General features: G+C 51.7%; 1 protein-coding gene and 1 long non-coding RNA gene across 5 annotated transcripts; both read right to left on the bottom strand.

Annotated features, from left to right (window-relative positions):
• Positions 1 to 2,313: 2,313 nt before the first annotated feature.
• PSD2 (pleckstrin and Sec7 domain containing 2) lies at positions 2,314 to 74,274 on the bottom strand. Of its 3 annotated transcripts, none has more exons than XM_088063659.1 (16): positions 56,066 to 56,447; positions 37,981 to 38,083; positions 35,464 to 36,015; positions 31,414 to 31,902; positions 30,190 to 30,384; positions 27,054 to 27,134; positions 26,491 to 26,603; positions 25,807 to 25,867; positions 20,858 to 20,948; positions 19,175 to 19,218; positions 15,773 to 15,963; positions 14,573 to 14,643; positions 7,809 to 7,966; positions 6,716 to 6,860; positions 5,550 to 5,693; positions 2,314 to 4,010 (listed from the first exon to the last, which is right to left on the bottom strand). In XM_088063659.1, the coding sequence occupies exons 3-16, from the start codon at positions 35,958 to 35,960 to the stop codon at positions 3,807 to 3,809; spliced, it is 2,484 nt and encodes an 827-aa protein (XP_087919785.1). In that variant the 5' UTR covers positions 35,961 to 36,015; positions 37,981 to 38,083; positions 56,066 to 56,447; the 3' UTR covers positions 2,314 to 3,806. The 3 variants fall into 3 exon arrangements, with proteins under 3 accessions (XP_087919785.1, XP_087919783.1, XP_087919784.1); XM_088063657.1 differs by lacking the exon at positions 56,066 to 56,447 and adding an exon at positions 74,195 to 74,274 and having other exon boundaries at positions 2,316 to 4,013; XM_088063658.1 differs by having other exon boundaries at positions 2,316 to 4,013; positions 20,858 to 20,947; positions 25,809 to 25,867; positions 56,066 to 56,443.
• A 41,725-nt stretch (positions 74,275 to 115,999) lies between these two features.
• On the bottom strand, positions 116,000 to 118,440 carry LOC148182966 (uncharacterized). Of its 2 annotated transcripts, none has more exons than XR_015774018.1 (3): positions 118,333 to 118,440; positions 118,062 to 118,184; positions 116,000 to 117,983 (listed from the first exon to the last, which is right to left on the bottom strand). It is a non-coding gene; the product is annotated as an uncharacterized LOC148182966 (long non-coding RNA). The 2 variants fall into 2 exon arrangements; XR_015774017.1 differs by having other exon boundaries at positions 116,000 to 117,953.
• Between the last annotated feature and the right edge of the window lie 3,456 nt (positions 118,441 to 121,896).

The following is a 121,896-nucleotide window of genomic DNA, read 5'->3' as shown; positions in this document are numbered from 1 at the left end:
TGGTAGGGCCAAGTCCTGATTTGGGTGACATTTGCCTTTGTGCCCCACTTCTGTGCAGCCCCAAGCCTCGCTGGATGAAGGCAGCCGTGCAGCTCTCCACTCTCCTGTTTCTCTTGGGGAATGCCCCAGCTCCCCGTCACCTTTGATCCATCTTGGCTCTTCCAGTGGCTCCCAGAGCAAGGTGAGATGGGCAGGAACAGGCAGAGAACACCTGGCCCCTTGGAAGGGACATGTGTGGATTATCACCAAGGCTGATCCCTGGGGAAAGCAGGCACATGGAAGAGAGAGATCGGGTGTCTTTGGCTTCCCAAAGCAGCCCCATCTCCTTGCCTGACTCTCCTCAGCATCTCTGAGCTCCACTCATGGAGAAGTGCCCCCAAGGCTGGCACAGCAGCACCTGCATTACAAGAAGGTACAGCTCTTGTGTGTCCCTGGCATGCAGAGCAACCATGTGGCCACATCACAGGGTGTGCTCAATGCAGCTGATCCCCACCAGGAATCTCTCTGGGTCCCTTGGAGAGGAGCTGTGGGTTTGCCCTGCACAGGGGGATGTTTCCCTGCTCCATGGTTTGCAGGGATCTGTGATGTTCTGCATCCACTGAGACACCACTAGCTCTGAGCCATGGCAGCCTCAGGATTCTTTGTGGTGATTTTTTCGCTAAACGTGCCCCTTGATTCCCATAATTGTGTTCTATATTTAGAGGCAGTTACGCTACTTCAATTTTCTCTCCAATTGCCTCTGAAGGGAGCCTGTATCTCTCTCTTTTTTCCCTGGCTGGTTTATTTTTAGACTCCTCATTTCCAGCCATGTGTGTTCCTAGGGTTCTGCTGTAAATATTTTACAGCAACTTTCACAGGTGGGGGAGCCACCAAAGCCTCCTGACAGCTCTGCTCTGCATTTATGGTGCCTTTACTGCCCTTCCCAGAGGGAAAGGAGTTGCTCTGCTGACACAGATTGGAGACACAAGCAGGAGAGGAGCATTGGATCCTGGCTTTGGGGTCACGAAGTCTCCCCCACAAAGAAGTCCCTCCAAAATGAATGTGGTTGTGTCCAGGACAAGTGGCCTGGCTGGGAGGCCAGGCTGAACCAGCACTGCCAGGTGAGGTTGTGTGAGACCCAAAGCAGTCATGGTGCCTGCTGGAGGGGCTGACACACACTGGGGAGGTGTAGAAAGTGCATCTGAGTAACTCCAGGAGGAGAAAAGGATGTGGCTGCCTAATTCCTCTGAGAATTCCTCTGCTCTTCTCTCTTAGTGGTGGGTGGCTGAGTCCTTGATCTCCAGGGAGGGAGAAAAGGGATGAAAAGATCCATTTTCTTCCAAGTCACAAGCTGAGGCTGTGGATTGGTCAAACAAGGCATTTTTGGCTCTGCCCTCATGTAGGTAAGATGCTCTCAACAACTTTTCACGTGCCTGTGCACCTGGATCAGGACTTGTGCAGGAAGCAAACTGCAGGTACTCGGTAAGAGCAAGTTTAGTACTCTGAGCTGTCTTGCCAAGTGTTGTCTGACATCAGCTTTCACCCCTTCCCACATCCACTGGGTGTTCAGGCTCACAGCTCTGAGTCTCTTTCCTGCTGCCCAGAGGAGACTTTTCCAAGATCTTGTTTTTCTCTGCAAGTTACTCCAGCTGAGGATGGCAGACTGGCACCTTCAGCCAGGGGGCTGAGCTGCTCTTGGTGGCAGCTCAGACACACTGGGGACATCACTGCCTGCTGGAAGGGATGCTCAGAGGGGAAGACTGAAGTACAAAATATTACCTGGGATTTTGGAGAGGAGGAATTTGGCCCAGCTTTTTCCTGGACTTCCACTGTGAAAGTCTCAGCACCAGACACTTCCTGTGAGTAGGAACATCTTGAAGGTCTTCGGTGCAAGTCTGTACAATACCTGACACAAACGCAATGATGCCTTGGAGAAACAGCCACAGACTCCTCTGGGAACCGTTGTGAGAACATCTCCAGTCACTAATGCAGGGCTTGGGACCTTTCTGCTCCCATAAATCTCTAGGCTGTATGTGGACAGACACACCTGGGATGCACCAGACGGAGGGAAGAGTTGCTTGAATGTCTTCCCAAAGCAGCCCATGTATCCACACCCGCTCCAGAACCATCCAAGAGGATGGGCGGGCTGGTACCCACTTGTGGAAAGGAATTGATGTTTCCTGGTGCTGTCTATCCACAGGATCCTGGCTTTTCTGCATCAGGTGCTGGATCTGAATCAGCCTGGTCTTCTGGTGCTGTGAAATCTGTGATCAATCCAGCACATGGTGGAACGATGCTTCAGACCAATTCTCTTTACCAACAGATTCAGTTTTATTGTTATTCTTTTTTTTTACATGATTCTTAGTGCATCATTTCAAATAAACTATCAAACTGTACAAAGAAACAGAGATAAAAGAAGAGGCGATAAAATTGGAAAGAGGTTTTTAGTGTCATGAACCATCATGGAAAACAGTAGTCCGTAGGCTCTCAAATACTGAAGGTCCAAATAAATCTTATATTGTTTGTTTAAAAAATGCTGCAAAATATGAACAATAAATGACTGTAATTAGCAGCTACAAGATCCTTCAAAACTGGAACTTGATTACTGTGAATGCACCTAGGGGAAAGAAAAGCAATCTGAGATAAAGGATCAAACAAAATATTGAAATAAATAAAGTGTGGGAGGACAGTCGTGGCATTGAAATGCAGAGAAATCACTTCAGCACAACAATAAATCATTGGACCACAGACAGCAGAAAGGAACAGAAACACAATTCCCACTTAAAAGAGTACAGCATGTGCATCGCAGGATGGAGGAATACAGCAGGGAGGGGCAGGTGGGATCGCTCCTGCACGCAAAGGTTCCGCAGGAGCTCGCGCACGGCTCCAGTTGTGCCTCGAACCCAGAGTGGTGGATCCCAAACTAGCAGCCACTCGGGCAGTTTGTCTGAATAAGCAGGAATGGGAGAGCGATGTTTCACAGCAAAGCCAGGTGGGATTTCCATTCGAGTAAAAAAAGGAGAAAAAGGAAAAAAGAAAAAAAAAAGATACACAGCTACTCCATTTTTTTTAGAACATCCTGGTGGGCTGGTCAGACCCTCCACATCCCTAATGTCTTCCCCAGGCAGCTTGCCTTCACTTACACACTGAGGTTAAAAACCCACGTTAACGTTTCCTTATATATATATATTTATTTATATATATATTCATATGTATATATATATATATATAAAAAGGATAAGGTGACAGAGGGCCCTTCAGGCTTCTCCTGCCGTGGGCAGGTGACGTTCCCACGTGGCCGTGCTGAAGACGCCTCTCGCCCGGTCGGTGACCAGCTCACGACACCCGTCCTGTCGCGCCGTGCTCCTCCTGGGGCAGGGACGTGCCCCTGCCACCCTGTGCCCTTCTCTGGGAGCGCTGGTGGTGCCACAGACGTCGTCCTGGCTCAGTTTCCTGCACTGCTGGGGACTGTGACCATGAACCGCTTGGGGATTCCAGGGAGGGAAGGAGGAGGGATGGGGCTGGTGGAGGAAAGAGCGACCCAGCCCTTGAAGAACCAGCACATCCCTTTGTTGTGCAGGCTGCAGCAGGAGGGAAAGAAAAGCCACTGGTGCAGTTGGGAATGAAGAAGAGATGATGCTGAAATGCCAGAGCATTGACAGAGAGTGTCAACTAAAGCTTCTTTGATTTCTTTCACTAGAGCAATCCTCATGTCATACATGTCTACAGTTTTGCTCATGCAATTTCCTAAGTAAAATTGTGCTCATCAATCTAAGTCCAGGAGCGCAGAGCATTGCCGGTTCATCCCCCCGTGCACATGTTCCTTGTTAAGTGTTCTGCTCTAAAATGTCCTTTTCTGCCTTACAGCTGATGGACATGTGCCCTTGGCTCAAGGAAGGGCTGGAATGCGTCTTCCGCAAAGCGAGATCGTCAGCTTCCACCTTGAAGAAACTGGTCTCGATCCTCTCCAGGTCATCTGTCCCCACTTTTATCTTCATGCACAGCAGGTTGATGTATGTTTCATAGCGGCTCTTCTGCAGGGAAAGAGGGAACAGAGAGCCTGGGAACGGGGACAGGCCACGGTGTGTGCGGCACGCAGGAACAATTCCATCAGCTGCTGCAGGAAAACCCATCCCGTATCATCAGCATCCCGCTAATCACACCCCACAAATGTAACCCCAGCACAATGCCTGGCCTGATTGTTGGAAGGTCTGAGGAGAAAGGTGTGTGTGGGTGTGTGTAGGACCCTCCAGTTGCTTTTACAGGTCTTGGCTGCCACTGTGATTGTATAAGGAGGGTACTGGGGGCAAAGTGAGATCAGCAGACCTGCTGCTTCCTGATTTAGGAGCTCGCCTTGATTGGTTAAAATACTTCTGCTTGTCATTGTTTCCATCCAGTGGTTCAGTTACTGCTGCTGAGTTGTGCCCCCAATGCTCCTCACAGAGCACAGCATAAAGGGAGGCATCCTCTCTGCCTGGATCCTTTGTTCCAATGCTAGATGGGATCTTTTTGAGGACTTGTGTAATACCCATCCTTTCTCTTAATGTCTCAGAGGCAGCCTGTGCTGGCTCCTTTGTCAGCACAAAGAAACAAGCATTTCTGGAGTACATCTCATAAGACAGATGAGATGAATTATGCCCTGGAAGTGCCAATTTCTCCTTGAAGACTGAAAAGGCAGTCCAGAGAAAAGCTCAGATAGAGACCTCTCTGTAGGCATCTGAAACCAGATGCTGGAAAAAGGGAGGCAGCAGCAACTATTTGGAAGGCTGGTACAAAGAGAAGGGAACAAGCAGCTGGGAGCTGTGGATTTGGAGAATCAGGATGGGTGTTACACAAAAGGATGGTGCAGCCCTGGCATGAGGGAGGTGGGATATTTCCATCCTTAGTGATTTTTGAGGCTCGGCCACTAAACGGCACACTCAGTCTGGGCTAAGACTAGGAATAATCCAAGTTCCTGCTGGAAGCAGGACTAGAGGCCTCCAGCAGTCCCTTCCCACTGACACCTATGTAAGCAGGAACCACACCTGTTCAACTCTCACTGGAACAAAATACCCCATTTCTCCCACAGTTAAATGCTTCTTAGACTTTCCAGGGGGTTAAAACTCATTTACATGCATCCTCAAAGGGTCTGTACTCAGCTGTAACACTGTGTTTGGCTTTATTTCCAAAAATTGCTGCAGCAAAATAAGATTAATTCTCCTATGATTTTTCTTTGCTTTTTATTAATGTTGCTGGAAAAGACTGCATCACACTGAGAACTGAACCACTGTCTTACTTGGGACATGAAAAAATGTCAAAATTTGGCACAGTAAAGGAAGATTTTCTTTCCCTTGTCATTTTTCCCCTCCTCTGGTTAGAAACCACGGAGGGAAGGAAATGGCTCTTATTTCTTTTTTCAGCTTCAGTGCAAAACAGTGAGGCTTTTTGCTGCCCCAAGACACCCATCCAGCTTGGGTGCCCTTGTCCTTCTGTCTCCTTTCACGCTCTCCCAGACTCACAGCACCCACTCTGGAGTTCTCCTCAATCAGCCAAGGTATCATTTATCACAGAAAAGATGAAAGTTCCTTTACCTCAAATATTAGGTAATGTTCTTTGAGTCTGTATTCCTCAGCCTCTTTTGACTTGAGGCTCTTCTCTACAGGATGTAATTTATGCTCTGCTAATTCGTCTGCAATCTGCTTCATTTTATTTTCATGAGACCTCAGCTGTTCCTCCTGCCGAGAGAAGCGTGTCAGGTATTAAAACGTGGGAGTGCAGCACCCAAGTGCTCCGCCTGCCTGTGGCTGGGGGAACTCTCTCTGCAGGGGCGTGAGCTCAGCCACTGTGCTGGAGCCAAAGGTGTGCTGTGCACTTGCAAATTCATCTGATAAGGAGCAGCTCAAACACAGGTATTGGAGTAAGAGCAAAACTCAGGTACCTCAAGTGCCAAGAGTGGATTTCTTTGGCACTGAGGCATCTTTGGCATGATAAGCACAAAACGCTCCTGTAACATGCATCCTCTAGCAGCCAGGCAGGAGCAGCGCTGTCCCAAGAGCTGCTCATCCTGCTCCTTTTGGAGATACAAGTACCCTCCCCGTCTGGGCTCTGACAAAGGTGACCATCTGGCCACATCTGTCTCAGCAGGCAGGAGCTGTGTCTCTGCCCTGATGTTTCAGGCTGTCCTCCCCTGTGCTGGGGGGCCATGGCAGTGTGTCCCTACTTTTTGGAAGTGCTAAGGCACATTGGGCCTTCCCAGGACAGGGAAACAAAAGCTACTCTTTGCATGGCAGCTGCTCTTGGTTAGCTGAGCCTGGTGCACAGTGTCCCCTTGTTTCCAGAAAACCTTCCCTACTGACTGGAACTCAGGCATCCCCTTCATCTGTGGTTTTTGAGCTCCAGAAACAAGAGGGTGCCATGATATAAACCAAACCTGGGCTGCTGGGTTCTGCTGCATCAACTCTGGAGCTATTCTGCTGTTTCCCCTTCAGCAGCAGGAAGGTGCTGGGATGTGATGGGCAAAGAGCAATAAACAAGCCAGAACCAACAGGCAGGTGTGTGCATAGGGCTGTTTGTAGCCAGTGCAAAGGAAGCACTGGCCAGATTCCAGGATTTTCCATGTCTGTCCAAGCTGCCCACTCCACTCCCCTGTTCCTGCACTGAGCACCTGAGTGTGCCCCTCAGGCAGGAACAGGGGGACCCTGCTCTGGAGGGCCTCCTGAGCACTGGGCACACCTCCACCACTCCTCTCACACATTACCTGGCACAGCTTGGTCATGGATGAGGGCAGGAGCGGGCGGCAGAACTTCTTCATGGAGCAGATTGCAGCTGGGAAGGCTGGAGCAGAGAAAATGGCAGCAACGAGGTTGATTCGCAGGATCCAGGAGAGCATTTCTTCCTTACTTCTGTGATGGAGGAGGGGAGAAGAGAGTCTGAACATGCTCTTGGACCAGGAGCAGGCAACAGCTGACAACAGCCCTAGGGCCTGATTTAGGAGCTCAGGAGGGCCATCAGTGGCCTTGCTTTGATGCCACTTCTGTGCCAGGGAAGGGGAAGACAGAGGGAAACACTGTCTAACTGGCTGCTCCACAGTGCCCTGATGATTTCAGGGCTGCTGTCTGCCTCTCAAAGCCTGGGCAGTCCTGCCTTCCTCACCAGCTCTGGTTTGTGTTCCTGAGGAGCTCAACAGAGGTTCCACAGAGCAGGATGTCATTTATGTCATTTGTGAGACGCTGCCCAGGGTCCTTCATCAAATCTGTCCAGACACTGCTGCCCCGAGCCTTCAGGTGGGTGTTTGCTGCACAAATTCAGATGTCAAGCTAAAGCAGTACCCCAGCCCAACCTACAGACAACGTCACCTCTCTCAGCAGAAGATGTGAGGCAGAAGATTACTTCATCACCCTTGACACTTATTAACACCATAACATTCCTCAGCAATGGACTAAGATAAAACATCTACCCTGGCTGGGGAGACTGCTTTAAGGAGGTTTAGACAGTTTCCCCATCAAAAGCTGACAAGGGCAATCATCACCTGCACTGCACAGATGTTCTCCCTTCCAGAATACTCCAATAGAAGTTAGCAAGAGAAGCCTTTTCTCTCAGCCCTGCACATCCCAGCCCATCCTGCTCAGCCTGCCTTGCTGACAGCTGGGAAGGACCTCAAGGACCGGCACAAAGCTACCAAGAAACTGTGACCTATAACCAAATCCTCTGCACAGCCCTGCAGGAATGACCCTCAGCCCCTTCCTCCCCGTAGGTGTGGCCCCCAATTTGTGTGCTGATCTGGCCAGGTCAGAGGGAGTCTGGCAGTGCCTGGAGGTCAGGCTGCCCATCCAGGCACTGCTGGGACTCACGGGGCCTGGAAGAGGAAGACTCTCCAGTCAGCTGTCTTCAGCTTGAGCACGTTGGACTTCTTGCTGTAGTCAGAGGCTTTTGTGGCTAAGGCGTGGTGCACACGGATGGCGTTTTTCAGATCCACTTCAGAGAGGTCTTTGTCAGGTTTATATTCATCCTGTGAAGAGGAACGTTAATTGGATAATGACAACACTAACATTTGCGGGCTGCTTTAATGAACCTGCCTTTCTCCCTGTGCTATAATCACAGAGCGCCAAGACCAGGAAAAGCACTGCTTTGTACAGTAAATGCTAGGAGCTGATAATGATAATAATTAACATCTGGCAACTGCTTCCATCATTAAGTTCACTGGGAAGATGTAAAGAAGGAGATGAAAGTTTTAAACATAATTATCAATAGTTATTTCTAACACAGCACATGCCTGAGGCTTTCTGGGGAGGCACAAGACAGGGCCAGGTTTCTGCAGAGTTTCCCCCACAGTGCAGAGCTCAAACCAGGATCCAACTCCCAGTCAGCAGAGGATATCAACAAGCACCTGCCCTGGTGCTGCAGCTTCACAGACTCATAGAACGGTTTGGGCTGGAAAGGACCTCAAACCTCATCTTATTCCAACCCCCTGCCATGGACAGGACACCTTCCACTAGCCCAGGCTGTCCAAGTCCTGTCCAACCCGGCCTTGAACACTTCCAGGGATGGGCCAGCCACAGCTCCTCTGGGCAACCTTTGTCAGGGCCTCACCACCATCACAGGGAAAAACGTTTTTCCTCGTACCTAAATTTCCCCTCTTTCAGTCTAAACCCATTGCTCCTTGTATCACTGCAGCTTTGTGTGGAGGAAGGTAGCCCTGGAACAGCAGCATCCCTGCAACCAGTGCATCCCTGTACAGGTGTGGGGCCTGGTGGGCAGCTGCCAGTCTGAGTGTGGCCCTGCTGAGCCAGCTTTGTGTCCCTTTAGCACACGTGTTCCTTTGGCATGGTCTCCCCTGTAATTCATTAGACTGGCACTTGCAAATTGCAGCAGCATTCCCTGTGTTCCTGCTTTACCTTCTCCACTGAAGGACAGCTTCACATGAGTAGGAATGCAGCAGTAACTATACGTGTTTCTGTTTTATAGAAAGGTAGAAAATACCAAATGTGTGATTCTGAAATGATGATCTTTGCACAGAACTTTTTAGGAAAAAGAAGTTCAGTCAACCCTGTGCTTACCCTTTCTCTTTCCCAGTGATTTAACGCAATATCCTGCCTCCCACCCTGCACCCTTGCCAGCTCAACCAGTCGGACGGTGGGACGGCAAGGATGGACAGATGGATGCATGGATAGGTGCAAAAAGAACCTGGTGAAAGGAACCTGGCCCTGGCTAAAGCAAACCACCACCCCAGCCACGCTAGAGGCCATGCCAGGACAGGGTGTCCCTGCAAGGCTCTGCCTTGCCCTGATGATTACAGTGCTACAGGATTAATGTGCTCTATATTTTGCTTTCCTGGACTGCCCTTGGCTGCCAGCACCAGGGCAGGTCTGTCTGGTGATGATGGTCTATACATCCAAGCCTTCCTTGGCTTCCAAGCCAGAACTGTTCTGCAGATTCTCTAAAAGCTTTTTTCTGTGTCCCATGTCCCAGTGGTACAAATGGCTCAGGGGAAAGCTGTGCTGCAGCCTCTGGGATGGTAACCCTGCTCAGTGAGGCTGTTCTCTGCTGTAGGGTCAGAAAGGTTTCCCCTCTGCTGCTCTTGAGAGCACTGAGGACCAGCACTCCCCAGCCCATGGATGTGGCTCACCCATCTCTCACTCCTGATGGGAAATAAGCTCCTGAAGCATTTCTTCCCTCATTTTTCAAAGCAATCATCCCATCCAGGAGAGTGATTGCTGTGCTCATCATCATATGAAACTTGGCCTTGTACAAAAAAATTGCCTCAGGCCCACCCACAAATGTGAGGCACGGGTTCCTGGGGATGGTGAATCCCAAAGAAAAGCCCTGGCTTTCCAGCAGAGGAAGGCTGGGTGCTGCAGGCATCCTGTGTTCTGGGAGACACTCAGGTGGGCAGTGCAGATGACCTTACCACCGTGGTGATTTCAGTAGCCAGAGGGATGGGCTGTCAGCCTTTTTCCCAAAGCAAATGCTTTGCCTTGTGAAGACCTAATGCCTTATCCCACCAGAAGAGAAATATTTGCTTGAGGAAGACATTGCAGCTCGTGCCTCATGTGTTGTAGAGAGACTTCAATTTGGGATATTTTTCTGAGGCTGAAGCTCTTTGAATTTCAATATATCTGATTGTGCTGCCCATGATCTCTTATTTCAAAACAAGCTTTCTGAAAATACAGTGCAAACAGCCCAGCTTAATGATGTGTGACAAGAGGAAACTGCCACAGCTGCTGAGTGCTTTGACTAATGCAGATCCTCATCTTGAATGGAATCATCAAGTATTTCCTCCATGGATTTCAGGCTCTCAGGCATCAGAGTTGATGTAAGAAAAAATCAAATCTTCATTTTCTAATGCTGGGCACAGTAAATCAGCGTGAGGTTGAACGAAGCAGGTTCTCTCCAGCTTCTGCCTTGCTGCTTGCAGGAGTGAATGGTTCTGGAGGCTCCCTGCCTGGGTTGGCTCTTCCAGGAGGCTCATCCCATTGCCAGGTGGTCACAATGTTTGGCTGATAATGCTGGGAGACCCCAATGCCTTTGGGTCACTGTCTACCCCTTGAGCAGATCCAGAGCTAATCTCAAAGCTTGTTTTGCCAAGAAAAGCCATCAAGCTCTTGTGTCTGCCTTTGTAGGGCACCTGGATGGGGTGGGGGACCCCGGTGTGTCAGTTCTGCTGCCCTCTCCTCTGGCCTCAGAGCCAGCCCTGGGCAGTGCTGGCAATAAGGACCGACAGATATTCCTCATGTTCTGGCTTGTGAGTGGCTTTTCCTCTCCTTTCTTTTCTTCACCTCACATCTACCACCCTAAACAAACCATTTAATTAGGAAAATTAACTCCTGCCCCCTTTTCAGTCTAGGCAGAATCTTGGCTCTCCCCAGAGCTCTTGGCAAGGGCCTGCCTGCATGGGACAGCACCTGTGGCTCAGGGCTGCACTGGGAACCCCTTCCTGGTTGGGGACAGAACCTGTGGGAAGACCTGCACCCTTTCAAACACTTCTGTATGAAAGCACCTCGTGCTTTATAGCTCTCCATCATTTTTCTTAACCCCCCTCTATGTGTGGTGATTAAGGGTTATTATCCCCATTTCACAGAGGTGAAGTAAGTTGCCAAAGGCCATGGAGTGAGTCAGTGCCCAGAGCAGATTAGTGCACAGGAGAGGTGTGCCCTGCTCCCAAACCTGCATTTCTTCCTCCAGACTCTGCTGCATCCCTTTAGGGGATCAAGCAATTGCTTCAGCAGACTGTGCTGGAACATGCTGATCCAGCAATTAACACCAGCGAGTCAATGACATGTGACATCTCCTCATCAGCAGGTTTATGGCTGCTGCCTGAGTTGCTTCTGTCAGACTGACTTCTACCTGCCCACCCACCCTTCTGCCTGTGTTATGTCCACCTCTCTCTGTTCCATTCCTCCTTCCTACACATCCACCTACCCAGCCCCTCCTTCCTCCCACCTTCCCTCTACCTCTCAGGCTTGTTTATACTCAGCTTGCTCCTCAAAACCAAATGGAGTTCTCTGTTCAACTTCTGTGACTTTACTATTAAAGCCTAGATCCTCAATTTGGTCTCAGCAGAACAGTGGAACAGGCTGAGCCTGTGCTCCATGACACCAGCTGGTTCTGGAAGCAGGTTCTTTCTCCTCTATCTTCCATCAGAAAACCTTTCCCCAGTGATTTATGCTCAGCCAAGGTTCTACCTTATGTTTATCTGCAGTTGTCTTCTGCTGAGACAGAGAGAGGCTGGCACACCACTTCCTTCCTGTATTGTGCAATTCCTTTGTTCTGCAAACCACCCCACAGGCAAGAAATGACACCAAGGATCCACAGGGCAGGTGGATGTTTATCCACTCTCTGTTGTGGTGCTGGGAACGTTTGCAAGTGACAGGGCAAGGACTTTGTCTTCATGTTCTCAACCTTCTGTCCTGTCTCTGCAAGCCTGAAAGACACTGTTTACAGCCAAGCCCAAGGAATTCCCTGGAGAGGACTGTAATAAAGTCTGGCAGCAGCTCACGAGTAAGAAACCCCTCTTTCCCCAAATCCTTTGCCCAAACATTCCTTTGGTTTATTTTTGTTGTTGTTCCAAATGCTACTTCCTTGGGGCATCCTTGGCAATCCTGGTCCCTCCTGCTAATTACACATCAGTCATGGCTCTTATTTATCAGACACTTTCATAACACAGCCAGATCTTGGGTATTTTGTTCCTTCAGTCCTTGCTCGTAAAAGAAAACCTTCAGTCTCTGAACCATTTGATCCTGAAGGTCACTGTGATAAGAGCATTGATCTCCTCACTGCCAGTCAGCCTCACCCTTGCTCTCTTTTTTAATGCTCAGCACCTCAGACAAACATAAGGAACTTTGTTAATGAGTGGTTACTGCTGCAAGCCTTGTCCAGCCAAGAATCCCCAAGCCCTCTGCCCCAGCAGCAGCAATGACACTCAGCGTTGGCATCACGGCTTCTTCTGCTGCCAGGGAAGAAAATTCCATCCTGCAAGTGCATTTTATTCTCAATATGTACCCTCTCATCAGACTCATCCCAAGAGCAGTCCTTGGTGGAAAATTAATTTAGATCTAAATGGTTCTGTGATAGTTGAAATGTCTTTTTTTTGGTCCTCCCCACACAGAAAGTGTCATACAATTCAATGCTGACGGTAACTCTGTACGAGTTAAATCCTCATGTGTAACCCATGGGTCAGCCTGAGGACCGTGGCAGACTCCACATGAAGATGTGTGATGAGACCAGGACCGAAGGGTGAGAAGAGTGCTGCTGGCTTGAAGAACACCACGCTTCAAGGGCTGGAGGAGGTCTGGTCTCCCCTGTGTGCTGCAGGCTCCCTAAGCTGCAGGAGAGTGGCACAGCTGTAAAAACACCACTGGGCTGAGAGCAACCCACGCTGGGAGTGAGGATGCACTGCTGCCAGATTTCTGCTGGCTTTTGACACGTGCCATAGGAGCTGGCGAAACACGGGAGTCATTGGGGTGTGCTACGAACTCTGAGTCATAACTCCCTGCTGCCCCGAGGATCTTTCTGCCTCTCTTATATAATCCAATGTTTGTTTACTCTCATTGCTGTGGAGATAATGCTGCAATAGGCAGGAGCATCTGGGGAGTGCTGCTCCAGCAAGGTGAGTTCAATGGGTTACTGCACAGCGTGTGTTGCTCAGGTAGTTCACACCTAGTTCAGTGGGTTAGGTTGGTGATGAACAGACATTTGGCATCCTGGGCTGGCTCACACTGACATTCAAGTGAGCCCCTATCCAGTCTCCTTGGATTTTCCCTCAGAAAAAACTTCCCAGTGAATCCTGCAAGCACCCAAGTGGCAGAGAGCTGAATGCTAGAGCATGCAGGAAAGCTATTCCATGGTGACTTTGTGTCCCATGAGGACCTGGGAATTACACTTGTGTTCTCTGGAGGTGGCTACACAATGAACAGAGGTGAAGGGAGGCACAAAGTGTCGCCTGACAGCCCATGGAAGGACACAGGTCATCCAGGGCCTGAAGAATATAGATTTTCATCACAGAACCATGGAATCACAGAATCCTCTGAGCTGGAAGGGACACACAAAGACATCAACTCCAACTCCTGTCCCTGCACAGGACACCTCAACAATCCCTGAGAGCCTTATCCTGATGTCCCCAGGGCACAGATGTCCCTCCTGGCTGCCAGGGCACTGCTGACTCATTCAACTGGCCACTGACCAGGGCTCCCAGGTCCCCTCCCACAGCTGCTCTCCAGCCTCTCATTCCCCAGTCTTTGCACCCAGGATTGCCTTGTCCCAGGTGAAGAATCCAGCACTGTCTTTGTTAAACTTCACACAGCTGATGATTGCCCAGGCCTGTCATTTGTCAGGGTCTCTCTGCAGGGCCTCTGCCCTTGAGGGAGTCAACAGCTCCTCTCAGTTTAGTATTGTCTGCAAGCTTGCTCTGTTCTCTTGAGTCCCATGTCCAAGTCACTCATGAAGATGTTGAAGAGCACAGGGTGGAGGATGGAGCCCTGTGGAACCCCACCAGTGACAGGTCACCAGTCTGATGCCACCCCAGTGGCTGTCACCCTTTGTGCCCACCCTGTGAGGCCTTGGCTCTCCCACCACATGATGTGTCTATCCAGTGTGTGCAGGACATTCTGTCCAGAAGGATCTTGTGAGAGACAGTATCAAAAGTTTGAGTGAAACCCAAAAAGATTACATCAGCTGGCTTCCTATACCAGACTCAGCAAAGCTGTGCATAATGAGATCTGTGCCAGCAAATAAAACAGTAGGCAGAATAAGACTGGTCAGATACTCCACCTCTTCACCTTCCTTTTTCTTTTCTCACCAAATCCTATTTCATCTATTCCATATCATCTGTTCATTCATCCTCCCCAATAGCTCCTACTTGCTGGGATCCTTCTGCAGAAACCTGTCTTTCCTCTTTCATCCTTCTTCCTTCAAGGTTCCCTTTGAGGCTGTGAATAATGCCCCTGGCATGAACACCTCCACCAAAGACAAGAGCATCCTCCAGCTCTGGTCTCTGGAGGAGCTCTGTGGATGTCCATGCGTGAGTTAGGACATGGATTCACCTCTGCTCAGGTGTGTGACTGCGTGACTGCTCTGGGGACAGCAGGAGACAGCAAAGGGGAGAGTCCCCCATGGTTACCTTTTGTAAATAAAGGACGGTCCCTTTAAGCACAGCATAAAACTTCTTCCAACCTCTTCTTCCTCTGGGAGCTAAAAACGGAAGAATATTTAATTGTACATGTCTGCCAGTGCTGCTTGACCTTCCAGGCACACCCAACCCTTCTCCTGACCCACCACAGGCACTCTCTGATGCCCAGAGCTCCCACACCTCCAGGCCATTGCTCACGAGTGGTTGGTGAGCAGGGACAGGTGTCTGAGGGACAGTGGCTGGGCTCTGCAGCCTCCCAGCAGGAACACAAGCAGGTCAGAGCCCGACATGAGCTGGTACAGGGGTACCAATGGACACCTGCAGGAAGCCTCTGCTCCTCCAAACCCAGGTTTGTGTTCCTTGGACTTAATGCTCGGAGAGCAGGGACATTCCTTGAGCTCCTCTGCTTGGAACTGAGCAGCTGGACAAGGCAGCTTCTGTTCCCCTGAGGAGGGAGCATTACCATCTCGATGGGCTTGGGGACAGAGAGCTTGGCAGAAGCTGGAGAGGGGTGGGAGGTGAGGGGAGCCATCCACATCACCACCAGACAGCTGATCCTCCAAGCATGGGCTGTTAAGAAGGTGCTGGAAGCAAGGGAGGCCTTTGGTGGAAATCTCTACTCAAGACTTTTTAATCAGCTGACTTTTTTAATCATATGACTGGGCCAATCATATCAATTAGCAAAAGGATCTACCCAAGGTTTAATTAATCTCTGCTCATGAACAGTTCCCAAATACCTTTACCTTTCCTGTAACGCCATATGGTAGCAGAGCTATGGGGTGTTCTGTTGCCAGCCAGCACACGACAGGATAGGGACAGGAGCAAAGCTTGGCAGGCCAGACTGTCCCCAGGGTCAGGGCTGGAGTGGACAACTGCTGAGGAACCAGCCTTCCTCTGAGCCACTGATCAGAGACTGGGATTTGGGATTGGGCCCAGGAACAGGATGGAAAACCAGGTCTGTCTGTGCTGGATTCCTTGGCAGTGAGAAGGGAAGACCGAGGCTTCCTGAAAACACTCCTATCTACAAATACCTCAAAACACCCTCCTTTTCCTCTGTCCTAGCACTTATGGGATCTCTCCTGTGTTGTCTGGGATGTGGTAAGGAAATGCCCTCATCTGGAGAGCCAGGGCAAGGCTCTTGGACTGCCTGGGACAGCTCTCCTGTCCCTGTCCCTGTCCCTGATCACGTACTTCTCTTCCCATCCATGTCTGCGTGGGTTTTGCGGGTGAGGACTCCGTGCTTGTAGGTGACTGCGTTCAGCGCTTGGGGGATGTCCAGGAAGGGGTTGCTGCTGTCAACAATCCTCGTCACTTTCTTGGCACTGGCTCCGAATTTGTCATCTACCAGCTCCGAGAGTGATTTTCTCAACTCGTCCTCGTCACTTGGAAAGAAAATCAGAGGAAAGACTCAGTGGAGGAGATGTGGTCACAGTGCAAAGCAGCCCTATTTGCTTTAGGGTTTTTATTACAGGACTGGTCAGAGAAAGAAACAGGCAGGAGATGTCGGGACCATAAGAGAGAGAGTGCCAGTAGTGGTGCTCTGGGCTGGGAGGAGTGTGGGTGGCAGGTGACTGTCCCAGTGGTCCCACTGTGAGGTCACTCAAAACAGGAGAGGGAGTGCTTGTCTGAACACCAGGAAACTGCAGATGTCCCACACTGAGGACTACAAATATGCCACAGGAAATGTCTCCAATTCTGTGCCCTAAAAGCAGAGCTTAAGGAGGATTTTTGCTGAAGGCCGAAGTATTACCAGGCATTTCTCAGCTGCTGAGAGACAACGTCTGGGACCTCCTAGACTGTGAAGTACCTCTAGGAATGTCCTCTGCATCTCTGAGGAACAGATCTGCAGACATTTGGGAGATGAACCTACTCTGGCACAAAGAAAACAGAACTTGTATGGGAAGTGATAGCTCCCAGTGTCCTTAGGACATGAAGGAGAAACAGCAAACAGGGCTTTTCTGCCCTGTCTGATTCATGTCAATGTCTAAATGGGATGAATGGTCACCTCAGGTTGCAGACTGGGACCAAACCTCAGCTGAGGATTGACCCTCAATGAATCCACTGGCTGGGAAGCGAGCAGTGAAACACAATTCCTCACCTGCAGCAAGCAGATGGGCAAAGCATCAGACACATCTTGGAAGAGAAGGATGATTTCTTAGCCCCCAGCACCCAGAGGAGTCCTGGGGCTGAGGCAGAGCCCAGGTCCGGTTCCTGGGAGGGGAGTCAGTGGGGCTCAGGTGTTTGGGCTGCTGCCCTCTGAGCTCCGTGCTGTTGGTCACACACCTGTGTGCCTGGTGGGATCTGTGGGCATCTCCTTCCCTGGGATGGACAAGGACTCAGGGCAGAGGCAAGCAGAGAGAAGAGAGTCCTGGCTGTGCAAGGACCCAATTCCAGGTCTCTGACAGAAAACCAGGAGCCCTCTCCCAGGGAGTCCCTGCCCCAGGTCCCCCATGCCAGGGGTCCAGCCCTGCAGAGGAGCTGAGGGCTCTGGGCCCGCAGCTCAGCAGGACACCCTGCAGCAAGGCAGGGGCCAGGGATGAGGGAAGGGATGCAGGGATAGAGTGGGCTGGCTGGGGAAAGGTGGGAGGGAGCTGGACCCCGGCAGGGTGACATCCCCGGGATGTGCCCGAGCAGGGAGCTGTTATGTAAGCATCCCGGGGCATCCCGGGGCATCCCGGGGCATCCCGGGCCATCCCGAGGCATCCCGGGGCATCCTGAGGTATCCCGAGGCATCCCGGGGCATCCCGGGGCATCCCGGGCCATCCCGAGGCATCCCGGGGCATCCCGAGGTATCCCGAGGTATCCCGGGGCATTCCGGGGCATCCCGGGCCATCCCGGGCCATCCCGAGGCATCCCGGGGCATCCCGAGGTATCCCGGGGCATCCCGGGGCATTCCGGGGAATCCCGAGGCATCCCGGGGCATCCCGAGGTATCCCGAGGTACACCGAGGCATCCCGAGGCATTCCGGGGAATCCCGAGGCATCCCGGGGCATCCCGAGGTATCCCGAGGTATCCCGAGGCATCCCGAGGCATCCCGAGGCATCCCGGGGCATCCCGAGGCATCCCGGGGCATCCCGAGGCATCCCGAGGTATTCCGAGGAATCCCGAGGCATCCCGAGGTATCCCGAGGAATCCCGAGGTATCCCGAGGAATCCCGAGGAATCCCGAGGTATCCCGAGGTATCCCTGCCCATAAAGCAGCCCGCAGCTCCCTCTCGTGACCGGCCCCGCCGCTCCTTCCAGGGCCTCACGGAGGGAGCACCAAACCCTCTCCTGATGCTGGTTTGTTTGGTCAGGGTAATATGAAGAAGAGAGCAGGTGATGGGGCTGATGGCACAGGAGGCCCTGCTCTGTCCAGAGACAAGGGAGGTCAGGTTGAGGAGAGAGGGAAGGAGGGGAGGAACGTCCCCTGTGTCAGCTCAAGACCTCAGGGCTGTCACGGGATTCCCCTCGAGAGACATTGGGGTTGGGGAGCTCACCGGTGATCCCAGCCCGTGCTCTGAGTGGAGGAGCAGGGGCACAAGGACTGAGGAAGGTGCTGTGTGAACCTGTGATGCTTTCCAGGCTCGGCTCAGGGTAATACATGAGGATTTCATGGAACTTGCGGATGACACCAAAAAGAGGAGTACAAGGCTGAGAGGGCCAGGATGAGCAGGAGCAGCCAGGGTGTTCTGGCAGAGGGCAGGAGCATCCTGGGCTGTGGAACAGCGGCACGGTGAGGAGGCGGAGAGAAGCGATCGCCTGCCCTGCACTGCCTGCATCGTATGGTGACACACACACAGCCCCCACAGCAAGGGTGAGACACCTGAGCCGGGAAAAGAAACCTGGGAGCACCTGTGGTGTAAAAACAGCTGAGAGAATTGGACTTGTTCAAGCTACGGAAGAGATGGCTTTGGGGGAGCTGATGGCAGCCTTGTGTGAGGGGGTGATTGAGAGGACAAAGCTGGGCTCTTCGCTGTGGTGCGTGGCACAAGGACAAGAGATAGTGGGCAGAAGTCAAAACAACAGAGACAAGAGAAAATGGCACTCTCATAATAATAATAATAATAAAGTATTGGTTTGTGGATCCAGAGGGGCTGTGGGTTCCCCATCCTTGGAGGAGTTTCAGGATCAAATTGAACAAAGCCCAGACCATCCTGGTCTGAATTCAGTGTTGACCATACTTTGAGGAGGAAGCTGAACTGGAGATATCACAAGGTCTCTTCCTTCTTAAGGGATTCTCTGATACTATTTCCAGAAATAAAATTCATGTGGGAGAGATGGAAAATCTCAATGACCAAAATAACCCCAGATCTTTGCTTGTGCAAAGACTTCTGAAGCACCTGGAGAGGAACCAGCATTTTACAGTAGCAAACAAGTAATAGTAAACAAAGAGGGCATTCCCTTCCTTTAGGTCACGGATCCACAGACTGTCACCAACCTTCCTAAGTGCCTTTGTGTCTAAAGCCATAAATAAACCCCATTTGTCTGTCTGCAGAGGGACTTCAGCACTTAAGGGCTTGGCAGGAAATATTCTGGGATTGAAAACATGACTTAGGACCTGCCAGCTCCTTGGAAAGACACACAACCCCTGTAATGCTTAGCATATACTTACATGGCCCACTCCAGCTTCTCATTCTTGATGGAGTTATACAGTGTCTGAAAAAAGAACATGGAATTAGCTGTGTCTCTCAAGGAAGTTGTGCCTGCTCGTGGAGACATCTCCACACCCTGTCTGTGCTCTTGGGGATACTTTCCCTGCTGAACTGTCCTGGAGAAGCATTTCCCAGTGAGCAGGATGGCTGCTGTGCTGCTGGACCTCTTCTTTCTGTGTGCCACGCTGGCACGACAGCAGCAGAGGGCTCTGGCAGCCAGCCCTGCTCAGGAGCCTGAATGTGACATTTTTCTCTCATTCTGGGTGCTGTACCTAGCTCTGAGTGAATCCTGGCCTACACACACTGGTAGAAGACTCTGGGATATGCCATGGCACCAAAAATGTCTTAACTAGCTGAAATGACAGGGGAGGCTTGAACTGAGTAGCAGGGGAGGGATGAACAACCTTGGCATGAGCTTTTCCAGCTCCTTCTGTGCACAATTCCAGTGGCTCCCCTGGAAGCCTGGACTAGAAAAGAAGCAGGAGTGGGCTAGCAGAGCGGAATGTGGAGGTGGCCCTGACCACACAGAGGGGTAGGATAGGGTGAGGTCTGCTGGGAGATGGGGATGTCACCCCAAACACGATGTGACACCCCTGATGGGGCACCTCTCCTTCCAACCTCCTTCCACACAGTGAAATTCAGGCCAGGCTGCAGGACCTGCAGCAGTGGTGCTGCTAAACCACGTGGCAGGAGAAAATATTCCCTTTGGGATGTTTAACCACAGCCCATGGTACTGCACTGGTTGGAACATTGCATTTCATCACGTGGTAGTGGAGGCAGAGAAAAGTTTCAGTGCTGGAGGGTCGTGTTTTGGGGTGGGGAGTAGATTTTTTTTGGGCATTATCTGAGCTGCTGGAGGAAAAGGGCACCTGGCATGCTCTGAGGGCAGACATGCCACAAATCTGGATAAAACACCACCAGGGAACAGACCTATTTTGGCTCACTGCAAGTGGATGTTATCTATTTTGTGATTTTTTTTTTTAGGAACTGGATTTTTTGAGTAGGTTTTTAAATTTTGGGGGTTTTTTGATAGTGAAATTAGTTTTTTGGAGAATTTGGATGATTTTTTAAAATATTCTTATTGTATTTTTTATATAATGTATATATTATACATACATATACATACATATACACAATATATAAATTGTATATATACAATATAATATATAAATTGTATATATACAATATATATATAAATACAATGTATATATTATATTTATATTAATGTATTGTAGATAATTTTGAGTTTTATTTTTTTTAGTGGTTTTAATTAGTTTATGGTAGATGGTGGGACTGTTTTTTATTTTTGGGGTAGTTGGTTTTAGGTGTATTTTATGTTCTTTTAGGTGAAGGCAAATTGAGGTTCATATTTTGTTGTTAAAGGAATAGAGAAAAATGAATTGGTAATGTTAATAGCAGTGTATTATTTTGTTGTTCTGGATTTTGGTTTGTATTGGAGTTTTAATACCTTTGGTATAGTGTTTAATGGTGGAGTTATTTTACTTAAGGTAGGATTCATGGGGGTTACAATTCTCCTGAAACAACTGAAAAATGCTGATTGAAGGGCTCAGAGTGTCCCAGCAGGACTAGGTGGCACTGCAATAAAACTGCCAGTATCCCACTGTCTTTTTATATCCCATTACCTTCAGCAGATCCTTCGCAAAGTCCTTCCCATCGTTCAGCCCGTCCAGGTTTGCTATGAACTGCTGGCACGACATCTTTTTGCCAATGTTCTGTAAGGCAAAGAAGCAGCTCATTAAACTTGTGGAGAGTTTTGACTTTAGTCAGTGTCTTTCAAAGAACAATTTTATATGTAGAGCTGAAGCCTGGGCTTGTCCCAAGAGCTCAAAAGGCTTCTGATCTGATTTGCTGTTGGGGTCTGTGCTTTATTTACTCATGCCAGCATCCAAATGTTTCAAATGACCTCTTTTTTACTTGTGGAAATAAGACACCTGAAAATTGCCTCTCCAGCTCTTGCTGGAGTGGTGCTGGGTACAGGCTCTGCATCTCAAAACTCAAGACAAGCACTCCTCCTGGTGAAACAACAACGTTTGGATGGGGCTCCAAGCCTGCTGTGAGTGAAATTGTGTGAGCTTGCAGTGCCAGCACCTGGAACAGCCAGCACTGGGCAGGGAAATGCTGGTCCTTGATGGAAGCCATTATTTTTGATGGCCATTACAAAAAGAAATGGTCCAGCTCCTGGTACTGTGGAGGGGGCAACACATGTACTCTGGCAGAATCTGGCAGCCAGGAACACTCTCAGCACCAGCTAATGCCAACAATATTTGGTACTGATGCTTCCAGGCCACCTGGCATCCCTGATATCATGGTTTCATCATCTGTGGCATCATCAGTCTTCCCAAACCCTTTACCCTTCACTCCCTCAGCCTGCAAAGGTGGAGGCAGGCAGCCTCTTCCCAAGCCTCCCCTGCAATCCGACCTCTCCAAAGGGATGGAGCAGAGGTGTGGAGGAGTCAGTGGCAATTACAGGGTTCAGAAAAAGGAGTTTGATGTCACAAAGGAAAGATGGGTGTCTCCAGTGCCAGGTTATATGGTATCCCTCACCCTCAGTGTGTGGGGCAGACCCCGGTGGGGTGGCTTGGAGGGGGCAGTGGAGCCAGTGAGGACAGCAGGAGCTGGCCCCGGTGCTCCTGAGGATCCAACAGCATCCTGACACTGCTGGGCTTCACCTCAAGGGAAGGGCAGGGTGACCATCCAGAAGGATGTGGAATGATGGCCCAGAAGAGCAGAGGGCTCAGTGAGGAAGAGGAAGGGCCTCAGTGGGTCTGGCAGGGGATGAAGCTGCAGCAGATGATAGAGGAGATGCCCTGCAGGGTGAGATGTGTCCTCTGTGCGAGGAAATCACCTCCTGAAAGAGATGACAGCAGAAACCCCCGCCTACAAACGTGCACTGCAGATGACCTGGGGGCTTCTCCCCAGATGAAAGCATCAGGAAGAAGTGAGAGCTTGGGATTAGCTCCCCATGTCCCCCCCTGCACCCCCTGCCTTCTGTGTGTGCAAACACTCTCAGGCTGCCCAGGGAGCCCAGCTCTGCCTTTGAGCAGCTCTGTCTGATACTCTTAATTATGCCTCCTGCTGGTGCCAGCTCCAGATGAGCTGGCTCCCTTGAGAGATCAAGAAAAAGAGGAGTAAAGCACTGTTACAAATCTGCAGTGCCTGGGGATGTGGTGTGGCACAGCACAGCCCAGCCCTGGTGGCTTTCTCGCGGGGAGCCCCATTAGCCAGAGCTGCCAGCCAGTGTTCAGGGGGTACAGAAGGGCTCAGGAAACGAGCAGACATGCAGGGATTTCAGCAGAGAGGAGAGATTTCAGCAGAGAGGAGAGATTTCAGCAGAGAGGAGAGATTTCAGCAGAGAGGGGAGATTTCTGTGCTTGCTGGCCAGCCAGTTTTGGACAGCAAAGATAAAGGAAAAATCCACAGAGGAAGGAGGACAAGGAGGCTGCAGAAGGGAGTTTGGAGGTGAGGCAGGTGCTGCCTGAGAGCTGGAGGCAGGGAATTGCTTTGCAGGAGAAGGTGCCCATTCCCAGCCCTGGCCTGAGGCAGGGAAGCAGAGCTCACAGCACCGGCCTCCTTGCCCAAAGAGTGATTCAGCACTGAATGCAGAGGCCAAGGCATTTTTGGAAATCAGTGAGATAACACAAATCGCCAGTCTCACAGGCCCTTTGTCGGGTTTGTCATGTACTGTCTGGGATTCACTCATCCCAAGGGATGCCTTCCTTTTCGTTGTGTGATCTCTTTCTCTGGTGCAAGAGACCTCTGAGCTCACCCTGGGGCAGCAGCCACACCGTGGAAAAGCAAATAATTGCTGAGTAATTGATCTGGTCCTGGATGAGTTCTAGGTTGCAGGAATAAAATCATGCCCCTGCAAGGAACCAGCCTGTAAATTCGGGGTACCAGTGAGCCCTGGGCCACACAAACCTGCTGTGGGCAGACTGGTGGCACTCTGCAGGTGATGCCAGGGGCTGCTCACAGCTCGGAGCTCCCCAGCCCTCCCAGTGCTGCTCACACAGCACTGCTGCTGACACTGAGCCCGGAGTCTGGCCCAAGGACTCTACCACAGGGGTTGGAAGATTAACAGCGATGGACAAATGGAGCTAGGGCTTGCCCAGGATCCCACTGGTGCTCTGCTTGTTGAACAAATCCCATCATTACTCCAGCAGGTGGCCTTTCCTAAAGGACCAAAAGGTACCCATGAGTGCTGGTGATGCAAAGGTGTTGATCTGTCACCAAGACAGTGGGAAAGAACACATCCCTAAGCTTTGTCTCCCGGGCAGAGATGGGGCAGGGCAGTGCTTCCTTTGCCATAAAATCTCCTGGAGCTCAAACAGCACCAGCAGAGCAAGGCAGAAAGTTCCAGCAACTTGGATAATCCTATGTGTATAGTCTTGATGCCTTAGGATTTTAGCTTTTATATTTCTCAGATCCTGTCCTGCTTTAGTGTATAACTCTAAAACTCCATAGGCTGTCAGCTGCTGCTCTCACATGTTACTGAGACAAAACAATTCCTCTCTGGGCCTGAAACTCAAGGACACCTCACTGCCTCAGGCCCTGAGAGATGTAAACAGTGAATTGGAGGGGTGAAACTTGGAGTAAATTACTTCATTACCTGGAAGCTGTAACTGGAGGATTAACCCCTGATATGTAAATGGACCAAACTTTTAATTGTATGAAAAACTGGAGACCATCATCCATCTTGGGTGTGTCCCCCCTGAGGCTTCTGACTGCCCAAGGTGCATCTATTGAAGGCCTTCAATAAATACCTGGCTTTATTATTTTAAGTTTGTCTAACCTCTGTCCTAGGTAGCCACTCCAAGGCATCAGTCTTGGAATGCTTGTTATACTTGGAATGCTTGTTGGTGACCGCTGGCTTTTAAGACCAACTCCAGGTGCTTCCATGAATAGGGAATGTCTCACTTTAAAATTTTCTGGGTGGTTTGGAAATGGGGTCTGAGTGCACCTGAGCAGAAAATCACAAGTGCTACAGCCAGGTGCAAATCTCCTGTTCTAAACCTCGGTGTCTTTGCTGGAATGATGGACTGGACCATGGCAGAGGCAGTGCTGTGAGGAGCTGCCCCTTTACAGACACACATCCACCCCTCTGTCCTCAGCAAGGGCATTTCCCGTCCAGCAATGCACAGTGAAACACTGCAACACACACACCACATTAAAAAGGAAAATAAAATCAAAAGTGACATGGAATATCATGGCAGCATCTCTGACAGGGAGGGGTGGGAGATCAAGTCACACAATCCCAGGTACACCACGGAGGTTTCTTTACACCAGGAGCATTTCATGTGATGATATCAGCTGCTAATGGCTTGCTAAGTAGGGAAGAACACTGCACAATCACTTAGGATTCCAGACAAACAAAATTCCTTACTGTTTTTAACACAAAAAAAGTAAAATGCCAGTGCTTTAAAGCAAAACACTAGAAGGACTGCACTTACCACCTGGTAAAGGGTTAAAGAGCAGAAAGAGAGGTTCCAGGAGCAGAAGGAAATTTAAAAAAAAATAAAAATAAAAATAAAAAAAAGAGGAAAAGGAGAAAAAGAAATTAATGTTACACATGCAGAAAAATAAAGAGAAGATTTTTTCAAAGAAAAGCTCAGGCATTTGCACACCTGGTCAAAAGAAAACTATTTTTTCTCTGCCTAGATATCATGAGAACATTTCTTCTTACCAGGCCTCTGAGCCAGCTTGTCAATGAGGAATAGAAATGGCAGGGTTTTTGAGGTTTAGGTTGGGTGTTTTTGTCTCTTCAATTACGTCTATCTTCCCAGAGTCATATTTTGGATTTTTTTTTTTTTTTTACTTAAAAAAACTAGACAAAATAAGATTATTTTGGATTGAAGTCACATAGTTTGCCTTTTGCCACAATGCTGCTTTTGCTGGTGCAGGAAATGATTTGATGGAAATAATTCCTTGGCTCCAACCATTTTGGCTGGAGGATGAATGCTCTGTGAGACTGATCCCACCACTATCCCACTGTGTGCAGACAGGTTACTGGGAGCCTTTAAAAGGTGGTGAGATATTTTCTCACAGCTTCTGCTGTTTTCCAGCCACTCTTTTGGGCACTGAGCTCTGCTCACTCTGCTCTTCATCCCAAGGCATCTCTGCTGTGAAACTTTCCATGGCTGCCTGTTACATCTTGGGGAAAAGGAACAGCTGGAGCTCACTTCAAGTTTTGGGAAGGAAAGATCAAATCTAGACCTGTGTAAACCCACTGGCCCCCTTGCAGCAGTTTTTGGGGAGAGGTGTCTGCACCCCAAGAGGGAACAGCCCTTCCCTGGCAGGGAAGACCTCACTGGGAGCTTCTGGGGCAGGGCTGAGCTGGGCAACAGCAGAGGAAGCAGCACTGCCTGTCCCTGCACAGGGAAACTGATGTCAGCAGGACATGCACCTTTGAGTGTGCACTGACACTCTGCTGTGGACTGGCAGCCAAAATTCCACCTGGAGCAGGTCAGAGAACTCTCTGCCAGCCCACCTCAGCTGTCCAGCAGCACACTCAGCATCAGGGAGCAGCTCTGCCCTGGGAAGGAGTAAAGGATGGATGCTCCTCCATGGGCTACTTACATGGCCATGGAGGTCTGTGTTCAGCAGCATCAGGGCACAGGTGAGTGTATGAATCCCATCTGAAACACACAACAGTCACACAGCTGGGGCTGACTGCTCCCCTTCTAATGCAGTTCTGCTGTTTGTTGTTCTTGGCAGCCCAACTATTGCAAAACCAAGGCCAGTTGCTGTGTCTGGGGACCTTAAAGAATATCTGCTCCCTTCAGCTGTGTAAGATTTAACAAAAAAACAAAACAACACAAAAAAACCCCAAACACATCCTCTTTTTCCCCAGACTTTACCTTTTCCTAAAACAACCACCATAAAATTGGCTTCACAGTAATTTTCCTTTAAAAGACCAAACTTCCCACTTCCAAAGCAGCTGTTTGTGAAAGTAATATTCCAGTCCCTGCCTCCTCCCTGGTGCTCTCTAGCCCTTCGGTGAGGTCCTTCAAGGAGCAGTCCATGTGCCAGAATGTGTTTGCACCTCAGTGCTGTGAGCTGGCACATGGGGACTGGTCTGGCTCTGTTTGGGGGGGGATCTGTCAGCACCCAGCACCCCCAGCCCCTCCCAGGGCAGGGATAGCGACCAGGGCAGGATCCCTGGGAAAGGGAGAAGCTGCAGCCGTGTCTGCCTGGCTGTGGGTGGTTGGTTTTGCAGTCCAGCTCTGTGCACAGGTGCCCAGAGGAAAGGAAGCAGTACCTTCAGAGGTGCTCTCTTCGGGGTTGCACTGGCAGTAGCGCCGGGAGAAATGGATCAGCACCCGCTCCCGCTCCTGCGTCTCTCCCATCAGCGGGAACGCCTTCAAGAACGTCCTGCACAGAGAAAGGGATGCTTAGAGATGTGCTGCTGGCTAAGGTGGAGGATGGAAAAGGGTCATTTATCCTCCCCCAGCCCCACACCCTGCAGAGGGGAAGGGATCCATGGAGCTGTGCAGGGAAATGTGCTGCCAGCTGGGATCTGATCCACCTCGGGCGTGATGGCACCAGGATGGGTGGCCCATCCCAAGGGAAAAACCTGCTCCCACTTGCTCTGGTTCTGTATGGGATGGGGTTCCTGGGAGAGCTGCTCTCCACCCCAGAGAAGCAGGATCTGGGCCCTCCTGTTGAAGCTCACTTTTGGAGGCAGTCCCTTGATGCCAAAGATTGAATGACAGCCTGGATCTCCCCCCAGTCCCTGCTCCTGTCACATGGATGGCTCACACAGTGCTGGGAAGCCTGGAGGAAACCCCAAAATCCCACCACTCTCTCCATCCCAGAGCTCACCTGAGTGCTTTGTCAAGGGTCAGGCCAGTGAAGTCAAAGAAGCTGAGATACTCCTCTGCCACCAGCTTGCTAAATTCATTACTGTAATTAAAGAGAGAGTGGTCAGCCCCTTCGTCAGGGAAGAAGACACTGCCCACAAGAGGAACAGCAGAATGCTGCCTGCTGGCCAGCCCAATCCCAGCAAGACACTGCAGACACGATCTCAGACACAGGGACACTTGCTCCTGGCCGGGAATGCTGCTGGAAGACCTCCCTGATGCACCCACAGCCAGCCCCAGACACCTGGGAATGAGACACCTGCCCTGCTCCACCTGTGTTGTGCTGCTGGCCAGGCAGAGCCTGCTCCCAGACCAGCCAGGAGGAGGCCATGGGGATATCCTGTGCTCCTCCAACACCTGATTCCCTCCCAGTGCTGGATGTGTCCCCTTCTCCCACTGAAATATTCCTGCTCCCATCCCGCCCCCTGAGCAGAGCCCCTTGCTCCTGTGGCAGGTGGGTGCTGCAGCAGGAGAGCTCAGTGAGCTCCAGGCAGGGGCTGCTGGCTCTGCCAAGGGAGCTGGACAATCACAAGACACCAGAAGGCAGCCAGACCCCTGCAAACAATAAACTCCTGTGTCTCCAGGGACTCAGGGGCATAGATGGGGCTCTTCTCCCTGAGCTCCAGAGCCAGTGAACACACCCAGGCCGTGGGATAACAACAGTGGCCAGGACAAGGCCGTATCCCACCCTAAGATGGACTTTTGTGTTTGCTCTGGTTTCCTCACTCAGGAATTATCCTCCTGTCTCTGTGCCAGTGCCAGCCCTTCCTGCAGGAATGGGTGACACTTCCACCATGACGACAGAGACATTCCTACGAGGAGAGCCAGGCATTTCCCATGGGGACATTCCTGCCATGCCCTGCCTGGTGGGCCTGCACGGTATTTCCTGTGGGGACATGCTTGGCATCCTCTGGCTGCTGCCCTTTCAGCCTCTACAGACCTCCTCTCACCTTACACCCCAGTTTGATGCTCCCTCCCTCTGCCTGCTTTGGGAGGGTCCAGGCACCAAGAGTTCTGGCAGAGCTGCTGGGTCACAAGCCACCCCAGGGGGACACAGGAGCCATGGCCTTTTCTCCCAGTCCATTCCCGTGTGTCCGGACACGGAAAGATTTGTGTTGATTTACGGCCTGAATCCCACTGCCCTGCAGGGCTGGGCTCCTTTTTGCATCACCTGGGTCACTTCAGAGCCATAAGAAGCTTGTGTGAGTCAAAGCTCATCTCTGGGGGATAAACCAGGCCTCGTGCCCATGTGGTGCTGCCCATGGCTAGGACCCTGACAGATCCCAGGGCACTGCCATGCTGGAACTGTCCTGGGCTGCTGCCACAGGCATTTGGTGAGCAAAGTTCTGGAAACCCTACAAGGAAGTGCCTGGCACTGCCACCTTCACAGCCTGGGACAGTTCAACCTCCACCCAGCACAAGATGTGACTGTGGGCACTGATGGAGCCGGCAGGGCCACAGAGCAATGCTGGAACAAGAGTCTTCCATGGAGAGTTCAGCTGCCCAAACATTTACCCTTCAGTGGGACAATGGTAATTCTTGGGTTTTAGGTTAATTTCACAGAATTGAGGCAGATGGAAACAAACTGTGGGAAGATATCCAACCTCCATTTCCTTGTTTGTCGAGCCTTTTCTGCCTGTTTGACAATGATGAATACTTTTGGCTTTGGTTTACTTTCTTTGTTTTTTTCTTTTAGAAAACTGCCAATTATCACAAAGAAAAAAGAAGTAGTAAAATGAGATTTCACTTTTTGTACAGCTCTTCTAAACAGAGCTGGCCTGAAAGCATCACTTAAACTTAGCCTGCTCCCAGCACTATAGGTTGGTCTTAGTCTTGCTCACTTAAGAAAATGTGACTTAATACCTATATTAATACCTATAAATAACTATCTTCACCCTATTTCCTTTTTCTGCTCTGCCAATCCACCTGTGTGATCCAAGAGTCTGCAGCTCTATTTAGGTCTCATGTCAGGAAATGGTTCAGATGTCAAAACCCAGCTGATCAAAACAAAGCTTTTATTTCAAAGGCTGTGTGAATTCCCAGATGTGGGTCACCAAACATCCTCCCAAGGCGGGAGGGTCGCAGGCGTGAGGACTGCAGGAAATAGCAAAGGGACAGACTCAGAAACCCAGTGCTTGAAACTTGCCCCCTCAGTGAGCTGTCATGGCAAATTTGAAAGAAAGGAGAAGGATGTTACACACCTGAGGCAAGAGCAACCAGCAATGCACCTGCTACAAGAACCTCAGCAAAGAAGGAGAATGAGGATGTTGCCAGGTGATGCCAAGAGCCTCTCTAGGAGACAATTCCTGGGCTCCTTCTGTCCCAGCACCAAGCTGGGAATCACACACAAGCCTTGGTGCTGAAAGTGTGGCTATTTGCTGAGGGACAAGTGTGTTCTGCTGGTCTGGGCAGGGGGGAGACATTCCAAGGACAAAAAATAAAATAAAATAAATCCCAGCAACACAGGTTATATCTGATCCAGGCTAAGGATGATGGGGATTAGTGCCTTCACACCCACTGGCATCCTAAAATAATCTGTTACTGCTACACTTGTTACTGTTACTCTGTCTCTTAGAAATCTCTGTAACTCTCCCACTTTTGAATATTTTTTGATTTCCCTTTTGCCTCACCCAGGCAAATCTACCAGCTGAAGAGCCTGGACCTCCCTGTGTGCCCCTGGCTCTCCAGCAAACCCTTCCTGCCCTGGTACAGGGTTGGGAGGCTCTGCAGCAAGAACATTTTGGGGTGCAGACATGAAAAACCAGGGGAGTGGCAGGGAATCCAGGGCAGCAGCAGATCTGACTCCCAAACCCTTCAGCCTGGGGATTGCTTTAATCTTGCTGGGCTCTTCCCAAAGGCAAGAAGTTTTTGGTTCTGCTGGGCAGCAGCTTGTGACATTTACTGCCCAACACTCCAGGCAGCTTGTAGGATTCTTATTTTAAGGGCATTGAGCTTCCAGCTTCAACTGGAAGGATCAGCCCTGACTCCATGCAGCACACAGGCCTGGCCCTTCCTGCCTTTTCCTGCCTTTTCCTGCCCTCCCAGCTCTCCCCAGCCCCGTGTCTCTGCCACCCCTCCCAGGGCTGGCTCCCACGTACTTTTTCCCGAGCTGTCGGGCCACGTCGCAGCGCTTGAAGCCCTCGAGGTTGTAGAGGCGCTTGGCCAACCTCTTGGCAGCCTCGCTGTCCGCCCTGCAGCCGTTGGCCAGGGTGTCCGTGCTGCCCTGGTCCAGCTGCTCCGTGCTGCCCATGTCCGAGTCCGAGTCTGACAGGGTGTCCTTCAGGCTGGCATCGCTGTGCAGAGACAAGAAACATTCAAGGAGCCGCAGCGAGACCCGGTGAAACCCACAGAAAACGCCACATTTTGTTTTCTTCTCGCCCTCTCAAAAAACAAACAAAAAAAACAAACACATGAAAAAAAACAGCAATATGGCTGTGAACTGGACGTTGGACAAACCCGCCTTCATTGCAGCTCCAATTAAATAGTGCAGCCTAATTGCAAATTGGTAGAAAAGGTTGGAGGGAGGGCGGCTTCCCCCTGAGAAATGAGAATGCATCAAAGCAAGCAGCCTCAACACCTTTTAAGCTTCCCCTCTCCCCACTGGGGATCCCAAGCTCTTTCCAAGCCATGGACATCCTGGAAATCTTAGGGATAGATGCTGTGCTTTTCACTTTGGGTTATTTGCTGAGGATGAGAAACTGCACTTGTATAAATCATGTCAGTGGGACTGGCACCAGACCAGTTTTTACTGCCTCGTGGCCAGCTGTGCCACAGACAACACTCTGAGCACGTAGGTGTGGATACAGCCCTTTATTTTCCTGGCCAAAGCCACTTACAGCACCATTTTTGAGCAGTGTGACTCACTGCTGGCCTGATGGCTGGGCATACAATTGCTCCAGCTCTCCCCTGACCTGGTTGCTCATCACCTGGCTTCCTCACGCAGGGAACCCCCTGCAGATGAGCTGCTGCCTCCCAGGGGTGATGGTTTGGGTCTGAGCTGGTCCAGAGGATGAAGTCTCTGCTGATCTCCTCGTTGCCTGCAGAAGAACCTTTGGGGAGGCTTCTGTAAGGGAAGCTTTGAGGTTTCCCTGCACTTCAGAGGCATTTGGGAGGGCACCTGACCATCCCCAACCTGTCAAGGGCTTTGCAGGTGCAGGTGAAAATTTTCCTGCTGGTGTTTGGCCTTTCTGGCACAACAATACATGCAAGGAAGCACAAGGGGTGACAGAGCAGTTCCAACTCAATCACATCCACCGAGCCTTGCCCCTGGACTGGGATCTCATAAGAAAAGGAGCCACTGTCCAAGAAACTCCCTGCCTTACCTGATGGAGTTAATGATCTTGGTGGCATCTTCCTCTGAGCCTTCCACGTGGAACCCATTTGGAATACTCTTCAAGGACAGCCGGCTCAGCACGTTCTCTGACCTGCTGCTGGTAATTGAGTGTCTGAGAGGGCTCCCAAAATCCCCCTCCGCTGGCTTGGCTGCCGCCTGCTCTTGCTTATCAGCAGCCATGTGGTGAAGGGCTTCTCTCTGCTGGGCTGCCAGTTTCTGCTCCAAGAGCTCGGGGCTCTCCTTGGCCCTTTGCTGGATCAGTGGGGTGAGCGGTGCCTCAAAACTGACACAGCTGTCTGTCTCGTCTGTGAGGGAGAGCACGTCCAGAGAGTCCAGGCTGCTGTAGTACGTCCCCTTCATAAGGTCAGACTCGATGATCTTCTCAAAGGTCGAGCTGAAGCCATCCCTGATGTCTTTGAATTGGAAATGCTCCCTGTCATCATCACTGCAGCTCAGCTTGGCATCTCCAGAAGCAAACCTGGAGCGAAAGGAGAAATGTAGAAAATACTGTCAAGGCAATTCTGGCCGTGTTCCGCTTGGAGCTGGGAGGCAAGAGAAGAGGCAGAAATGGCTGCTGTGATAATGGCCCTTGGGATCTTCCTGTGGTATAACCTACTTGGTTCCCAATTTTGTTACAAGATTCTAGAGCTGAAAACAAAACCAGTTTTGTGATGAGCGATCCCAGAGGCCCAGCCAGCCCTTCATTTTGTCATGTTCCGGTAAAAGCCAGACCTCTGAACTGGAGACTTTTGCATACAACACCTGGATCCAGTGCTAGAATAACCTCGTGGTTATTACTTAGCAGGTCCCACATAGCCATAGTCCCAAGGAAGACATCCCTGCTCTTTCAGTACCCATACAGAATCACCTCTATTACCTGCTCACACCACAGACCTCGTACATTCCAGCCCTATACTTGTCCCTGACGGCCCTTCACCATCCCCATGTCCCTCCTTTGGACACTTCCTAACAGCTTTAGATCTTTCTCATATTGTGGTGGCCAGAACTGCCCCAGGGCTCGAGGTGAGGCCACCCCAGCTCAGAGCAGAGTGGGACAATGCCCTTCCTGGCCCAGCTGGCCATGCTGGGCCTGATGCCCCCTAGGACATGGTTGTCCCCCCCAGCTTCCAGGACACCGCTGTCTCATGTTCAACTTGCCATCACAAGTTTGCTGTTTTGGTGGAGCGTGGATCCTGCCAGAGAAGGACATGATGGAAACCAGGACTTTCTTGCCTCTGCACTGCAGTCTTTCTGCAAAGTTTTTCTGAAACTTTATTTGATGGAATGTGAATTTTTTGACAGCTATATGTTGCCATGGGAGGAAATGTGTGGGCAAAAGCCGCAGCCCCAAAACTGCAGGTGCTGAGTGTGTCTACAAGCAAAAGGTGGGGATTTCTCTGGTAAAAATTTTGCTCTTTTTCCATGAGTTCATGGGGCTGAAAGTTGAGATTATCATTCCCTGGTGGATCTTGCAGTTGGACTGCAGAGCTGTGACCTCCCTGACATCAGCAGGGCCAATGCTGGGGGATTCTGAGGAGGCGAAAGACCTCTAGGCAACACAGCCACATTGAAAGGAAAATGGGGCTCTGACAAACAGTAGATGCCATGGGATAAACCAGAAAGGAAAAAAGGGATTCAGTTAATGCAAACTGCAACACACACCCTCAATCTTTGGTTCTATTTCCCTGATTTTTTTTTTACCAACCAATTCCTGCATAGAAGCACTAACCTACCTTCAGGAGGACAATCATGGGTTCTTTCTCCAGCTCTACCATGGAGTGATGACCTTGGATGACTTCCCCCTTTAATTCTCCATTCCAGTGGGAAGAGCAAGACTCAACACCTTCTTGTGAAATACTTTAAAATTCAGGGAGAAAATGCATCATACAAGCAGTAACGTGCAGACGATGACAAATGATTTGTCATCAGGAACAAATAGCTGACTGCTCATTAGTAAAACATCGGTTTTTAAACCAGGCTCTCCTACACCCAGAATGGGTCATTACAGCAATTCCTCGAAGGGGAGTAAAGAAAAAAATGGGGAAGCTCAGAGGTGATGCAGGATGACAGCAGCTTCCTGGTGCTTTGGTCCATCTGTCAGTTCTTCCTGACCCACACTGACCCAGGAGGGCTGGACAGTCCGTGTGGTCAGGGCAGAGCAGCTCCACGCTGGGCTTGGCCCAGCCACACGTTCCTGCCATTTACCCTAAAGATAGGTGGGCAAAGCACAGATGAGCTCCACCACAGTGAGCTAACCCGATCTGCAGGCACTAAGTGCTTTCCCAGACTTCAGCTGTGTCCCAGAAGTTTTCCAGCTGCCCTTCTGCTTTGAATATAGCGTGTGACTTGTCCCTTGTGCATTCAGCCTCCCAAAAGACTCATTTGCTATCCAAGTGAATATGTTCAGAGCACCAGATCACGGACTCTGCATGCAGACCCCAGTCAGGTTGCATCATCCCCAGATCCTCAGCCTGCCACTTCTACCAATTCATGCCCTAGTACCTTAAAATAATTGCACTTCCAGTGATTGCAGCAGCATTCTCTGACCACACTTAGTTTCCTCTTGAACTCGCAGTCTCTGCCAGGGAGCCACCTACCAAGCAAATATGATTCCCCTGAAACCTGAGACACTTGCAGCTATCCAAGACCTGACTGCATAGCTCACGGGGCTCGTGGGACCTGCCTGGGGACAGGCTCCCCGAGCTCTGCGGGCAGCAGCAGCCTGCCCTGGACGCTTCCTCTGCAACACCTTCAGTTGTGCTTTTTGAAGCAGTGATGCTGCTGGGGCTCTCGAGCGAAACTAACCACAAACTTTTTATAAAGAAGCCTGTTCAACAGCAGAGAAACAAAGCAGGAGGGATGCCTGCTGTCAGCCCGCGCCCTGCGTGGCTCCCCAGCTCGGAACGCGCAGCTCAGCGCAGAGCCTGCTTGGGGCTGGAGCTAGGAGCTGACCCCCAGGCCACCTTGGCCACCCTGTCCCTTCATAGCTCCTCTTCAGAAGGCCACACTCCCCTGGGACAGCCCCTGCTCTCTTCTTCGGCCCCTCCTGCTTGCAGTATCTCTCCTGCCCTGCGGTAGGTGCACAAGGCAGGGCTGTAAAATTCACAGCAGGCATCAGCCCTGGGTGGCTACAACACAGAGCCCTGGCTGGTTTCTGGTGGCAAAGGGAAGCATCCATACCCCTCCTGCAGGAATGGCAGGGGAAGAACCTTCATCCTCTCCTCACCCCAGTGACCTGTCAGTCCCCCTAAGCCCCCAGCCTGCAGAATCCCATGGAGGTCTAGAAACCTGCAGAGGCATAAAATCAGCTATGGATACCACACCAGCCTGGAGAGTTCTCCTGTGAGCCAGACGAGAGGACTGAGGGACATTGCACACATGCAGGTTTGTCTCAGGCACTTGAGAATTGGATGACTCCTGTACCTTTTGTCTCACACTGCTGTCCCTGTCACCCAGGCGCTGGTAACACCTGCCACAGGTGCAGCGGAGAGCAAAGCTCAGTGCCGTGCCCACTTTCAGATCCACAGCTGCCACCTGCTAGCCCAGGGACTATCCATGCTGCCAGGGACTTCCAGGGCACACCAGCCTCCCAGACAAGCCTGCCTCTCCAGAGTCCACAGGCTGTTGTACTTGCCCTAAGTTGCCTCAGGTAACTCTGCCATAAGTGCTGCAATTGAATCTCCAACTTGCAAGAGGGACACCCCTAAACTGAGCACAACCAGCTCCTCTGGAGATCCCAAAAGCTTCCCCTTCACTTTAGTGACTCTGTGAGCAGACACTGGCTCTAATCACAGCTTTCCACATTCGTAACAGGAAAAAAAACCGTGTGAGAAGCCCAGAGAGTAAAAGGAGTAAAACATTACAAGCAGGGAAAAAATGTACAAGAAGCCCAAAGAGAAACAGGAGTGGAAAGCCACAGCCAGCCATGAGAGCAGCTGCAGCTCCTTAAGCTGATGAGTTACACACGGAGCAGAGTAACTCGAACCAAGGAGCTTTGAAAACAACACACACAGCCCAGCACCGAGCCGACCTTACTCACCCGAACTGCTCCTCTGCCTCGTCAGCACTCAGAGCTTCTGAGGAGCCCAGGACGCTGTGCCACCTCTCCTTGCTGAGGGTCCCGCTCGCTGTCTGCAGGCTGGGGGAGCCGCTGTCCCCCGGCTCGGGGCTGCTCCGCCCGGGTGTGTCCCCGTCCTGCGGCCGCTCCCGGCCCGGGGCCAGCGCGGTGTCCACCCCGTTGGCCAGCACTGCCCCGTCCGCAGCGCCGCTCCCGCTGCCAGCGCCCGAGCCCCGTCCCGGCTCGCCGAGCCTCTCGCCTGGCTCCGTCACCGCTTCCAGATGTTGGTGCCGCTGCTCCCCCTGGGCTCGGGAGGGCTGAGCATCGCTCCGGGGGCTGGCTCTCCCGCTGGCAGGCTCCGCAGCCTGCCTCGGCTGCTCGTCCCCGGCGCCGCAGGACAGCGGGGACGGCTGCGAGCCCGGGGAGCGCGGCTCGCTCTCGTCTGCGGCAGAACATGGCAAGGGGCTGCTCTCGCTCATGTTCCGCTCCTTGTCCCGGCGCTCACGGGAGGGATCGGCTCAGGCTCGGCACTACCTACAAGGGAAAAGAAACCACAGCGTGGGCATCGGGAAGGGCTGCCGGAAAGGCAGGTCAGCCAAGCTCACATCCTCAGGGGAAAAGCAGGGAAGGACTGCTCTGGTGTTCGGTGATTTTGAAGGCTCCTCACTCAGGGCAGTGAGATGGGAGAGGAAAAGCTGCTGTTGTGGTGCTGAACCACTGGGGGCCCAGGCACCCTTTTCCTGCTGCTCCCGTAACCCCAGAGAGCCTCAGAACAGGGGATGTGTCCCATGCAGGCTGTTTGTGCCCAGGGCTGGGGACACGAACGTGGCATGGCTGCATTTTCCAGACTCTCTGCTGGGATTCCCTGGTACTCCCTGCCCTCCAGAAATAGGAGAAATAGGTGAAACGGGCAATGAGCGTGATTTATTCTTTTTCAGCCGTTCTAAGCAGCTGTGCTGTGCCAACCTGTGTGATTCTCTCTGCTGATTTAGCATTTCTGCAGAGCATCTTGCCTGCCAGAGCACCACTTCTCCCAACACACGAGTACTGCTGAAGGGTGTCACAAGCTGCCAGCTAAAACTCTGGCAAAAGTGTCCTGATTGAATATTCCCTGGGATGCTTTCTCTGTAGGGCAAGGGAAGGACACTGGTTTGCACTGATATAAACAGTTTTTTGACAAAAAGGCACTTTATTGGCAAATAGACCCATTGATGCAAAGTGTGCAAGGTCTTACAAGCACCATCCTCAGCTCCACAGTGCTGTGAAAGCTTTGCTCCATCATGACCCTCCCACAGCTGAAGCCAAGTGCCACCAGAAATGATCTCTGCTGGAAGCAGGGGTATTCTGCATGGCACCCAGGCTGAGCCACTGTAACAGCTGATTTTGGTTTTAAGCAATATATGTCTTCACAGATATTTTAAAAATATTATCTGTCTTCATAGGGCTGTTCAGCCTGGAGGAAAGAAAGCTCTAGGGAGACCTTAGAGCCCAATCCAGAACCTAAAGGGACTCTAAGAGAGCTGGAGAGGGACTTTGGCCACAAAGTGAGAGGACAAGGGCAAATGGATTCACACTGACAGAGGGCAGGGCTGCATTAGAGACTAGGAAGAAATTCTTCCCTGTGAGGGTGTGGAGGCCCTGGCACATATTTCCCAGAGCAGCTGTGGCTGCCCCATCCCTGGAAGTGTCCAGGGCCAGGTTGGAAGGGGCTTGGAGCAACCTGGGACAGTGGAAGGTGTCCCTGCCATGGCAGGTGTTGGAGGATAATCCCTTCCAACCCAAACCATTTGGTGATGTGGCTGTGATTCATCTGGACAGGAAGCCTGGCCAGTCCGTGCCAGCAGGCAGACAGGACTTTGGGGTTCTCCCTCTAACCTGGTTCCTAACTCACATCTGAAGCAGATCATTCAACTGCCTCAGTTTCCCTCTCAGTGAACCATCACCTTTGAGCAGCCAGGAGGGTGGCCATGTTCAGCAGAAGACTCTGGCTTCTCTCACTTAGCTGAGCTGAAGCTTTCATTAGCAGTAAAATCACTAATTGCTTGGCCAGGTCAGGGCTCTACCAGTTGTTGTTAACAAGGAGTGCAGAACTGCAGCTGCTCTTACAGAGCACCTCTCACTCTGTGGAGATGCCAGCAGCCCCTCCCTGCTGCTGCTCCCTCAGCGCCAGAGGAAGGCAGAGGTGGGATTCAGACCCAAAACACCCCTCTGTGGCCTGGGTAATGTCAGATCCACAGAGGAACATGCTGAGCTGCTGCTGAGCAGGACAGATCCCACAGGGAACCCCAATTCCTGCCTGACTTTGTTCCCATCCCACAGGCCAGGCAATCCTGGACCTCAGATCCAGCCCGCTCTCCGTGTCCTGCTCCCCACAGCTGGGAGCTGTGGTGGGCTGGGGCTTCAGAGCCCTGCATGGGGTGAAGCACTCCTTGAGGGCTGCAGGTGCCACAGTCCTGAGATGGGGCAAGTCCCTCCTGGAGGCAGTGCTGGCAGTTTTACCTCTTCTCCACGTGCATCCGTGTGCATCCCTCGCAGTCACAGCGCGCGTGGCATCGCCACCCCTGTCACAGCCGGCCGCTCCTGATCCCTGCACGGCCCCTGCCTGCAACAAGGGATCACAGAAAGTGAGACCCAGGCTGGAGAGGAGAATCCTGCTGGTGTCCTGCCACCCTGCTGCTGCTCCTCATCAGGCTGGTTCCCAGACCCATCCCATGACTCCTTGGCAGAGCACTGCAAGTGCTTTTTCCTCAGCATGCTTTGGTTCTCTGGGGTTTTGCAAGAATTTTCCTTACACAGGGCTTCTGACATCTCTCCTTACAAAGGCCCCCCAGCCAGCTAAAATGGAGGAAAGAGACTCTGTGGTTGCAGGTTTTAGGAGAAACTCATCAATGTGAGCCCGCAGGATGCCCAGTTTCACCCATGAGATGCACAGAGTGAGATACCTGAGTTTTGGACTGATCCCCCAAACAGCTCCTCCTCAGCCCCATCAACAAACAAGAGCCATTTTAAAGGTCTTTGAGCTAAATGCAAGCAAATATGAGCTACCAGAGGGATCGATGTAGCAACATTTCTCTTGCAGAGTGTTTTACACAATGCAGGGATGGACAGGGATGTGTCCCCCTGAGGTGACCCCAGGCTGGGGGAGCATGTCAGGTCACCACAGATGGTGTGTCCCCTACAGACAGCTGCCTGAGCTCCCAGGCCAGACTTGCAGAGAGTTGATGGAGACAGAAAGACGGGACAGCACTGCCTGTGTGCTGCCAGAGGTGATGGGTGGCTCAGGGTCCCGGTGTGCCACCTGCTTTCCAGTGGCTGGAAAGAGCCCACGGAGCAGCCTGGCAGCAGATGTCTGTGTCCAGTGCCTGCAGAGCGATCTGCTTATACCCTCTCCTCTCCTTTGCAGGCCTTCAGCTTCATTCTCCACTAGCCTGACAAGAGAAAGGCTGACTTAGACTTCCTGGGTCACCAGCACATCAGCTTCCTGTAGCCCAGAATCCCACCTGCAGGAGCTGAGCCCTCCCAAGGAAGGGCAAAACAAGCCCCTGGGACAGTCCTTAGGTTCACACATGTGGGCCAAGTCTCCTCTAGGCTGTTCATCTGCCATTCCAAATGAAGAGGGAAAAACTGGAAATGTCTTTCCCACCAAATCCAGGAGAGAAAATCAGTCCCAGGCACTTGGTGTTCCCATGCACTGACAGCAGGGCCAAGCCAAAGCAGCATCTTCCAGGATTTTACTTGCAAAACTACCAACACTCTCCTGAGCATAACCACACTGTGATCTCAAAAAGTACAGAAAACCTAATATGATTTTGACTTTCTCAAAGTCAAGGTATAATACAGACATGTGAGACATGCCACACCAAGCCACTGCTCAAATCTTTGGAGGAATCTTTCCAGCAAAGCTTTGCTGGCCTTTTTCTTAATATGAGATGAATAATGTGGGGGTTTTGAGTGAAATTTTTTAAAACAGCCAAAAGACTTTGAGCTGAAACTCTCCACCTCCCTGCCATCCATCCAAAAACTCCAGTAGGAACCACCCAAGCTGAATTCCAGTCCAGTAGTTCCAGCTTGGCACAGCTGTATGCAACCAGAAAACAGGAAACTAAAAGCAGTTAGGATATAGCCTGAGTAAGAAATGTTGGCAAACCATAGTAAGTGTGATGTCCCAGCCATCCCTCCTAACTTTAAGTAACTTACATTATTTATATTAAAAGAAAAAAAAAACCAAAAACAACAAAAAAAAACCCACCATTTTTTTTTTACATATAAACTACTACAGTTGTTAAGCATTATACTACTGTTTCACCCTCTGTGAAGTCTCACTGGAATGTTTGTGGTCTGGAAGGAGAGCTGAGGAATCAATAGTTAAAGCCTTAGTCATGTTCCTCCTTGGCCCGTGTTCCTGCTGGAGAAGAAGCACCACCATTGGCAGGATATGTGCACAGACTATTGCTGAGCTGGGGAGCCCATCAGCTTCCAGTGTGACAAAACTGGGAGCTGAGCACAGCCAGGAGGAGAAATCTGGGCCTCTTGCAGCCTCCTGACCCGAGAGGTTTGTGTGTCTCCACTGGATCCCTGCTCCATGGCACACACCTGCCTGGGGGCTGCTGTGTGCACACAAAGTCTGCAGACAAGCTGAGGGTGTAGCAACACACAAGAAACTCCCAAGAAGACACCAACTGCTTGATTTTTGCTTGCAGTGACAGTCACTTGAAGCACACACAGGCTATGGGTGGCTGAGGCTTCCCAGAATCTCCGGAGGAAGCAGAGGATTGGTTTGTGACAGTCTGTGGCTCTGATCGCAGCTCTTCATGTTCTGGAGTCATGCAGACAACTCCTGCCACACTCCCAGCTCATCCCACGCCAGCTACCAGGGGTCTCTCCCACCCTACAGCTCACCCATGACCTGCTGCCTCCCCACCTGTGTGGGGAAGGTGGAAGAGCAAAGGGAGGAGCAGACAGGCTGGGATGCCACAGCTTGGAAAACCTGGAAGACAAACAGTGGTGGAACAGCTGGCTGCAAGTGTCCACATCTGCCTCCAGCAGACAGCTGAAAGGTCACCAGCTCTGGACAAAGCCCAAACCCAGAGTCTCAACACCATTTTCTGTTTGCTCTGGAAAGCACAAAAGTGCAGCTCAGCCTCTGAAGCTGCCACAGCTTCAATCAAGCTGTGGGGAGAGGACACACTGCAGCACTGGGCCAAGAGATGGGGGGGATGTTCAGAGGTCCTTCTGGGGCTCCTCTGACTGTCCCAAAACTGCACAGCCTGGCTGCCTTGGACTGCAGGCTGGCATTCCCCAAGTCCCTCCTCATTTCCTTCTGCTTCTGCTTTGCAAAGTGCGCTCTGAAGCAGCTAAGGGCTGAAAAGTGGTATGTGGGTTCCCATCAGTGGATTCTCATAAGTTTTGCCCTTTTTGCAGGCTCAGAGGCACCCTTTCAAAGTGACTGCTCCTCCCTAGGTCCTGGGAATAGGGTGGGCACCCTCTGCATGTCCAGTGTTCCCAGTCTCCCACAAACGTAACCGGGGTTAGTGTACAAAAACGGGTCTGGCAAGAGAAGGGGATGACCTGGCACATATCCCAGCCAGGTCTGGCCACAACAACACAAAATGGGGCCCTGCTGAGTTGTAGACAGTTGTTAAGCAGGAGCTCCATGATTTGGAGCAGACCGGCTCTGTAGGGCCCCTGTAGGTAGAAGAACATGGATTCATGCTGGAAGGATCCTGTTATTGCTGTAGGAGAGGCTAAGGGAAGCCAAGGCATCCATGACCCATGGCTAACCACGGCCTTTCCATCTCCTTCCCAGAGCTGGGGCTTGGTGGGAGAGATGGGACAGAGGCTGAAGGGAGTCAGGAGCCCATCCCTGTGGCCATCTCATGCTGCCCTGCTTTGCAGGCCAGACTCAGCCAACAGCTATCACCTTCATTTATCAGAATTCCAGCAACACCAGCTCATCACTGCGAGTTTCCAGTGCCACAGGATTGCAGTTCAGGACAGACACTCACTCCCTGCTCCAGCCCCTCTCTGCCCCACGTCCTGCACAGCCCCTGGACCAGGAGGAGACAAGGCAGGGCTGGCTGGGAGGGAAGGAGAGCAGAAATGCCTCATCATCTGCTTTGGGATGATGCTGGATTTGCAGCAGGACCAGCAAAGCCGGGCTGGCATCCACTGCAGGGAAGCACTGGTCCCAAAGAGGCCGGGCAGAGATGCAGCAAAGTTTGCCCTGATTTTGTGAGGGGTTGGAAACCACACAGCAGCTCTTTCAGGGACTGGCTCTGGAAGTGTCCCAGCTTTTGTTGAAGCTGAATGGCTGGTGGGAAATGATTTATTTTTAATTTTCTTCTCTGCGTTAGGAACTGGAAAGGCTCCCACTTCAGTTTTGTGTAACCACTTGGCTGCTGGGACACAGGAAGGCTTGGAGAAGAATCCTGCTGCTTAGTCAAGCATGAGCTTTTCCTCAAGTTCATGCTGAGCTAGGCTGCTTCCTGCAGCAGCCTTGCTTTTTCTTGCTGCTCTGCATCCCATTCCCTCCAGCTTAGTGAAGACAGAATCATGGAATGGTTTGGGTTGGAAGAGATGTTGAACTTCTTGGGCTAAATGCCTATAGTGACATCCTTGGCTGTGATGGGCCATGTGCTCCGAGTTCCTGTCCCCTGTGAGCAGGAATGGAATGTGCCCAGCAGCCAGTTGGTGTCCAGGCTGTAGATCCCATCCAGCTGGTGTCCAGGCTGTAGATCCCATCCACAGCATGGCTGCAGGACAGGGATGGATGTGCTTTTATGACCTGACTTACCAGTGAATTGATAAAAGGCAGGTGTCACACAGTAGCCTCCACATGGGCACGGTCAGGGCTCTTTGAGGAGACAATCCTGTATTGACATGGAGAGATCACAGCCATGGTTCTTCTTTTTGAAGCACATTTCTTCCTTCTTATGTCTCTGCTTTGACCTCTGCCTTTTCAACATGGCTGGAAATAAAAACCTTCTACCATTCTCTTTGTGAAAATCAGCATTTATTTCTCCCATGGGCTTGTTTTTTTATACAATTTTGAAAACCTCAGTCATATCATTCTCTGCCTCTCCTCTCCAGATTGTAGACCCTGCCTTCTTAGCCTGTTCTCAGAAGACAGCTTCTCCACCCCCTTGAGTATTTTGGCTACCTTCTTCTGGATTTTCTCTAATTCTTTTGCTTCTATCGCTGTGTGACAGTCTGAACACAGGGAAAGCAGCATTGCACAGTGAACTCAAGATGTGGGCACACCAAAGATTTATGCAGCACCAAACTGCTCTGTACATCACCCCCTGCTCTGTACAGGGGTCCCTCCCTGATGACACCAAGTTCTAAGGCACCTGCAGCATTTCTGCTGCAGACCAGGCTGTGAGGGGCAGGGCTGGGCTGAGCCCTCAGCCACACACTAAAAACAGAAATAAACCACACTAAACCAGAGTTACACTTTGCAGAGCCCCTGGAGTACTGATGGTCATTGCTCATGGACAATATGCTGTCCCTGTGGTTTCTATCCATCTCTGCCAGTGCAGACTGCAGGTCCTGCATCCTTCCCTTCCAATGTGGAAAAGAGGCCGTGGATAAAACATATCCCACAGACTAAAATAAACCAGCTACATACTAAAAAAAGAGCCTTTGGGTAATCAGAAATCACTGTGCATGGAACATAATTTTTTTTTGAAACCAAATCCTACAGCTCCTTATTTTGAATTTTTATTAGAGTCCCCAGAGCAATTAGGACACATTGAGATCCAAATGACTCCTGCTAAACTTCATCCTGGGGAAACAACAGCAGTTTTTTGCTTATAGAAAACAATAAAGCTGAGTCTTAAAATCCCTAACAGCTTTCCTGTTTGCACTCTTTTGCAGCTATTAAAACAGGGAAAAATAAAAGAATATATTTAGTATTTTTTGCACGTTCCTTTCCTCGTACTGACACCTTGGCCAGGCAGCACTTTGTGCACTGAGCCTTCCTGCAGCCCTGGGTGTGCACCATGCAAAGCTGGCTGCTCCCTTCACAGGGGAAACAGAATCAACATCTCCAGCCTGTGAAAAGGGGTGAAAACCTGTGTCCAGCTCTGGGCTTCTCAGGACAGGAGGGACCTGAGGCTCCTGGAGTGGGGCCAGCGGAGCTGAGGAAGGGCCTGGAGCATCTCCATGCCCAGGAAAGGCTGAGGGAGCTGGGGCTGCTCAGCCTGGAGAGAAGCCCCAGCTGAGAGGGACCCTCAGCCCTGGGTGTTCCTGGGGGATCTCTGGGTGTCCCTGTTTTTCCCTGTCTCTGGCTGTCTCTGGGTGTCCCTGTCTGTCCCTGTCCATCCCTGGCTGTCCCTGGGGTGTCCCTGTCTGTCTCTGTCCATCCCTGGCTGTCCCTGGGTGCAGGAGGGGCAGAGCAGGCCCAGGCTCTGCTCCAGGCCCAGCAATGGCAGCAGAGCCACAGGCAGGGACAGATCCCAGCAATTCCCTCTGCAGAGGAGGCAGAACTTGTGCCCTGGGCAGTGCCCAGCCCTGAGCAGAGAGCAGAGAGGCTGTGGAGTGTCCTCACTGGGGATATCCAGAGCTGTGTGGACATGCTCCTGTGCTCTGGGATGGCCCTGCTGGAGCAGGAAGGTTGGACCAGATGAGCCACTGTGGGCCCTTCCAACCTCCCCTGGCCCATTGTTCAGTGGTTCTGTGCCTGCACCCTCACTTTACATCTTGGTGATGTGGCAGGACTCACTCAGGCCTCCACAAAAAATGGGCCAAAGCACAGGGACAATGAGCTGATGGGTCTCCCAGGAGAGGTATGAGCTTGAGGCAGAAGGTGCAGGATGTGGATGAACATGGACCTGAACGTCCCTGTGTTCCAGACAGCATGTCAAATCTTCCTGGAATAGGCTCCTTTCAAACCCCACCAGTGCCTCTCAGCTGGACTGTGGGAGGACAGAGATCCTGCTGCAGTCAGTGGAGTCTGTGTGATCCTTACATCCTCCCTCCTGCAGAAGCAAACCCTGACCTCCTCTGGAGACCTTGCAGGGTTCCCTGTAGATTATTCCTGCAGAAACCCACTGCAATTCACAGGAATTCTCCTGGGCTCAGAGGGAACCAGGAGCCTCCAGAGAGGGAACAGCAAAGGAGGGCAAATTTTTACTTTAGCCTGGGGGAAGGAGGAGAAGGGATGCTGTTCCTGCCTCTCCCACACAATGCTCCCCACCTCGTGGGCCTGGCCAAGGTGGTTGTTTGCTGCAGGAGCCCAAGGCCAGGAGCCCATGGATCTCAATCCTGCAGCTGTAAAGGGATCACAGGGACACCAAAGGATCCCAGCCAGCTCTTTCTTGGCATGGGAGAAAAGATGGAAAAAGGGGGCAGAAGCCTTTTGTGCCCTGGTACCCCACCTTCAGGCAGCTCCTAGAGCTCAGAGAAAAGCTTGAGAGAAGGATGCCTGCTCTGGGTAACAGGTGAGTCCCAGTGCTCCAGCCTTGCCTTAGTGCAGGACAAACAGCTTGTAATCAGTTCATGTTGGGTTGAGTCCAGCTCAAGACGAGTTTTCAGGGGTTTTAGGCTCAGAGCTGGCTCCATCCTCACCTGAGCCTATCTGCTCTGGTGCTCACCTTCTCTGGAGGGGGAGTTTATAGTCCATAGGTTTGGGTTTTTTTAATATAAAACCAGGCTGTTTATGGGGCTTTTCCATTCAGTTCTGTGCAGCATCGTAATTGAATTCATTAAAACCCAGCTTTCCCCACAGCCAGGGTTACCTTCCATAAAAATCCACAAGAGTTGCAACTGCTTCTCATAACCCATAAATGGAAACAGCTTCTTCCCCTCTTTTTCCCCTCCCTTTGCCTGATCCTCCTTCCCCACATTCTCCCAGTACCCAAAATAATAAAACAGGGCTGGCAGCTGACTCAGACCCCAGAAAAGGAAATTCCTGCCATGCTGTCTGTCTACACTAAACCCATGCAACGCCTCGCTGCAAGATTTCAGGAGGCAGCAGGCGAGCCCATCCTGCTTGTCCCCTGGGAGAAACATCCAGAGGGATGGAGACCAGTACTGCAGAATGAAATGGAGTTTTGGAAGGGAGACAAACTCCCTTCACCCTCCAACACATCCATAAACCTCGGAGATGAGGATCAGTGGTGCATCAGAGATCCTCTGACCACAGGAGCTGGTAGACAATGTGTGCAGACAGATGGTCTCCAGCCCAAGGGATGTGAGGACCAGTAGAACTGGGAGTCCAGATGCCCAGAATGGGTAGAGATGGCTTTGGGCTCCTTGGGAGCTCAGTGTGACCCAGAGAGCAGGGAGCAAGGTCTTCTTGAGCACCTCCCAAACCTGTCAGGAGAGGGGGACAACAGCAGACAGACTTTTGTGGGTGCTGACATCAGAGAAAGCTTGTTTGGAGCCATCCTATGCTGATGTGCAGCAACCTGCAACACCAGACAGCTCCTCACTTGTCACTGAGAGTGTGAAATCTCCCATTCTCTCCACACAGCGCTCCTTCATCCACAGGGAACCACCAGGAACAACCTGCTGGCATTGGTGTGAACGAGAGAGCTGCTCTGGAAGCTGGAGGATGAAGGAGGGGATCCTCCTTTGAGAAAGAGAACAGCAAGCATTGTGGATGTCATTATATACATCTACAGACATCTCAAAAGGTCTGCATTTCCACCCTGAACTATCTCCAGGTAAAAAGGACTAACTTCAGTCTCTGTGAGGAGGGTGACCAGGCTCCTTTGGCAGAGAGGAATGGACCTTGTTTTGCCCAGCAGAGACTCAGCCCTGCTCTCCAAAGGGCTCTCCCTGCCCATCAGTTAAGCAGGATTTCTGCTTGCCAAAACAGCTCTGTGCACATCATAATGGTCCCCACATCCTCAAGATGAACACTTGCTTCAAGACTCTGGGATGTTCCTGAGTGCCACCAGGTCAGCCTTGCAATTCCTCCAAACCAGGAGCACTGGTTCAAGGCAGCCATGGATAGTAGCAGAAACCTTGACTGCTGAAGATGTTTGAGTCCAGAAAAGGCTGTTGGAGAGTCCAGACAGGACTAATTGCTCTGACTGATTTCAGCAAGCAAAGCACAACATGGCATCAACCAGTGTCCACTTTGGAGCTAAGGCGAGGCATCCATCTGTGAGGGGAACAGCTGGGGAACTGTCACACCAGTGGGGACTTTCTATTTTCATCTCACTGAAGGAAAGGAAGAACAGCTTCCCTCGCCCAAATCAGACTGAGATGCACTTATTTGGCTTGAAAACACAGACTCAGCCAAGATTTGCTGACAGCCAACGGGGCTGAAAGTTCCCTGCCTGAAATTAGAGGGTGTTAGGGCACGAAACGTGGCAATTCCACTAAAGTCAGCAGCTCCACTTGGGCATAAAGCTGTCTGCCCAGAGGACCCGCAAGGAACAGCCTGAGAGCATGAGATCTAACATGAAGGGACTTTAATACGTCACCAGGACCAAATCAAGACATTTGAGAGGCAAAGTGGAGAGAGGAGGGCACTACAGAGCAACAGACAGGACAATGCTGTAGGAAAATCACCCCCTCTCAGACTAGGATGTGAACATCAGCCCTTTTCCTAGTGAATACTCTGCCTATAAGCCCATCTCAGCAGGCCATTTTTAATGTGGTTTAGCCCAAAATTTCCACTTTTCCTTTCAAAACTGCAGAAAACATTCCTACAAAAGAAGTGTGGGCTAAGTAAATCTTTCAAAGGCAAACAGATGATCACTGACCTTCTGAAAACAGCCTGTCAGCTGCAGAAAACCAAGGAGACACCAACAGTTCACCATTTTTCCATGCTGGAGGATGCCCACTCATTCTGTTCTCTGGAAAGGGTGTCTCTTTTGCAGGTAGCATGACCACTGTCCCTTTTCTCCAGCATCTTTCACTCAAGGAAAAATGGTCTGGGGCACAGCTACATTTTTGGTGGGTCCATCACTCCTGTGTAGTGATGTGCTGTCTGCTCAGTCTCCCAGGCTGCAGCCAGCAGGGTGTAGAAATGGCAGAAAATATAATTGCATAATTATTCTCAGAACTTACAGACTAGGATGGAATCACTGAAGGAAAAGCAGGATTTTGCTGATCCATTAGGATGTGTGGAGTTATCATTATCTTTAACATGGCACAGGAGATGCTGCTCAGAACTTGGATATACCAGAACTTGCTTGAATACATGGAAAAGCACTTTGAGTGAGACTCAGCTCACCCAAATGTAGACACCTCCACCTGAGCTCAGCCCCCAGGGTTCAGAGTCAGCAGAAAGGCTGTGTCTGATCTGCATCAGAAGTTTTTGTTAAAGCAGAAGAGTTCTCTCTGCCCCCAGCCCAGGACAGCAGCCCCAGCTCTGATGCTTCTGCTGCAAACACCCACATGAGAAACACGGGGCTCCTGCCCAGCCCTGCCAAACACATTTGGGCTGCAAATGCTTCCACGGGAACATCTTCCTGTGACACGGCCAGATCTGGCCTCCCTAAGCAAGAATGCCCCTGAGCAGCCTGAAATGTTGAAGCTGACTTGTTTTGAAAGCAGAGCAAGTTGCCCAGAAAGTGCAAGTGAAACCCTGCTGGAGCCATTTTGCAGTTCCTGTGCAGGGGCTGGACCTGCCCTTAATGGATGTGCTGGATAACTACGGTGAGAGGAGCGGGATTTCCCTGAGGAAGGACTCTAACAGGCACACTCCTACACTGATGTAAAGGTGCTTTACAGGGACAAGGATGCTCCTTCTCCTCAGGGGAATTACAGAAAAAGCAAAAAGCACATCAGGATGATGTAATTGCACCAGGACAGTGTTTTAATCACACCTGCTCAGGGACCAAAAGGCTCTCCCGACCTCCAAGATGCCATGCACTAAATTTTGTGGCAAGGGTAGAGCAGAGCTGCTGCACCAACCTGCAACAGGGTCATTCTGCCCCTTAGCAGACTTTTTGTTGTTCCCAGGGCTTTACTCCTGCTCCTTAGACATCATTACATTTGGGCATCAGACAATGACTTTGGGAAATGATGAATTACGTGCTGGACTGAGGCTTTACTGAAGCACAGAGAGGCCAGAGGGGCCTGCCAGAAATAAGTGTGCTGTAAAGATGAAAGAGGCTGAGGGGCTGAGCGCTGCTCAGCCTGGTTCAGGCAGTGACCCAATGACACAGTGGCACACCAGGAGTGGCAGCTGGGTTTGCTGCAGGGGACACAGCCTGAGACAAGTGTGCAAACCTCAGTTGTGTGCCTGACACTGGGAATCTCTGCTTGTTACCGTGTGCAGAATTGAAGGGACAGTGTCCCCAGGGTCCCCGAGGACCCAAGGTGCACTCCTTGCAGTTTGCTGTTATCTGGAGAGCAGTGGATTTCTGCTCTTCTGCTTTCAGAAAATATCCAGCTCATAAAGCACAGGCTTCTGCTACAGGACAATTCCCTACATCTACCAGGAACTGCTGGAATTTTGTGGCCACTTTTCTGCTCCCTTGCTCTGATGGCAGTAATAGTAACACATCTGCATTTTAGGTGTTGCTATCAAGCTGTGATCCTGCTGTGATCCCGCTGTGATCCTGCTGTGATCCTGCACATCCACACCTCCTGCCTTTCACCTGGGCTTGTTACACTGCTCCTGGTCCCCAGGCAGCTCTGGATCAACATTCCCACCAGGCACTTTGGAATCACCTCCTCTTGGACTTATCCCAGCTCTCACAGCAGGGACACACAGGAAACCCTGAAGCCACCTCTGCACACTGAACTCTCCCCATTCTTGCATGCAAAATGAAAATATTCTGGAGGAAGCCCATAGGGGCAAAAGGAGGTAGGTCCAAAAGTCTGGGACAAAAATCTCTTGCTCTTTCGAGACAGTCTTATGGTTTGGGATGAGGGATAATGCCCTCCTGGTGTCCTGTGGCTCCTGCAGAGGCAGGTCCCAGCACCAAACACCCTTTCATCGTGCTCAGGTGCTCTGCTTTAAGGATCACCTGCATGAGAGGCACCTTCCCAGGCAGGGGTGGCACAGGATGGGCTCCAGTGCCACACCTGTCCCTGCAGCCCCTAGGAACCAAAGGAAACTGCCTCAAATGCTGCAGCAAATTAATTCTCTCAACTTCTGTGAGGAAAAACAACGCTGTGATTATCTGCTGCCTCAGTTTCCACACCCATGCATAGAGAAAGCTCCTTCCTGGGTTCTGGGGAAGAGGGAGGGCTTTCACGTTGAGAGAATACCAAGAGATCAGGATAAACTGCCTTGGAAGGACACACGGTGTCCTTTCCTGGAAAGGCAGGTTAACACTCCCAGCTGCAGGCAGGCAGCTCCTCTTAACAAGCTCAGGACTCTGGTGAGGAGTGGCTTGAATAGCTGCCCTTGCCTGGTGCTGCTAACTTAGGAGGCAAAACCTAAATACTCATTAAGGCAGCACTTGGCAGAAACCCCATCCTCAATTACAAAAATCAATTCATTTTTTTTATGACTCTGAAGCCTTTGGGGCCTTATAATCTAATTAAATAAAGCTTTCTCACTTTCCTCTTGCCTGCTCCCCTAGCTTCTGTTGTACCAGTAAAGACAAATATATATTTTTAATTTAGCAGAATCCCCGTGTGTCGTGTATCACCTTCTGGCCAGAAACCCCTTCTGTTCCCCCCGTGCCTGTGTCCTGCTTGGGCAGGCTGCATCCACAGCCTGTTTGCTTTTGTTCCTAGGAAGTGCCAGAGCTCCAGGGTCCCAGTTCACCTCCATCCACTCCCACAGGCTGGTACCAGTGCCTGTCTGAGGAGCAAATGTGCAGAATCTGGGAAGGAGCAGAGCCCCACACAAGGTGAGCTCAGCGTTGGGAGCGGTGCCTCGAGGGCAGGACTCATCCAAATCTGCCAGCTCTGTCTTCCATGGAATACTCAGAGTTGGAAGGGACTCACAAGGATCATTTAGTCCAGCTCCTGGCCCTGCACAGGACAGCTCAGCAATCCCACCCTGTGCCTGAGAGTGCTGTCCCAACTCTCCTTGAACTGCCAGGATGTGCAGGGAGGAGATGCTGCTTTAGGAGATGCAACGGGGAGAGGCTGTGGGTGAACTGGAGAAGGTGCCACAAGATCCCCAAATGCTTTGCTTGGAAAGGACCCTAAAGATCACCTCATTCCAAACCCCTGCCATGGGCAGGGTCACCTTCTGCTAGACCAGGGCCATCCTCTCCTCCTGTGCCCACCACCAGCCAACAGCAAGAGGCCGTGCACAGAGTGGGCAGAGACCTCTGTGAGTGTCCTGCTGGGGAGGAGGATGTTCTGTATATGGCAGCACCTGGATGTTTCCCTGAGCCGGCCTCAGACCACCCAGTTCTGGATCAGGTGCTGGAGGAAGGCTGGAAGGTACCACAGGGAACTCCCTCTCCACCTTTATGAGGCTTTTGCCCAGAACTGTGTGAAATTTTTTGGAAAAAATTGTTCACTTGCTGAAAATTACGATTATAGGTCAGCTAAACCTTACCTAGAGTTGTGGTGCACTTGTGCTGAAATCACTGAAGAGCTGGATTAAAAAAAAATAATAATTTGCAAGAACTGAGCTTTATGCCTTGACTTTGGAGCATGTAAGTAATTACAGAAAACAAAAAAAAATTGCAACCCTTCTGTTTAGTTTGGTATCACAGCATTTCCCTACTATCTTAAATTTTTTAAAATATTTAAAAGAAAAAGATATTTGGGTCAAATTTGTTTTCCCATATCAAGAAAATAATACAGAGACAACTGCACATGGGGGAGGAGAAGGCAGAGAGGAGGCTGAGCTCACATCATCTTCCCTGGGCTTTTCAGTACGGTTGGTGAACCGTGAGGGTTTCAGTCACTGGGGTCTGATGTCAGTTTTCCTGCTTGATGCTGCTCAGGAGAGCCCAGAGGCACATGCTCTATCCCCCAGGAAGGGGACATCACTGGGATTTGCTCTCCTAGGTTTTGTGTTATGAGGGGGAATTGAGTTCTCCATCCCAGAGCCACAGGAAGGCCACAGAGACAGGAGGAGCTCAGCTGCATCGCCTGGAGGGGAGACAAGGATGGGCAGTGACTGCACAAGACACCAAATCCAGCTGTGAACGCCCAGCCCAGGAAACACTTCATCCAGAAGGTCCCAGAGCAGCCCTGAGCCCAGCATGGTCCCTGCCACAGTCACAACACATGGAAAGCTCCCAGAGACACTGGGGGCCTCTGCAGTGTGGAGGTGTCAGAGCTGGAGAGCAGGAGACACAAAACCAGTGCACAAAGATTCTGTCAGACTGGGGCTTTGGGAGATTATCCCTGGAACTATGTCCCATGCTGTAGAGTAAGACAGAAAATCCTGGGATGAATCCTGGGCTCACCCTGCTTGGGAGGAAGCATTGCCCCTTCCCTGGCCCTGATGTGTCTCACAGCAGCCACCAATGCCAGGGCACCCCACCAGCACCACCTTTGCTGGGAGCCATCCAGGATGGCTCAGAGAAGAAGAGGACATAGCAGAAGATGAGGCAAGGCTGGTGGCACCACAGAGGTGACATCCTGAGCAGCTCCTGTGGCACCCCTCAGGGTGGTGCTGAGAGGATCCCTTCAGGTGTGGTCTCCTCTTTTGGGACCCAGTGCGAGCACCGCTCCTGGCCAGGACCTGGGGATGTGGGGACAGTTCCTTCAAACAACCTGAGAGCAGACAGCCTGTGCCACCTGCCAGCCCTGCCTCTGCCACAGCCACAGCCACAGCCACAGCCACAGCCACAGCCACAGCCACAGCCAGGCCCTTCAAAACCACAGAGCTGAGAAAGCATGAGGGGAGTATGTGGGGTGATGAGAAGGAGGCAGATGAAGGAGTGGAGTGACAAATCATTGTCACTGTGCCAGGCTGAGCCCCAGAGCCCAGAAGAAGCATGGAGAGCACAAGAAGGGGCTTGGGCTCAGCTGCAGAATCTGCTGAGGCTGCCTGCAGCTCCTTACTCTCTCTCACCCTGCCTGCTGCAAGTGAGGGAGCACTGGGCCTGATGCAGTGATGGGAAGAATTTGCTCCAAAGGAATCACCAGTCCCCACCTGGGAGCTGAGCAGGGCTAGGTGCTGCCCAGGTCAGGACAGCTGGGCTATGGACTGCAGGGAAGGACCTCCCTGAGCACCTCAGCCTCTCCTGGAGCTCCTGCAGGAACACAAAGGGACAGCAGTGAGGACAAAGGGAGAGGTGGTTACTGTCCAGCTTGGACAGGTACCTCTCCCCTGTAGCCCAGCCTGCCAGTCAGCTCACCTGGGTCACAGGAGACAGGGAGGGAACCAGAACTGACCCTGTCCCTCTTACACTGTAACCCCCACAGGGAAGTACCATGAGCTGCCTGTGCAGAATCTACCCCTGTAGTACTCCTATGGCTCCATCCAGCCACTGAGAGCCTGGATGCACTTGGCCTCCCATGGATCCTGTCCCAGCACATCCCTGGGAATGGCATTTCCCTGCCAAAAGGGCGAGGAGGATGTTTTCACCTCCAGCAAATCTGTCCAAGGGGTGTGTCCACAGCAGAGACTGTCAGGTAGCAGAACAAGCAGCATCCACAAGGGATGTGGCCACTTGCACCAGGAGATCACCCACTCCAGGGACTGCTCTCACTCAACCTCCAAGGAAGCTTTTCCCTCAGCAGGAATTGCTGTGCCCAGAGCCAGCACTTTGCTGTCAGTAGCCACAGCTCCCTCCCAGCCCAGGGAACATCCTTCTGGCAACTCCACCAACCTGTACGAGTCAGCAGGGCCACACACACATGCCTGTGTGTGACCTGAGCAGGGAATTCCATTTCCCTCTGGCAGCAAGAACCACGACCCACGGACACCACATGGGGCAACTTCAGATTTCTAAGGGGACTTTTGGTTTCAGTCACTTTGCCATGGTGGCCTGACATGGCCAGCACCGTGTGCCTCAGGACAGGCACAGAGCACACAAACCCATGGCATGGAAGCTTGTGGCACTGCTGGATGGAGGGAACTCCATTGGTGGGAAAATCCATGGAGGAAGAAGACAAAAAGGTGTTGGGTGATGGGATGGAGAGAAGAGAAGTGATGTACTGTGGGTTGAAGTCCAGAAGAGCAACTCAGGGTATTCCAGCAGGGACTTGAGGGGTGAGCAGCACCAGTGGGGAGAGCAGAGAGCCAAGACACCTGTGAGCACTTCACGTGAAGAGCCACGTGATGGGCCACGCAAGGAGGACACCCTGAGGTCAGAAAAGCAAGTCCTCATCTTGGGCACCTCAGAAACTGGTCTGAAACTGCTTGACTCCCCTTGGCACCCTCTGGGGAGTTCTCATGAGTGGCCTCAGCAAACACATCCTCACCCCATCCACCTGGTCTCCATGAGCTGGAGTTACATCTCCCCGTCACCACCTCCCCAGTGCAAGCAGGACACTGAACAGGCCTGGTGGTCACACAGAGCTCCTTCCTGGCAGAGCTCCTGTGTCCCCTGCCCCTTGTCACCTTGGCAAAGTCACTTAACCACGCCAAGCCTCAGTTTCCCCAGAGAATAATCCAGCCACGTCCTAGGGTGGGCTGAAGAGTGATAAGGTGCTGAGACAGCAGGGAACTCGATGTTAATGCAGAACCACTTGGCTTCCAGCCTCACACCCAAAGGGATCTCCAGGGAAAACTACCCACTTCAACTCCACTTGTGCCTAACTTTTAGGGGGAGAAGAGGCACAGGATGAGAACCATCCATTTTGTGGATCAGCCATCTCTCTGACTTCCCCTCTGGACTCAGCCGCCCACTTTCAGACTTTATCCATTGTTTGCTTGGACTTGTACAGGAGAAATCACATTAAGGAAAATCCCAGTTGAATCACAGACTTTGGAACAGTTGCAATGGACAATTTGACAAGGACATGGGGTTTTAACATATTTTTAATGCAAAAATATCTAATGATAATATGTTCCACTCCTGGCTAAAAACATTATCTACTGGCACGGGGGGGATTTAAGCCATAATGCCAGCTACTATAATGCAGGCCTGGAACTCCATGCAAATATTATCCTGATCCAAGAGCTACAAAGCTCTGTTTATCCTAGTAATTAATTCTGTCTTATGTTTAGTGATACAATTAGAGAAACACTGCCATTCTGACGGGCTGGCTTCCACCAGTGCCTTTTATTATATTTACATGCCCACAATAGGCTTGGTCTCACAGAAAAGGGTGAAATTGCATTTATGGAGACAATGCCACATGCATTCCCAAAGCATTTCAGAGATGTAAAGTTAGGCTCCAAATTGCACGTTTATTGTGTGAGCACACAATGAGCTTAGATTAAATATTGACTAAAGCCAGCCTAACACCCAAAATAATGAAGATGAGCACAATAGTGTGATTTACTCCCGGCCGCTAGAGAAATACACATCTGTAACATATAACATGCCCTTCCCACAGATATACTCTTTGTATTCTAGCTAGCCTTAGGCAGGAAAATTTCATTCTCATAAATTATGGATTTTCTTTCCCAACTGCCAACACATCCACATTACCAGTTGCAAAGCAAACAAATATAATAATAAAAATAATAAAATAAAAAGCCATTCCCCTGACACGGTGACAAGCAGGTGACCGGCTCCTTGAATCCTCAAAGTTGAGGCAGCAAAATGGAAGATAAACATGGCTAAAATCAGAGCATCCTTTCCCTTTTGTCCCCCAAGGTGTGGGAGCCAGCAGGGAGGTGTGGACATGGCAGGTGTCCTTTTAGAAAGTACTCCCAGCCCTAGCTGGGTTCAGGAAACTATCTGTCCTTCTCACGCCTTCCTCCTTGCCAGACTTGTGGAAGAAATTCAGGGAGACGCAGCCGTTAATAGAACAATTATGGTAATAACCCAGTGCTGAGTGGGGGTAACACACACCCTTCCCAGCGGCTCGACCTCTAAATCCTCTAATACAGCACTGCTTCATTCAAGATTAAAAGAAATTGTAACCCAGCAGAGACAAAAAGACCCAGGAGGCAAGGCAGGATCTCACTCGGCAGCGAAGCCCCACTCCAGTCCAGATGCAGTCATATCACTTCAGCTTCTCCGTACCATCTCCATGACAACCATGTAATTTGGATGCAATAACCACTGCCGAATTGATCTTTAAATGTAGCTTTGCTATAAAACATAATACTGAACGTGTCAGGCTCAGGATAAAGAGAAGTAACCCCTCAACCACCGAGCACTGTGATTTAAGAGCCCCCCTCTAATTTTCAGCTTCGATAATTGCGCGTGTGAGTGGATTTTAAAGGCAGGAGCAGCAAACACGGATTGTGTGTGTGTGAGTGTGAGTGTGTGTGAGTGTGAGTGTGAGTGTGTGTCTGTGTGTCTGTGTGTGTGAGTGTGTGTGAGTGTGAGTGTGTGTCTGTGTGTCTGTGTGTACGGCACGCTTTGGGGTAGCGCTGAGAACCAGACACCACACTGGGAGCTGGAAAAATGTGTCAATGTACATCCAGAGAATGGGCATCTTCCCACACACACACACACACACACACACACACACACGTACCGGGGAGGCTCAGTCTCCAGCAACTGAAGCATACAGCTGATGCATCAAATAATCCTAATAAGAATCAAAGCCAGTATAACTAAGCAAAACGGGAGGGGGGATCGATGTACAGTATGACAATGAGAGGCGGGGAGCTCACATTGGCACTTACCCGAGCAATGAGCTGTTTATTTTTTGGTCCCTTCACAAATGCAGCTCCCTTTTCTCTTCAACAATCCATGCAAAATAATCTGCAGTCCCACCGATGGAGGAGTGGCCCCGTCCCTCCCCCTCCACCACCTTCCTAGACCTCCCTGTTATTGGCTTCCTTCTCCCTTCTCTGCTGCTCTCCCTCGCTCGCTGGCGATGGTTACACCTCCCAGCCTTCCCCCAAGGTGTCAAGAGACTGCTGGAGATCCAGCAGGCAGGGTGGGAGGGACGGGAGAGGGGGAGGAGGCAGGAGGCATGGTGAATGGACCAGGGAAAGGATGGAATAAAGCTCTGGCTGGCGAAGCCCCCGGCAGAGCCCCTGGAAGGAGCAGACAGTGAGTTGCTGCCAGGGATGTTCCCGGAGGGCTGGGGCTTGTCCCCCCACGGGCACCTGCAGAGCGCTGAGGGATTGCTCTGCTTCCTGCCAGCAAATCATCACCCTGAGAACTGACACTGGCTTGAAGTTTTGGGTTGAAATCCTGCCAAATGCTCTCAGTGTCTTTAACAACTGATGCACTTCCGAACGCAGGCGTGCAGGACCCACCTTGGTGCAGACCCCAGCACTGCAGGTTGGGCTGCTCCGTGCCTCTGGACACTCCCACCTGCTGCAGCTCCATCCCATCCCATCCCATCCCATCCCATCCCATCCCATCCCATCCCATCCCAGGCTCCATCACTGATGCCCATGTGCTGCCAAGCTGGTTCCAGAGCCTCCCCCAGCACCGTGGGCTGGACCTGGTGCCTGCTCACCACCACTGGCACATCTCCATCCTGACAGCTCCTGCATGCAAAGGCAATGGATTCGTTCCTCACCCAGGAACCTGGCTCACCATGAGGGCTGGGGATGCAGTGTCAGGTGGAGAGGCACAGGGACACAACACTTTTCCTGCTTTAGAGCCCTTTTTCTGCTTTAGAGCCCTTTTACCATACTAACAGAGCAGTGGTTTAGGGCAAACCCTGTCCCTTGGCCTTTTGGTGGCTGTAATACCATGGGGGTTTCTGTGGATGCACAGCTGATGGGTGGTGGGTGCTCGCAGGGTCAAGTTGCCCCATTGTCAGTGGTCCCTCAGCCTGGGCCAGCTGGGACAGTGGCAGCTACAAGGAGCCTTCACCCAGAGCTGGCACACCTCTGTGCAGCATCACCCGTGTCTTGGTGACACACAGGACCCAGGACGTGCTCCCTGACTGCTGCACAGGGATGTGGGCTCACAGAACCACAGAAGGGTTGGAAGGCTCCTGACAGACCAACCCAGGCCATGGGCAGGGCCACCTTCCCCCAGACCAGGTTGCTCCAAGCCCCATCGAGCCCCTGAGTGAGGAAGAAGGGTTTGGTGTCCGCCCCAGATGCATGTTCCTGATTCCAAGGATCAAACCTCTCCCTACACCTCTGTCTCCTGGAAAACTTCCTCCAGGAGACACACATCACTGAATGAGCAGCCAAATCCCTCACACCCCAAATTAAAAACACCATTACAACGTACAGCCATGCATCCCAACACTGCAGCACAGCCACCAGGTGCAATAATGTCCTGGAGCAGCTCAGCAGAACATGGCCAGAGATGCCTCCAGCAGGGATCCCCCAGCACAGCACACGGACAGGGTTGTTTGCCAGGGATAGTATCAGTAATGAACCATGTAATGAGCCACCCTGCAGCTATACTCAGGACTTTTCCAACAAATGGGAGCATGAATGAAGGTTACTGTGCTGGAGAGACACAAAAATGGATCTTGTGGCCACAGTCAAGAAGCTGGGCAAATCCAGGTGTGGGGCTTTCAACCTCCTACAGGATCCCTTCATCAAAGAGATTTGATTAACACCATCATAAAAGTGTGTCCTGCTGCTCTTTCTGATCAACTCTACTGTATCTGTAATCAAACAATTATCAGGTTAGGGTGCTTTAACAAAAAAAAATTTAAAAAAATTAAAATATAAAAGCACAATCAATATTTATCAGTCTGTTGTGCTGTTCAGTTCTGAAGGCAAGGAACAAAATCCAATTTCTGCGCAGCCAGTCCTAGGAAATGACATTTTGCAGCATGAGAAAACGAGGTTCTAGTTTCTAAGAATACATCCACTAGTGGGTTCCAAATAACTGTGTTATCAATCATTCTGCTCCTGGGAATGAGCATATCAACAGCTGGATTCAGGGAGAAATCTCCTCTCCTCCCCTTGGCAGGGTAGTGAGCCTGTCCCAGTCATTCATTGGGCATTCCTAACAGCAGCAGTGCACAGAGATTTCTCCTGCTACATCTCTGTCAGGTGCCTCCAATATGTCATAATATTTTCTTCCAATTAAGAGAACTCCTAAACCACAGCAGCTCTGTGCATGCTGCTGAACTGTCTGGGTTTTTTGCCACCTGTGACATGAGTTCTCTGAGGAAGAGGGAGCATCCCGAGGCAAGGACACCTTTCCTCCACACCAGCATCAGGGGAGCTGCCCCTCAAGCCCCCACACAAGTCAAGGCAGTCCTCTGTGAGCCTGCCAGGCAGCAGGGAACTGCAAACACCTGCACCATCCAGACCATGGGAACACTCCAGCTAGGCTCACAGCACGGGGGGACACCTGGAAAAATGACAGGAGCACATGGGTGAGAAGGTTCATGTTCTTGTGGCCCCATGGCATCCACCAAACCCGAGCTCCAAGGCTGGCAGCTCCACAGACTCTGCTCCCCCTTTGCTCGGAGTGGAGAAGACAGAACCACTTACCCTGCAGCCCCACAGGGTTTATTGACTTCTCTCACCATTTAAATAGTGCCTTGACTGCTGCTTAATGCCTTTGCTTGAAGTGCTGAATCCCCCTTGCAAAGAGTTTTCCAGCTCTTGATGCTTGGTGTGGCGCACAAGGACACTCCTGGGTGCTCCTCAGCCTTCTCAGTTTTATTATGAAACCAACATTAATGTTCTTTTGTACCCAGGAATGAGCATGTGTCCATGTCCAGCTGTTTTTCTCAGGAAATCCCTTGGATTTCCCAGCTGAGGGTCACTAACTTTCAGCACAAGCCACTTTGATGGAAGCCATAATTAGGAGAAATCTGAATGAGGGCCTTGCTGCACGCAGGTGTGGGCAGGGGGATGTGGAGGGGGATAACAGCCCCTCTGAAGAACAAGGGTTGGGCCTTGAGAGCCTTTGTCTGCATTTCTCTCACACTTAAGATGGGTTCTTGTCCTGGCTGATGTCTGTCCTTGGAGGTAAGGTGTGGTCAGAAAGTCCACACCTGGAATTTCAGCGCCCAACTGGGCTGTCACAGGTGTAGGCAGAGAGCTACACCAAACACCTCAGGCTGAGGCTCCTTAACTCACAGGTGAAACAACTCCAATCCCAGGACCTGTCTGGGGTCACCCTGCAACCACTGCAACTCCTCCTACACAGAAAAGCCCAGTGACTTCAAGAATGTTCTCCTGGGAGTTTTTCTTTCCCCTGGGCTGTGACCAGTTTTCCTTGTAACCTCCTCCTGGATATACATTCAGGTGAAACCTCCATAGGGGTCTGCTTTCCTACCCCACAGTTCATCCTCTGAGCTCCTCAGCAACTTTCTGGCTGCTGGGCCAGGAGGCAGAGTTGAGTACCAGCCTGGCCAGCACAGCCACCAGAGCCTCTGGAAGTCCCAAGAGGACACTGTGCACTCATCTCCTGTGCAGGGATTGCTCACCTCTCACTTACACTAAAGAAATCTCCATGTGCCACCGAGGTTTTTGATTCCCTGCCCAGTGTAGGCACTTCTGCCTGGGAAATCCCAGCCTGGAATATGGGAGTCATCATTCCTGGCATTTCAGGTTTTGGCAGAAGGTAAGATTGGCGGTTCTGGATGAGCACGGTGCTCACTCTCCATCTTCCTTCATGGGAACTTTCAAATGAGTCACTGTCCTCCAAAACACCATCTTTCCTCGGCCCACAGGGGTTTCTCAGTGTATGAATTTGCACTTTTCTTCCTGAGAGCCCACTGCTGACACAAAATGAGCTCCCCAAGCAGACCTGACCACTCACAGCATCTGACTTGTCCTAATTTCAGTAACATTTGGTGTATGAAAACTGCATCCTCAGCAGCTGATGTGAGTGAGCAGGTTCTTGGAGGTCCCACAGGGAGTCTGGTGTTCCTCTGACAAAAAAGGGGTCTGCAGCCTCTCTTCCATCTTTTACTAAACCCCAGTGCTGGGAGTTCCCCCTCTCTGCCATCCATCATCTCACCTAAACAAATGCCATCTCATTTTGTTGGATTAACTTCATAGAATCATAGGATGGCCTGGGTTGGAAAGGACCTTAAAGCCCATCTAGTTCCAACTCCCTGCCAAGGGCAGCGACAGCTTCCACTACCCCAGGTTCCCCCAAGTGTCCAACCTGGCCTTGGACACTTCCAGGGATGGGGCAGCTTCTCTGGGTACACCCTTCCCCAACACCCAGGTACTGTGTACTACATTCAGTGTAGTTTTTCTAGTCCTAGACATGTACAAACATTTCCATTTACCTGCTGCCATTTAATGTGCTGCCTGCTTACTGCTGGAGCAAGCATCTCTCCATCCCCTCAGTAGGATATGGACCCACCAGGCTGCTTTTCTCCAGAGAAACAAATCTTTGGCTGGACACTTATTTTTTTCTTCAGTATCAGAGCAGAATCTTTACCAGCTTCATCTAAAACCAACATGCAGCATTTCTTTTCTTCCTGGCATACATGCATATAAACACACACATGCACACTCCCTAACAGTCCTTAATGCCACCAAACATCATTTTCATTGACTGCTCTTCCAGATTAGCCTCTGCATTATGTAACAGTTAATTCATTGCTTTTGTTACCAAATCCCATTTTTTCCTGTTTGGGTTTTTATTACTGTTATTATTTCTGATTTTCTCTTCCTTCACAATGATAGATTCTTAGCTAAGAATATCTTCAATAACTGCAGAACTGTGTGCATGCTGTGGAGGAGACAGCATCTATCAAAGTTTTCTTAAGCAACCCTTATTTAGAACACACATTATTTTTTCTTGTTTTTTCCTCCAATCGCTTCTTGTTTGTAATTGTTCCCAACTTAGGAAAATTGACCACTTTCAAGTGTCTTGCATAGATATTATCAATTTAGGATCCCATTCTGCTCAGAACAAATGCAATTAGGGCATTTAAGCAACCATTAATTCTGAGTTCAGCAATCAATTCACCCCTATCTGTCCAACTGAGGCCTGATCCAGAATCACACCAAATTCCCTGCAATACTTTTGGTAACAGAACGTTATCATCTGTCATTTATAGAAACTGTGGGGCTGCTCATTGGCAGCACCACGAGTCCTTCAGCATCTATCCCTGAGGCTGAAAAGCTGTTCTGGGAACATGGATTTTCTTTCACTTTGTTATGAAGCTGTTTAGGGAAGCTATTTGTCCATCCCCCCGGTTGGATCGGGCAGTCTGCAGGGATCCATCTGTGCTGGGGCTGATCTGCTCCATCCTGAGTGGAAGAGCAGCCCTTAGTGGAATTTTGGGACGTGTTCTGTCTCCAGCTCCGGGGTCCCAGCACAGGAAGGACGTGGAGCTGTTGGAGCAAGTCCAGAGGAGGCACCAAGATGATCAAAGGGATGGAGCACCTCTGCTATGAGGAGAGGGTTGGGTTTGTTCAGCCTGGAGAAGGTTTTGGGATTACCTCATTGTGGCCTTCCAGCCCCTGAAGCATCCCCAAGAGAGCTGGAGAGGGATTTCAGAGGGTGTGAGCACTAACTTTGCTGGCTGTTTGCAGTTCTGGAGCACTGATGTGAAGGGGCAGAGAGCAATGGAAGGAAAATTTGCTGTTACCTGAGACAATCCAAGACAGAGAAAGTGAGGATGCTTCAGCTGTGGGAAGAGAGGCCCTGGCTCTGGATCTTCCAGGACTGCTCAGCCTGTAGGATTAGGGACAGTGACCAAGGGCAGCAGAAAACTCAGGCCAAGGTAAACCACACTGTCCTGCTGGGGGGCACTGGCTCTGCCTGGAGGTGTTGGCCCATCTACCCTCACCTTCAAGGCCCATTGTCAGTCTGAGTCCAACCTAGAGGCCAGGCCCTCTGGCTGGGATTTTTGAAAGACCTGGGATAGGGAAAGGGGAATTAGAAACAAATTTTGAAGTTATAAACCTGATTTTGATTATATTCATAGAAACAGGGGATGGTTTGGGTTGGTAGGGATCTTAAAGCTTTTCTTGTTCCACTCCCTGCCGTGGGCAGGGACACCTTCCATTATCCCAGGTTGCTCAGAGCCCTGTCCAGCCTGGCCTTGGACACTTCCAGGGATGGAGTGGCAACAACTTGTCTATTGTCTGTAAAACAAAAAAAATTGTTGATAAACAGATATTTTCAGACAATGGAAAAGGGAATTCAAATGATCTGAAGTTTCATTTAAGCTCAGCAGTCAGGTTCTGGCTGGGAGAAAAGTGGGACAGAAACAGAGGGGCCCTGGAGCTCCCACACCTAGCAGGGGGACAATTCACAGCGATGAGGTTTTACACAAGCAGAATCCCAGCACCTTCTCTGCTCTGAGTGTTTCTGAGCTGCCAGAATGGGTTCAATAAGAGGGACATTTGGGGATGTTGATGGAGAGATGACACAGATGCCAATGAGTCACCATTAGCTCTCTGTGCCCTCAGGACTATTGCAGCATTTAGTCTTGTGGAAATGACCACTGGAACTGGGACAGGAGCACCAAGGGCGAGGCTGAAGCTGTTACAGACACCCAACAGCACTAATGGCACTGCAAGGGGCAAAGAGCAAATTATTCAATGGTTGGGCTGAGAGAACAAACCAGAACTATTTCAGATAAAGCAATTAGTTATAGCCCAGTGTTTCACCTCTTTTGAGAGGGGGGTCAGGGTGAGAGAGTGATCTTCTGTAAGTAGGGAGATGAAAAACAGTTTGACAATTTAGGAAAAAATCAATTTCAGCAAACTATCATAAGACCATTCACAATGAAACTACAGCTGCAACGTCTATGGCATGACTGTTTTTATCCCTGTGTGGAACTCCAGCAGGAACCTGTGAACTTGTTAAGCCAACAAAATATGTTTCATTTGCAAAAATAAACTTTTTAAATTTTCTTTTTTTCATTCATTTCACTTCCAGATATTTTCCTTTTGTTCTAGCTGAGCTGAATTTCTCTGAGGCACCAGGAATGGAAAGTTTGCTACTTGGGAACTGGGAAGGAAGCTGAGGTAGGTCTGGAAAGGCTGCATGGGTATATCTGCTGTTGCCATCACTGATGGCATCAAGGGCACAGCCAAAACCAAGCTTTCTTTCTCCATCCTTCCAGTCATTTATAGCTAATCTGGCCAGGGCTCAAGCTTTTCCAGCCTCTGGATCACGGGATATGTTCCCAAGGAGCGGGTGCCCCTGGGGCTGCTCCTCACCATGCAGCACAGAGGATGGCACCGTGTTTCCACAGCAGGGTTCATCCCTCCCCAGCCACAGGCCAGGAGGGACAGAGATGCAGTTAAGTAGTTCCCCAGCCTGCACTACTTTTTAGCTCAATTTCCATTTCCTAAACCACTGCTGACGTCTGTCTAAATAATCATTATCTCCACAACCACGCTGAGTTTTAGCTGTGCTGAGCATCTCACAGCAGATTTGGAGCTTTGGAAAGGTTGCTGAGCTTAAGAAGCTGCTGCTCTGTGTGTCTGTCCCATCTCACCGGCTGTTTTTCCCAATGCACACACAAACACAAACCCTACGTGAGTGTGTGCTCTCTTTCATGTGAGCTGCCTAAGTGAATGCTTGCTGTCACATCTTCCAAGCCACGGCACATTTTTAATCAGTCAGATAATTCAATCATTCATTTCAGACCTGCTCTGCACAGCTGTCATTTGCAAGCATCAAAGCTTCTCTGTCAAAAAAACCAGGCAGGCTGGGGGTTCATTCATTGGTTTCAAAGTGCTGAGAGGGGTGCAGAGGAAAAGAACTAACAGGATGGATTAAATGAACTTATTAGAAATACTTCTGAAGGCACCACCCAGCCATCCTCAGCAGACAACAACAGCATGGCACAGGGGCAACTCAGGCATCTGCAGGATTTGTAAGGTATTTGCAAAATCTCACTCTGAACTTGCAGAGTGGGGAGAATGGAGGCGGGGGGTGTCACATGAAGCCTCTTGCCTGAGATGCTCAAAGCCACCGAATGGTATTTGGATGTCTGGTTCTCATTAAAATTAATGGAAATTGGGTGCCCAGACCTACAGGCAGCTTTCAAAAGCTGCGTCTCCATTTATAATTAATGTTCCCAACAGAGTGACTAAATATTTATACAATAGTTCACATTATATGCAAAGTGGCAAAGGTGCCTCTTGGAAGATCAGGGACCCAGAGAAGGAGAATTCGATGGGGTGTCAGGCTTAATCTGCCTTGTCTCTTGTTTAAAGCTCTTCCACTTGCAAATCTCCAGCAGTTCCCATTGGATGAGCACCTGGGTGGTAGCTCAGCAACGATGATGTTCTCAGGGTACGATGCAGCAAATTAAAATGGCAGATTAACAGCTTTCCTGGGCTCTTTTTCTCTCCCTCCCCACAGCTCTGACTTCCTTCATCAACTCACTTCAACTCTGCACATCCCAATTTCCAGTATGAAAACTGCTCAGTGTTGAGGTAGGAGTGCAGTGGAGCTCAGGCTATGAGCGCTGCCCTGGTCAGAGGTGCTGTAGGTGGGAGATGCCAAGGAAAAGTGACACTGATCTGCCTGCAGACATTAGCAGAGCCAAGGCTGGCTCTGCTCCACTGCATATGCTCTGGAGGGATGGAGTAATTCCGAGTACCCAGCTGGGGGTTGGACCCTGAGGGTGTTTGGGGGATTTGTGATCTGGGGTAAAAGCTTGGCATTCCTGCAGAAAAAGTTCAAAGGAAACAAGTCCTGTCCTGGTTTGTCTGTCCCTGGAGGAAACCCTTCTTCAGCTGGATGATCTCTAAACTCTGCCCTAGCTGATCCAGTGAGAGGGTGTCCATGGAAGCTTGGGTTTCATGAAGCCAGCAGCCTCACGTCCCTGCTCAGAAGGGGTCCTGAGCAAGACAAAAGCTTAGGGTGGGCTTGATGATTACAGTGTTTTACAGTGCCTTCATCGAGGAGATTCAACTCCTCTAACCTTTGAAAATCAGCCTTTTAACTTTACCCATCTTTGTCTTACCTAAAGCCAGCAGATGGAGAAGCTCTGACTCTGGGAATATGGAGACCTCTCCAGCCTGCTCCCCTGTTTGGCATCTCCAAACAGGCCCTGACAAATGTACTGAGAGCTCACATCTGTCGGTCCCCAACTTCTAGGGTGTGAGTTGTAGCTCCATCTTCACTGCAAGGACACAAAGCTCAGCCCAAGGACAGGACATGTGCTCTGTGTCCGTGGACAAACACCCTCTGTCACAAGGGGTTTGCTCCCACCCTTTAGCTTCTGGGCAGGCTGGCTTTCCTCTACTACACTGGAAATCATCAGTAGCTCATGTTGCCTTTCCACACGACCTTGGGTGCCCTACACAGCTCTTTCTCGGGTTCTCCTGACCGTATTTCACAGCACAGCATGGGCTATGTTTGGTGTTGAGGCTGGCTTAGCACAGCTACACAAAGCTGTGTCGTGGAATCACAGAACATGCTGAATCAAAAGGGACCCACAAGGATCATCCAGTCCAACCCCTGGCCCTGCACAGACACCCCAGCAATCCCACCCTGTGCCTGGGAGTGGTGTCCAAACTCTCCTGGAGCTCTGGCAGCCTTGGGGCTGTGACAATTCCCTGGGGAGCCTGGGCAGTGCCCAGAACCCTCTGGGGGCAGAACCTTTCCCTGAGATCCAACCTGACCCTACCCTGACACAGCTCCAGCCCTTCCCTGGGTGCTGTCACCATCACTGGTGCTGCCCCTCTGCTTCCCCCCATGAGGAAACTGCAGACTGCCTTGAGGTCTCCCCTCAGCCTCCTCTGCTCCCTGCTGAAGAACCCAAATGCCCTCAGCAGTCACCCACGACATGGAGCTGAACATGAGCTGCAGCCACATCCCCTGAACCTCACAGCCCACCAGGCAGGACAAAGGGGAGACAAGGCACCATTCCCCTCTAACACCACGGCCAGTCTGTGTGGCATGGCACATTCACATTCCATGGGTTTGTTCCCTGCTAAAACAGTAGGCTTTGCAAGACAAAAATAAATGCAAATTCAAGTCTTAGAGCTGTTGTCTCCAGATAAGATGCCAGGAGAGCATCAAGGACACATAAAGAACAAAACAGCTTAATTTTCCCAGTGAATACCTGTCTTCTTATTTTTTAATTAAACAACAGCTGGGTGTAGACTTGTGAGACAGCAGAGGCATCCCAAGACAGAGGAGATTAGGTGAGCTAGACGTGTGAGGATGTAAACCCTTCCTACCACAGAGAACGTGGCAGCTGAGCCTGGCAGAATCTGCTCCATCACTGAACTCTTCACTGCAACAAGCTCCTGCAAAGGCTCCCTTAGTTTTTGAGCATTTAAACCCAGAAGCAATTACACCCTCTGAATTACAGCCAATACTCCATCCTGTAAAACAGACAGGGGTCACAGGCAGGCATTTTAGGAGCAGGCTGGAGAAGCCTCTGCTGGCAGAGACCTACAAAAGAATGGTCCCATCTTCAGGCATAAGCATGGACTAGGCCACCTCTGAAAGCTCCTGCCAGCCCTCTGCAGATCTGTCATGTGTTGATAGATGTGTAGGCAAAAGTCTGAAGGTCTGTGTTTTCTTATCACACAGACTCAGGAACAGATTTCCCCACCCAGAGACCCCTCAGGGATGGAGGGAGGGGTTGTGAACCCTGGCAGAACGTCGGCCTTGCTCCCAAGGAGCCAAGCCTGAATCCCTTGGACACATGAGTAGTTGCAGAGACTGGGACCACGGGCTCACACTGCTCAGCCCAGTAGTGCCTCAGACCCCAAATCAATGATCCAGCCATCATCTTAAGTCACAGACAGGAATCACAGAATTACAGAAGGTTTATGTCGGAAGGGACCGTAAAGAACAGCCAGTCCAGCCCCTGCCATGGCAGGGACACCTTCCACTAGCCCAGGCTGCTCCAAGCCCTGTCCAACCTGGCCTTGGACACTTCCAGGGATCCAGGGGCAGCCACAGCTTCTCTGGGCAACCTATGCCAGGGCCTCCCCACCTTCACAGAGAAGAATTTCTTCCCAATATCCCATCTAACACTGATCTCTGGCAGTAGGAAACCATTCCTCTGGTGTTTTATCCCTCCATCCCTTGTCCAAAGTCCCTCTCCAGCTCTCCTGGATCCCCTTTGGGCACTGGAAGGGGCTCTGAGGTCTCCCTGGAGCCTTCTCTTCTCCAGTTGAAGACCCCCAGCTCTCCCAGCCTGGCTCCAGGGCAGAGGGGCTCCAGCCCTTGGAGCAGCCATGCTGGGAACACAACGGTGCTGCCAGGGAGAGCTGTGCAGGCTGCTGTGCTGTCAAACTGCCCTAGATTGGAGAGGGTAAGCTCCTTTCTGAAGGAAGATAATTGCTCTATTTTAAAGCTAAGTGGTTCAAGGAGAAAAACGCAGGTAAGAGGGCCCGATGCTCTGAGCTCGGGGTGGGGAGCAGGAGTGTGCAGGGCAGAGCTGCAGCCCAGCTGCTTTGCTGGATGGTCAGAGTGACACACAAACAGCACCAGTCAGGCTGTCACTGCATCCCCAGCCCAGCCAAACTGGTGCTGCTGGAGAGAGCAGAGTCCAAGGTGGGAGAAGTTGGTGTCCCTGCTTGGAGTACTGAGCTGCGAGGCTGAGCACCCTTAAAATCCAGAAGGGAAAAGTCCCAGGTGGAACAAAGATCCTCTGTCTCCTGTCACCTGTCCCTCCTCCACCTGCAAGTTCAGGTTTTGTGGCCATAAGGGAGGTTCCCAGAACACTCTGGCTCAGCCCTGTAGGCCAGGTCTGAGAAGTGGTGTTGTGCAGCCTGCCCATGCAGGGGGACAGCCCCCACCACGGGCACAGCTCCCATGGAAGCTGCTCCAGGGAAAATAGTTGCCGCTTTGGCAAACCGTCTCCCAGGGCAAAGACCAACAAACTGGAGCAGACAACAACAGAGCCATTAATAAGGGCAAGCCTGGCATGTCCCTGGACCCCCCCAGCACTGCCATCAGAGATTTCAACAGGCAAGCACAGAAGAGGCCTCTTCAGCAGAGTTTTGTCTTGGCTGCTTAAAATTCCATAGCTCCCCTTTCCAAGTGGGCAGGGAAGAAACAGTTTTTGTAAGTCCACAGCCCGGCCCCCTTGTCCCCATTTGTATGGAGGAAGCTCTCTGGCTTGAACCTGGCAGGCTCTGGACTGCATGGGAAGGACACCAAGAGGCTTGAAGGATGTGCCAGCTGACTCCTAGGGCCCAGCAGAGACGGGTCCCGTCTGAAGCTCCCTTGGGTGGAGGTCAGAGAGACAGGTTTGCTGCTCCAGCAGCCTGTTTTGCACCAGGAAGCCTGGGAACAGCTCCCAGCTTCCCCCAGGTGGGCATCCTTGCTGATTGTCCCCTCCTCTCTGCATGGGGACAGAGCCATGTCACTGGCACTGCTGCTCATCCATCCACACACACAGAAAATGTGCACTTGGTGAGCAGAGCCACGGCTTGCCTTCAGGCAGCATCTCAAGACGATGATGTAAAACCCATTTTTGGGGGACCCTGTGACCTGGAAACAATGGTGGAAGCACTCAGCTGGCCCCTCATTCAGGACCTGAATATTATTTGTGCAAAATTTTGCTTTCAAGCCAAGGCTGGCTGCCCTGTCTCGTCTGAGAGCTATTTGCTGTCATGTCTGCTCAGAGTTAAGGTTACTAAGAATGCTAATGACACATTTTCTCTCACAGCCAGCCAAGGCCCCTCTTCTGCACAACGAGAACCCAGAAAAAGCAGAAGGATGCAATGAGTGGCCTGCAAAGCCTTGCCCCCCTTAAAATAGTTTTGCAGTTGCACAGCTGTAGCTTAGCACGAGTGTCTGGGAAGGAGAAGTTCCCGGGCCTTGCCTGTGTAACCCCACCTTGTGCCCGTGCTTCCAGCTGCCAGCTCAGCTGGCCAAGCTGCAGAACCAGAACTGAGGAATCACAGGATGGTTTGGGTTGGAAAAGACCTTAAAGGTCATCTTGATCTACCCCATTCCACAGGCAGGGACACCTTCCACTATCCCAGGTTGCTCCAAGCCCTGTCCAGCCGGGCCTTGGGCACTTCCAGGGATCCAGGGGCAGCCACAGCTCCTCTGGGCACCCTGTGCCAGGGCCTCACCACCATCACAGGGAATTTTCTTCCTAATATCTAATCTAAACCCACTCTGCCAGTTTGAAGCCATTCCCTCTTGTCCTGCCACCTCAGGCCCTTGTCCAAAGTCCTCTCCAGCTCTCTTGCAGCCACTGCAGCAGGTACTGAAAGGCCACAACAAGATCACGCTGAAACCTTCTCTCTTCCAGGCTGAACAATCCCAGTTCTCCCAGCCTTTCCCCACAGGGGAGGTGTTTCTCTCCTGTGAGACACAAGGAGCTCTCTGCTGTCCAGCCCTGTGTGACAGCCACCCCCTTTGCTCCCTGTGGCCTGCAGCCCCTCTCCTACAGCAGCTCATCTTGTGAGCCTTGTCTCTGCCACACGCAGCCTTTGTCCCTCAGGACGGGGCTCAGAGAACTCTCCAAAGCAAACGAAGCGGGTCCATCCCCTCATTAACTCTCAGGGCCTGTCTCCCTTGATTAGATTGTGCTGACTCTGCTTGCACATCACACTTGCTGCTCTAGATGCAAGGACACTGGGGCACTTCCAGCTGGGACAGACAAAAGGAGGAGATAGCAGAGCCTTGGTTACCACCAGAGCAATTCAGGACAAATAATTAGAGGCTTTCATGGCTAATTGGATCTGTACTGTCAATCCAGGACAGGAGATGCCTTAACCCACACTGCCTGCCTGAGATTGTTAAGCAGGCCATAAATAAACTGCAGCACTGGTCCAAAGCTCGTCAGCCTTCAGCTTCCACCCTGTGTGCTCCCTCCTGGCCCTGCTACAGCACAGCCTATCCAAAGGGGCACTGCAGCCTCTTCCACAGCCTCACTGCCATGCCAGGACACCTGGAGTCCACCTGGGCTTGCTGAGAGGTCTCTGACCTGCTGACCTCAGCGTGCCATGGCTGGCCTGACCAAAGCTGCAGTTTTCTAGTGAAGTCAAAGGGTAAGTGAAGAGGAGGTTGGGAAGAGCCAGAGTCAGAGATCAGGGCTAGCAGGGACTGGCAGCCCAAGGTGTTTTCCAAGAAAGGCTTGTGAGCTGGCAGTGCCCAGACTTAAACCTGCCTGTTTGTAGTTACAGGACAAGGCTCCATTCCCATGTCACAGCTCACTCTCAACCTGGGAAAGATCTCAGCCCTTTCCTTCTCTGCTCAAACCTCCCTTCCAGATCCTGGGAGTGCTGGTGCTTGACGATAGGACGTACAAACAAGAACAAACACCTTCACATGACTGCCAGGCACCCAGACCCTCAAAGCAGGCTGGAAGCCCGACCCTTCCCCCTGAGCACCTTCAGAATCTGATGATCTTCAAGGAGGAACCCTGAGCTCATGTCCCGTGTGCAAGGCTGGGGGCCATGCAAGGTCCCCAGGAAACATAGCAAAGAGAAATGGCTTGTGCTGCTTGGGACCACAACCTGCAGAGCCTCTGCCTCCACCAGGGGAAAGCCGGGCACGGGACACGCAGGAAGGCAAAGTCACAAAAAGGACAGGGCCAGGCAAAAATAGAATAACCTACTTGAAAGTAGGACAACATCACTAAAGAGTAGGACATCTGGTCACCGCAGCAGGAGGAGCAAATGCAGAGCAGGCAGCTTGTCCATGCACACGTCTCACCTGAGGGAGACAGCCCAAGTGCAGAGAGCGGTGTGCTCAGGCAAACAGCTGGAATGCACGGTCTCCAACCAAAGCAGAGCAGCTCTCAGTCTCTCTGAGATGATTTCTGGACTTGCTGCTGCCAGTCAGTCTACCTGTCCTGCCTAGAGCAGGATCCCACCCCCAGGAGCCTGTGGGATGTGTGCCCAAACCAACAGCTGATCACTTCTACCTGATTTGTTAAGCACAGAGTTCTGCAAGAAATGATCACCAGAAAAAACAAAACAGAAGGAGATTCCCCATGTGCCAGACCACTGACATGCCAAAACATGTTGAATGCTCCCTGCTCCAAGGCCATTCCTCCCCTGGCTCCAGCCCACCTACCTCTGCTGGGCTCCTTGACCCCCAGTGCCTTCCCCAGGCAGGCTGACAGCTCCTAGCAGAGCACAGTTCAGAAAGGACATGGTTAAGAAGTGATTAAGGTTCATCACTGAGCTTGTATTAGCATCTTCACAAGCTCCACAGCGTCAGGCTGCAGCTAAGCCAGGCAGGATGGGTCTTTTGGAAGGAAACACAATGTGAATGCTGCAGGTAGAGAGCCCATCAAAGGAGCCTCAGTGCTCCTTGCAGAGAGGGGTTAACACCACAGCGCTCCCCTGGGCCCAGTTTCCTACCCAGCCTTGGCAGGACAGGCAGTTTCCTTGGCTTAGGACCCTGTGTTGGAACGGAAACTCAGAGCATCAGGTCTCAGGACACCATTCAAAGCCCTGTTCCTTGTTCCTGCTCTCAAAGGAGGCAGTAGGAAACCATCCAGGCCCCTTTCCAGAAAGCTTTAAGCCCCTCCAGAGGAAGGTCTCCCTGCCAGGTGTGGTAAACTCAGACTTGCCAAAAGCAGTCTGAGGCAGCCTTGAGGTGAGGAGTGACCCACAGCATCCCCCTCAGTTGGGGTGAGTGTTTCTGGACTAACCTGATGGCTGAGCCCACCCTGAGAACAGCCAGAGAGATCATTTTGCCAGTATCCCCATGATCCCCAGATCCCTTCTAACCTGTCACTCACAATGATATTTTTCTTGCCCTGCACTGACTTCAGGAGCTCCCCCAGTCTGAGCTGGGGGAGTCTGCACACCAGCCTGGAACAAAGCTGAGAGGTGAACAAAAGTTCCTCTAGTCTTAGCTAGGGCTGTTACAGTGGTTTTTCAGAGAAGAAAAGTTTTTTGGAGTAGAAGGAGGGATGAGGCAGAGCAGCAGTGAAGCAGGAGGATGGTCTGCCTTGCCCTGTGCTAGAGCAGATGCCAAGATCCTTCCCCAGGCAGTGTGGGACAGGGAATGATGCTGCTGGATGAAGCCCAGGGTTGACAGAAAGCACAGGGACAGACACAGAAGAGACCACAACCTCCAGCCCAGGGCTGCCTGGGTCCCACCTGTGGGGTCAGGGATGGAGCCTTTGGGCTCCCAGCGGTGAAATTCAGTTTGCCAGCAGCAGGGTGCAGGCACAGCTGGCTCTGAGCTCTCTGTGGGGGCACAGCCCCGCTGTTCACAGCCACTCACCACCTCCCTCACACTTAATCCAGTAACCATGTTCCTGCCACACTGCTGCCAGCTGCTGCAGGGAAGCAAGAAACAAAAGTACTCACTCTGGGACAATGATTTTTTTATCTCAGATTGTCTCTCATCCCATGCAAACCCATTTTGACTAAGGAATCATCTCAAACCCATGGAGAACTCAATTCTGAAGATATAACCAACATTTTCCTTTAATTAAAAAAAGACATTTCAGAAGAGCATCCTCATTTTATCAAACATTCTCATTCACAGCCTGCCCTCTATCTCCCCCAAAGTATATCTGCAAAGGTGGGAGCTCCTCTGTGAGGGACACAGGGGGACTGACGGTGGACTTGAGGCTGAAGACATCTCATAGCACCAGAAGGCTGCTCCTCCCAGCAGGAGCTTCCCATCCCACAGACCAAGCAGCATCTGCAAATCTGCCAAGACACTGCTGACTTTGCTTGCCTAGAAAGGCCTGACACCTTCCCAGGGCAATTGCTGTCCATCAGACCAAGATGTCCTGTCCTGCAAGTCAGCTTCAGTGGGGTTGTCCACATCACAGCTTTCTGTTTCTGCTTCTCAGCTTTCCCTCCACACCAGGGAACTACAGCAAACACATGTCTGAGCAAAGGAATGGCTATGGCAAAGATGCTGCTCCTCTGGCTCCTGTCTTACACAGCCCTGGTTAAAGGGTGTTTCTGACACCCAGCTGAGCCTGCTCCCTCACACAGAAGAAAGCTGGAGACACACTGGACAAGGAAGCAGCTGGCCAGGAGCCTGAGTGCAGAAAAATCCTTGCAGCAAATTCTGTCAGGCCTCAAATCCTCCAAAAACCCCGCACCAAGCCCTTCCCTGAACAGCCTGAGAAGAATTGCAGCTTTGAGATAGCTTGAGACCACTTGAACGAGCTTAATCCCGCAGTACTCCATCCTGGAAGCTCTCAGGGAAGAACAGCCACCTTCCAGCTCAGTTTCTGTCACTTCTCCCAGCACCATTCTGCTGTTCCCAGAGGTGGTCGCTCCATCCTCAGGCACTGCTGGGCTCGCAGAGATGGGCATGCAACACCCTGAGTGAGCAGCCTGTTCTGCACCCTGCTGCTGATCCAGGGGATGGCACAGCCCCAGGAGCACCCCCATCCCTCCAACACAGGGATAACACAGCCCCAGGAGCACCCCCATCCCTCCAACACAGGGATAACACAGCCCCAGGAGCACCCCCATCCCTCCAACACAGGGATAACACAGCCCCAGGAGCATCTCCATCCCTCCAACACAGGGATAACACAGCCCCAGGAGCACCCCAGTACGAGGATAGCACAGCCCCGGGAGCAAGAGCAACCCCTTCTGTCTATCACGGGGGATAACACAGCCCGAGGGCACCTCCAGCTCCCCTGGCACAGAGAGTGACACAGCGGATAACACGGGGGGGCACCCATAACCCTCCAGCACGTGGGGGACACAATCCAGGGAACACCCCCATCCCTCCAACACCGGGATAACACAGCCCGGGGACACCCCCATCCCTCGAACACCGGGATAACACAATCCAGGGAACACCTCCATCCCTCCGGCAGAGGGATAACCCTATCCTGGGGCACCCCCATCCCTCCGGCATGAGGAACAACACAGCCCGGGTATCTCCCCGACCTCTCCGTCCCCGGTGTACCATAACCCCGGCAGCACCTCCATCCCTCCGACACGGAAGCCGGGAGCTGAACCGTCTCCCCCGGGGACTGAGACGCTTCTCCCGACGGGAGGGATTCGCTCACTCACCCCGTACCTCCGTGCCGTGCCCGCCGGGACGCGGGGCCCGAGAGCGGCCATGGGGGAGCGGCTGCGGAGAATCCCCCGGGAGCGGAGCCGGGAGCGGAGCCGGGAGCGGAGCCGGGAGCGGAGCGGGGAGCGGAGCCGGGAGCGGAGCCGGGAGCGGAGCCGGGAGCGGAGCCGGGAGCGGAGCCGGGAGAAAGCACCGGGAGCTCCCTGGGAGCAGCACCGGGAGCGGAGCCGGGGGCGGCACCGGGAGCGCCCCAGGAACGGCACCGAGAGCGGCCCTGGGATAAAGCACCGGGATAAAGCACCGGGATAAAGCACCGGGATAAAGCACCGGGAGCGGCCCCGGGAGCGGCCCCGGGAGCGGCCCGGGCCCGCCGCGCCTGCAGTGCCCGCAGCGGCCGCGCGGGGGCGGCAGAGGGCACGGCCGGGCCCGTGCTGCCCCCTGGCGGCCGCACAGGGCATGGACGCTCCTCCGGCCTCGAGTCTGAGCGCCTGGCGAGGCCTCGTCAGTGCTGGAGGAGCTGCGGTAGGAGACGGGAAGGGTGGTGGGAGTTTTGCAGGTCGCTGGTGCGGGGAGGGGCTGTGGGAAGCTCTGTGACGGGCCGGAGAGAAGGGCTGGGGTACCAGGCTGAGGTGACCCATGACTCAACCTCCTGAACCTCAGCCACTCCCCAGGGGCAGAGGAGAAGGAGGTGATGCGTGCAGGGGAGCTGCGTTCCCTCCAGGCAGCAGCTGCCCTCTGCCCTGTGCACGAAGCCTCCGTGGACCGATGGACCAGACGTGCGCTCAGCATCTTCTCCCGCGTTGCTAAGAGACGGGATCCCACGGGATGCTGCCAGCGCTGAGCCCGGCACATCGGCAGGAGAACCTCTGGACGAGGGGAGGACGATGTGGGAGATGGCACAAAAGGCTGCGGCAAGGCACTGTGGGAGAGAAATCCCCACTCCTGTCAGGGAAACCTCTGCAGTGGGGACAAAGGCCAGGAGGAGGAAGAGCTCAGCATCAGCAGGATGAGGATAATCTGGAGAGAGGTCTCTGGAGGGTTTCAGGACAGGGACATCACTCTGAAGTGAGGTTTTTCTGTTAGCAGCCCTTTCCCCTTCCTGGGGCCATGGAAACTCTTCAGCAGCAGCCGAGATGTGCAAGAGGGGAGGCTGAGGGGGCACCTGGCAGAGGGGAGGGCAGGGGGACACTGAGGGCAAGGATGAGTGCACTGGAAGCTGGGCTGTTCGGGGCTGCCCTGCCTGGGGCATTCACACTGGTTGAGGAATATTCACTTGGTCCCTTTTGTCTCCTCTCTTTTGATGTGTCGAGGAATTCAGGAGGGGTCTGAAAGCCAGGGAGAAAAACAGTCAGGGTTGATATAGAAGACAGATTTAAGGGTATTTCCCCAGTGCAAGTGAGGTGGAAAACTGTCCCAGAGCCTGGGCAGCACTGCATGTGTCAGACAGGAACACCCCATTGCCCAAGCCCAGGCTCTGGGGTGTTCCTGTCTGACACATGCAGTGCTGCCCCTCAGTACCACAACAGGCATTTCTCCACCTCTGTGCAAGTCCTTTAATGTTTTTCACAGGAACTCACACAAGCTAAAACCTCTCTTTGCTTTGTAGGTGGCCACCCTTCCTGTCATGCCATTTAAGATTTTACAAACATCACCTGTTGTGATGCTGGCAGCACGGAGGAGACCCCAGGAGAGAGCAGAAGGAAGCACAAAACAGGACAGACCGACCATGCTGCTCTGAATCCTTTGGCATTCCCTGCCTGAGCACCCCATGCAAGTGCAAACATCAAGTTTAAAGTCCTGGGCTGCCTTGACAAAGCAAATTAGGGGATGGCTGCTCCAAGCAGGCAGCTCTCCCAGGCCTTTACATCCCCACTGGGTTCCCCAAGCAGTCCTTGGTGATGCTTCTGGTTGGGGGACAGGGGGTGCCACAGTCAAAGCTGATTTCAGCCTGGAGCTGGGCAGGACTGTGGTGGTGGCTGGTGGAGGGATGGACCCCTGTCTGTCACCAAAACACAGGAGTCCTTCCTTAGTTTGTTGAACCTTCACCCCAAATTTTGGTATTTTTGGTGTGGTATTATAGGTAATTTAAAGCTATGGATTCCTCTGGTGTCCTGCTAGGTGACAAAACCTTGTTTTGTTTGTAATTCTCCCCAGCTCGTTACCCTTCTGTGTCCCCACCCACACCAGCATGTTTTCCTTTCCCTGGGAGCCCCTGTCCCTGTTGGCCTGGGAAGTGTTCAGCATTTTGCAGGGCAGAGCTGCTGGAAACACAGGGTCTTTGTCCAGAGATCACCTTGAACTGAGGCCCAGCTGGGTTAACACTTATATTCTAAAATTGCTTCCAATCAGGGGGATCATCTGAGAGACAAGAGGCTCCTGCTGGCAAAGTGAAGCTGCTAGACCAGCACAGGAGCAGCTCCTGTTTCCCCTGGTTTGATGGGAAGTTGTAAAACCTTCCAGCTCACTGCCTTCAGCCACAAAGTGCCAGAGAGTGGGCCTTTCTGGGCTGGACACTCAGGCAAGGGGACCTGGCTTTCCCAGGATCCAAACCCAGGTTCCCCAGGAGATGTGCTGGAGGCTGGAAGGTGCTGTTTGAAGACAACTCTTCCCTTGAGAGCACTGCTGTAAATTCCAGTGTGGGAAGGTGTCAGCCTGTCCCTGGGGTGAGCAGACTGTGCCACCCTCTGGGCACAGCCCTGGCTCTGCTCCAGGCTGCCCAGCTCTGCCTCATGCTCTCAGTGCCACCTTCCCCACAGCTCTCACCCGCTGCTTTCTTGGAGGGTGGGATCCAGAGGGGAATGGCAGGTGTTGGTGGGGAAGGCACAGCCCAAACAAAATCCCCGGATCACAGGCAGCCCCAGCAGCACCCTGCATGCTCCATTCCTGCTGGGATTGGACACTAACACATCCAAAGTGCTGAGGGTCTGGCTTTCTCTGGATAAGCACCCCTGAACACCAGCCAGAGGACCAAAGAGATCCTGGCTGGGCAGGTGGGATGCTCCATCCCCCAAATTGTGCAGCACAACAACCATTCCCTGCTGTCCCCATCACCCCCAGCCTCACCTAAAGAAGCTGGACATCCCCGTTCTGCCCATTTGGAGAAGGGTGCTTCAAATCTCCCCAGAAAGTGGCTTCCTTCTTCCCAGAAACACGCTCTGAACTGCACTTTGAGGACTCCCAGTCCCTGCCAGAGACATCCCTGTTCTCAGGCTGCCTCCCTCCCCACCGTGACTCTCAGTACATGGCAAGCGGGGCCATTTGCCAATGTTTGTGTCTCGACAAACAGTCTGTCAGCATTTTGGTGTGTGGCTTCAGCTAGGATCAGCTCTGCCTTCTCTCCCCATTAAATGGCAGAGCTGTGTGCAAACACCCTGGCATCAAACCATCTGGGGCACGCTCGGGGCCAACTGCAGAGCTCCCGGTGCCATGTGTCACGCACCCCCGGCACCACGGCCAAGGACGCCTGTGGCATCGGCATTCCCACATTCCAGTGCCACAGCTGGCACGGGGAGCCACCCCTGCCCTGCCCACAGGGCTCTCCTCTCCCAGCAGGACTGCCTGCCTTTGCTCCAGCCTGGCTCACAGGGCACCTGGCAGGAGCAGCAGAGAGCAGCCCTGAATGAAACAGGCTGTGGGGGAGCAGCAGAGATGAGAGAGTCACAGAACCATGGAATATCCTGAGCTGGAACGGACCCACAAGGATCACCAAGTTCACCTCCTGGCCTTGCACAAGGATTGTTGAGTCCAGCTCTTGGTCCTGCACAGGACAGCCCCAAGCTGTTGGTGGAAACAACTTCTCATTGCTGATAGCACATGAATCCCCCATGACAAAGTTCCCTGGCCTTCACTCCTGGAGCTGCTGAACATTCCCCTCCCTCCCTGGCTCCCTGGGAAGCTGTGGCCTGGGGGATGAGAGCAGGACAGACTGCTAAGGCAGCACCCTGCTATGGCCCAGCCTTGCTTGCACTGATGCTGTTTGAGCCCTGGGGTAAGACCATGGATACTTGGGACAGATTCTGTCCAGGCTGAAAGGCTCTGGAATTGGTTTCTGGCCCAGAAAGCTGTGATTCAAGTGCCTTCACCTTCAGCCTGACCTCTGCTCTGTCCTCCAGCCTCAACAGCCTGCACCAAGAGCAATTTTGGTTTCTGCCCAGGGTCACATCCTGCCTTGGTGTAGCTGTTGCAGGAGAAGAACAAACTGACAGAGGAGATGTGTGAGATGTGGTACCTCCTGCCTGTCATTGCTGGCGGAGAGCCCAGTGCCCTGCAGCAGCCAGGGCTCTTCTGAGCTAGCCTGGTGTTCCCCCGAGCTGTGCTTGCTCCCAGGAAGCTGTTGGCATGGTCCCCTGCCTTTCTTCATGCATTAGCTCCTCACTGCTGATCTGTGCAGACCTCACAGGGTACCTTGGAGAAGACTTCCACATTCCTGCTGGACACTGGGGAGATGTGGGCTCCCCCAGGCCCAGGGTTCCCCTCAGCACCTGCAGAGTGAAGGCCTCATCCTTCTCAAAATCAGGATTCCAGTTAAGGCCAATGGTAGAGGTGGTGATTTATTTTACATATCTGCTCCTCCTCTTGCTTGGAGAAGGCCAACTCTGGGTCACCACGGAGTGAAGCAACTCAAAGCTGCAAGGGCAGGTGACACTCAAAGTGTCACTGGTGGAAGAAGGCACCCACCCCTTTGCTGGACAGTCCACAGGCTCAGGGTTTGTGCTGTGGGGCACAATCCCAATCTTGATGTTTCATTTTGGTGGTATTGCTGGTGATGTGCTCACTTACAAGTGCTATTTCCTTCCGAAATAACACACTGGTGTTTCCTGAGGCTACAAGGACAGAGCAATCAGCATCCCCACCAAGAGAGGCCATCAAGAGCTGCAGAGGATGAACACTTAACTGATCTAAGATCAGGTTACAGCAATTATTTCCCAATTCTGCCACTGACAGAAATGTGTGTCTCACCTATGATTATCATTAAGCTCCACCAAAAAAACTCCCCACGAACAAAGCAAGATTGAAAACTGAGCCAGAGCAAACACAGAGCACCGATGGCCACTGCCCCATCACAGGATCCTGATCCCCTTGCCATGCCTCCCCCAGCCTGAGCAGAGACTGCTGAGCTGGGAAGTGCTCCCAGCACTGGGAAGGGACTCCAAAGGCAGCTTCTCCCAAAATAGCACAGCCTGCCTCTTTCATCTGCTGCTCTTCAGGAGACCAAGAACATCCATAAGCACCTGGGGCCGGCCAGGAGCAGCAGCCAGCCACCAGATCGTGCCCAGCACATGCTGGCTCCTCGCTGTGGGTGCACAGAGGCCAGGTGTGGGGCTGGGATGCGCAGGGCAGGAGCTGCCTGGGACACCCAGGTGTCCCCCTGTGGTACTGCCTGTCTGGGAATGGGCTGAATTTGGTCTCAGCAATGTGTGGGGGCTGCTTGCTCCTGCCCAAATGTTCACTGACGTGAGTTTGGTCACAGCCATGCTCCCGGGGGGGGAATCATCACGGGGGTGGGATGTGCTCCTGGGGGAGATGCAGGCAGTCAGGCTTTTTCTACCCCTGCACACAGAAGGAGGGGCAGGAGTAGGGTCCAGAAGTGGGGGGGTTAGGGAGAGCAGAGGAGCTGGAAGAGGATAAATCAGTTTGGGATTAGAAGGTGGCACTGGCAACCTGCCATGTGACAGCCAGGCTTGCACAGCCAGGAGCCCAGCTGTCAGCCTGGTGGCAGCAATTAAATGAGGTATCGATTGAGGAATTGTTGTCTGCAGGGTTTAAAGATAAGATCGATGGAGACCAAAAGGTTTAGGCTCCGTTTACTAATTAGTCAGGCACGCTTGGGAGAGAAGCCTTTGGAGACAAGGGCTGAGCCGTGTAAAGGCAGCAGTGCCGGGCTGGGTGTCCCCTCCCTGGCACCGCGTCCTCACCGCTCCCGATTCTCCTCTGCCAGGGGAGAACGGGCACCGGGTGCCGGTGCCAGGGGTTTAAATCAGCTGCGAGGTGGGGCAGGGGCTCAGGATTCTGTCGGCACTGGGATGGCGAGCTGCCCTCCTGCCAGGGCAGGGATGCGGGAGAGAGGGGCCGTGCATGAGCCCGGTGCTGGGGAGGAGTAAAGCGAGAGGGGAGCACCGCAAAGTGAATTGATCCCTTGCTTAGGCTCTGGCATTAGCCGCAGCCTGAACACATTTCTCCTGCTCCTTGTGCAGCAAGCCCGGGGACAGAAAGGAGACAAATGTGGATTCTGTGCTGATTCCGCCTGTGCTCCACAGAGCCGAGCTGGGCAGAGCAAGGCGATGCCTTTGTGCCCTCTGTGCTTTGTTCCCTCGCTCCCAGACCATGCCCAGGACACGGTCAAATGGGGACAGGCAGGAAATGGCCTCTCCTGGATGTGGTTTGGGTGGCCTTTGAGAGCGTCTCCTTGCTCCTTCATGTGGGAGAGGGGTTCTGCGGCTTCCGAACAGAGCTGTCTTTAAAGCGGCCGGGGAGCTGGGCTAGCCCGTGGCTCTGGGCATGTCTCGGTGTCAGCTGCGCCTTGGGAGGAGGCGTCCAAGCGGCTCCCCCTTCCTGGGACTGCCGGAGAATTCCTCCTTTCATCTCAATTTACCAGGAAAATTCCAGCCCGGCAAACAGAGGAGGGTCAGGAGCTGTCCCGACGTGTCCTGTGAGCCACAGCCGCGGGTCACACCGATAGCCGTGACCCGGCACCAACCCCGGGGGAAGAGCATCCTCCGGGGCTGCATTCCCTGCGCGGCTCCTGCCGGGCCCGAACGGAGCCCAGAGGAGCAGAACCAGCCCGGGACTGCCGCAATCCTTCAGCCGGGACTGCCGCAAGCCGAGCCGTGAAGCAGCGGTGGCAGCCGGAGCCCCCGGGGTGGCCGGGATGAAAGGCGTGGAAGGATGGAAGAGAAAACAGAGATCAAGGACACTGTGACGCCATGTGGCTGGTGCAGGGTGTCTCATGCTTTCACAGCAGATTTATAGCTTTGTCTTGAGGGTCTGGAGCCAGGCTCCACTTGTTTCACATTTAGTTTCCTTTGCTCTTCCTCCTTCTTTTTCTCTGGCTTGTAAAGCTGCGTGTCCCACGCTGGAGCAGACCCATGTCCTTGTGCTCTGCATACGGAGTGGCTGCCTGGGACACACCGTGTGTCTCTGCCAGGGCCAGGCAGAACCAAACACGATCATTGTTTTCCTGCTCTTCTCATACAGCTCTGTGCCACTGCAGTGTCCAGAAATCGAATTTAACAATCCTTCTCTATGGGAGACACGAGCCAGGCAGCTGGCCCAAGGCTGCCAAAGCTGTGATGTTCTTCCAGTGTGGATTTTCGTTTCTCTATTCTCCCCCAACACTGGGGCTGACCACCCTGCCCATGGCCACCTGTCCAGCTAAAAGCAAACAGGATCTTCTGTGATTTCTGTGGGTTTTAAGGCCAGCAAATGTCCTTTAGACTCTTTGCTCCAGAAGCCATTTCAGCCCATGCCACCTTCTCCATATGGCTGTGATGGATGAGAAATGCACGAGATTGACACAGTTCAGACAGCACATCCAGGGTCCTGGATGTGATCAGATGGTGGATGGAGATCAGAACACTGTTTTCTTTTTCCTGGAGAGTTTGCAGGAACCACCCAAGCTGACCCAGTCTTCTCCCTGGTTTCCTGCTTTCCAGCATCTGCCTCTGCCAGGAGAAAGGTTGGTGGGGGGCTGATGATGGACACCCCAGTGCCACCCTGACCTCCAAAGCATTTCTGGGGGACCCTTAGCTATTTTCCAGGCCTGGTGCTATGATAAAACACTTGCAGAGTTCCCCAGGGGAGACACAGATAAGGACAGACCCATCTGCAGAGGGATAGAAAAAGCTCCAGAACTCAGGCTGGGTCTCCCAGCAGATGCAACAAGTCTCCTGCACAACTGGTCATTTCTCATTTCCAGGCTGCCAGAGCATGCAGGAGGCACTGCTGCCTCCACAGGTCACCATGACAGAGGGGACAGCAAAGCTATTCCCACCTCTCCTCTGTTTTCCTTGTGTCGTCAGCTGCGATCCAGCAGCAGAGAGAACAAAGAGCAGCCTTTGGGAAAGCTGTGACAGCTCCCCTCTGGGGCTGCTGTGAAGCAATGGGGAGCAGGAGCAGGGCTGAACCACAGCCTTTCCAAGAGAATCAGTGGAAGCACAGCACCTCTCTGGGCCTCCCCGTACCCTCAGTGTGGTTATTTCTCTTTAGCACAGACACACACGTCTACAAACAGCCCCAGCAGCAGGCAGGAGGTTTCTCGGCTGTGCACAGGAAATTTCCATCTTCTCGGCTCAAGGGAGGCCCCATCCATGTACATAAAAACCTAAAGGGAGGGTGCAGAGAAGATGGGGCCAGGCTCCTCTCACTGGTGCCCAGTGACAGAACAAGAGGTGATGGACACAAATGGAGACACAGGAAGATCCCTCTGAACACCAGGAAACATTTTTCCCTTTGAGGGTGACCAAGCACCGGCACAGGGAGTTTTTGAGTCTCCATCCTCAGAGGTATTTCAAAGGACATGGAACTGGGCAGCTGGCTCTGGGTGGTCCTGCTTGGGCAGGGGGCTGGGCCAGGTGATATTCAGAGTTCCCTGCCAACCTCAGCCAGTCTGTGATGCTGAGATCTTGCTGGAGGCAATTTTCCCTTGTGCTTCTCTCCAAGTCAAAGCCACCTTAGATTCTTTTGTTCCTTTCCTACTAATTTGCCTGGGCTAATGACTGTGACAAGTGCCAGAGTGACCCGTGTGGGGCCAGGTGGGTGTGGATGGCTCTCCCAGGCAATGGATGTTTGTCTGCTCAGCCCTGGGAAAGCAGCAAGCTCTGTATGGGCCAGAGCCACCACATGCAGGAAACTTCACTGACTCCCTCCATGCCAGGAGGGACAGGCAGGCTGGGAACTCCTGCACAACCTGGCTTTGGCCCTTCCAACACTGGGACTGACATGGACTCAGCCAAGGACATATCAGAGATGGACTCTGCACAGAGAGCAGGGCTGCCCCTGGGAGCACAGCCCACGCCAGGCTGTTCCTGCTGCCCAGGTTTCCTCCCACCCAGACTTCCCTTCCTCAGATCCAGGTCACTGCCTCTTGCCCTCCCATCATCAGAGATGGTGAATAATTCACTCCATTGCTGTCATTACCTTGAAGGTATTTATAGTGCACGATCGGTGCCCATAGAGAATTCCCTCTCCCCAGCTCCATAAATTGTGTTGTCTCGCTCTCTCCTCCCCACTGCCTGTGCTAATTGCTGCCTTGTGTTTGCTGACCTCTTGCATTTTGTTTGGTTTCTTACATCCTTGGACCATGGGGGCAAAAGCTCTCTCCATTTCTCCCCAGGCTCTCCAGTGGGGCCCCAGTGCTGTGGGCAAACTGATCCTGGAGGTTTTGGGCAGGGTGTTGTGGGAGGGCAGGCTCATCCCTGCCTGCTGGCCATTCCATCTGATCTCACTCGTGGGCACATCCCACGGGGGGGGAGAGGCTCAGCCAAGGTGCTGGGATGGGTTTTTTTTGCAAAGCAAGGGCAGCTGGAGCGTTTGGGGAGCTCCTGGTGTTCATGCAATGCCTGGATGGGTCATTGCTAACTCCAGCTCTGCCACTACAGGTTTTGGGGTCAGGAAGGACCTAAGGTGATGTATGGCTTAGTGTCCAAGGCCAGGCTGGATGGGGTTCTGAGCAGCCTGGTCTAGTGGGTGGTATCCCTGCCCCTGGCAGGGGGCTGGAGTGAGATGATCTCCAAGGTCCTTTGGAACCCAAACAACTACAGCTGTGTGAGGGCAGATTTCTCCCAGCAGTTTTTGGGTTGGGCCATGCTTTAGAGCTCTCTCCTCCATGAGGAACCATCCATCTCTCATGCCCATGGCAGGCCAAGTGTCACTCAGAGTGTCCTAAACCTTCAGGCTCTGCCACCAGAGTTGCTCCAGAGGAATGTGTGGTTTTGAGTCCCCCTCAGCTCAGGACTGCACAGCACTGCAAAGTGGGCACAGAAAGCTCATTCTCAGTGATGCCTCACTGGCCTGGAGATGGGCACAGAATCACAGGAATCATTAAGGCTGGAATAGCCTTCTAATATCATCGGGACCAGCCTTTAACCCAGCACTTTAGAGCCACCCCTAAACTATGTCCCCAAGCACTGCAAAGCAAGCTTTGGTGCTGGCTGGTCAGTGCTGGATAGTCCAAAGGGCATCCTGTGGCAAGAAGCAAGAGCTAAAGGCAGCAGGCACGTAGCAGCGCTGTGCCTGTTTTCCTCAGGGATGCGGTTATTTCTCGGCAGTTGGATTAAATCTTTATTTCTGTATCCTTGGCTCTCAGCGCCGCCAGTCTCTCGTGGCAGGCAGTCCCATGGATTAGACTTTCGGGAAGCAGCCTGCTCCTCCCCAGCTCAATGTTAATGTGGTTACTTCCAGAGTTGCTCAAGGTCGTTGTGTCCCTCCCATGTGAGGGAGGATCGTGAGCTGAGCTGTGCCAAGTGTGGCAGGATCCAGAGCTGGCCTCAGCTGGGCTTACAGCTGCCGGTCTGCACAGTGCAGGGGCAGCAGTGGGGTCCCAAGGGAGGGCACCAGTACCCCCAGTGCTGCTGAAACTGGAGCAGATCTCTCACACAGGGTGGGCTTTGGTGCCATACTGCCCAAGGGACAAAGCTCAGAGGGGAGGATGCTGCTGCCCGTGCTGAGCTTCACGCCCCTGTGCCCGCACCAGCAGGATGGGCATCCCGAGACGCCCATCTGGGGCATCTCCTGGCACTCCTGGGCATCTCCTGGCCCCTGGGCACCTCTTCAGCTCCTTCTCAGAGCTGTCCCCACCGACCAGCCACTGTCCCCCCGCAGGGAATGGGGGGCATCGGCAGCTCCTGCAGCTCCCCCGGGCCCAGAGCAGGCGATGGCCGGCTCTGCTGCGCTCTGCTCGGGGAAGCACAGCGAGCTGGCAGGCGGCACTGCTGTGTAGATGCTAAGCTAGGCCAGCATATGGTGCTGTAGGTCCGTGGTATAGCTTGTGAGACAGCACAGTGACCTGGGCTCCGGGAATTGCTACAAGTCAGCCCAGCAGCGCTGGGGAAGCTTGTGGAGGCTGTCTTCTATTTTGCTTATTTTTTGGGGGGAGGGCAGGTGTTTAATTCCTAAAAGGTCCTGGTTCCAAATTTTAGAAAGCAGAGGATTAAATGTGGCTGGTGTGTTTCTGAAGTGATGCTGCTGCACTCGGGACCCCATCCTGGCTATTGGCCCTGGGCTCCATGGGGCTGGCAGTGAGGAGCCAGCACAGCCTGAACGGTGGGAGATGTCTGTGGGCACAGGCCAGTGGGAGAGGAGATGGCTGCAGTGAGAAATCTCACTTCCCAAGAGCTGCTGTGCAGCATTTCCTGGCTGATTCCAGTTTTAGAGGATTCCTTCCCAAGGAGAACAAGGAGGAGTCCCATTTTCCCAGGGACAGCATGCACTGTTTGCCTCATCCCACGAGTCTACGGAAAAAGAGTTTTGCTGAGCAGTTTTCAGTCAGTCACGTGCAGAGGACCACTGTACCCCCACTGCCATGGGCACACCCCACTGCCTGCCCCCACTTCAGCCACAGGCAAATTCTCACACCACTGCCATTTATATTCTTATCTGACAGGTGCAGATTTTTACAAAACGCTCACCCGACCCCCATCAGTGTCCCCTCTGCTTTCACGGGTGCCCAAGGGCACAGCGCTGTGCTGCCTGGAGCACGCCCTAGGGATGCAGTGGCTCCAAGGTGGCTGGCTAAAAGTACCAGCTGCTGGAGGCAGTCATGGGACCCGGCTCCACACCCCCAGCTCCATGGCCGGGTGGCAGGGGATGCCAAGAATGGAGCCCCTTGGCCACACTGGGCCTTGCACTCGCTCTGGCACCACCTGAGAGCTTCCCTGGGCCTGCTGGTGCCTGCCAGAGCCACCCTGACAGTGCCAGGTGAGGGTCACACCCCGGGCACAGACCCCACGCCAGCCCCAGGCCAAGGCAATGCATCAGCACAGCACAAGGCCACCCAAAACAGCCCTGCCTCCCTTCCTTCCTCCCTCCTTCCTCCCTCCCACGGTCTGCTGGCTCCCCAGCTCCCAGCCCTTCCTCCCAGCGTCCGAGGGGCACTGATGTGACATTAACCCTGTTCTCTCCCCAGCCTCCCTGCTATTACAGCCCTCCCAGGGGGAAGAGTGGATGGCTGTTGTGTGGGGGTCAGCATCTTCCATTCAGGGTTCACCCCGGGTGCTGGGACACCTCTAGAGCCCCTCTGCTCTCTGCTATCCCCTCCAGCAGCCTTCTCCTTGATGCTCTGGTCCCTGGGCTGGGACCAGTGTTCCCCCTTTGGCTGGCAGCAGTGGGAAAAGCTGCTCCCTGCACCTCGGGAGGAGGGTGCACCCTGTCAGCTCTGCTCTTTTGGGTGCCCTGCTGCACACAGGGATTTAAGGCTGTGGCTGGAGGCTTCAGCATTTCCACATTTAATGTTGTCCTTTGTGTTTCTCAGGCAGGAAGAGCCGCGTGTACAAATAATTAAAGGGAAGAATCGGAGTGATTAGGGCAGATGATTATTGTCAAATTATGATTTATCTCAGAGGGAAATTAGTATCTCCCCCTCCCCCAAAGGGCTCAGCCTAGCACAGTGAATGGGCACTGGTTTTTTGATTAATAGATGCCTTTAGAAGGTCACCTACATCCATTGCAGATTAACTCAGTGGGAAAAGTTCTTTCAGTAATTCAAGCTGTTGTTCTCACAAGCTGTCAGCTCACTGCGAATCGGGAAGGTCCATCCGTTACAGGGCTGCTGGGTTGGAGGGGATCTTTCTTTCCTCCGGACACATAGGCGTGATATATGATGCACAGAGACATGGATGACCGAGAAAACGAGCTGTGGAAAGAAAACAAAAACAGCAGTAAAGGGAAGCGAGGGAGCTCAGAGAGCTGGCCTGGGGCTGGGGCTGGAGGGGCAGAGCTCAGCTTGAGGCTGGTGCTGGGGCACCGGTCCCAGAGCTGCTCTGCTCGGTGTGACGAAGGGCTGTGCCCCCCCGTGAGCTCCTCCTGCTGTGGAGACAGTAACTCATCTCACGTTGGTTCCATCCAAGCCTGTATTTAGACATGTCCACGGAGGTGTTGGGAAGGCTGGAGCCAGCGTCCCATGGGACCTGACACTCTCCTGTGCACTTCTGGGGAAGATCCCACAGTGTCAAAGCTTGCTTCTTCCACACCACTGCCAGCTGGCTGAGGAGGAATGACCCCACCAGGGTCTAGCAGCAGCTCAGGAATCTTCTTGGAGAAGGCAGAAGCTGGTGATGGCAAAGTGGAAACATGGCCAGCAGGGCTGGGGTGAGGAGGAGTTGGGACTTACACCACTTTTGGAAGCTGTTGGTTGAGCACCCATCCACAAACCTATGAGCAGTGCCAGAGAGGCTCGTACTGGTCCAAGCTGTCCTCCCTTTGGACCTTCTCTAGATTTCTGTTATAATTCCTCTGAGCTTCATACGCCCTGTGCGTAACCAAGTCTACAGAAGGGACTTTTTTCCCCCTCATGTGTCCATGCCTGCACGGAGACACTCAGGAGACATCACTGGGGTGACACCCGACATGGTGACTTTGTGCCATTAGGTTCTGAACACCGACCAAGGCCCAGCATCTCCTGTTGTGCTGGGAATGATGTGATGATGCTGTTTAAAGGTACCTGTTTTTAACTTGTGTGCATTTAAGACAAAAAGAGAGGTAGGAGAATCTTGCAGGTGTCCTGAATTTTAAGGTGGAATCTCATAGATGAAGATGATTCTGTTCCTTGATAAATAACCACGATGATTGTATTTAGATTTCACAAATGAACGATATTTCAGCACAGTCATCAAAAAATTCCCACTAACAAACGTTTCCTTTGCATCCATCTAGCCTTCATCATAAATCTATGTGCCAGGCATTAATAATATTTTCAGCAACAGATTGATTGACGATAACATAGCTTGGTTTTCTCTAAACACTAAGGGGTTCTCAACTGATTTATCACTTACTGAAGTCTGCACATATTTATATATGGACCCCTCCTTTAGCCAAGCTTTCTTCAGCAGATCCATCATGATGGTGTCGATGGCTACTGTAGATCTGGACATCTTGCTGCCAAATCTATAGCAGAAGCTTTGCTGGCCCGGTACAGGGTCGGCGTGGTTTTGATAAATGACTTTTAAGGCCAGAAGAAACAATTAGATCATTTGGAGTGGCATGGTCCAGAGGCTCCACTCACCCCTGCACAATGGCCAGTAATTTGAAGAGAGCCAAGGCTTCCCTTCAAGAAAAGCCTTCTGTTTTGGGGCACCAAGAAATGGCTGGTTAGGCTGGTTTTAATGCAAGGCTTTGGATGTTTGGAAGGTTTGGGGGCGTATATGAGAATCTTGCTTTGATATATTTTAGTTAGTTTGTGTCTTGCTGAGAAGAGCTTAAGCCTGTGGGCGACACTTTTCAAGGGCTTCAGGCTGGAGAAGAAATAAAAACATCTCCTGATGCAGTTTCTAAAGCTGTCCTCATCTAGAGTGTGAGGGATTGGCCACAGAGTGCATCTTCACTGGAACTGAGAGGGAACTCTGGAGCTGCTCCCTGTATCCAACACAGGGAACTCTGGAGCTGCTCCCTGTATCCAACACAGGGAACTCTGGAGCTGCTCCCTGTATCCAACACACACTGAGGACGGGACACAACAAAATGGAAGAGGAGAGAGCAGCAGGACAGCACTGACGAGCAGCTTGCCCTGTATAGCCAGACTCCTGGACTGAGATCCTGGATCGCAGCATCAGTCATCACAGGGCTTAAGGAGGCCAAAGGCAGGGGCATGGACAGAGATTCCTGCTTCCAGCACATTCTGCAGTCTGATTTTGGCTTCCTGGGGACTGGGTGCTGGTGAGCTGATGAGAGGAGAGCTTTTAGACAGCTCAGAGAGCTGAGATGGAGGGGCCCTTGCTGACATGGCCGTGGCATCCTCAGGATACATCAGCAGGAAGAGGCAGCTGGAGAGGAGCTGGAGCCTTGTGCTGCTCCTCTGGGCTACAGCCCTTTGGAAACTGGGCTGTCTTGAATCATGAGCCTGCCCTGGCCCTGAATTGTTGTGTTGCTTAATGACTGATGATAATGTCTCTGTATGTAGGCTTGTAGCCTGGCTATCCATCTTTAAATTCCTCAGGTTGAGAATTTAATTTTTTGATTAAATTGATCCCCAGGCAGACACTGGGGGACTGGCAGGTGCAGCTCTGGTGTGCGCAGCACCACGGTGATCACTGGTGTGACTGACTGGCTGTCTAATGGGTTGTTACAGCACTGCAGAGCCTGGCTTGCTCTACAGGTGAACTGTGAGGAGCTGGGCAGATGAAGCAACATGCCTCTAAATTGGGCTGTGCATTGGGAGAAGCAAGAAGGATCTCAAAAAATTCGCCACCCTACCCTTTGCAAAATTTTCTTTTATTGTCTTTCGCAAGGGAGGCCGCAAATGGAGGAGATGCCAGGAGTCAAAAGGGAGTTTTCAGGTGGATTTATGGGTTTGGTTTTTTTCCTTCTTGAAAGGGCCTGAGTTGTTCAAGGCAGGTTTACTGCTCCTGGAGATTTTGTTACTTCAGAGATGCTCAACTTCTGCTTTGGTGCAAGGAAACCAATAACTCAGGGCCTTAGCAATCCTGTACATGAAGGTGGGGTGAGGTGTTCAAACTACAAATGTTCCTGACCAGGCACACAAATCTGCTGTCCCAGGTGTTTGATATGAATCTCAAACACTTACTATCCATTTCTAATCTGCTCACATGTCCTACACAAACACGCTGTGCATGTCACTGACGCAAGAGTTTCCGGCCTGTGTCCTTGGCCACAAAATCATCTCTCCTCTCAACAGGAGCACTGTCACCAGGTTCATGGTGTGTGTGCATGTTCACAGTAGCTGTGCTAACCCACAGCTCGATGTCCCAACAGGGCAAGGGGCCCTCAGCAGTGTGGAGCTTTCCTTCCCTTCTCAGGTCTTCACACAAGCTAACCTGTCAGCCAGAAGCTGGTGCAGCCCTTGTCCCAGGTGACCAAGCCCACAAACCATGATGGGTGAGGAAAGGATGATCTCCTTCCCTTGTTGTGGGAAGGACTTGGATGCCAGAAGACAGAGTTTTGGCTGCAGGGTCGCTTTGGAAGAGCAGACCCCTGAGTTCTCTCCAGCAGTGTGTGACTGAGGGCCGCTCAGGCAGGAGGGAGGATGGAGGATCCTGTGCTGAGCCTGGAAGCAGCCTGCCTCAGGCTGGCTGCTGGAGGGACACGGAGGACCACGCAGCTCCTGCTGTCAATGCCACGTGTGGCAGGAGCTCTGTTTGTTCCAGCTCCTGGAACAGCAGGCCTTCGATTCCCCTGATACAGCTCATCTGTGCTTCTCTCTGGCCTCCTCCCTTCTCTGTGCCAACCACGTGTCCCCCAGCCCGTGGGCTCTGCTGTCACTGTTGGCTGCTGGTTCCACTGGCCGCAGATTATTTATTTATTATATTATTTATTGCTTTGATTTGCTGGGCCGTGCATCCAGCCATCCCTTCAGTGTTTTTTGTGGGTTTCTAAGCGCCAGCTCCGGGTGTTCGGCAGCGGCTCCTTTCTCCCAGGCCATGCACCAGCTGCACATTAATCACTCCCCTTTCTCCCCTCCCTGTCTCACAGCGTGGCATTTGGGGTTTGCAAACTTTGTGGGAACACTTTGTGATCAAAGCCCAGCGCTCCCTTGGGTGAAGGTGAAGGTGTGGGGAGGGCTTGGCCACCTCTCGCAGGGAGACTGGGGTTACACCAGAGGCAAAGCTCTCCCCTCTCCTGCAAATCTGTGCTGGGGAAGCCTTCCTCTGATTGCTCTGTCCATCTGCTGGCCACTGGCCATTCCTCAGCACTGGCCACTGCCCGATGCTTTGTCCAGTCTAACTTCAGTATCCTGAGCAGTGGGGCTCTGGCACTTTCTCTGGCTGATCAGTGCCATGCCAAGAAAATTCCAGCTTCTTCATACCCTCCCTGAACATGGAATCATAGAACCACAGAACCACAGAATCACAGAATCATGGAATCATAGAATCACAGAGTCATAGAATCACAGAGTCATAGAATCACAGAGTCATAGAATCACAGAGCCACCAAGGTTGGAAAAGACCTCCAAGATCATCAAGTCCTGATGCTAGGAGGCTTTCCCTAGTGCCCCTCTGGTGCTGCCTAGTTCCAAACAGGATTTCACTTCAGATTGTGAGGTGTTGCCTTGAAAGAAAAGAATTAAAATAAATGCTCATGCTCACAAGCCTGAGCAGGCTGCTTCCACCTGGCCTTGTGCTGCTCCTCTGGGCTACAGCACTTTGGAAACTGGGCTGTCTTGAATCATGAGCCTGCCCTGGCTCTGAATTGTTGTGTTGCTTAATGACTGATGATAATGTCTCTGTATGTAGGCTTGTAGCCTGGCTATCCATCTTTAAATTTCAAAATCTTTCCTCCTCAGCCATTACCTCCACCCCCGTAATCATTCCCATTGCTCTTCTCTGAATTCTGCCTCATTTGTCCTTGTTTAAGGTAGAGCACAATCAAACCAGCCAGTCTGGGAGGCTGAGTGGGGCCTGAGCTCCCAGAGGGGTCAGGACTGAGTTTTGAGAGGGGCTGAGGCCTCGGAAGGATCTGGAATGAGATCCAAGTGGGGTCTGCCTTCACTCCTTGGCCCTGAGCTGCCCTGGGGTCAAGAAAGTTCATCAACAGCCCATCCAGCTGTGTCAACATCAGCAGACCTGGGAAGAAAGGTATTTCTCCAAAGCTTTATGAGGACAGAGGCTGTAGGCTGGAAATGCTGCCTGTGCCTGTATGTGCTCACCTTCCCCCAAAAAATGGTTGCACAGAAATGGCTCAGTGTTTTTAGCAAGGCCTGCCTGCCCACAGGAGCTCTCTGCAGAGGGTGCTACACCTGAGCTCAGTGGGACAGATAATGGCACAGTCTGCCAGACTGGGACATGAAATAAAGCAGGGAAAGAGAGTCCATCTCTTGGGAGGTGTCTGGTCCTGTTGGCAGCCAGAAGTGGCTTTGTTTGGCCAAGTCTTGAGAATCCCACACCTCTGTGACCCAAGCCAGGGCTGCACCACCCACCAAGGGAAGGCATTTTTACCTAATATCCAACCTGCAGATTCCACCTGCAGCCATCACCTCTCATTGTCCTGTCCACTGCTTCTGAGACCTCACAGATTATTTATGCCACTGGGCTGTGCTCTGGAGAGAGAACTCCTGTTTTAAGGTGAAAGAAAGCCAGACTGACTCCCCAGTGAGTAAAGAAAGACCTCCTCCCACCCATATCCAACTCTCCACCGTCCGTCCGAGCCGGCCGCCGCTGCCGTCGCTGCTCTAGAGCGCGGCATTGCTCCTGTGCAAAGATGGGGCCTGGCAGCTCTGCTGAGCCCCCAATTTTTTTCTGCCTGGAGTAAGACTGGCACTTTTTCATCCTAGCAGGAGAACCGTGGTATCCAAATTAAGCACAAGCTGGAGTGTTTGAAGTCTGAGCAATGAGCTTTCCTTGGCAATGGGTGGGTTTCTGTCATGGGGGTAGGGAATTCCTCATCTGCCCTTGATTTCGCTCCCAAGCAATTTCTGTTCTGTGTCCTCACCTCTGTTAATTTGACGGGCTCCAGTGGGACAAGTGGATCACAATTAAAGCCACAGTTAGGGGAGCTGGCCAAAATATTTGATAGGGACTTACTTAAATGGAAAGATTGTGCCTTTTTAATAAATAAGTGAAGTTGGCATTAATTCAATTTGACATTTGCCATATTCTGCAGAATTATGAGCATTCACTTTTTTTCGGAAACTGTATTTAAACAGAATGCTTTTGGTCGATGACAAGTTTTGAACAGTTTTGGAGAAGGTTTCAGTAAAAATAGACAACGTGTTAGCAAACAAAAATCAAGGGGCTTGTAATTTCCAGGAAGACCTTGGGTGGGTTCACAGGCAACCATTCCAACCATTTTTCATCTCAGGAAAGCTGATTTGAAGAAGCTGATGAACTCCTTGTGACTGTTATTGTTTGAACAAAGAGGAACAGCTTCAAACTGAGAGTAGGTTTAAATTAAATATTAGGGACAAATTCTTCCCTGTGACTGTGGTCAGGCCCTGGCACAGGGTGCCCAGAGCAGCTGTGGCTTCCCCATCCCTGGAAGTGTCCCAGGCCAGGCTGGACGGAGCTTGGAGCAACCTGGGATAGGGGAAGGTGTCCCTTCCCATGGCAGGGTTGGAATGGGATCGTCTTTAAGGCCCCTTCCAACACAACCCATTCTGTGATCCCATCATTCTCTGATTACTCAGGTACTTCCAGATCTACCCAGTGCCTCTGGACAGAGATGATCTTGTTCCTGACAATAGGTAAGAAAGTGTTTGCATTTCCTCAGTCTCCCCAAATAATAACCACCTGCACATGGCTTCAAATATCCTGCACAAAGCAGCTTCTTGCCATGGGCCAGGAGGCCCAGCAGGGTGGGACATATCCATGTGTTGTGCTATAAGTGAAATGTCTGGAGTCACTGCTTTGGTCTGTACGTGCACACCTGGCCCCAGAGTGTGGGGGCCTCCTCCACGTTCTGAAGGAAGGGCTTCTGCCATCCCCAGCCCCTGGGAGTGGGATATCTTCATCTCTCAATTAAAACATCGATTAGCTCTCTCCACCAAAGCAAAACCTCCTGACTTCAGTGCCAGTCCTGCCTAAGGAGGCTACCTGGAATGGAGGCCAGAGTTATAGGAATAAAGTAGATATTTATTAAAAAGGCTTTCCAAGGATACACCTTGGGCAGTCCAAGAGCCATGGTTCTGCCCAAGATGCACCCAAGATGGACTCAAGATGCAAGACCAGTCACGAGTTTTCACACTTTTATAAGTTTTGGTCCATTTATGTATTGGGGTTTATTGTCCAATTACAGCTTCAGATGATGAAGTCCCATCCTCCCAGTCTGCTCTCCTCATTTTGGTGCTGTTTGTGCTTTTTGAGCCTGGAGCTGCAATGGTGCCCTTGGCTCTGGGGCTGGAAAAGGATTGTTTTGTCTGACTAAACAGAGGGGAGAACTTGCTAACACTTTATTTAGAGCCACATACTAAGGCAGTACAGAATCTGGAAAATATCAAAGCTAAAACTTAAGACATCACCAGCAGCATCAAAACTCTTCCAGCTGCAGGTAACTTGGAGATCCTGCTTAGCAGCTGCACGGGGTTTTGACAATTTCTTCCCAGCTAGAGGGAAACTGGACGGGGCTCAAGTGGCACTGCTATATGGTCAGGTCCTGCCAGGAACAATTTGCTTACACTGCCTGTTGGAGCCTCTCCCACTCAGTATTTGTGCATTTCTAATGTCTGCAGTCAGGACATAGCTCCCAGCTGCCTGAGTGCTGAGGCTGTCAGTGCAGGCTTTTCTCTGGGAGCTTCCCAAAGACCTCATTGGAGCCCCTCTCTCTGGACACGCTGATGGGGACACACTCAGAGTGACACCTTTAGTGACACCTTCCCTCCCATCCCTGTGTGATGTGGTCCTGTGGAGGTGAGAAGCTGATCAGTCAGTGACAAGTTAAGAAAAAGAACCATGGCCACAAGCTGGGCTTGAGAAATTCTGGTTAAAAAATGTTTTTTCTATGTGGGTGTTTCTTCCCTGGACAGGTCACCGGAGGAGTGGGGCTCTCAAGAAGCAGTTAGGACAAACCACAGCTGATCTGGCATAGCACTGGCATGCTCTGAGCAGATTGGACTAGAAATCTTCAGAGGTCACTCCCCATCAACATTTCCTTGTGTCTTTGATGGATGTGGATGGAGAAGGCATTGGTTTCCTTTTTGTTCAGTAACAAAGCTTGTGTGCATCCTTTTCCTTTATTGTCCCCTTGCCTTGGTCCTCTCTTGGATTTCAGCCCCTTTAGAGACCTTGTTTGTGCAAAATGTAGAAATTGTGTTTGTAGATCACAGGGCAACTGATTTACCCTGATTTAGGCATGTTCTCAGTCAGCTTGAAAGGGTGTGAGAATCTCACACAATGGGCCCAAAAATGGGCTGGTCCTCAACTCACACCAGACTCAACATGGAAACACAGGGCATGGGGGAGACTCTTTAAGAAGCCTGAAGATACTGGATTTGCTCAGCAGATAGTATTTTCTTTTTTTCTTCCCTCTTGAGTGAAGTGTGGCCAAACACTGGGTCAGGGACAGCTGTGGCATGGGGCAAAGGGGGACTGGTCTGCCCCATGCTCCCCAGAACTGTGAGTTATCCCAGCTGGCTTCTCACACCTCAGAGCTCCTTACCTAAACCACAGCTTGGAGTCTGAGCTCCATTTACAGCCAGAGCTGGAGCTGCCCAGTTTCTTCTGCTGGGACAAACCGGTCTGCGAGGAGAGATCTCCCTTCCTTACCGGGGAGATCAGATCACTTTCACAAAGAACTGTTGTCACTTAGACAGCAGCTTAGTGTTATCACTTACACAACAAACTTCTAGTTTTATAAACTCAGAAGGGAGATCCACGTGGTCAGGGCAGCAGAACAAGACTCCCCAGCTGTTGGGTAAGACCAGGGTGGGATCCTGCTTTTACCACGCTGTTTTCTGCTGGAGGGTGGCTGGATTTGAACAAGCAGGTTCTTACTTCTCCCATCATCCTTGGGATCTCTGGTTGTGTCTTATCAAAGGCCAGTTGTCAGGCACAGCTTTCCAAATCCAGCTTCCATCCAACAGTCCCTTTGTGCCGTCACACCTCCTCTGCTGACAGCTCAAGGACCTTCCTTCTCCCTGCTGACTTGTGTGTCTTTTTGGAGACCTCTGCAGCAAGACATGTCAGCGCTGAGCTCCAGCTTTCCATAGGGGATAGCGGGAGATAAGAGAGTGCAGTGACTGCTGTACAACCCCCTCATTGATATGCAGCATGTCCTGACCCTCTGCACTCAGAGTTTTATTTGCTGAGACACTGTAAAAAAATACTGTGAGAAAAGTCCGGCTCCTGCCTGGAGAGCGACCGTGTAAAAATGGCACCTCCTTACTCAACCCACCAGCTCCCCTGTGCATCAGCCTGAGCTGATGTGGTAATGACAGGAATAAAATCGTGCTGCCTGGCATGACTCACAGCTCTGCAGAGCTGGGCTGGCTACAGAGGAGGGAGCTAGCAGGATGCATTTTCTGCAGAATCGTCAAAAAGCGCATCCTACCCTTAACACACGTGCAGAGCCTGGCACAGGCCACGGAGCAGCCGTGCTCCAATGGGCACAGAAAAGAGACTGGCTCTTTTCCCTTTTACACCCTTCCTTTCCATCCTGGAAATGGAGGAATGGTGGCAGGGGTGGGAAGCGAGGATTTCTAATCCTCACTTCCCATCCAGTGAGGACGTGGGCTGGGACACCCTGGGAAGGACTGGCCCTGCCTGGAAAACTGATGCACATGGGCCACAAGGGCAGGGGGTGCTCCCCAGCAGGTTCCACACTGCTGTAGAGAAAGAGGAAGGTTTTTCAGCCCTGGAGCTGCACACAGCCTGGTCCTTCCTTTGTGCAGCCATGCAGCCATGAAAGACTCTCTGTGTGCTTTACCTCCTCTTATATGGCCAGGAAGGGATAATCATCATGGATTGGTCTCGCCACAGGCTCCCCTCTGGGAAAATAACAGTGGCTCTTTGTGAGCGTGACTGTTCTTTCCAGCTGTCTGAGGTAAGGTATAAAGAGGAACTCTAGCTCTTCAGTAAACTGTGGGGAAGCGTGGCCAGGTAGCCCATTTTCTGTGGAAAACATCTCCAAGAGACCTGGAGAAAGTCTCAGTGTAATCAGACAAATTTGTGATATCTAGGATTGTTGAGGTTACTGATTTTTAACTCTGCATCCTAAAACAGCATCTGCAGGAAAATGGCATGACCAGGCCTTTACAGAAGGACTCACAGGACAGCAAAGGGCTGAGCAGAGGTTCAGTGAAGTCGGCTTTTATCCCAGAGAACCTTTGGTACGGGCGGTACAAGCAATGGAAAAAAAAAATCAGAATCTCAATTTCTTAGTGAGCTGATGGGATGGCAAAACATCTGTTAGCTTCAAGCTGCATGGATTTGATGTAGGATCCTTGCAAACTGGAAGTGGGAGGCACCTTGGGTGAGAGCAGCTGTGAGAGTTCACAGCTCTGAGTGGCAGGAGAGTGGCAAGAGAAAGGCAGTGGGCTTGGGAGATGTCTGCCGTGGCCTTGGAGAACCAGAAGGGGACATCCCAGGGGTTAAGGGGGACAGAGAGAGGAGGGCTGCTGACACTTCCTTACAGAAACCATCTTGAGCATACAGGTGCAAAGGAAGGCATGGAAACACAGCAAACAACCGAAGCAGCTGATTCCTGAACTACTCACTGCGCTGAAACTCAGGAAGCAAAAAACAAATTGCATAACTACAGCCAAGGAATAGATAAAGAAGAATATGAAAACATGGGTCAGACTAGGAAAGTGAGCTGAAGAGGAGGCCAGAGGACAGGACAGCAAAGTCCCTCCTGCCTGCCTGGGCACATGCCTGTTCCCCACACTGAGAAGCCCTTATGGGCGAGTTCATGATCCAGTTCTGTATTCCAGACTACTGGATGGACACAGTGGGATTTGTTGCCCACCTCTGCCAGCACAAGGTCAACAGTGCCACTGGTGGCTCGCTCCAGAGCTCTTTCAGGACCCTGAGGCCCAGAGGGGACCCTGCTTGGTGCAGATCTGAATGACAGTGTCATCCAGCACACTGCAAGGCAATGTCTGCCCAGGGCTACCTGGTGCACCACCTGGAAGTGGTTCAGCTAGAACCTGACTCAGTCCCCATCTGGATGCTTGGGAATGAGCTTTGGTGGGTGAGAGCGGCTGACTGCCGAACGCTTGTGCAGAGATGTGTGTAAGTCAGTGCCGACCCAGAAAACTGGCAGGAGAGTGGCAGTGATGCTCCCTTCTGGCTCTGCTTGCATCTCTTTCTGTTTAGTTCAGGATTACGAAGCTAAGTCCCATTTTATATGAAATACGGAGATCTGAGCCATATGTTGTGCAGGTTCAGATCACATCTTGTGGCACAGATCTGCAGGGAAACTTGAACCAAATCGGTTGTATCCAGGTGGAGGTTACATCTTGTGGAAGAGGCAGCTCGAAGATAAACAAGGTCGGAGAAAGGGTGACAAAATATCCCCACAACAGAGCCAGCACCAGGTGATTTTACACAGCCCATCAGCCTCCCTGATGTCCCTGCAACACCACCAATCCCTGGGACACAAGTGCTGCCAGCTCTGCCCTGGGAACTGGGAAAATGAGGCACAAGGAAGGAAAATGAGGCACAAGGAAGGAAAATGAGGCACAAGGAAGGAAAATGACTCAGCCCTTCCTCAGGACATCTAAGAGAAGCAAAGGTCTCCTGGTACCTATCCTACACTGAAGGAGAGCTCTCTCTAGGCCCCTTGCTCTTCCCTCCAGCCTCAGGCTGTCTCTCCCTTCGGATCAAAAGAAGATTTTCAGGGGAAGAGGATCCTGATGTACCTATTTCTGTATGTGGCATTTTAGAGCCCTGAGAGGTTTCACCAATGGCAGACAGAAAGTGCTGCTCCAGGCACAGGGAGGCTTTGTGGGCTGAAGCTCTCTGGGTGCAGTGGGCCTGGCTGGGATGAAGCTCATTTTCCTCCCAGCAGCCCGTATGGTGCCATGTTTTGGATTGGTGACTAAAACAGTGTTGATAACACACTGGTGTTCTGGTTAGTGCTGAGCAGTGTTTGCATTGTGCTGAGGTTTTCTCTGTTTCCCATTCCACCCCCAGGCATGAGATTGGGAAGTTACAGAGCCAGGACAGCTGATCCCAGCTGACCAGAGGGATATTCCAGACCATATGATGGCAGCAATAAAAGCTCAGGGAAAGGATGAAGGGCTGTTCGCGGTTATGATGTTTGTCTCTCCAAGTATCCATCATGTGTACTGAAGCCCTGAACTGCAGGAACTGCTGGACATGTGCCTGCTGATGGGAAGGAGTGAATGAATTCCTTATTTCCCTTAGCAGGCACACACAGCTTTGTTTCTTTACCTCGACCCACGAGTTTTCTCACTTTTGCTTTTCTGATTCTCTTCCCCATCCTGCTGTGGGGAGGAAGCAAATGAGCAGCTCTCTGGGTGCTCAGCTTCTGGCCAGGGTCAACCCACCAAAACAGGCCTAAAACATGCAGCCTCCAGGCTGGGAAGTCAGACTGATGTGCCAAGACCACAGCAAGCGCTGCCATCCCTCTCTTAGGGAAGGGGAGCTCAGGTGTCTGAGGTGGGGCAGAGAGGCCGAGCTCCTCAGCTCTCTGCTGGACTCTTGAACCTCAGGTGCCCACCACGTTCCAGCTGTCCATGAAGGGATCATTTGCATCAATGCCATGTGTTTATCTATCTGCCCTCAGTTCTCAGGAGCCCGAGAGCTATTGAGCTGTGGCATGGGGGACGGGTGACACGTGCGGGGTGTGCATTTCTCCAAGATGGGCCCGGGGGCTGCTTTGACACGGGCACACAGATCAGCTCTGTTGTCCCCACATCAAAAATCACCCTGGGCCTTCTTTACCCTCCTCCCCAGCGAACAATGCTGATGAGGACCAAAGGCCAGTGGTGTGTTTTACCTGAGAACACGGCTTGCTCAAAGTCATCAATGCATGGACTTTTGGGTTATGGATTTTCACATGCAAAGTGCCACCGATTTCCTATGGATCAATGGGAAGAAGCCAAGCAAAGAGGAAAACGTCCAGAGAATGATTTATCAGCCTTTGTCACTCAAACAATATCTCCCCATTCTCTGTGGAGTATTTGTTTAGCTTTAATACAGTGACAGTGCTTTATGTGTTCAGGAAGCGCAGGTCCCTTGCAGGGGGCAGGAATCTGAGGTTTCCAAGTACCTCAAGAACCACTCTGGGAATCAGAAAGGATTTTGTTTTCCAGCTCTTGTGATGTGTTGCAGCTGCCCACTGACTTTTTTGTTTCCATCCTTGGCACGCAGGAGAATTTCATCACCACACTCTTTATCATGGAAACATGTCATTCAGTGGCATTCGTACATACTGTTCACATCAAATCAGAAGGTTGGCTCGAACCCCTGCAGAGATGGGACCTTTCCAATTGAACCTGCCTCCATAGGTTTGGTGCCGGGCTGAATGCAAAGCCAGAAGGAGGCCGGCTTTTTTCAGACAGGTTTTCAGAGACGACAGAAGATGCATGGAAGCCTCCCAAGAACCGCCTACCTCATGAGATGTTCACCATTCAGGATGTTGGCAAACTTGTCAGATCAGAAGGTTGTGCAAGATGCCAGCCGCTCGGGGCCAGAAGTGTTCGTGAAGTTTTGGGGACTGTCAGATTTTCGCTGAAGAGCTACCTGAGGCAGCCGTATGGCCCAACACCAAGAGCTGAATTGAATCTAGGTCTTCCTCAGGATCTGACGCCCGCTGCTCTCTTTCCCTGCTTGGGATTTGGAAAGCCAGACCTGGAACAGGATGTGATTTGTTCATGTTGGTCTGCGTGATGCCAGCTGAGGCTACTGGCAAATCCTGCTCGCTGAAAAATTATCTCATGTAGATGAGGGTCAGATGATTAACTTTGATGAATCTTGCCACAGCTGAAATTACTGCCAGTGCTAGGTATGAGAAGGAAACATTGGCAGAGCTGTCTCCCTGCCATGGGAAGGATCTCTTTTTCTCCTGGAAAGTAAAGCAGGGGTGCTGTAGCTGCTTTAGCTGGACTCCTCAGCCTTGATGAGAGAGAAGGGTTTAGTTTCAGACCTGCTTCAGAGTCTCTCTTCTGAAGTACTTACACAAATGAAAAAATTTTCCTGGGGAAGAGTCCCTGGAGAAGAGATTTTCATCTGGAACAAACAGGACAGCGGATGGCATTTCACAACAAATTCACCAGCTGCAATGTGTGAGGCAAGGGGATGGGTGGGGATTGCTGCATTTGATCATGGGGTTTTTCATCTGCTCTGCCACCCAAAAAGTGCCCTGACACAGGAACTCCCTCTGGGGCTGATATCAGCAGTGAGGGACTGATAAGCCTGGGAGATGTGCTCTGTCTGCCAGACCCCAAAGCCCCGTCACCAGCTCTGTGGAGGCACTGGGGTGCTTTGGGAGGCCAGCACCAGGGCCAATGTGGGGGACTTCTTGGCTAAGGTGGCAGCCCTGTGCAGTTACCATTGAATCATGGAATGTCCTGAGCTGGAAGGGACCCACAAAGATCATCCAGTGCAACTCCTGTCCCTGCACAGGGCATCCCAACATCCCCACCCTGTCCCTGAGAGCATTGTCCAAATATTTCTGGAGCTCTGGCAGCCCTGGGGCTGGGACCATTCCCAGGGGAGCCTGTTCAGTGCCTGACCACCCTCTGGGGGAAGAACCTTTTCCTGATATCCAACCTAAATCCCCCTGGCACAGCTCCAGCCATTCCCTTGAATCCTGTCACTGGTCCCAGGGAGCAGAGATTGGAGCTGACCCTCAGGAGGAGCTGCAGTCCCTGGTGAGGTCTGACTTCAGTTTCCTCTGCTCCAGCTGGACAGGCCAAGTGCCCTCAGCTGCTCCTTGTGTGGCCCCTCTGGGCCCTTCACCATCCTCATGTCCCTCCCATGGACACTCTAAAAGCTTTCAGTTGTCCCCAGTGAGGTTTGGGGAGGTGAAGGAGGCTCCCTGACTGCTATCAAGTCATGTTTGAAAGGTGCAAACGAATGAGGCAAAGAAAAACATTTGCAAGACAACCAACACAACACCCAGTGGGCTGCAATCTCCCACCAGCCTGCACAGCCCCTGGAAGCCAGTGCTGGTGGCAAAGGCTTGAACTGCAGTCACACCGATGCTCCAAATGTTCAATAAATTTCCCTCCTAATTCCTGTTTGCTTTAGGATTCCCAATTGTTCCATCCCTCACTTTTTATCTCCGTATTTATTTTGCCCCAATTCCAGAAGAACTGATGTCATCAACCAGCTGATTTCTCCACTGCTGCAAAAACGTCTGGGTTTTGGGAGGAGGGAATTTTTCATGGTTGTTTTTGGTCAGATTTTCAAGATTTATTCCTCCAGCACCCAAGATTTAAGGACAGAAATGATGCTGGGTGAAGAGGAGAGCAGAATTCCAGCTGGATCGGGTTATGCAGCTCCTTGGCAGCACCAGCTGTGCCTGTTTAGGATTAATCTGATCTCCAATGAAACTACTTGATCCCAAAAATGATAAAAACGTGATTTGGCTGATCATGCTGTGGGGTTTTCCCTCTATGGAGCCATCAGGAGAGCCACCCCAAAGGGCTTCAGCTGACAGGAGCAGCCTCATGCAGTGGTGCCAGCTGTGGGATGTCCCAGCACTCAACCTGCTTGTGAGACCACAGAAAGAGCAGGGCCATGGGTCAGGGGAGCAGAGAAAAGCAACATGCACTGGAAGCAAATGCAGCTGGGCTCTCAGGGTGTTTTGTTAAACATCAACCACGTTTTGTGATGACACCAATCAAATTCACATCCGGTTGCCTCAGTGGGGGCACCCAAAGCAAGAGCAGAGAGACAGATGAATCAGCCATAGGTTTGCTTGCCGTAGCATGCCCGTTGCCAGTAGATTTCCATGCTTCCAAGAGCAAGTTCAAAGCTTAGTTCATTTTCTGAACAGAGGGATGCTCCACCAGATTTTCTGTGGTTGGAAATAGACTCATCCGAAACTTCCAGGCTGGGTGTCTTTTGGAAAACCAGGCTTCAGCTCAACTACAAGTTCACTGATCATCACCTGTGAAAGTTGGGGTGAGAGGATGTGCCCTGTTCTGCAAGGAATCTGATGAGACCAGGACAAAAACCTCCCCGAGGTGGGTAGATCCTCTCTCACAGAACCCGTGGCTTTACAGCTGCAGAACGAGTGGGTGTTCTCAAAGCAAAATGGAATGATCATCTATCCTGGGAAAGCAGTATCCCAACTACAACCTGTGCTACATCTATTACAACCAAACCTAGATGAGGAGAGAAATTCCTTGAGCAGCCATCCATCTCCAAATTCACATGCCAGAAACACACTGATCTTGAAAGGGATAGGGACACTGCTGCACAAATATCCCCAACAGAAACCAACCTGTCAGGGACAGAGAGCAACCCACTGAAATCAGAGACAGGCAGAGACACAGCACTGATTGTGTCACCCTCACTGAGAGGAGACAGTTGTCCAGAAATAACAGCCCTGCTTAGCTTGGGAGAATGGCACACAAAGGACTGGGAGGAAGCTGAAGAGAAGGTGGTGAGTAATCCACAACTTTTAACTCCAAAAGTCACTTGGAAAGGGCAGAGAAAGAACAGGGAAGCAAAAAATCTCTGAGCTCCCCAGTGCTGCTCAATAAAACACCTGATGGAGGTGTGTTTGCATCAGCAGAGATGTGCCTGCATCCCAGCTGAATGAGATCCCATGGCTGTAGCTCTTGTCCCTCTCTAGCTTTCCTCCCATGGCTGACCCTCACTCATTACAGCACGGCAGCCATAAGCACCAATGGACCAGGAATTGTTTCTTTCTTTACTTTTGGGAGGAATCTGTTCTTCCTCAGCATGTGCTAGTAAACACTAATGCATTGATTGCTCTGCCCCAGGCTACTGTCCCGGCTCCATCCAGGGCAAAGAAACACAGGTGCTTGGGCTTGTGGAAGAAAGAGGGAAGGAAGAGAGGGAAAACCAGGCTGTGTGGATTTCAACCATCTTGGAACTACCCTGGTTTCTGTTGGACCACTGGGGTCAGTATTGGTCTGCCTGAAAGGGCCCTGTCTGGAATTATAGGATGCATGGCAGAGAAATCTGATAGGCAAGAGGGGAGAGGAATGTTCCCAGTGATGGTTTGGGAATGAACAAGACACCAAGCACCAGCGAGCTGTCACTTCCCCAGCATCCCACCCTGCCAGGGGCATGCAACAAGAGAAATGTCCAAGAAATGTTTTACACTGTCTGGACACCCACAATGGACACAGCACAACTAATGACCAGGCACATCTCCCTGACTCAGCCATTCATTAGGGTGGAACTCTGCTCATTTCCCTGCCTCACACACTGCCTTTAGTCACCCCTCTGCTTGCAGGAACCATTCCCAAGGGAAGGGAGCAGATCATTCAGCCCACACCATCTCCTGAGCTCTCACTGTCAGCGCTGAAGTTCCCCTGGGGTTCCCCATCCCATCCCCATCCCATACATGCCAACTGCACTGGTGACAGACATGCTCACTCATTTTGTAGAGGTGTTGTTGTAGAGGTTGTTTGTCAGAGTCCAGCCTAGGTCTCCGTCAAGGCTTTTGTGTGACACTAAAAGTAATAATGGAACAAATCTTGGAACAGAAAACAACGCAGAATGAGAGAAAATGCTGTGGAAAGCGAGAGCTGAAGGAACCTGCTTCTAGAAGACACTGAAGCGGTGCTGCTGAGGAGGCAGCATCTCTCATCAGCTTCCTGGGGCAGGGGCTAATGCATCTGTCCCAGCCTGCTATTGGCTTTGTGGAAATGCAGTCATTAATAGCCCCCGGTAAGGAGGAATCTGGAGAGGCTGGTGCTGCACTCGCTGCAGCACTCACTCAGCAGCACTCCCCGGCAGATCGGGGAGCTGGTCCAGCCCGCAGCATCGGCTGGAGCACACCACAAACACATCCTCTCACCTCTGCCTGTGAGGGTGAGGACAAGTCTGGCAGCAGGCAAATCCCCACGGATTTGCAGCACGATAGGAGGGAAGAGCAGTGAGGAGTCCACGTTCAGAGCAGACAGAAGAGGATGAGGAAGCTGCAGCTGTGGCCACACAAAAGCCTGGCACAAAGTCCCAGCATCCAGGAGGAGAAATTCTACTGGACCTTGTGCTTGAGCTGACCCATGGCTCTCTCACTGGGGCAGGACCCTGGTGAGCAAATATGGTGATGATGCCAAAGGGTGGGACACCCTGAGAAGTGGGAAGGTCAAAACCCGTGCATTTGGGATGAATTTATACCTCTTCACCGCTTTTCCCAGCAGAAGGTGGTCCTGCTGCCACGGCAGGAGGAGACCAGCAGCTCTGGTACAGCCCCTGCGGCCCCATGGCTGCTAAGCCCACACTCAGCCCATGAGGGTCCAGTGCCCTGCAGTGCTGGCAGGGCCACAAGCCCAGTGCTGTGCTGCTGGGACTACGGAAGAACAAACTTGTATGGAAGCACTGCAGAGCCTGACAGACGTGGCTGAGTCACCCAGGCGCGCCGGCCGCGGCCGTGGCTGGAGGTCGCCTCTCACAGACTGCAGCTTTGTCACTCTCCATTATTTAATTGATAATTTATCATGCCATTCCAGACAGAGACGAGTTCCCGTTCGTGCCACTGTTTGTTCCCTGTCACATAGTCAATTCCCCAATCCAATACACCAGTTGTACTCTTATTTTATGAACCATACCTTAGGGCCTAATTAATGCAATTAATCAAACTTTTACTTAGGCAGGCATATCTTCATTTCTCCGCTGACTGTCTGCTTGGACAGCTGGGTGTGTTGTCTGCATAGTATTCATCATCTTAAGCCATTACAATGCTCTGGAGCTCGCTGGAGAGTACGGGGAGGGGAGGGGACCGCTGGTGACCGAGCATTTCTGATCAGGTTTCAAATACAGACACCAAGGGCAGATCCTGCTCTGTCTGAAGCCAGGCACCACGAGGGGAAAATCCGACAACTCAGCATCAGGGAGCTGGGGTAATGCAGAAGTTGGTCGTAGAAGTGGCTTCATTAATGTTACTGAGGAACATCAGTGGGTTTGCAGGTCACTCGCCACAGCTGAAGAAAATGTAATGATAATTGGAGGTGTTAGCCAGAAACATGATGGTGATTTTGTGACTAAAAGGCTCGTGAAATGGAGTAAATTGACAAACTGGACAATTTCCTAAGAAGCCATTTCACATCAGATATCCCAAAAGATCACTCGCACAAGACCCAAGTAACCTTTCCTATAAGAACCAACAGCTTTATGCTCTCTAATTATCTGTAAGAATCTAGAAAGTGACTATAAGAAACCAAAACATTGTCATCATCCAACCCATCCTAAAAATAATAAATAGACGAAGCTGTGAGGATAATCTTTTAAAGTGTCTTGGAAATGAAGTGAACACTTGGCTGAGTTGTGACTCACTGATAAGAGTGGGCCTTGATGGAGTCGTGGATATCAATAAATTATGTCCAGCCCTCAACCTGGCATCCAAAGATGATGGGACAAGGTTATCTGCCACATCTGTGAACATTTAAGAACGTGTCAGGACTCACCATTGTGTTGAGTGCTTATCAATCAGATACTCTTGAAAGCACTGCCAGGAAATACTAACACCAGAGATCACAGACTTGGGGATATTTATAGTGTTTCCCCAAAACTGGCATCAATTCCACTGTCAAAACAAGAGTAAAAAGAGCTCTTTCCATAGTTGGCAAGTTGTAAGGGAGAACTTCAAGGAGCCAAGCAAAGGAGAGTCATAGCTAAAACCAGTCAAAGTGTGTCACGTCACCACAACATCTCAGGGACTGTGCCCTGTAACGTGGCAAAACTGACACTGGGACATTTAGCAGAGAAGTGACAGCTCCAGGCCCAGGACATCTGCTGTGACAGCATCAGGACCCAGAGCAGCAGTGTGGCACTCCTTGACACTTCAGATTAAAACTAGAAAATTATGACACACTATCTGGGTATGGAAAGAGCCAAAGTGATATCCACTGGTTGTGAAAAAGCCACTGGTCTGTGCATTAATTTGTTGTTACATGGTTTTGTTCTTTGCAAAACTGGGTAGGCATGCAGAGTTTGTTTGACAACATCACTGCTGCCTCGATAAACCTAATGAGCCATTGATGGAAGTCCTTCAAAGACTAAAAATACACCTCTCAGATTTTTCCTCTAACACCACAATGGTCGCTGTGGACCAGCTCTGTTTTTCACTGACAGGAACATTCACCTGCTCCTGCAATAGAATTTGTGCTCACCAAGCAGCCCTGCCTGTGTCTGTGTGTTTGTGAACATCTCTGAAATAACAAGTGTTAGAACTGGGAGGAGAAGGAGAAGTGGAAGATCTGTAACAGACCACAGATTAAGAAGAGGAGGTTCTTAAAGCATCACTTTCCAGAGCTTTCAGAAGCAGTTCCAGATTTTAAAAGGTGACTTTCCAACTCTCAGTGGCAAAATATCACTAACTGCAGCCATAGTGTCCAGCACAAGAACCATCTGCAGACTTCCAGAGCCATGGTGTGTGTGACACCATGAATTTCTGGGATAAACTGCAAACACCTAGTGATGCCAGAGGGGTGGCTGTGGGACCTGCTGCTGTGTAGCCGTGGGACACAGATTAAAAAGCAGGAACTGACAGGTAAAGCCACACACACACACAAAGCTGTACCAAGTTCATGAGAAGCTGAAGCAATTATTGCTTGCATTCAGCATTAGCTAAGCCTAACTTTAAAAGATATACTGCTCTCTGGGAATTCAGTTTCTGCTCAGATGAAACCCAACCTGTGTGACAGCAGTATGATATAATGATGATATCACACTACATCATTCTAAAGGAGCTTAAATCACTCAGCATACAGGCTCTGTCCATGGCTGTGCCAGACTCCACAATGCTGTCAGAGCACTCTGAAACACCAGGATGGAGAAAGACATTTTGGGGGATTTCAGCACTTTTCACTACGTGGGAAAAGCCTCCCACATCCCAGCAGTAATGGTAGATGTTCAGGCTGGTTTTGGACAAGGCTTTATGCATTGCTTAGAACACAGAGAGGAACAACCACATTGAGATCCAGGCATTGGAGAGCCCACTGCTTGGCATTTTAATGAAAAACAGGAGCTGGAGAGAAACACTCGATGTGGCCAAGTACAGCCTTGTACTTGAATGCAGATGCCTTACAGGAAGAGAGCAGAAGAAGACAACCAAGCTGCTCTCTTGTTGTATTTGAGGCTACACTATTTCTGCCTCTTCCTGTTCTTGTCCTTCACCTCCCACCTTCAGCTGGACCTGAAACTTGGTGGAAACCAGTTTGTTTTCCCTAACAATGACAAATCTGAAAGTTAAAGGTGGAATTCCCCATGTAGTGTTTTCACTGGTGGGCAAAGAGAGGTTTCAGGGTAGCTCTCAATCCAACATTTATCTCCTTGAAGGCAGACACCCACTGTGATACAAGCACCAGGGGTCATGGCAAGCAGATATTCCCTGCAGGGCTGTAGCAAGGATGTACAGGGGTATGTGGGAGTCTCTGGAATAACCAGCATCACCTAACTCATGAGGCAGAGGGGGAAATCTCCAGGAGTGGAGCTGTACTGAGAGATAGCTTTGACTTCTTGCTACTGCCAGGAAATGATCTGTCTTTTCAGCAGCTTATTACCAGGCACACAGAAAACATCCACACTCCATGAGCTATTACACAACAGCAAAAGCCCAGCCCCACCTTGGGGACGCCTTGCCATGGGTCCCACTTACAAAGGACAGGCGGGGATATTTCCAGCTCATGTTTTCAAATGCTCCAGAAGAAATGAGCTGTCCTGACTGGAAACCACCTTGTGGCAGATTCTCAAACCCCCAGAGCTGCCCTGCTGCTCCCCAGCTCCCCTGCCCCAGGGGTTTATAAATCACCATCTGGCAAAAGAGGGGATGCCAAGCACGGCACAGCTTGGGGCCAGCGTTGGATCTCCACCCCGGTGCCATGGGAGCTGAACTCCCCACTGAGGAGGCAGCACCACTGCTGGTGGCTCAGGGATGCACGAGAGGCAGAGGTGCTGTAGCAGCACCCCTGGTGCTCCCCACAAGGCTGATCCCAGCCCTGCAGATCCTGTCCCCCACCATGAGAGCTGCAGTGGAGCTCAGACTGGTCCCAAAGGCCTTGGTGGTCTTTCCATCACTTTGGCCAGCTCTGGCTCAGCCCCAGAGGGACCAGGTTTCCGATGACTCACAGCTCTGGCCAGGGTGAGATCATAGGAAAAGTGGCCAACGTGGCCCTTTCTGTGACGGAACACACGCAGGCAGGCAGGGCAGGACCTGGGTGCCAGCAGGGGCTGGGAAGGTGTCCCCAGGCTGGGCACGTGAGGGGAGCCAAGAGCTGCTGCTGCTCCTTGGCTCCGCTGCCTGCAGCTCCCCTGCAGCATGGAAATGGCTCCCTTGGAGCGTGTAGGGAACGCTGCATGCAGGGAAACAGGCAGCAGTGAGTGTGAGCAGTGAGGGCAGGGAGAGAGCTGGCAATGCTGCCCTGACTGAGCTGGGAGCCCTTGGGAAAGGTGATGAGATCCGGGGGATCCTGCCACACCACCCCAAACTCCCGATTCCTCACAGTTTCCCTGGCCATGATGGAGTCCATCTCTTTCATGGTGAAGGAGGAAGGCTCCTGCTGCATCTTGCCTGGCTGGGGGCAGCCATGGGAAGCATGGCACATCCCTGCCACAGCTTCCAAAGTGACAGTGGCACGTGCCAGAGGGGCCTGGGCTACCCCTGGCTGTTCCCGTGTGCCCCAAGCACTGACGGCAGAGTCACCACACCAGGCTGGGATGAAGAGCTTGCTTTCAGCCCACATTTCCAGGGATTTGATGCCTGACTGCCTCAGAGGGCTTTGGCCAAGGAGTACCTTGCTCTCTGAAGAGCAGAGCTCAGTGGCCAAGAAGAGGTCGTGTGTAGGAGCACACGATTTATGGACGAGCCTGAGCAGACGCCCCTGTAGCACACCTCCCTGGTACTGCTGCTCCTTCCAAAACCTTGCTGTCATTTTCTAATTCTTCCTTTCTCATTTTTCCCAATAACCTCCCAGTCTGGACTTCCCAGACGGCCAGAGATGCCTGACGAGCACACAAAGCCCATGGGATGGAGCTGCAGGAGCCGAGATCAGGAGGGAGCCGCAGGATCCGTGAGCTCACCCCTGCCTGTGGGACAACCAGAGCCCCCTCCCCAGCAGCACGGGCTCCCTGCTGGCACTGCAGACTGCGGGAACATCTGTGCCACACAGCCAGCAAGGGCTCGGGTCCCTCTGGCTGCCGGGGCAATGAGTATTCTGGCACTGCCCCGCGGAGCTGGCCAGGGCAGGCACGGCAGCGCTGTAGGACGGGGGTCGCACTCTCCCAGCAGATCCAGAGGGGTCGGGGGCCTGGCCCCGAGGAATTGCCTGCCAAGGACTGCGGAGGGCAGCCGCCGCTCGCTCTCCATTAGCATTCGCGGCACCGCCGCCGCGCGGAGGAGAAAGCCGCCCTCGTAAACACAAGGAGAGGAGATAAAAGCACTTAGAGCAGGCTGGTGAGCGAGACAGAGCCACTTCGGCTCAGGTGGCTGGCTCCTGGTCGGGCTTTTGTAGTCTGGCTGCAGCTTTCCAGCGCGGCAGGTTCGCGCCCCATCGCTCGGCACGGCGGAGCCGCGGCTACGCCTGAGCGCCGCTGGCAGAAGTTCCCCAAAGGTTAATTGATGCTGCAGTGCTGCAGCCACCCTGGAGACAGCTGCCTGCCAGCAGCTTCGCCCTGTCAGCGCCGTGCCGGAGCTTCTCCTCCCTCCGCAGCATCCTTCCCCCCGAGGTGGATTGCCTCCCACCCACGGGAGGCACCGGCGGGGCCCGCGGCTCCCCCTCGGACTCCGCACTGGGAGCTCTCCCGGGACCGAGAGCGCTGCCAGCAGCAGGAATCATCGTCCCCATACCCCCTCCCGCTCCTGTCCCTGCAGACAGCAGCCTGGCAGGCTCTGCCCTCCTCTCCTCGGCTGCAGGGGGGACGCGGAGCCCCAAGGTCTGCATTAAAGCTGTCCCCACCTCCCTGCCGTGGTCCCCACTCTCACGGGCAGGGGCAGCCCCCTCTGGGAGCACAGCCTGATGCTAAAACCCGCAGCACATCCCAGGGGCTGCAGAGCACATCAAGGACAGTGTTTAAGGCGAGGGAGGAGAGGGGATGGGATTCAGCGTGCAGCCCCTGGGGCTTAGCCCCCTCTCCTCAGGCCCTGGGTATTCCCGGGGTACCCAGTGACGAGGGGTGCAGAGATCCTGGGCTGAGTGTCAGGGCAGCCTCAGAAGAGAAAAGCAGCCTGTGCATTTCTACTTGAGCAGCTTGCTGGGGGGGAACAGCACAAGCCTCTGGCAGCGAAGCCAACCATCCTCAGCAGCCATGAGACCAAAGTGGGCAGCCCTGCCTTGGTTTGTACAGGAGCCACCATGTGGGAGGCCTCTCCTCAGCTGTATTTCTAAAATCTCACATGATGTCAGCTTGTTTCCCTGTCTGCAGGCTTTAAAATTAAAAAAGCCCCATCTCTGAGATGTCATCATTGCTCAGTCAATATTTTAATTGTCCTGGACTCTGCCACCCTGTTTACCTCCTCAGAGCTGTTAAATGAATAACACTGGCCTTTCCCCCTCAAATCAAAGGATTTTCCTTTGTTCTTCCCTCAGAGACCAACAACTTCCACTTGTGAGGAGATATCTACGCTACAAAGTCCAGCAGTCCCCTCCCCACAGCAAACAAGGTCAAAATTCAAAGCCCACCAGGATCTACGTGATCCTGATCATTTATATGAACTCAGTGCCCTGGATGAGGGGGGTGTGACAGCACTGCCCCTCACCAGGGCTGTCCCCATGTCCAGGAGCTCACAGCCTCACCCCTGGACAAGGGCCAGGCAGAAGATGAGCCATGACCCCTGGCAGCCCAAAGCAAAACACTGTTCAACAGCAGCACCCCAAAAAATGATGATGAAAACCATCTTTTGCATCACCAGTGGCCAAAACCAGAAGTGAGGAATAAAGACCCTGGTGCATCAGCAGCCTCAGGTGTGTGCACGGGCACAGCTTCCCGTGACCCAGCTGTGTCCCTCCCCTGGAGAGCTGCCAGGCATGCTGGCATCTGCAGGGGAGGCTGTGGCCATGCCCAAGGGGGCTGTGGGCTGCAGGGGCACAGTCTGGGCTCGCAGGCACAGGGCCCCACTGCAAGACTTGAAGGGGAGTCTCCCTCAGCTTTTACATCCATGACAGGTACAGAGCATGGCACATCTCTGTATGGCACATGGAGCTTTCCAGTGGGTCAGCAAAGATGCTTCCCTGGCTGGACAGACAGATTCCAGCACAGGAACCCCTTGGTGAGGGTGCTGAGGTGCCAGTGTCCCCATTCCCTGCCAAACTCCTCTCAAGGACAGACCCTGCTCTCCCCAGGCTCTGCAGCAGAGCAGTGCTGGGACAGCCCGGCAGCCCTGGCCAACTGGCATCACAAACCCTGCAAAAGAGGCTTTGTAAACTACACAAACACCAGCCAAGGAGCCAGTTTCTTTCTTCTCCTTTGTAGTGTCAGTGCAGTCTGGCAGGGACCGCTGCGTGCATGGGCTGAGGGCTGCAGCTGGCGCTGGGAGAACTCGGTCTCCTGCTGAACCGCCCGCAGCTCCGGGGCAGGACAATGCAGCAAGTGAACAGAACACACAAATGATCTGCAGCAAGCAGGCCCAATCCATTTGCTAGGGGAGAACAGCAGTGAGAAACTGGAAAAATCTGAATTCTCCTGTAGAACTGAGCCCGGCCTCACCTCCCACAGGCCACGGGTAAGTCCAGGGACCTCTTTCAGGTGTCCTGGGAGTGTGAACCTCTCACAGATAACTGAAAACTGGGACAACCTCTGCTTGGGGAGCCCTGAGTTTCCTTGAGAAGGTGTCCAATCCCTGAAACCAGAGAGCTCCCTGATACAGGAGAGCCCAAGTGACACCTCAGATATTCCTGATCCTACAGTGAAAAAACCACCCCCAGAACCTGTGAGCCTGAGGACCTCTTTTGGGTGTGGGAAATTCCCACCTCCTGGCCCTAACACTGTTGAACTGTGTGTCATGGGCCCTGTGCTGGGAAGCAGCTGCCCTTGGCTCCAGCATCTCCAAAGCTCTGGAACTCAGACCCGGGAGATCTCCTGCCCAGATCAGGCACTGCTGCAGGTCTTTCTCCTACCTGGGCTTTGCTGAAGTGCTGATTGACACCATCACAAGAAGAGCCTGATCCATTTTAAAGGTGGCAATCAGAAGCACACAGGGTGGTTCCTTGGTTTTGGTCAGAGGAGGTTTTGTTCACAGAAGAACTGGGGCAGTGATGAGCACTCTTGTAAAATCCCAGCGCTCTGAAAGGCCACGTTTGGTCTAAAATAGACCCCAGAACCTTCAGGCTGCTCATTCAACATTTCAGCCACCAGTCTCCCATCCTTTTAAGTACTGGGAAGTGATGCTCACTCCTCACAATCCTTTGAACATTGTTGCTGTGCCAATGGGAGTCAAAGAACTGATATTCCCTATTGCATGGGATCTCCTGGAAGGGGATTTATCATGGAACATATTATTTATTTCTATTTACAGACCCTCCCTGTCCCATCCTGGGTCAATGGAAGGAGACATCAGAGCCCTCCATTCAGGACTGACAGTGCTGTGAGGAACCTACCCAGGGAACTCAGCAGCAAACACAAACATTATCACGTTGTGTCAGGGAAAATTGTCAGTGCAAGTGACCAAGAAAAACCTGAAAATGAGGCAGCCTCTTATGGCCATGGGAAGGAGCTGAGGGTTACAGTCACTGGGGGAAAAGGACTGAACACATGGGACAGGTTCTGGGAAGCACTGAGCACCTAAACTGCATCCTGGGTTTTGAGTCTATACTCGAGAAATAGGATCTTGTATTAGTGATAATAAAATTGATTGACCCAGTAGACCCAAGATTATTAATATCTTCCCCTCCCATAAAAAAAAATAATATTTTAGGAACCTAAATATTAGGAAACTAAATATTACAAATAAACTGATGCTTCAGTTCAAAAGAGAAAGGACCAGCAGTTCAGGCACCAATAAAGGGTTGTCTTCAGCGCTGCTCCTTAGCCTGTATTAAGTAAAAAAAATTACACTTATCTGCTGTATGAACCCTTCTGTAGATGCTCTTCAGATGCTCTGCAGCTGCAGAAGAGCCTCACTGCTTTGTGACAGCCTTTTAGGGCTACAAGAAGAAATTAAGTTCTGCTTCGTATTGGGGCAACGTGAGAAACTCAGAGCAGAATACGAAGCTACAAATCATATGTGACTCAGGGCAATGTGACTGGCTCTCTCTTCACCAAGCAGAAATGTCTGGTGTGGCTCAAAGCCATCTTTGAACAGAAAAAGTAAGATCACCTCCTTGAGGATCTGATTCCCAATTGCCTGTTTTGTCTCAAAAAGCTTTTGGAAAGAAGAGTAGTAGAAATAGTAAAAATAATAGAAAATAGTATAATTGGTTTTTTTTGTGGTTTTTGTTCTGGCTACACACTGAAAGGAATTTACTGCTGGGAGGGAGGAAGGGAGAAGAAGAGTTGGGCGTTGCCTTTAACGTTGCTTGGGCCAGTGAGAGGAATAGTGGTGACGATTTTCCTGCAGATATTGGGGTGTGAGCTCAGACTCTGTCTCACACTTGTTACCAAGCTGTCAGGCTGGAAGATGAGACAGGGATAGTGGGAGCTGGCTGTGGAAGCTGGCCTTTCCCACCTACTGACATGTGCAACACAGACCCCACAGCACACCTGGTCTCCTGTCCAGATGCCTCCACTAAATTTCTTCCTGAAAAGGAGGAAGGCAGCAAAATGTAGCAGCAGCTCACTGATGGAAGGGGAGAGGCAGCAGCTGGGTCCCTTCTCAGTAATTGTAGGGTAGATTTGGGCTTTGCCTTAACCTGGAGCAGCTGAACCAGACCAAGAAGAAGGAACATTCCCACTTGCCCAAGAGGAACTAAAATTTTGCTGAAATGAGACAAAATCTTCAGTGAATAAGATGCAGTAGCAGGGTATGGGCAGATCCTCCTGGACAGAGAGGACATCACACCTTCAGCACTCTTTTTGACAGACCTCTTGAAACTGCTTTGATGTGGGAAGTAAAGATTGTGTTCAGCTGTGTGATGTCCCAGCTGTGCCATGGACCGTGGAGGGAAAGGCTACAGAGACGGTGCAAGATGGAGAGAACTTCTCACCACTGCTGGCAGAAAACTTATCCTTGCTTCCTGCACACCCCAGCTCTCTGTCCCCTCTGCTCCTTGTCTTCTTCTTCACTTCCCAACTGAAGTGCTTGCAGCAGGGAGCAAGCCCTGGACAGCTCAGGGCACTAAGAGGGAGGCTGCAGTGGTGGGGGAGAGGATGAGGAGCTGGACAGCCACGTATGGAAACATCAGAAATGATCACTTGAGGAAGTCCAGAGGAAATGAAAGTATTTCAATGATGGCAACAGACCAGAGATGTGGACACATGTCATGGTTACAGGACAGCCCATGCAGGGACCCCAAGGACTTGGGGGCTGCAAGTTTTCCCTAAAACAGAACTGCAAGCTAACAGCCAGCTACTGGGCTCAAGCAACTTCTCTTTGTAAACTCCTTTGCCGTGGTAGAAAGAGGCCCAGAAAAGAGACCTCAATTCTTTGAAGTAAGCACTGAAATTATTGCCAAGGACTCATGGCAAAAGATCGTGGGAAAAGACTTTCTATTGATTTTTTTTTTAATTAGTTACTTAAAGCTTCCTCATCTCAGCCAAGGAAATGTAACTATTCACTATTGCCTGCTGTTCAGAATAGCTCCTGCACCCATTCATCATGTACTAGGAGATGTAAGCTCCTTGTTGTAGGCTTGTAACTCCTTTGGGAAAGTTTTCAGTTAAGGCTAAGGCAGCTCTTCAGTTTTGGTTAGATTAGATATATCTTTTTAAATACTCTAAAATATCTTTGGATCTCGATCCCTTATGAGCAGCTGGGGCATTGCAGGGGCCAGCAGCAGATGCTGGGAAGCAGAGGTGAGAACCCTGCTGAAAGAACTGTGGGACAGATGTTCCTGCACATCAGGTCCCATCACAGTCTGCACCTGCCGGGGTGGCAGAGGGGAGGTTCATTTCCTAAACTGCCTCTGCTGCATTTGCTGGGAGATTCTGGATAACTGTAGGTATGTACATGAGAGCCCAGAAGAGTCAGGAAAAACTGCATCAGGATGATTTAGGAGATCTGCATTGTCAGCCAGCTGGAGTGCTTGGAAGTGCCCACCTCCACCAGCAAGATCCTAGGGCTGTTCTGCATTCCTGGGAAAGATTTTCACATCACTGATTCCTGTATGTGTGCTGTAACTCCCCTCCAAGCTGCAGTGTGAGCCCCAGGAACAGTGGGGGCTGTTCCACTTCACCCAGGAAAAGGGTTTGTAGTGATCTTGAGCAGCAAGGAGCAGTGATGCTGGTGGAGGAAAGGGTGAGAACCTGTGTTCTTCTCCACAGGGAGTATCGAGGGGATACATGGATAGGGACAAACCAGCCTGGGAAAGGAATGGTGAAAGAAAGGGTGGATCCTGTGCCTGGCTCAGCCAGTCACCTTGGGGAAGTGACCTTGGCCTTATCTGCACAGAGACAACCAGGAAAATGAATCTGAATTAACCTTTGCAAATTGGATTAGCTAAACTTCATTAAACTGTCTATGTGGACATTCCTGTTCAGAATTCAAGCAGCCTCCACTCATCCTGGTTTACCTCATGTTCACAATAAATGAGAAGAAAAGAAACTCAGCCTTTTTTTTCCTTTTTTTCTTTTTTCCATTGTGAGTGGGACTGTCCACACACCTGTTCTAAGTGGAGTTTAACTAAACCACTGTAACATCCAACTTCAGACTGACAATCCCTGGTGGGCTCACATTTCTTTGTCTTCCTACCACGCTGTCTATTTGGACAAGGAGCTCTAGAGTCTCTGGATGAAGGAGCAGCTCTGATTGTATGCACAGACCATGCCTACTGCAGGATCAACACAACCTGTGGATGAAATGTAGCCTCAAGCTGTGCCGGGGAGGTTAAGTTGGACATCAGGAGGAATTTCTTCAGAGAAAGGGTTGTTGTCTCCATCTCTGGGAGTGTTCAAGAAAGGACTGCACACTATTCTAGCTGGCAAAGAAGTGTCAGGCACAGGTTGGACTCAATAATCTCAGAAGTCTTTTCCAACCTGAAGGATTTTGTAACTCTGTGATTCTGTGACTTTTGCAGAAGTGGTACCAGTGCAATTGTAAAGCTGTTGATCTGAGCAAGAGAATGTCTACCAGGGATGGGTTGGTTTGAACCCAGCAAAAAAACAAAGTCACATCACACCTGGTACCTAGAAAGGCAAGAAAACTGGCTGTGAGGATACAGAGTGAATAAGGGAATACTGAGTGGTTTCCCTTGCCTGTAGCAAAGCTTTCAATGCTTCCTCTCCCTAGAGCCAGGCTGGGGAGATATGGGCCCAACAAACAGGAAAGAAGGAGGCTGGAGCACTCACAGGGTAATGATCACAGGGTACAGAGCCTGCTTGGCAACTCATTGCTGTGGAGATCCTGGAGGGACTGGTGCTGATGGCCTGGATAATTGGGCACTCTCAGGAAGTTTTCAGATGCCACCAAAGGAAGCAGTGGGGAGGGAAGCACTTGACACCCAAGAGGCTGCAGCTGCTGTTCAGAGGGAGTGGAGCAATGGGCAGACAAGTGCACAGTCCTGATGGAATAACCTCACAAGGGAGCAGGACAGGCCAGGGGACAGCTGGGAAGCAGCTTGATAGGAAGCAGCTTTGTGGAAGTGGAGATGGGGTTGCTGGTGAGTCAGGAACTGAACAGGGATCACTGCTGTGTCACAGCAGAGGTGAGCTACACCTCAGCTGTGTTTGCAAGGAGGCAGGCAGCACATCAAGGCAGTGAGAATCCCCTTCATTTGGCCCTTCTGAGATTGTTTTGGAAACACTCAGGTCCAACCTGAGGCTTCCTAGGACAAAACCAGCATTGAGAGATTGGAGCGGGTCTGGCAGAGACCACCAGGTACAAGGAGATGCAAAACCAGCCGGGTTTGTTCATCCTGGAGGAGAGTAGGAGGAAGATCAAACTGCTTTCTGCAGCTCCCTGAAGGAAAGGAGAGAAAAGACAGAACTCCTGGAGATGCAGAGCCAGCCTGGGTTGGTCTATGGTCTAAATTTGAGCTTTGAGACCCCAGACAGAGTCTGGGCTCACCTGCAGTTCCTCAGAGGAAATGGCTCACACCATGATGCCAATCTACTTGAGAGTTTGAGGATGCTATCACCATGTTTGGGCACTGCTGGTGAGAGTTAGAGAAGTCCTCCATATTCCTATAAACTGGATTAGTGGAGTAGTAAACATATAATAAAGTAATGAAAAACATTTCTAGAGTGATTAATCTAACTGCTAATTGAGGAATCAGCCTGATCTCTCTTCATATGTAAAGGTGTGTTTGCTAAAGCTGCTCCTTTGAACTTGCTCATACCTTTCCATCAGTGGTTCCACATTTTCCTCCAGAACTCCAGTGAAGCCTGTGGGATGTGGCACTGAATTTACCTTTGCTTACCTGGCAGGAGACTGAGGCTCAGAGAAGCCAAGCAACTTGTTTGGAGTCATGGTGAGCACTGTGTTATGTAGATCATCAAAACATTGAATGCACCTGCCTGGTGTTCCTGCCTCAGGTGTTTCTCACCCTGCTTTTTAAACCTGGGCACGGTCCACTCTCACAGCTCAGCTGATGGATGGCAACTCATTAAGCAGGAGTCATGCAAGTGGGTCTCAGCCCAGCAAACAATTCCCTAAGAACACACAGCCTCTCCTCTGTTCACACAGAGAAACTGCTTTTATTTCCCTAACTGTCCCTGAACCTCTTATTACTCCCAATTTGAAGTCCTTTCCTGGGGCACTTTCAATAGGATGGCTGGAAAAACCAGGCTTTTCTAATATGTCTTTTTTTATTTTTTTTTTTTCCAATTTAAGGAGATAATAATTATGGAGATCATTGTATTGATGCTCCAGTAGACAATCAGAGAGGCTCAGCACCAAACTGCTGGCAGCAGGTGGACTGTGAATCGCTATCTGCTCCAGTCACCTGCCAGGAGTCCCCCACCCCTCCTCAAGCAGATCTGCTGATGGGTTGTTGTGTATTTTTTGTTGTTGTTGTTGATTGCTGACATAAAAGAAGCTGAAACGACACCGTTTTAAGCTGAGTATCCAAGGCGACCTCATTAACATCTCTGCAGAGGAGCCCTTTAAAAAACATCAGTCACGGTGGTCCTGAGTGGAACAGAAACCGTTCTGTGTTTTCTTGATCAATTGCTTAAAATTCAAGGTCGGGGTGCGGAGCAGGGAGGGCTCCCCGCCAGTCACTGCGGGGTTGGGCTGAGGGTTTTTTTGGAAAATAGTGATGCTGTCGTACTGGAGAAAATCCATGCACTCCCTCAGAGGAGCACTATTGGGAATAAATGCTGGAAGCTGTTCCACTTGAGCAGATGGCTGAAAAACTTTGGCTGAGAAATAAATTGAGTATGACGGTCTGAGGGCCAATCACAGATGGATGAAATTCTAGTGATGTCCCAAATGTCCTGAACATAGAAGGTTCTCTTCTTTCCCCTTTTGTGCTAAAAAACCATAGTAGGATTTTTAATACAGACTGAAAAAACGCTGATGGAGTGAGACACAGAGAGAACGGTTTAATGTCCTCTGGATCAGCAGCACGTTCAGGGGAGCCCCGAGGTTCTGCCACCTCCAGGTCAGAAGTGGAGGAAAGTGCTGATCGTGCAGGGACCATGATGGAAGGGCTGGGAAATGTCCCTGTGCTCCTTCACACCCAGCCTGGTGCCCACGTGCAGCACCAGACGTTCAAATATTCCTGCTGAATTCAAGTCGTGCAGAACCCAAAAGCAAATTTATTTTTTCTTCAGGATCTTTCAGCCCAGCCTCAGGGTAGACTGGAAAACTGTGCTTTAACTGGTGTTAAATGGAGAAGTCAGCAGGAACTCCTTCCCAGGGATGACCCTCGAGGTGTATGACCTTAACAACCACTCTCCCTCCAGTGCAGCACATAAAAGGAGCTGTGAGCTCTGGGTTTCAAATCACGGGCTCTGGGATCCAACCCAGTGCAGATCCCAGACTTCCACTCATCTCTGCTCAGGCTCAGAAGGGAGATGAGCCACATTTCAAGTGGCACATGTCTTGCATGTCCTGAAAACACCCTGAGCCCAGATCCTCCCTTCCCAATTCCTCAATTGACAGGATGCCAGGAGAGCTGGTGAGACATCAGCTGTGAGTTAGGGTAGTGGAGCCTGGCAATCAGCAGCACCCGAGCCCAGTGGCATTCCACAGGGACCCAGCCCCCTGTAGTGTGAGAACCAGGGGACAGAACAAACCTGTGCCTTTTCTAGCAGACAGATGAGGCCACACTCACACCCTATTTTCCTTTCCTTGAGCAGCTCCTTCCCATCCATTATCTGTCATGATCAGACAAGCTCACGCATGTGAAGGCTGTTAGGACCCAGCCCCAACATCAAATCTCGTGGGGCAACATCAGCAGCTTCCCACAGAAAAGCTCTTGTGTGGTCAAGTGACCAGCTGGAATGATTATGTGGGATTTAATCATTGCTTCAACCATACAGGACACCATAACCCCGTGGAGCTGCAAAAAGGGTCTGTGCTGCCTCTGAAATTTTGGTGCCAACCTGCTTTTGCGTGGGAACCAGCTGGTGATCCATGGCCAGGTCAGTGACAGCTGTGACATGTGAGGCCACACGGTGAGGACTTGTCAGGACTCACTGAAAGCTGCATGAGAGGTGGACAGGGTTACAATATTTCCTGGCAGCCCTGTCTGAGAGCACTGCCTGTGGGACTGGGACAGATATTAAAGGCTGGACTTAGCCTGCATCTGCAGTGCCCAGCAAAGGCTTTATCAAATGAGCTTATCAGCAATGCTGCTTATTCCTCTCAGCCAGGGGCTGGTATGTGATGTATTATCCACCCTCAGCCCTTTGTGGCAGATGCCCCTTTAAAACCCACGATTTGAAAACAGCCTTTGCATCTCAGGGATGTATTTGGGGTCTTTAACAAACATACATTCACATTCATATAGTCTATGTGGATTCAGTAGCAGAGACAAAAAAATGAGAATCTGAAAAATTCCAGAGGGAAGGGGATGTGAAGCCTGTGCTGCCAGTGCAGAAAGCAGGACCTCCCATGCCCCTGTGACTTTAGTCCAACCTCACTCCACGTTTACAGGTTGAGTCTGGCACTCAGGGTGTCCTGCCTGGTCCCACACCAAGCTGGCAGAGGAACTTTAAATACTGGGAAAGACTCCACAGAGCAGTTTGGGCTGGGCCCTGCTTTTGCACTGTGGTGGAGCAGGAAGGGGGAGTCCAGGTTTGGAGATGTTTTGCTGTCTTCTCCGAGGGCACAGGTGTAGCTCCCACAGGACATGTTCAGTGCAAGCAGAGAGGAGGGGTGTGTGACACACACACACCAAGCCTGGTGTCTCACTCCCTGTCCCATGGTACATGGCAAGGGCCACTCTCTGTCCCCACCACCAAAATCTGCTAAAAGATGTCATGGCTGTGGTGTGACACAGCTGTCCAAAGGCTCAGCACCTGTCCCCAGCACTGACCAATACCCAGGACAGCATCATCTTCCCCATGATATCCTTCCAGGCTGCAGTAGGTTGTGGTTTACAGACTTCCTGACCCAGAGTTAAAGTCCTTGTATTGAGTCACCCTCAATTCCTCAATGGATTTCTTTTCCATGACCTTGTTTGTGAGTTGGCACCCCCCAGTAAAGTCAGAAATCCAAGTGCTTCATTATAAGCATTTTCTTTACCATTTCCTGATTAATCATCCCCGCCGCCACGGCCATTAGAGCGGTTCCTAGAGAGACAGCAGTCCTAGGGCTCATTGGTCAGGCACCAGCAGCACACAGCCCACACTCAGGGGCTCCCCACGGAGCAGCTGAGCACAGCCAGCACTGGGATGTGGGCAAATTCACAGCCCCAGGAGGAGGGCACGGGAGGGATCCGGCTACGAGGCCT

Source organism: Pseudopodoces humilis, chromosome 17 (assembly GCF_049639895.1).
Source record: "Pseudopodoces humilis isolate 2021_Gansu_Grassland_sample_001 chromosome 17, ASM4963989v1, whole genome shotgun sequence".
NCBI lineage: Eukaryota > Metazoa > Chordata > Aves > Passeriformes > Paridae > Pseudopodoces > Pseudopodoces humilis.
The sequence above is the reverse complement of the archived record's forward strand: the minus strand, read 5'-3'. Positions and strand labels throughout refer to the sequence as shown.

What these genes read in the sequence shown, in the direction of transcription:
- PSD2 (XM_088063657.1), bottom strand. Translation starts at nt 35,960, where the DNA reads ATGAGCGAGAGCAGCCCCTTGCCATGTTCTGCCGCAGACGAGAGCGAG. An exon ending in CGAAGAGAGCACCTCTGAAG is followed by an intron (nt 25,868 to 26,490) that starts GTACTGCTTCCT and finishes TGTGTGTTTCAG; the next exon opens with ATGGGATTCATACACTCACC. An exon ending in GTCTTCCTCTTCCAGGCCCC is followed by an intron (nt 6,861 to 7,808) that starts GTGAGTCCCAGC and finishes CCTCCATCACAG; the next exon opens with AAGTAAGGAAGAAATGCTCT.